The 116,083-nt window shown below is 38.5% G+C and overlaps 3 protein-coding genes across 6 annotated transcripts; 2 read left to right on the forward strand and 1 right to left on the reverse strand.

Annotated features, from left to right (window-relative positions):
* Positions 1 to 21,553: 21,553 nt before the first annotated feature.
* On the reverse strand, positions 21,554 to 29,521 carry LOC105442819. The gene is made up of 6 exons (XM_030974963.1): positions 29,413 to 29,521; positions 26,279 to 26,437; positions 25,282 to 25,546; positions 23,235 to 24,317; positions 22,417 to 22,523; positions 21,554 to 22,181 (listed from the first exon to the last, which is right to left on the reverse strand). Exons 1-6 carry the CDS (start codon positions 29,479 to 29,481, stop codon positions 22,131 to 22,133), a joined length of 1,734 nt encoding a protein of 577 aa, XP_030830823.1. The 5' UTR covers positions 29,482 to 29,521; the 3' UTR covers positions 21,554 to 22,130.
* Positions 29,522 to 34,082: 4,561 nt separating this feature from the next.
* LOC582830 (nuclear receptor coactivator 7) lies at positions 34,083 to 89,192 on the forward strand. Of its 4 annotated transcripts, none has more exons than XM_030973819.1 (15): positions 34,083 to 34,247; positions 36,640 to 36,779; positions 57,608 to 57,690; positions 61,507 to 61,614; positions 69,921 to 70,025; positions 71,459 to 71,737; positions 72,342 to 72,523; positions 72,976 to 74,231; positions 78,269 to 78,425; positions 79,811 to 79,976; positions 82,179 to 82,298; positions 83,083 to 83,235; positions 84,695 to 84,867; positions 85,647 to 85,829; positions 85,921 to 89,192. In XM_030973819.1, coding segments are annotated over exons 1-14 (3,063 nt in total). In that variant the 5' UTR covers positions 34,083 to 34,245; the 3' UTR covers positions 85,786 to 85,829; positions 85,921 to 89,192. The 4 variants fall into 4 exon arrangements, with proteins under 4 accessions (XP_030829679.1, XP_030829678.1, XP_030829677.1 ...); XM_030973818.1 differs by adding an exon at positions 84,057 to 84,110 and having other exon boundaries at positions 83,083 to 83,181; positions 85,647 to 89,192; XM_030973817.1 differs by having other exon boundaries at positions 85,647 to 89,192.
* Positions 89,193 to 90,261: 1,069 nt separating this feature from the next.
* Positions 90,262 to 114,065, forward strand: LOC582799 (serrate RNA effector molecule homolog). The gene is made up of 21 exons (XM_030973994.1): positions 90,262 to 90,360; positions 92,017 to 92,168; positions 93,368 to 93,415; positions 93,982 to 94,113; positions 95,156 to 95,281; positions 96,141 to 96,338; positions 99,093 to 99,262; positions 99,867 to 99,993; positions 100,417 to 100,570; positions 101,171 to 101,248; positions 101,894 to 102,071; positions 103,973 to 104,208; positions 105,448 to 105,588; positions 105,978 to 106,349; positions 107,280 to 107,468; positions 108,011 to 108,164; positions 108,596 to 108,704; positions 109,467 to 109,620; positions 110,446 to 110,656; positions 111,234 to 111,327; positions 111,973 to 114,065. Exons 2-21 carry the CDS (start codon positions 92,047 to 92,049, stop codon positions 112,037 to 112,039), a joined length of 3,060 nt encoding a protein of 1,019 aa, XP_030829854.1. The 5' UTR covers positions 90,262 to 90,360; positions 92,017 to 92,046; the 3' UTR covers positions 112,040 to 114,065.
* Positions 114,066 to 116,083: the final 2,018 nt, after the last annotated feature.

Raw genomic sequence — 116,083 nt, forward strand, 5'->3', positions numbered from 1 at the left:
TTTTTTATTTTTTTGTTTGTTATACAGTTAGTTTAATGTTATCATGAAAATGCCTGAAGTAGATTGATGGCATGGTCAAATTTATTTTTATGTTTTGGCAGTGACAACAAAAAATAATTAAATAATTGGAGAACGTTTCTAAGAGACAGACATTGCAAGTGACTGTTGGTGAACTTCCTTCCTTCAGAAATCCCAAAGCTTATCCAGAGGTTCCTTTATGAAGGGCAAACTGTGATTGTTGCTGGAGGGTTTGATAATGAAGACGCAGACTCTGAGGTAAGCTGCAATGTCAGTGGGATTCAGAAATGCCCCCATTTTAATTCCACCCATGAAGAGGGAGATAGTCGAGTATGGCTTCATGCCTGCCAAACAGTCTTTTCCAAAGTTATACATGTATATCGAGGTCCACTTAATATTTCCAGCTGAGAAGGGTGGTGGTGAGGTAGTGAATACAATGCTAGCATTGGTCACACCAACCAGAATCGGAATTGGTATGGCATAACTTCTCGTTAGTACCAACGTTGGTACCAACACCAACGTTATACGAAAGATGCTTGAAGGCTGTAAGCGGGTGTAAATGAGTTAAATTCCTGCAAACTCTGGACAGAGGTAGCCCTCTTATTGCAGCATTCCAGCATTTAGATTCAGAGCAATGCAACAACCCACCTTTAGCTGTCAGACTTAACACAAATGAGGTCATCAATCTTAAGGGTGGGAAAACAAAGGTAGGGGAGAGCGGGGCTAGTCCGCCCTGGGGGCAAGTCCGCCCACCCCTCGATTCTCAGCCTTGCGGTGATTGGATAAAACTTTCGCCGGTGATGTAATGACAAACTAGCCACACCGCACAACATACAACAGCACGAGGACAATGACTTTTTGATGAACAAAATTATGCTAAAATTTCCATTTCAAGGCCACTTAAGTAAACAAAATTGTCTTTACATTTCTTGTATTTACCTGTAGACATTGATGGAGGGTGTGGTGGTAGTTTTTGTTGTTAAAAAGGTATATGTGTCTATTAAAAAATGTTGGAACAAGTCAACATCCGTTGTATATTTTGCCTAGAACAAGATAAACGACGATAACAGCCCAATGGGGCTAGTTCGCCCGTTGTTGGCAGGTCATGTTCACCCGGGGGCGGACTTGCCCCGCATTGAGGGGCGAACTTACCCCATTCAATGTGGTTATTCCTACCTTTGGGGCTCTTCAAAATTATTAGAATTTATTGAAAGTGAAAATACAGGCCCTTACCTGGCAACTTCAGTAAAGTTTAGTGACGATTGTGTTTATTCAACTTGATCTGATTCTATGACTTATTATATTTATTTATTTTGAGATAAGTTTTGTTTTCCTTTTTCAGAGTCCACCTAGTGTTATCACCAGCTGTTCTACGCCCAGTACACCTTGGTTCAGCTTATTTGTTCCCATCCTTCATCAGAGATTATTTTGTTGGCTCTAGTTCCTTTTAAATAAATGTTTTGAAGTTTTAAAACACTATATTTGTTTCATGTATTTATTTTCCTTAACAGGGCGTACCTACCCCGCCAACCGGACGAACCAGCCCCAGGGTGGGGCAATTTCGCCCTTTTGTCGTAATTAACTTTATGATTCGTTTTTGTGAAAACTGTGTGCCTGACTCCAGTGAGAGTGGGATATTAGCTAGACATTACCTATGACTTGATACATGAAAAAGCATGGTCTTCCTGCGTATGAAATGACGGCTCTAGAAGAGTTATATCAAAAATAGGGCATACACTCCCCACTCTCCCCTTCTTGATGGGATCGTGGAAAATCCTGTCAATATTTCATCAACTATCATGATAGAAGAGGGTGAAGGATGTTTCTCACCAGTGTTGATTAGAAGAACGGTAGAATCCATCTCAAATGGAAAAGAGATTAACGTAGTGGTAGGTACTGGCTAGGGTCTACACATGTTCCCCGAGAGGACTGCGGATGTCATCACAGCCTGTGCTTGCTTGCATAACATCAGCAAGCATCTAAAGCAGCCAGAGGTGCATGAGGACGACTGAGCTGATGTTGATGACATGAGGAGAGAGATGAAGAAGGTGATGCTTTAAGGGGAAGACAAGTCCAAGATGACATCATTAATAATTTCTTTGCTTCTAGATTATCAGTGATGTGCGAGATATATATATATATATAGATTCTGGTATATTTATTCTTATCATAAGTTGTGCCGAGACGATATAATTGATTATTTCTTTTCTTATATATATCACAGGACTAAGAGACATGGCGTCAATGTTTCATGCCTTTGATCGTCCAACGTATCTCAGACCGATTCCGTCACATCTTAATGAACTGCTCAACATGCCGACATCCATGCTGAATCATCTGAAAGGAGGTGGATTCACCGTCAGCGTCACAGGAGCTATGGGTGAAAGTCTTGGAGCTGATGAAAGTCATGAAACTCTCATAAATCGTCAAATCAAGATGGCACTTCAGGTAGCAGATCCTCAGCTAATGGATAGACCCACCTTGTACTTGCCATACCGTGCTATGGGACAGCAAAATCTCTCTAATCAGGTATTTTCTGCACCCTCTCATAAGCCAAATCAATGTGAGCCTCAAAGAGAAGCAATCATCAAGTTGTACATGGACACCCTTCAAGACACTGCTGTAACAAGAAATGGACCAAGGGATGCCACTCTACACACTCTCATGGGTATCCAACCTGCAGACGAGGTTCAGAGAAAAGACCTTTCTGAATTGTATAAAATAGGATTAAAGGACCTAGAGGCTTACAAATTCCACACAAATCCTTCATATTTCAAGCGTACAAGCACCATGATGAAAACGAATGCTACGCACATTTCTACTAGACACAAAGAAAGAACAAATCAACCAAAAGGAGAAGAATAAGCGCATTGTTGCTGCTTGCCTTCGTAGTCAGATCGCCCATGCTAAAAAGGCAGGACAGCCCATCCAGAAGCTTGGACAGTACATCCAATTTCCCCTGGCCATTGCCAACGATAACGGAAGGATTTACAAAGAGAGCAAATCTGTAACAACGTCTCATTTGTCCATTTGCCATCCTGATGCCAGTACACAGCAAAATGGGCATTTTAGGAAGGGATACTTCTTCTTGTTCTGGGTGTCCTTAGCTATTTTTTTTTTACAGTTGCTAGTGCTATTGATTGTTATGCGATTTTAAAAATGATTTATGTATTCTTTATAGTCCTGCTCCTACTAACACTCAAGTTAATAAGTTTCCAGAAATATGCATTTGCTATTAGTGTATTAAAGGTAGTTGTATTGCCTTTAGAATTAAGGGTGTTTGGAGAAAAAGAAACATATATATACATGTACCTGTGCACCAGATAATAGTCAGGCAGCCATCTCGATATACCTTGTTTTAGGGTCTATATATTTTATTTTTTTGTTGGATTGTGTGAGTAGTTGGAATAGGTGATATGAAACACTGGTTAGCCGCCTTCGCGCTCCTCCCAATGCCCGCATCATTTGGTCCAATGTATTGTCACGAAGGACTTACAGAGGCTTCGACAAGGATGAACAGCCAAACAATTGACAGAAAGCGGCTAGCATTGAACAAGTTTGCCAGGAATATATGCCGCAGAATTGGGGGCCGTTCATTGGATCATTCAGGGATTTAGGGCATTGGATCAAGCGGCACGAGCTGTTTCGTAGTGATGGAATACATCTTTCTGGCAGGAAATGACTTGTTCCTTTACAGCCTTTTTCGTGAGTTGACGAATATTGGATAGACTTCATTCAAGTTCTTTGGTGTCATGAGCTTGGTCTCGGTCGTGTTCATAAATGTTTCTTTCATTTAATACTGTTTTCAGTTTTAACAATAATTCAAGTCAAAACGAAAAATATCTGTTCACGATTAATTTTGTTAATTGGTTTATTTGCTCAAGCTTCAAATGGCAAAAAGGTATAGTTAAACGAAATACTAAGGCAACAAAACATCAATAGTATAAGGACCACAGACAATGATTATTCCTAGACTGTAGGCTCCCAATTCTGCCTGTACAGACTGGTGAAGCTCAACTGCCGAAGATTTTGGGGACAATGTGATAATTAGAATATGAAAGTAACATACATGAGCCTACAGGAAAACAAAAATAAAGGGCTTTCAGAGTAGGACTTCATAGAAAAAAAAGGGGTGGCATTCAGTGTGTACTATTAATTAAGCCTGAGTGTAAACTTATTCAATTTTGCGCGCAATTTGTAATTTTCAGTGTAAATTGACCCCAAAAAATCTTTTTTAATTAACTTTTTTGCTGCACATTTACTATATATCTTTAGAACCATGACTTCTATTATACTTTGATGCCATTTTTATAAAAAATAAAGCCAATATAAATTACTCAAGTGATGGCGGAAACTGGATTTTGAGGTTCTAGCGCTGCACAAATCTTAAACCATGGGCCTAAAAAGGAAGTCAATGAAAAACCAGAAACACATGGATGATGTTGGGTCAGGGTGGACTCCAACATCGAATAAGCTGGCGCAGACGTGGGCAGAGAAGGTGAAGACGACGTATCTCAGTTCAAGATGACTGTCGAAGACCAGATTGTAGCCTTTTTGAGGCCCACCCATGCTTCTATGCGAAGGATGATGGAGACTACAAGAACAGAGACAAAAAGAATAGATTGCTGGAAGACTTCGTCAAAGAGCTGGGCCATGGATACACGGCATGGTAAGGAAAATCCCCTTGTCAATTTCAATCATTGCTATTGTGATTTTGGTGACTTCATTATATATGAATAGTTTATGCATCTACTTTTCATTTTAAGATCCTGAATTGTACGATTTACTTTTTAACAATCAACATCTATTAATCTAATATGCTTTCTTGTTCATGTATCCAGCAACAAAGATCCTGATGAGGTTTACATCCAACAGGACAAACTACGGTAAACTGAAAAAGAAGGTGAAGGTGAAGGGGGGTAAGTCAGCGTCTACTGCTCTGAAGCTAACCCGACTATAACAATGGACGTTGAGGCGGTATGCCTTCCTGGATTCCTATATGACCATTCGACTGGCGGACGACTTAGGATCGGTAAGCATTTTATTCTTGTGACAATGTTGTCACTGAAGTTGATAAACTGAAACAAAGCCAGACACGGTAAGCAAGGTATTTCGACAGACGTACAAGGAAGTTGAAAGACCTCACACAAGGAGCAGTTGTACGTGTCAAGCCATTTTACAATGACAGAAAGTGGAAGAGTGGTATCCAGAAGAAACTAGATGATCGCTCATACAAAGTTCAATGTGAAGGTTGGATCTTGAGAAGGAACAGGGAACGTACACCTCAGAGCCACGTCTCATGCTTCTTTCATCTTACAACACGAAGGGCAAGGGAAGACTCTCTCAAGCAGACACTGAGCACTATGTTTTTCAGTTCCATGATAAATAAGAGTTCTTGTGTTTCATGCCTCCAATTTTAAAGCACAGCAGTAATTCTGAGCACGACGATAACTTTCCCGAGCACAGCAACAATTCTGAGCACGACATTAACCTTCCTGAGAACAGTGATGATTCTGAGCATGACAATGCTGATCCTGACAATGATGAACCCAACGATGATCCTCCTGATGGTGATATCGATGGTGATGAGCACCCGCCAGGTGCAGAGATTGATGAAACTCTAAATGTCCCTCTGTTCAACGGATCCAGTGTAACTAAAGCAGAGGCGTTGTTGATGATGTTGTAATGTGTCATGAGGCACTGTCTTTTGTTGATCGCTGTTTGTCACCTATTTAAACTGTTCAATGTTCTTGTTGGCAAATACATATTTCAGTCCACAAAAAATATGCAAGTCACAAGCAACACGAAGAGAATGTTGAAGACATTTACGACGAGAGAAGATGGACAACCGCCGAGTAATCCCAATAATTTTTCATTTACTTTTAATTCAGATGGACTGCCAGTTTTCAAATCTTCTAAATATTCACTTTGGCCTATATTCATTATGATCAATGAATTGCCACCAAAACTAGGATTCAATACTCTAATACTTGCTGGTGTTTTGTTTGGGAAGGTGGAAACCAAAATGGAAGTTTTCTTTGAAAAATTTACAATCAAAGCAAACAAATTGTTCGAGGAAGGTGTTTTTTGGAAACGCAATGGGGAGATTATTCATAGTAAACTTTACAGTTTTTGCTGCTGTGCAGATGCGCCAGCAGATCAGCGATGCAAAACACCATACGATTTAATGGATACAGTGGATGTAGCCTCTGCTACCATCCAGGTAAGATAGTGGATAGAGTAATTAAATATGCAAATGATGCTTGTGACTACAAGGATAGAACAGATGAGGAAATGTTACATGACATGGAAGAGGCTATGAATACAAATCGCACAGTTAGAGGAGTAAAAGGCCCAAGTGCCCTCATTAATCTTAATAATTTTCATATATGTTGGGGATGATCCCTGTTGACTTTATACATGCATTGTTGTTGGGTGTTGCTAGACAACTTTCTGAATTCAATGAAGGGTTATTATCCCTCTGAGTCGTTGGGAGTTGTGTACCTTACCAATATCCCAAGTACTGTTAACAAAGCCAGCCAGCCAGCAAAGTGTGAACATTTCAATTGCCAGGAAGAAGTATGGGCTGCATGCTACAGATGTCTATGTTTTTTGTGTTATGAACATTCTTAGTGCAGCGCAGAGGGTCCATGAAGACATCGATGGAAGTATGCAGACCCTTGACGACTGTGCAGGCAGTGCACCGCAGACAGTCAACAAAGAAACCGATGAAAGTATGCAGACCATTGACCCCTATCTAGTCCTATACTGTCGAAAACCCACACAAACTAGGCAATTCAGTTTAAGGCCTATAACGGAAGGTACCAGTCAACATAAACTTGTATAACTTTCATGTTTCTTTACCTACGATGGTGTTTTAATATTCATACAGTGTATGTAAATTTTAGCATTTGTGTAATTTTTGTTACATGTACTGTACGGCCCTATTTTATTATTGTAACCCATGAAAGTAGCTGAACTGGACTTTTACCATGCGTAAATAAATGAATCAAATTAAATAGAATAGAATAGAAGAAAAGATCCATGATGAGCAGGTCCCAGAAGAGGAACAAGACTACATCGAGGCTCCAATCCCTGTCTGAAACCCTCTCCAATGCTCACAAATGTGCTCATGGTAAGTTCAACTTTCCAGTCTCTTCTGCAATTATTGTTCTCAGGATTTCAATTTAAAAATGGTGATTGAGTGAACCTCTTTTAGTTATTTGTGGATTCCAGCTTTGGGATTATTGTTATTAGTATCTAGAAATCTGTTTTTCTAATTGCATTATGATTTGGAATCTGTTTGCAAGTTTTAATATTAATTTTAAAAATAAAAAAAATTATATGTCACGTACGGAACTTTTTCAACATGCATCCTCCTGTCATGTATCTAATTTATGAAAGTCTGAGATTGGGTAAAAACTAAAAACAATATGAATTCTCAGATATTCACTATATAATAATTACAAGTACATGTATGATGTAGACGTAGATGTATTGTCAATGATTATAAACTTCACATTTCATCCAACTTCAACAAAAATATATTCTTTGTTTACTCTTTATTTTTCTACAGCAAAGTTGCAGTTGAAAGAAGACACTTTTCAGCGCTGTGGTCTTGTCTCTCAACTTTCTCTTGTGTGCAGTAGATGTAGACACTCCACTCCACTTCCTACTTCAAGGCAGCGTACTAAGAAAGGGCAGTCATACGATGTCAATCGCCGTGCTGCATATGCAATGGGAGAGATCGGAGGCAGTCGTGCAATGATGGTTGACTTCTGTTCCATATTCAATATGCCTGCGCCTCCAAATCCATCCAGTTGGAGTCACCATAATATATCTATCTACAGTGCATTGGTTGATGAGCTAGCCATCGAGCTAAGCGATGCACGCCGGCGTCTTCGAAAGCTTCTCATCGATGAAAATGATGAACTTGGGGAGGATGACATACTGGATGTCATAGTATCCTATGACGGCACCTGGCACAAACGAGGTTTTACCTCCAACTATGGTGTGGGGGTTCTCATGTCTATGGACACAGGGGAAGTAGTAGATCTGCATGTTCTGTCTAAAACCTGCGAGGACTGCAAGGCGTGGGACTGGATGAACCCAACAAGTGAAACTTACTTGGCCTGGAAACAAGAACACGAAGCGAGCGGCAAGTGTCGTTCTAATTACTCAGGCTCCAGTCCCGCCATGGAGATGAAAGCGGCTGAAGTGATCTTTAGCAGATCACTTGAAGATGGTCTGAGGTACGCCAGCGTAGTGAGTGATGGGGACAGCAAGACGCTAAGTAATCTCAATGACCAGGTGAAGCCTTACAGAGATTTCATAATCAAGAAACTGGAATGTGTCAACCATGTGCATAAGAGGCTGTTCACAAATCTGAAAAATTTGAGACTAAAAAACCCAGCCATCAAAGGAGGGAGACATGGTTTGAGCGATGCCTACATCAAAACCCTCAGTAGGTACTACAGGAACACTGTGTATCGGCATCAAGAAAAGAGCGACAGTGTTACAACAGAAATGGTCACAAGTCTCCAGAGGGGTCTCCTGGCAGGGCTTTACCACAATGTCCTCAACAACGACCCCGAGATCCAGCATCAGTACTGCCCAGATGACCAGTGGTGCAAATGGAAGAAGGACAAGAAGAATGGCACAAATAGCTACCAGGACTCCAACAAGTTGCCAGCAGATTATCTGCCACACATGCTTCCGATATACACTCGACTCTCGGACCCCAAGCTACTGGAGAAATGTTTACCTGGATTCACACAGAACCAGAATGAATCCTTCAACAAATTGGTGTGGAGCAGGAGGCCAAAGGAAATGCATGTGGGACCCAGGGCCATTTGGGCAGCAGTAGCTTCAGCCGTTATCCACTGGAATGTTGGTGCGAGTGGTAGGGAGCGAGTCATGACCAGAATGGGCGTTCTTCCGGGGCAACACTCCAAATCATTGCATGATGCAAAGGACACGTCAAGAATAAAACGTTCTCTTGTATCAGCACAAGAAAGTGAGAAGAAGAAGAGGAAGGCAAAGAGTTACATGAAAGTAGTTGAAGAAGAAAAGTGTGCTGAGACAGAAGGTGTTACATATGGATCAGGAGCCTTTTGAAAAGAGACTAAGAAAGACATGAGCAGTGACAAATGAAATGCAATCGCATACCAAACTTTTGATTCGTGAATATTTTCTTATGTTATCTTTAAACGCAAATTACAGAAAAACTCATTTTTGGCATATAATTTGTAATAACTTTTGATTGAATCATTCAATTTGGCTGAAATTTGGACAGTGTGTGCTGAATGTCACTTACTTCAAAATAATGATGGCTTTTAGTGATAGGGGTAGCCATTCTTACATTATTTGAGAAAGATGAAGTGAAATCTGCAAATTAGCATAATTAATTAATTAATGAATCTGAGACATAATATCACAAAAATCTCTCATTATATTATAGAGGAACCCTTTTTACATATATGTGCCATATTTTATATAAAACGGATGATAGATGGCAGAGTAGATAGGATTTGAAGTTTGCTCTTTGTCTTTCTTTGTTTTTTTTTATTTCCGTCTAATTATGCAAATTTTATGCATGTAAACTCATGCAAAACTGTCAAAACTGATGTAAATCAAAGCTTATAATATATCTTTCAAGAAAAAAATCATATTTGGTTTGAATTTGCTTTTATTCATGTGTCAATGGCCTCTCAAATGCAACTATGTAGTTTTCACTCTGTTTTACCAGTACTACACCCTTAAGGACCAATTTGAACAAATGGAGAAACGGCAATACCAGGCGGACAAAGAGGACATTAAGCGTGAGCAACAACAGAGGGGCAGAGATTGGGAAAGGAGGATGGAGGTGAAAGAGCGGAGGAGGAGTGAAGACCTGGAATTGGCAAGGGTTGATAGAAGAGAGTCAAGGGATTTCAATATGGCCCTCATGGCGATGATGGAACGTCAAACCACCGTGCTGGCTAGTATGATGGGGCATATGCAGTATCATGGACCACAGCATCATCATGCAACATATCAAGCAAATCAAGCACATCAAGCACCACAATTCCATCCAACATATCATCCTAGGCCCCAGCATCCTGAAATGGAGCCTGAAAAGAGAGAGAGTTTGTGAACTTGTAGTTTGGCGAGGGTAATTTTTTTGTCTGTTATTGTAATAAGCTGTTGTTTTCTTCTTTTTTTGGTAGAATTGGTAAGTGTCAGTGTGTCCAGATAGTTCACATGATATTGAAGGTAGTGTCTAGTGTAGTTGGCCATTGGCTTTTTCATAAGTTGTTACAGTAGGAAGTTGCATGTTAGTAGAAAAACAGTGCATGTATTTGTTTATGTAGAAAGGAAGATGGAGGTGGTAGAGCGGAGGAGGAATGAAGACCAAGAGTTGGCAAGGGTTGATCGAAGAGAGTCAAGGGATTTCAATATGGCCCTCATGGCGATGATGGAACGCCAAACCACTGTGCTGGCTAGTATGATGGGGCAAATGCAGTATCATGGACCACAGCATCATCATGCAACATATCAACAACATCAACCACATCCTGCACCATATCAACATCATCATGCAACATATCAAGCATATCAAGCACCACAAGCACCACAAGCCCCACAAGCACCACAATTCCATCCAACACATCATCCTAGGCCCCAGCATCCTGAAACGGAGCCTGAAGAGAGAGAGTTTGTGAACTTGTAGTTTGGTGAGGGTAAATTTTTTGTCTGTTTTTGTGTGAGCTGCTGTTTTCTTCTTTTTTTTGGTAGGGTTGCTATAAAGTGGCAGTGTGTCCAGATAGTTCACATGATATTGAAGGTAGTATCTAGTGTAGTTGGCCATTGGCTTTTTCATAAGTTGTTACAGTAGGGAGTTGCATGTTGGTAGAAAAACAGGGTGTGTATTTGTGTGTGTAGTTGTGTGGTGAGGAGTACATTTCTTTATGCCCCTGGCACAGAAGTTGTTACAGTAGGGAGGTACATTTTTAGTACTTAGCCCAAATACGAGCTCTTGGAATAATTGACAAGTTAATCACTGGTCCTTATTGGCGGCTTGCAGAGGGCACTCAAAGAGTATTTTAGAACTGAATGACCCATTGAACCAGATGTTGTCAAATAAGATCAAATGGTCTGAGGATTCTTTGCCATTATTCACAGGGGATCTGCCCTTCGATACTGCCTCAGTTCATGAGTACATGTATGAACTACATGTATATAACAATAAGTTTTAACCTGACTCGCAATTATAGACGATGTTTGCGCAGGAATCGTCAATTAAAATTACGTTTTCAAATGGTACAGTCGTTAGATGCTGATGAATTCTACACTGTCAGGGTGGTATGGGCACGTCAGAGGCCTCTTTTTTTTGTCTGCGAACTTCACAGGGAGCAGCTTACAGCGACAGACAAGTTGAGCTGAGGTATGTTTTGAAACCAGTAATGTTTAGAGGTCCGTGTTTTCTTCCTCTAACAATTTATAAACATTGAACATGTCCCATTGGCATTGCCCTTGGCAAAAGTTGAATATTGGACAGTGAGAACTGAACTGTCAACTGATAAACTGGAACGTCCCTTGGTATTTTTTGATATTTTATGGCATTCAGGATTTATGTCCTAGATTTTTAAAGATATTGTAGTGTTGAAATGTTGTGTGTTAGTGAAATTGTTCGTACCCGTTTGCTACTTCACTTCTGGCTACTAATGTAAGCATAGATAGATTGATTAAACCTAAGTAGTGTTTATTCTTATATTTATAAGTATATACTGGCACTCAATATTGAGTAGTACCCTAATGAGTGAAACTGAGAAGTTAGTAACTTGGTTAACCCACTGGAGGCTTTACAGGGTTGTAGGTTTACTACATCCCGTCCAGTGAAATTACACAAATTTCAGGGTAAAAAGATGACCCAACCTTGAAAGAATGGCTAGAGGAAGTAGAATTTGACTGTGCACAATCACAAATCCCAGAAAGTCAACAACCTTCTGGTATCCTTGCACACTTAGAAGGTCCTGCTAGGGCTGAAGTTAATAAGGGTGCTTGCTTCTATTGTGGGGAGTTTGGTCATTAGGTTAGATACCTGTCCAGTAAGAGAACAAGATAGAATAGAGGGAGGAGTTTACCCATTGCAGGGAAACAGTCGTCCTCCCCTACCAGGGGCCAGGTAAAGGAGAGATCGTTTGGAAATAAGAAGCCCCTTGGCCTTTCTACTGAAGAGAATAAAGTAGATATTTCAAGTTAATTGATAAAGAAAAGTCCCAAGGTTACTGTTTAATAATACCTTCTGGGGCTACTGTAGAGATCAAAGGGAGGGTAAGAAAACCTCAACGGTTTCTTGATAAAGATGTACTCTTATTTCGAGATAGTGAAAGTGGGATTTCAGAAACATGTACAATTTTTACAGGTGTAACTACTGCAGAGAAAAAGGGTGTTACTTTTGGTTCATAATTCGGGTACACAATCAATAAGTTGCACCTCACACTAGAATAGCTAAACTTCATGAAATAACATCCACTCCAGAAATAATCATTGATCAAGAAGAAGAAGGCTTGTACATTAGAACTTATCAGGTACAGATGAGGCCTGGGATTATGATATTCAATCTAACAACACTGGGTTACCCAATTATGAGTTGCCACCTGAGGTTAATAGTAATAAGACATAAAATAATGTATTCAGGTTTCAAAATAGAGAAGAAAACATGAGTTACTTCCTGGTTTGCAGATACCTGATAGGTTATAAACCATTGAAGAGCAAGATAAAGTTGTAAATAAAATTAAGAATATAATGATATATATTTTCTAAAGATGATTTTGATATAGATTGTTGTGATAAGGTCCCTCATGTTATCAACACTACAGACGAAATCCCCATCAATCAGCCCTTTAGACTTATTCATCCTAATACAATCCAAGAGGTTAAGGATTTAATTAATTGTTTGCTTAAACAAGGGATTATTAAGCATAGTGTCAGTCCATATGCTAGTCCTGTTGTTTTAGTACGCAAGAAAGATAATTCCTTACGTCTTTGTATAGACTATCGTAAATTGAATGCCAAGAATGTGCTTAATCTAGATCAACTACTGGGGAATACCGAAGGAGACTGGAACGAAGACTACAACACTGAATCCTGTTATGCCTAGGCCTTTGAAGTCTTTGCGACTGAAGCAGAGGATCGCATCATCAAGAAAGAGAAATCATGAGGCTAAAACAACTTAATAACATTTTCATTAGGCAAATAAAAGTCACTCATGGAATGGATACCAGCTCCTACAAGATTGGTTATCTCAAGGCGAGGCTAAGCAATAATGTGCTTCCTTACACCCCACATGAGATCACAAGGTGATATTGTTTATGTTAATGACATCTCAACAGGTTCCCTTGTCGAGGAGAAGCAAGTTCTACAAGAAGCAGTTCTTGCCCCTACTGGCACTGACACAGCAACTGATGCGGCAACTGATACAGATGTAACTCCACTAACAGAACATCTGCATGCAGAATTCAATTACATGTACATGTCAGCAATGGAATTAAAGAAAACAATACAGCAGGTCAGATTATCAATGTCATGGCCACCAACAGCAGAAACATTGAACCTGCAAGAGGCTGTAAGGACTGTCCCTCCCTTATTGCTTAACTTTCAGACTAGAAAATAGAACTTAATCATACCGTACCTTGAATTTATGAAAATGTGTTTAAAATCGTAGGTTTGCATTATTGTAGTGATTCAGCCCGAGCCCGTATGGCTCGGGCGCATATTTTTTTTCGAACCTGTGCGTGATATTTTATTGAAGCACACGTATGCGTGACGCCATCTTGGTTATATTCACTCGTGTGTTGTAGAGAATTTTTATTTTTGTAATTTCATTCGTAGGGCCTTGTAAGCTTGTTTATTCCCCATTTGTAGTTGCTTATTGCTGTAGATTAGTATTTCAGGGACTCGTAGGGTATTTTTAGTGCTGTATTCCGGTTTTTGGGTACTCATTTCACTGTTTTGGGGATAATTTTTTTGTAGTCGCACACATGTCCGAGCCGCCATCTTGAATACATTCACTCGTGTGTTGTAGGATTTTTTTATTTTTGGAACTATTTTCGTAGGGCCTTATAAGCTCATATTTTTTCATTTCTTGTCTGCTTAGGGTTGAAGGGTAGTTTTTTAGGGACTCGTTGATATTTTTACGGCCGTATTTAGATTTTTGACATCGGTTTCGGTCATTTTTTGTACTTAAATTTGCTCACTTTTTTCTACTCACTAGACTAGTTGTACAGCCGTTTTTTTTTGTTTTTTTCGTGCTCGTAGTTTTGACTCTCTCGCCGAGCATTTGTACCGTGGAGATAGTTCCCGCGGTCTTTTTCAGTGAGGTATAGGGTTGTTTAACTTTAAGTAGAACTTAGTAAGTAGGGGTAGGCTCTAATTAGATTAGTTTCAACCCTCTCGCCGAAGTATTATTACCGTGGAGATAATTCCACGGTGTTTTTCGGTGAAGAATACTATGGGTTGTTTAAGTAAGAATAGGTAGGAAATTAAGTAAGATTATATATTTAGTAAGCAACTAAGTAAGATTAGTCTATGTAGGAAACTAAGTAGGATTATTTAGTGAGCAACTAAGTAAGATTATTTAAGAAATTAAGTTATTAAGTAAGCAAGAAGGAAGATTATTTAAGAAACTAAGTAAGTACGTTATTAGGTAGGCTAAGCAAGAAGGAAGGATTAGGTACCAGGGTAGGCACCTAAGTAGGGTTTCTGACTGTCGGTCTTGTTTGGTGTATCTGTGGATTTTGGGTTAAATCGTGGGTGGTATTTAATTTCATCTTCATTTCATCATTGCTAATATTGTACGGCCATCTCGCCGAGCATTATACCGTGGAGATAGTTCCGCGGTGTTTTTCGGTGAGGTATATTGCCTGTTTAAGTGTAGTCCTTTAGTGTTACTTGGTAGGGTTTAGTTTTGGCACGCTCGCTGAAGCTGTTCACCGTGGAGATAATTTCGCTGTGTTTTTCGGTGAGGTTTAGGGTTTCAGTATTTTCCTGTCAGGCACTTAGTAAGCTATTAGGAAACTAAGTAGGGTATTAAGTAAGCAAGAAGGAAGGATTGTTTGTGTATTTAATTTTATCATTTGGCTATTTAATCGTTGCTGATTTAAAGCCGGTTATGGCCTCAGAGAAGGTTAAAATTAATTATGTGACTGAGGAGACCCTTTTGACGGTTGTCGATAAAACAAAGTCTGGCAAAATTATGAAGTGGAGGGAGGAATGTGGTAGCTTAACAGAGGAATTATTTTTGCTGTGTCCCCGTCTCCATGAAGCCAAGGAGCTTTTACGTTTATTTGATTTTGAGCCTTATCAGGCTAAGGAAGTTAAGCAGGCACAGGGGCACAGGGGCAGGGGCAGGGGACTGGGCCTATAGTATAGCCAGTTCTACGGCTGAGCGACAGCAGGGGAGGAGCTCGTCGCGACCGGCCAGCTCCCCAGCCGAGCCCACAGCCGAGTATCGGCTTAGGGCCGTTGACTGTCCGCCGTCTAGGGAATCCCCACCCGACAGGTCTTATCCTCCTAGGGAATCCCCGTCCAGAGAACCCCCACGTAGGGATAATCATTATCCTGCTTCTAGGGAATCCCCTGATAACAATTTTTTTCCCCTTTCCGGGGAGCCCCCACGTAGGGATTATTGTTATCCCCCTTCTAGGGAATCCCCTCCTAACAATTACTGTCCGCCTTCCGGGGAGCCCCCAGCTCATTATCCTGCTTCTAGGGAATTCCGGCCCGACAATCATTATCCTCCCAGGGAATCCCCACCAGGGGGTCAGGTAGATTACAGGTCGCAGGGGCGCCGAGATTGGTGTTGCAACTATGCCAGGGTTGCATCGATAAGGCGGCTGGTTTAACGGCTTTAAATAAGCGTCCAAAGTCCATCGAGGAGGCTCTGGATGCCATCAGGTGGGCACAGCACACTCAACGTGTAGTGTGCGGCAGCGAGCCCCGCCGTTTATATCCAGCTCCTCGGCAGCAGGTGCAGCAGACTTGCCTGTACGATCAGGAGGTTATGATACGGACAGTTATGGACAGTTATGATACGGTTGAGGCACCGGTAATTTATCGTCATAGGCAACCCCATCCCCTGAATCGTTCCCCAACAGGTTCAAAAGGTCGAGATGTTCCCCTTCCGGCTCCTGTGGAGGACCGGGGGAAGGTCAAAGCGCCTTTTGAAGTTCAGGCCAGGAATGACATTGGCAATTTAAAAGAGGAAGTCGCTGGTTTTCAGCATTATACACTAGCTGAAATTCCCATAAGTATTTTCTTTTGGAAACGGGTGTTTTTGTAGTTTTAATAAGGGCTCGTCTGTAACCAGAATGGAGACCATTATGGCTATGGGATTGACTAGTTATACGTTATAGTTGTATATTTCATGCACCGTCCTGGTTCCCCTTTCCTGCGCACGTGTTACCATTCTTTATTCTTACCCATGAGATTGCTCAGTCTTTGTATACATGTACTTTATATAATGTTTCTCATACCAAATTTTGGAATACAGTGCATTTTACGGTGCTCTATTTTCACCTATGAGATTGTTCGGTCTCTGTACACATGTACTTTACATAATATTTCCCGTACCAAATTTTGAAATACAGTACTTATTAAAGTATGATAAAGGCGCCCGCCCTCTGGAAAGGCTAAGACTTCACTGGTGCTGGCAAGGAGGGTCCTTGACCCATCTACCAGCGGGAACGGCGTGACCCCGCACTGCGGTACGGGAGTAGTTTCAAGTTGGTTTTAGTTTAGTTTAAGTTAGAAGTAGGCTTCAAACTCATTAAGTGGAGCTCGGGCTGAATCACTACATTATAATTGAAAAAACGGAGCTTAAAATTTGTTCTTTTTCTTTTTCTTAATAATTCTTCTGACATGTCTATAAACAATCACGTTCAATAAAATGGCAATATCAACATTCCTACATAATATTCACTTTCTTCCAACACCTTCTGATGTGATTTTTTTTTTGGAGTGGAGAAGATCAAGAGAAGGTTCAAGAACCTTCATAGTACCAATGGCAAGCTCAAGAACTGGGCCGGATCTGCAGGGAAGTCAGGCCAAGCGTCCTGCAGGTTGACCCACCGACAGGAGTGGAAGCTGCAGAACTTGGCCTTTCTGAATGAGGTCATTCAGCCATGGACCCAGGGACAAGAGTTGGGAAGGGTAAGCATTAGCATTGAACTTGTTTGTGTATAAATGAGGACAATGAGGACAGAGGGACTGAAGGTTGGAAGACGAGCAACAGTGCCGACAGTGCTTTCAATAGGAAGAGTAACAGGGCCAGCGTCATGTAGCTGCCATGCTGTTCAAATTGGACCATGCCTTCAAGAGTGGACTAATCAACCCAGCATGCACCTCAGTGGCCAATAGCTGGATTGCTACATCGAAGGGGGTACTACCACGCCGAGTGAAAGAAATCAGTTGGGAGAGGCACCATTATGGCAAAGCTTACATGCTTAATATCAAAGCCTCCAAAGCTGGTAAAGCAAATAAGTCTTCGCTACTCTGCAGCAGAGAAGAGGATATCAGTCAACGAACAGCGCGCACAACTGGCTGACATAATTCATGCCTCTATGCCCGGTGCTGTGATGTTAGGTTATGTAGATAACAAAGACTACAATCCAGAAGAGGTACTTAAGGTCTCACCAGAAGATGACATCAACACTTCCAATACCATAGACGTTCTCACTTCACTTCATCCTATGTTGCCTCTTCTACAGCTTGCCTCCATGTACCCAACATCCAGTAAATTTGTTGAACAGCTCCAACAACCAAGTTCAACAGACATCAATTCCATCGAGACAAGAACAAGAGGACAGGCTTCTTCAGACAATTGGCTTCATCAGCGAATTGGACGCATAACCGCGTCAATAATACACCGTGTTTACACAAGAGTACAAACCTTGAAGAAAAATCCATCAACAAACACATCAAAGCTTCTCCAAGTCATCATGAGGACGTCTCCAATCCAGACAAGACAGATGCGCCGTGGCATTGGTATGGAGCTGAAAGCCAAGGAGATGAAGGTTAGCCATAACAATGTAACCTTCAAAGAGTGTGGGCTTGTCATCTCGGAGGAGTTAGCTTATTTAGGAGCAAGTCCGGATATGCTAGTCAAGTGCGACTGCCATGGACAGGGGGTAGTGGAAATCAATTATTATTGTATTTTAATGTTTTTATCAAATTGTAAAAAAATCACACAATTCACGAAACTGTCTGAAGTCTACAAGATGTTCTTTCCGCTCTTTCCGGTCTTTGCGACCGGAAGAATCCGTTTGAAGTGTATGATGAGTCATTCTGGACCAGGTACCTGTTTTCTAAAGAGACAGCGATCTACATCATCATCTTGGTGGATGAAGAGCTGAGGAGGACGACAGAAAGAAACGACCCAATACCTGTATTGATACAGGTAGTTACAGGCAGATCACTAAATCTAGGCGAATCAAAAAGATTCAGTTTTGTCACTGGAATGTGACATATCCACGGACAATTCTCCTGTTTGTCGTTGTACAAAAATATCATAAATTTCTGTAATTCTCCTTAGCGCCTTCTCCCTTGGAACAATTACCGAAATATATTGTGAGCAGCATTATCATTACGAATAATTATATTTCAATTGTCAGAATGCGAAGTGGATACATTACTTGTTGCTAGGTAGGACAAATATTATGGCTTGTCCTACCTAACAAAATGTAATGTATGCACTACGATATATGACCTGAATAGAATCCTTTATACACAGAGACACCATCAAAACATTAACAAGATACTAAATAGTTATCAATGTAAACATTCATACATGAATTATTTTTTATCCTAAAATTGTACTATTTCTTTATCTCTATGATTTATTTAATTTATATACCGTATCTTAAGACCCCCTCATTTACCGAGGACAATCTCTTGTATTATTCTGCGTGTACTCTTATTTCCCTCCAAGAAGTTCTAATGGGGCGGACTATGTTGACCATCTAATTTTGACAATTGATTTTTTAGCCGTACTTGGTGATTTTAATGATCTAAGTTTTCAAGAAATTTTAAGAGACAAAGTTTTAGACAAGTAGTTAACAAACCAACAAAGGGGTGTAAAAACTTGGTAAGATTTTTACAAACTTTTCAGAATTTTAGATCAGGAAGATTGAAAATATTAGCGAGACGACCGGACTTACATGTATAACATTCGCTCCCTACTGTGTTTTCCGACGGCTTCTGAAGCTGTGGATTATATAATTATATATTCAGAACTTTTTAGGTGAGTGCTTTTGGATATACCTGACGCTGGAAAAGAGGACACATTCAGACAGAACAGGTGAGCTGCATTGGACAGCCAATATGGCTGAATATATTGGTACAGTCGATGGACAGGGCAATGACCAAGATGAAGGAGAGTATACGGTTGTCAAGTCTAGCTCTAGTTAGAGACCAAGAGTTGGGTCAGAGGAGTTACCACCAAGTCCACCGAGTCCAACTAGGGCAAGGCAGGATCAAGAAAATCTGACAGTAAGATTGAAAGGAATAGAAAGAAATGTGACTAGACTGGGGCCAATTTTGGTAGCAAGGGAAATAGGTAAAATCACAGGAGAAACTGCAATTCACTCTGTTGTAAGAAGGGGTAACGAACTGATAATAAAGTGTAATACCTATAACCAGAAAAGGATCACTAGGTCAAAGGTAACTGCTAATAAAAGTCGCAGTCAAATATCTATGTAGTTTATTTCTAAAAATGTCCATGAAGATGACCAGTAAAAGATGGATTAAGTGATATCAAAGTAAGAGGGAGAAAAAAATTACCTTCTAACTTTCTTAATGGTTGAATTACAATGGCTTGTCATTATTAACAGGTACAAAATGAACTCTATAAAGAGGTGAGCAGAGCGTACTTCATTTATGACAAATCTATGCGTTTTAAGGTCTGAAAACCCATGAAAAACCAAGTGTATGTTCATCAAAAGATGTATGCCTATTAAACCTACATGTATGTACCAGGGTACTGCATAGATGACAGAGAGAATAAACTTGGAAATATATTTTAACATCTAAGATTTTTCAAACTAGCATTACACCAACAGATAGATAGCAGACGGTGTAAATCAAAGAGTTAGAAAGTATAAGCAGGTTATTTTCTGAATTATGCCAAAAAAAAGGGATAAACTTTGTAAATTTGAATGTTGTTAGCTTATTGAAACACTTAAATAAAATTAGTTATATTTTGTGTAATATTGATATTCACATTCTGGCTCTCAATGAAACCAGGCTTGATGATTCTGTTGGAGATAATGAAACACCGGTACATATATCTCATTATATTCTTATAAGGAATGATAGACACCGAAGAGGTGGAGAAGTTCTCATACACACACATGAAAACATTATGTTTGAAAAGTTATTAATACCAAGATCAGTTAAGCAACTGGAAGTTCTTTGCATTCTTATTCGTCTGAAACACTCGAAGCCTTTCATCTGTATACATTGGTACAATGGAACTTATATGCAGTGTTAAACACTCTCAAATGATTATCTATTATGCAATGCCCACATTGAATTGTTTTGGATTTCTCATGACTGAATCCTCTATCCACACATCAAAATAGATGGTGCTCTTAGCTTTCTTGCTAGAAAGAATTCTACTATTCCAGCCTTTTAACTAACTGTACTGCACACAGGGGCGATAGTGAGCACCAAAAAAAAAGGGGGGGGGTTCCCCTCAACCACGCCCCCCTTGAGTAAAAAAAAATGGGGGGGAAAAATGGCATCTAACAACATTCCCCCCTTTTGAGTAAGAAAAATTTGGAAATAATAGGGGAAAATAGGGAAGAATAGGGAAAATAAGGGAAAAACCAGGAAAATCGGGATAAGATCGGGAAGAAAAAAAAAAATCTGGATTTTTTTTTTTTTTTAATCGGGTAAAAAAATATTAAAAAATCAGGAAAAAAATCCCCCAAAATTGGGAAACCGATTTTAATCAGGTTTTTATCAGGCTTGTGCACAACAAGAGGAAAGTATTGTATGGGTAGGACTAAAGTATTCCTCAAAGTTAAGATCAATTATTGAAAGATTGATTACGCAAATCAAGACAAATTTGGTCTGCTCAGCCCTGAAGGGCATTCACTCTATTCACTCTAGAAAAATGAGATAAGTTAATGCCGATTACACCCTTTGACACTTTACTGTTTTCTCTTTCTGTGGTCTTCCATGCTAGTACATGTATCAACATCAAGAATGGTGGCACTTTGATATTTTACCCAACCATCCTATGGTCAGGGGTGATAGTGAGCACTAAAAAAAAAAAAAAAAAAAAATTTTCACCCCCGAACCACATCCCCTTGAGTAAAAAAAAGAAAAAAGAGACAATTCGGGGGGGGGGGGGGGAATGGCATCTTACAACATTCCCCCCTTTTGAGTGAGAAAATTGGGAAATAATAGGGAAAAATAGGGAAGTATAGAGAAAATAAGGGAAAAAATCAGGAATTAAAAAAATTTGGGAAAAATATTTTCAAAAAAAGTAAAATTGGAAAACCGATTAAAATCAGGTTTTTATCAGGCCTGTTTGGTTCAGTGCTACGGTTCAGTGGAAGAGCAGTGGTCTTGTTACCGGGACATCCCGGGTTCAAAACCAAGTCAATGCGCTAGTATCCTTTATGAAGGCATTAACCCTCATTACCAAGTTCCTCAGAGAGGACTAAAAGACGTTGGTCCACTGGTTGCATACATATGTTTTCTTAGCAGTCAGGTAAAACAATCCAACAAAACAAACACATTATTTTCTCTTTCTGTAGTCTTCCATGCTTGGCATGATCAATGAATGTGCTAAGAAAGTATCATCATCATAAAGCCTGGTGGCACTTTGTTATTCTATTTAAACATTGGAAACCTATTATGTTTGTGTCTACATTCCTATTATTCCATGGTTAGAAAATCGGCTACCTTTTGATGTTGGAGAGCTTGGTCTTGACTGTGCTGCTGCCCTCTGTGTCCACTACTGGCAAGTCATCACTGATCTGTTCTGTCTACTGCCCTCTGTGTCACTGGCAAGTCATCACTGATCTGTTCTGTCTGCTGCCCTCTGTGTCGCTGGCAGGTCATCACTGATCTGTTGCGTCGCTGCAGGTCATCTTGCTCTTTAGCCTCAGATACTGTGTACAAAGGAACAAAATGTTATAATGACAAGAAAATCGGTGTTGAAAAACTGACAAAACATGATCTTTCATGGCAATTCATGTTCACCATTTCATAATACAATTTAATAAAACTTGGTGAACATATGGGACATACCTTGGTCTTGCCTAAATAAGAAAGTTTTATATATGTTTTGTTGGATGAGGGGAAAAAAGGATCCGACTTGGCACCAAGTCACCTATATGTACTTACATTCTTCCTGCTTTCAATGGCTTGCTGTATCCACAGCAACTCCATGGCCATGTTGTTTCTCATCTCTTTCAGCTTTGCTTCATCTCTCTGTGGCACTTGTTCATCATCTAGCATAAAAATGTATGATTTGCAAGTCATAGGGAAATGTGATCAAAGGGGATGGATTACCAGTTAACCCAAGATCATTACTAATATTGTAGTATTGTAATATTGTAATTTGTAGTACATTATGCTCCAGAAATAGAGTAACAACAAAATGTACATGTTTTGATCAGGAACAATTTCATCTCTTAAAGCGGCAATTTTAAGTATAAAGTTTAGTGTCTAATAGATTCAAAATTCAAAATTTTGGGGAATCTGAATATGACACATGACTACATGTAGTAAGTTTCTTGATTACAAAGAGACATTTGCATCTGGAAATCTATCAACTTCATTAATCTCTAAATACACATACTTGTATAGATCTGTAAACATATAAAATCACTAGAATAAGAGTAAGAGCAGGGTTCCCTGTGCATCATGAAAACAAAATCTCCTGATATTTCCCTGATGGAGTTCAGGATCAATGAAGGAGATATTTAAACACACTAAAAGGCCAATTATCTGGTGGACACAATGGCTTGACACAAGACAAAATTTAAGTGACCAGGTCCCGATTATACTTTGGAAGGAGGGGGTGAAAATCCCTTATGTTATCCTGATTAGAGTGGGGGGTTCTCAAGTTTCTTTTTCCTTGACTGAAACAAAAAAAGAACTGATTTTCCTGGTTTTTCCTGATAATCAGAATAGCTAGGAGTCCTGAAGAGCAAGCTTACCGATACCAGACAGGTCTGTGCTCCAAATGGAGGTCATGTCTGCAGCTACAGATGCATCAAGGTCACTCACTCGATGATCATCCTGCATTGAACTTTGCCTGCTGTGATCAGGATCAACTCCCATGGCGCCTAACGACCTTCCAATTGACCCCTCAGAGGTCACTGTGCTTTGCTTTTGTTTAGGGTCAACATGTTTAGATCCCTTTGATTCCATTCTGTTTCCTTGGCTCAGGCTGGTCTGCTGACTACATGTGCGTAGCAGAGATGGCCTCTCTTCATCATGTGGGAGACTGCTCATGGTTTGTGAGTGCAAAGCTTGTCCTTCACCGTTTGATGACTGGTGGAAGACGGGAACAAGGGGTGATGAATCGGCCTTGGACCTTTGTGGTGATGATTGTTGGGGTCCATTGTGGCCCGCAGATGACCTCTGCCTGATCTGGTCCTCTTGTCCCTCACTATCTAACTCCTCACTGCCATCCCTTTTTGCATCAACATCTGCTGCTGCTGAGCCGTTATATTGATTAGAAGAAGACTGATCCCCAAGACTTGTTGATGACAAAAGAACTCCAAGTTCACTTTCATCTTGGTCTAAATCCTCCATGACCTCGCTCTTTGATGTCGTTTCAACACCACCATACTCAAGTCGTTCGTCCTCAAGGACAGCATTTCCAGAAACACTCTCATCGTCCAAGGATGACAGATGAACAGAAGATGCCTCCACGGAAGACACCAGGGTGAATTCAGTTTCATTTAAGCTCTGTCTATGCATCATCTTCTCACCATGGTAACCCCCTCTGACTGGAGCATGATCCTCATCTTCTTCAGTGCCCCTACTTCTCTCACTCTCACCCCTTGCATCAAGTGTTTCCGCCGAGATAGATTCCACTCCATGTCCCGACTTAAAAGGGGATTCTCTTTCCCCATTCGGCTCGGTTCCCCTATCAGATCGTGCAGATGAAAAAGATTTGGAAGCATCTGGATTCTCTTTAAGTTGTTCTCGCATGTTTATTGTTTGTTCTAATGGTTGTGTATTTTCTGTTGTTTCCTTTATTGATGTAACAGGAGACTGAACATCAGTTAAACCTGCAAAGATAAACAAAAACATATGATAAGGTTAACACAAGGAATTGAAAGAAATCTAAATCAGAGTTGAATGAACAAATTGTAAGAATTTAATCAATTACAAGTATCACATCCAGATTTTTCGGTCTCAGTATTGACATCTATTAAGCTACTGATTTCTAGCAAGATTAAACAGCAGAAAATTCATCAAGCTTTACCAATGGAGAAACATGGAGGATTATATACTATCAAATTAACTTTGCACTAAGCATGTGTTCAAGAATCTTTAGTATCGTTAGTGTAGCCAGGTTTAGATGTACAGTCTGCATTTTCATTCACAGTCATGTAATGAATGAAGACCTGTATGCACGTTGTTATGTTTAGAAACAGGTGCATTGAAACTAACATGCCATCGAAGCTAACTTAGAAATGCAGTGCAGCTGCTCATTGTTATTCGTAAAAGATGCATACACACAATGCAAGAGTATGCAAGAGTCTTACATAGATTGATGCACATGTATCATGCACATGTAGATTGAGTCTGGATTAAACTACCAAAGCAACCGCACATGTTTCTGCAGGCTCCATTTTGTTTGTCTCCATACTTGTATTTATTTAGCCTAATAGTTATTACTTTCCAACCCACAACACAACACTGACATGCTAATAATAATGAATAAAATGAAAGGCAATCAATACCCACACCACAGCTCTACAGTATATCATGAATTAAAACTAACTACAGAGCGCTTTACACAAAACTCTAAGGCCCGAATTCACAAAGCAAGGTTTGAGCTCAGACCAAGGTTTGAGCTCAAACCTCCTTTTGTTTCGCCAAACCTCCCTTTGTTATTTACAAACCAGGTTTGTAAATAACAAAAGGAGGTTTGGCGAAACAAAAGGAGGTTTGAGGTCAAACCTTGGTCTGAGCTCAAACCTTGCTTTGTGAATTCGGGCCTAAATGTCTTTCTATTCTCAATAATACCTTCATAATCTACATGGGAATTCTCTGAGTGACTTTGTGCACTAGGCCTATCTCCCTCTGCACCTGCACCAGGTGGTAATGAGGAACCCACAGAAGATGATTGCACAGACTCCTCCAATGATGATGAAGACGATCTTGACTGGAAGTCGGATGAATACTGTTGGGACGCTGCATCACCCTTTGTACCCCCTGACTGTTCAGATTGATGTGAAGGTTGCAGTTTGCACCAGCCTTTCTCGGCTAGTCTCTGCAGTATATCACTGTCCTAGTACAGGGGGAAAGGGGGGGGGGGAGAATGAATGCAAACAAATACTAGACAAATTTAACCCATTTAAACTTGCAGAGCATTATAACATTTCTTATTATATCCTGCATCAAAACTTACTGTTTTCTTTATTGGTTGAGAGCTCTTCACGCGACTAGAAATATTTCAACCATTTTAAGGTTGCTCTGAAAAAGTACTATTTAGGAGTTGCAAATTCAGTGAGCATACAGGATTTCAAATGCCTCCAGGGTAAAAACTCCAGCATTGTCACAGCACGGCGCTCATGATCGTCCAAGGTAGTAATTATCGGGGGGGGGGGGGGTAATTTTCCTCGGGGGTTATTGTCCTATGGGGTAATTCACCGGGAGGTGGGGGGGGGGGGGTAATTGTCCTCAGGAGGTGGTTATCCTTGGGGAGTAATTTTGAGAAATTGTCCTTGGGGGGGTATTTGTTCTGCTTGTAACTGGCCGGAGGTGATTGCCCAACGGGTAATTGTCCTAGAACCTCAGGCCGTCTGTATAATCAGGTTGACTTTAATGAATGTTTCAATGAGATGTGGTCTTTTTAGGCGGGCCCTCTTTCCTTACTTGCTGTTAAGGCTGGTTTCACTGTATAAACATTCATTTTTTAATTGATTAAAAATGTATCAATACTTTCTATTATCAATAAATATCTTTGATTCTAAGCTTTTTGTTATGACATTGCTTTATTCCATCTTTCTTCTCTTCTTACCTCCTTAGCTGATTTGAACCTTGGTCTACAGGGTGTATTTGCTGGCCAATCAGTGGACACTCTAGCGGAAGCTCCTCCTTCAAGTTCTTTGTTGATTTCTTCAAACTCTGCTCTCAGCTCCATTAACGATTTCCTAATCAGGGTCCCTCTGACCAATGCCTAATTAAAAGTTAACATAATATCATCATAGTGGAATGGAAATTACAATTTGGTGTTTATTGCAAAGGTTAGATCTACAGGTAGTACAGCAGAAAAATAAATCAGATATGCGTCGAGTAAAATGTAGTATTTTGGGCAAAGAATATGGCTATAAATGGCCATATATTCAAAAATCAAAGTCATACAAAGAAGACAAGAAGATATCAGGTTCCATCACCTGATGGCTCGTACTAAACACTTAAGTGACTCCGCTATGTACGTGTTTCCTAGACTGTGGGACGAACTACCCCGGGACTTGCGTGTTGACTTTGTACTTTATAAGACCTCGTTCTCACTCACTTTGAAAGTGGTCTTAGTTAGACCGCTCCAGACCGCTTCCTGGACCACTTTGAGCGTTCTCACTCACCTAAGAACCGCTCCTGAGGAGCGGGTCTTAGTTAGAGCGCTCCAGAGCGCTCCAACGAAGTGAGTGAGAACGGGGTCTAAGTTTCAGACCTGGCAACACAGGCTGAAAAGACATATTTTGTTTGATTAACTTTTTCTCTTGAAGTCTTTGTTTAATTTAATTTACGAGAGATTAATGTAATAATTACGGTATCATTCATTCGTTTACTTCTTTATAACATTCTTGAACCGAAACTGCAATCTTGATTTTATCATTGTTATCTCTAGAGTCTTTTGTCTTTCTTTTTTCTTTTTTCTAATTTCTAATTTAATTTACGAGAGATTAATGTAATAATTACGGTATATCATTCATTCGTTTACTTCTTTATAACATTCTTGAACCGAAACTGCAATCTTGATTATATCATTGTTATGTCTCTAGAGTCTTTTGTCTTTCTTTTTTCTTCCATTATTTAAACATCTTCTGGACATTTCAAACGCAGCTTCTTTATAAATTATAAATTGTTTGCATAATATAATATATAATATGAAGTACTGATTCTTTAATGTGTTAGTTCTCCTAGTTTCCTTACTCACCTGAAGCCCACTAAACATATGTATCTATTCACTTTCTTTACCATGTTTTCGTAACTTTATATACCGATTAATCTGTATGATTTTAGACATTCTTGTCAGTGCGCTACTACATGCTCTCACATTTTATTCTTTGCTCAGTTTTATACTTTATGGTTTCAGTTTACCTACTAGATATTTTATGCAATAGTTTTTAAGCCAGACTTAATTCCTCATGTTAATGCTCAGTATCGTGTCATGACCAGACCGATACAGCTCGGCTCCCTTTTCACGTGTACCGTGTGAATTCACGATCTCTACACAATGGTGATGACCTCTGACTGGCACTTCGTAAATGTGCTGCTTCCGTATAATGTGCTGAATAACACTCATACAGCGCATTATACGAAAGCAGCACAATCACGGAAGTACCAGTCAGAGGTCATCACCATTGTGTAGAGACCGTGAATTCACACGGTACACTAGACCGAAAGCTTCAGTCTCTATACCGTCGGTTGTTCCACTGAGACTACGTCTGGCTCCACTAGACCTCCGGTTATAGAGACAGAACGATCGCCTATGCCAGCCTATGTTGAAGATATCACGGCTAGATTTTAGCCGTTAGGCCTCTCCCACAAACATGAACAAACTTGCCACGGCCGTATTGTTATGCCCCCCAAATCCCCCAAAATGTCATTTTACCTCGTGCATATCCAATTTTACATTAGGCCTAGGCTATAATACATCGGTTCCACTTACTTACTTGATTGAAATAATCCGTTTAATGGTCCCTTTTAAGGAAATTATGTGTCAAAATCGACATCCATGTTGAAAATCTTGCAAGCCGTGTTAAACTCTCGCTGCCGTCAATCTCATCCCTTCTAGTCTACGCCGAAGGCAAAATGATTATGAAGGAAAAACTGTGATAACGCCATTACGAACGTGTAGATGGCGCAGTTTTTCCTTCATAATCATTTTGCCTTCGGCGTAGACTAGAAGGGATGAGATTGACGGCAGCGAGAGTTTAACACGGCTTGCAAGATTTTCAACATGGATGTCGATTTTGACCCATAATTTCCTTAAAAGGGACCATTAAACGGATTATTTCAATCAAGTTAGTAAGTGGAACCGATGTATTATAGCCTAGGCCTAATGTAGCCAGACGTAGTCTCAGTGGAACAACCGACGGTATAGAGACTGAAGCTTTCGGTCTAACGGTACACGTGAAAAGGGAGCTAAGCTGTATCGGTCTGGTAAGAAAATTTCTTTTATTTTATTATTTTTACCTCTGATTATGATAATCATTTTAGATGTTGTTTACCTACCTCTCCAGACCATGGGACCCTATGGGAGCAAATTAAGGCTCCCTCGAATAATATCATAAAAAACATTTCGAGGGAGCCCTTAAGGCTAGTCATGCCTATTGCGTGACACTTGGTAGCTCTGTATGAAAATGATTATTAAAGAGAATGAGTAGACTACAAGAAGGTGGACCAAGATTCAGTAAGAAGATAGACCTGGACTGGAGGCTGGAAGCTCGACGGCTGTCACTCAGCGGCTGTCTCAACTCTCACTCAGTCTCAGCATTCTTTCAGTAGTCTATTTGCGGTAAAGCAAAAGGTAGATCTAGATCTAGTGCCTAGTGGAACTTGGTACAAATTGTGTGCATGCACACAGCCAAAGCTTCTCACTGCACTGGCCAATGCATATAGATTAGAACAAGATCTAGGTCTATGCAAGATATAATTTGCTGGGAAGATCCAGCCTATCCTCCGAGCTCCGTCGCCACCGCGCCACATGGCCGCACCGAGAAGACTTCACGACGGAGGAGCTCCGGCTGCGCAGGGGTAGCGCACGGCAACGGGAGGTGGAGTAACCAACATGTGACTCGACTGTGAGCTCAATAGTGATCGTGATCGTCGCCTGCCTAGTCTAGCTTAGTTCAATTTTTAGCTTAATTCCAGCAAATTGAGCACAACAGTCAACACATTTTATCATAAAACATCATGTTATCTTACCTGCATGCTAACAAGTAGCATGAGCTCCTCTCTGTTGTCGTTTTTCAATAGCATGGACATGGTTGACATGTTTATGTTTGACAGATTTTACGATTATTTCAGAATAGCCGCCATTTATTGAAGTCCTGTGCACAAGCATGGTATGGTCGTGATGACGTCATTACAAGGTCCGTTTATTTATCAATGTTTATTGCATTGACGAGTTTTATTTCGTCAATGCCTCGTTTTCGAAGTCCACTCCAAAAATAATTTGCTTTTAATAGATGCAGAAAAACAAGAGAAACAGAGACAAAAAAAATTGAGTAAAATCGAATAACTAATAAGGAAGCTATATGACTATGAATTTTTGAAAAAGTATGAGTATGGAACAACCCCCCCCCCCCCCCCACTCAGGGAACGGCGGAGGGACCCCATGGGACCCCATAAGGCCTAAAATAAAAACTTGTTGTATTGCCCTTTAGGTGCCAAAACATGGGTCAGTCGGTCAGAATTGTGTTTTTTTTGTTTTACTGTTTTTTTTTGTCGACCTCTTCGCGGGCCGATATTTTTCAGTTTTGAATGTTTTTGTTTTTTGTTTTTCCCGCCCTCTTTTGGATGATATTTCTCAGTTTTTAATGCTTTAATACATGTGTTTCATCGTCATCATTCCATTCATATCTTTTTCACCTCATAATAATCCATGGTTTGCAATGTTGTGTTGATCGAGATGTTTACGTAGCTAGAAGAGGGCAGAAGACGAGTGAGAATTTGGGAATGATTTGATTTTATGAATTTATATCCCATTTAAACAAACAAAATATAGATTTTTTTATTCATTAATATTTTAAAAAAATCTAAAAAACTGTTTTTAAAAAAAATTTAAAATGCCGACCGTAGATTTTCAGATTTTTGGGTCCGTCGCAAAGGGCAATACAACAAGTTTTTATTTAGGCCTATAATTCATGTTCCCAAAATCTCCGGTAACTAGGGGTACTTTTCACCCAACAATGTCCGGCTCGTAATACACACAAAAATCGGCCCGTATTGACTTTACACACCGGACCTAGGGGGGTACGTGTTTTCAAAATGAAACATAATACATACATAATACAACATAATACACGTACCCTAAATAACACTGAATGGGGGCCGGGGGCGGGATGGAACAATGGTAATCAGGCGCGCCGGAAGCAGTTTGGGATATTGGAGGGGGGGGGGCAAACATTCCAGGGGCAGGGGTGTCGATTTGTATCCGTGGTTGGAGGGGATGAAAGGGGCCAAAATATTTTCGGCAATGGATCAAAGCAACCAAGAGGTAGAAGCGTGTGGCAGGTTGCACCCCTCCCTTCCAAGTTATTAACTTTTTCAAGTCACCCTCAATAAAGATAACATTTCAGAGAATATGGGACCCATGTGGGGCCCACATGAGCTTGCTACCTGGGTTATTATCCTCTCAAGCGCGTTATTACCAGGATTTTATTTTAGGGGGTGGTAGTGAGCTCTAACAATTCATTAAATTATTAAAGAAAGAAGACGATTCGTTGTACCATTCTCGACTCTTAATCCTTGTCTGAATTCAGTTCCCCCCCCCCCCCCTCCCGCGCGAAGCGTGGAAACTCTGACGTTTCATTAAATTATGAGAGAAAGAAGACGATTCGTTGTACCGTTGTCGACTATTAATCCTTGTTTGAATCAAGTTCCCCTTTCTGACGTTTCATTAAATTATTAAGAAAGAAGACGATTCGTTGAACCATTCTCGACTCTTAATCCTTGTCTGAATTTAGTTTCCCCCCCCCCCTCCCGCGCGAAGCGCGGAAGCTCTGACGTTTCATTAAATTATAAGAGAAAGAAGACGATTCGTTGTACCGTTCTCGACTATTAATCCTTGTTTGAATCAAGTTCCCCTTCCTCCGCGCGAAGCGCGGAAGCTTTGATGTTTCATTGAATTATTAGAGAAAGAAGACAAAAGACGAGTATACTCTCATCGGGCTCTCATCATTAATTTTTTTTTTTTGTGATGGTGAATTATTGGGGGGGGGGGGATGATTGTACAGGCCACCCCCCCCCCCACCTGAAATATTGGGGGGATATATCCCCCCATCCCCCCCCCCCCGGGATCGACACCCATGTCCAGGGGGCTCACCTTCCAGGGGCAGTGCATGGTGTAATGAGCAAAAACGTTGGGGGGGGGGGAGAAGAAAAATCTGCATCACCACTATACCACTCTTACACGTAACCGGGCACGTTACATGCAGGCCCCGCGGAACGTTTTTTTCAAAGTGCAGTATTAACGATCAGGTATAGAGCGTAAATTGGCGTGGGTTCAGGGGGTCAAGGGGCTGAACCCCCGGAAGCTCAGGGGTTTAAGGCATTAAATAACGGTCAGATAAGCATATCAAAATATGTGACACTACTAGGTCACTAATTGGCTGGGAGTCCAGGGGGCGGAGCCCCCGGAAGCTCAGGGGTTTTAGGTATTTCATTACAGTTAGATGAGCATCCAGGGGCCCTCTTTAAGGCCATTGATGTGGTCCAGGGGGCAGAGCCCCCGGAAGCTCAGAGGTTTTTAGATATTTAAATACGGTCAGATGACCATCCATGCAGGGGCCCGCCTTATAGGGCCCTTGGTGTGGTCCAGGGAGCAGAGCCCCCGTAGGCTCTCGGGTTTTAGGCATTACGGTCAGATGAGCATATGTTGATACCTCATTTGTGACATTGGCAGGTCACTTTTTTTTTCTCTCTCTCTTTCTTTCTTTTTCTCTGTAACATACTTTTTTTTAAAAGTACGGGGGGCTCGAGCTCCCCAGCCCAGCCGTTCTACAGGCCCTGACATAAAGGCTTCTAAATAAGCATATTTTACGCCCGACTGTAAATTTGGGAATTTCTAATTTTCCAACAAACGCATAAAAAGGTATGACTTACAAACAAATTGAAACAAAATACTGGAAAATCAGTTCATTTCAGCAACATTTTGTTAATCACTGGTATCGAATAAGAAATACCCCCCCCCCCCCCCCATCAATACGCCAGCGTTCAGGGGCTCATGTCTTCTCACCCCGATAACAAAAAACACACACGCTTTCCCATCCTCCCACAGTATTTCCACGATATGCGCGTATCGCTATTATGAAAACCTCCATTGATATTAAAATATATAAGGTGGCATGCGGAATGTTTAGGAAATTTAATTCCTGTTAACTTTCCTTTTCTTTGAATGGAATTTTATATGTGATTTAATTCAGGTTTTATTATTGTTATGTTCTTTTTGGTTAAAAATACAAACCATCTTTACTCCTTTACTGCTTTTCTTTTCTATTTTGGAGGGGGCGTTTTGCCCCCCCCCCCCCCACTTTTTTGGGTTGGGGGCAAGTGCACCCCCCCCCCACACTTTCGGCGCCTATGATGGTTATCCCTACACAAAGTGCTAATTTGGTTATCAGTTTGTGACGTCATTGCCTCACTATTTATGAATTGCTTCATATATGTTTGCCCATTAATTTCCCTTTTTATCCCCCAAAACTTGATTACCCCCATGCCTTTGCCCAGGATATATTATATGATTTGTATCCGATTGCGGGCACGGACATTCTCACAAAATCTTTTATGAACTTTTAAGAATTTATAGGCCTACTATTTTCTGAATATTGTATATTCATAATCATGATTGTTAGTTTATCAACATTCAAATTCTTCATGATTTAACTGAAAAAATATAGTGCATCCGCAAAAAAAAACATATTACTCTCAATAAAAACTTGGATGCTGGTGTGCGAAGGAAATAGGATTCTTATAGGGAGGAAGGAAAATTCATATTATCATTATAAAGAAAACAATGAGTGGATAGTGAGGCAATGACGTCAAAGACTCATAAGTGAGTTGCCAATTTGTCGACAGATATTTCGCTCAGTGGGGGGGTGGGGGGGTTAATCCCCAAAACACCCCCCCCCCCTGCGTACGCGCCTGGATACAAGGTCAAGGACTAATGGTTTGTGTCTGCAAACTAGAGGGGGAGGGGGAGTAACGTGAGCAAAAGATTAAGTAATTCCTTTCATTAGACTGTGACCAAACTCGACAATCATTGCAGAGATAGAAAAACAGACAGAAAGAGAGAGAGAGAGGGGGAGGGGGGGGGGGGGTCATAGGTAGAACGAAGATAGAGAGGGAGTCTGGGGTGGGGTCGCGAAAAGGGGAAAGTTTGCTAAATGAGGTATCCTGAAATCCTCTCCTTGACGAAAAAACTAATCTCTTTAACTTCGTCGTAATAATTATTGATGTTGACTAGGAAATACCAAGGTTCTTTCTTTCTCTTGTCAATTAAGGTCACAAAGGTGTTTTTTTCTTTAATTTTTTAAGAGGTTTCTTATCTTTTAACATTTCAACATGTAAATTTTTTTGTATAAAAGGTATGACGATATGATTGTACATACTGTATATACAGTATATTATATCTATTAAATAGTCGCTAACTCAATCAGGTGCCCGAGAAATGCTAATTAAATGTATGATGCAACTGAGAGGCTTCGGTTCAAATTGTGAACTCTCTCGAACTTGAAGGTGACTGGAATAGCACTATTTTCTGAGTGGGCGCGACCCCTAAACGTTATAAATTTTTGATCGAAAGCTGGCGCTATGCTATTGACGAAAATGAGCAAAGCTCGATAACATAGAACGGTACGGTACGGTACGCACGCATATATATCAAGCGTACACAATCTAAACATTGAAGCCTAGATGAGATTGTTACAGCGAGCAGAAACATGAGATTTTCAGGAATTACATTGAGTTAAATGCTCAGCTCAGGAATATTCAGGCATATCTTGACTAGACACATATGTGGACAGCAAATTCAGACTCATGTAAGTATATTGTAGGGACAACACCGGACCAGATATTAGAATAGATCTCAGAATGATCCAGGGATTCCAGGGGCAGGGATTTGATTTGTATTGTGGCTGTGTTGTGTGAATGTCAATACATTTTTAGATGTCACTTGTCAGTGCATGTCATGTTGTTGGTGAGTGAGAGGAGGTGAAAGGGGCGGCGCTAGTGTAGTTTCGTATCCATTTTTTAGTAGCTTATTATCTATTCTTAGCAAAGGAGTTTTAGCCCAATTTTTTACTCATTTTAATCATAATCATATATCACATTGTCCAGCTGAATTTGGATCACATCCAACATCGGGAAGCCTCCGTTTAGGGCTTCGATGTCGACGTCCTCGCTCAGTAGTCAGTACCGTCTCTACCGTATAGCTCTGCACCTCGAACTGAAGCTATCAGTCCAAAATTATGCAAACTTCTCGTATTGTTTATAGTATCGTGCATGCGCGTAATACCATAAACCATACGAGAAGTCTACATAATTTTGGATTGATAGCTTCAGTTTAAAGTGTAGGACTAGAGTCTATACAGCGTAGAGATGGTACTGAACGACGATGTCGACAGCGAAGCCCTAAACAGAGTCTTCCCGATGTTGGATGTGATCCAAATTCAGGTGGAAAATGAAATATATGATTATGATTAAAATTAGTAAACAATTGGGCTAAAATTCTCTTAATTATTTAGAGTGGATATTAAACTGCTAAAAAAAATGGATACGCAACTACACTAGCGTCCAAGGGGCTTACAGTAACAGATTAGCATGATGTTCGTGTAATGGCTTACAATAGTAAAGATGTGTGATCACATTATTAAGCATTAAGCTGAAGAATAGCTATGCTGTCCTTGGTCTAGAATCTATGCGGTAAAAAAATGATGGTGATGTGTTTATGCATTGTCAGTAGGGGCGCTGGTCCGAGAATGGGGATCGTCCGCATAAACGAGGATATCCTCGTAAACGTGTACAAATCGTGTGCTAAAAATGAGGATCGTCTGCATTTTTGTGGACGATCCTTACCGATGTGTGCGTTGGCGATGCGAAAAAAACGGATTCCGTGATGATGCTCCATGATGTACAAGTTCTCACTTAGCAGCAGAGAGACTTTCACGTTATGATTAATAAATCCTTGGGATGACGGACAACCCGTAAAAGTAGATGGTGAACTAGGGGTATTTTATAATGCAGAATCTGCTGGTTTGTCGCATCCCCAGCGCACGGATCAAGAACCCTACACACGCAGAGCGCTGAAGGACGCGATTTGTCCGCGTTTACGAGGATATCGTCGTTTATGGGATGATCCTCATTCTCTAAACAGCATCCCTACTGATTGTGTGACAAAACTGCTGTAGCATGTACATGTAGCTGTAGACTTGGATCTCTCATCCAGTCAATCAGATTAATTTAATCTTTAATGATGTGAATATGAACAAAGTCCGTCTTTATTCTGTTTACTTGAACCTCTCCTTCAGACTTATCGCTATCCGAATTTCCTATTTGATAACAAATTCTCATGTTATGCAAAACAGTGTCTTATTATAGACTCTAAATTTACTTAGCTCTATTATGTGGTAGCTACATGTAAGTCAAGTGTAGTTTTGTTTGATTGTTTTCTTGTTTTTTTCTTATTACATTATATTCCATTATGTTTTTTGTTTGTCCTTTGGAAAGCAAAGAGTAATTTACACTGTAGGTTTATCTCTCTAGGGACATGCCATATTTTGTTAGTCCGCATAAATTTTAACAATCCAATCTCTCACTTTCATGTACAAAATGAAACTGATGATTAGATGAATTATGTATTTTGTTGTTGTTTGTATTTATTCTGCTCTTGTGGAATTTTCCACTTTTTATGTATACATGTACTTGCCATATTGTATAATATTGTATTTATGTTTAGCATGACTTACATGTACATGGTTTACATTTGTAGATTATTCCTATTTATCGTTATACACTGTACATTACATTTGAATTGTTGTTTTGTTGTATTCTGTATTCTTTGTATTATAATGCTGTGTTTGTATTCTTTATTATGTATCATTATCATGACATGTACTGTAAATGTGTTTTACTCTCATACCCTAGAAGGGGGTCGCAATAGTCAATAAATTCTGTTTTATCTGGAGGACTTCATGTAGTTGATAAGAGTTAGAGAGAGAGAGAGAGAGAGAGAGAGAGCTATGGCGGCTAGACATTTTGAACACGTTGACTGTTTTTCATCAGGAGTGAATTGGCGATGGGCAGTGCGGGTGATCTTTAACTTAAAGTTTAAAGATCAAATGATAGAGTTATAAATCTTATTAAATTGCAATTATCTTCTTGGCTTCCACTTTGAAAATTAATTGAAGAATAATTTACTTCTCTCTTCGACAGGACTGAGACGGTACTAGAGGGAGAGGAAACCCTCTCCAGCCGTCTTAAGGACAGCTATCCATACCGAGGGGATGGAACAGGACGATCAGAGCCAGTTACTATCCGAGGCATCAAGATACGCTCGGACAGTGATGTTTCAGGTTAGTACATGTCCTGTACATACAAATGCAGGCCTTAAATTAATCGACGGCCATCGACGGCCAGGCCGTCGATGCCCCTATGACTGGCCGCGGTGCCCTCCCCAAAAAAGATAAATTCACGGCCAAAAAGGCCGTGCCCTTTTTTTCAAACTGGCCGACGTGCCTTTTTTTCCAACTGGACGTGCCCTTTTTTGTTTAATTTGCGCACATAAAACCACCAATTGCGCCCATAATCATCTAAAACTAGACGGCAAGGCGCAAGTGTTTTCCGTGAAAATGCGCCCATAAATTATTAGAACAGTAAAAATACACGAATCACGAACAGTCTGCCGCCCACGAGCTCTCTTCTAGCTAAGTATTTAGTGCTTTAATAAAAAAATGCGCCCTTTGTTATTATATAGGCAATGCGCTAGCGCACGTGCGATCGCATGATAAGCATATGGTGCATGCTGTTGACGCACGCACGTACTACGTACAAATCGAAGGCCAGGATCAAGAAAACAAATCGTCAAATGGAGAAATAAACAAGCATTCAAATAGTCATTAGAGATCTGTCGAGGTTTGTTTGTAGGTCTAGTTTATTATTTTATCTCAAATAGAATTTAGAATTATCTTATTAATAAGTTAAGAACACCTACGATGTTCTCGATCGCAGTTACTCTCATTTTGCCACCAGCCGACCTCGCTTCAAAAAGCTACCCCGCCAGCTTCCCAAGACGAACGTTTCGAGTCCCGGTAAAATTACGCGCTGCGAATCTCCGAGGGTGCATCGGTTTCGCTGGCAAACTTCCAGCCCGACAGCTTCCCACCAAAAGTGGCGAGAGTGTGTGCGAGGAACGATTTTGGTTTCGTGAATGCACGTTACGCAACTGAGCTGAGCGTGTCACTTTCAGCTGTCGAATGTCTATAAGGACATTTTTACATCTTATTTCATTAGTTAGGCCTATCTAGACCTTTCTATACAACAGTTAAAAAGATAATTTCTTCAAATTTGCTCCTACTACCGAGAGAGTGGCGGAACGGAAGGTTTGTGTGCGAGGTGCGATTTTGATTTGGGATACCCGGCCCGGTAAACTTGCCAAGATCTTCTGACTTTCGATGTTTGTGAAACTGACAATTTATTTATTCATTTGCTCATCAATATTTTTAGTTACTTTAAAATACTGTTTAATGTGCAAGTTTGATGTTCTTAATCAATCTTTCCTGTTCATATTGTTAAGATTAAAAAGTTATTAAATTGATCGTTCGATCTAGATCTATTCACATTATGAAATTAACATTTGTAGACTCTCTTTGAACTTATGATTAGATAAGGGGCCTATCTGTTTTTGGAAAATTGCCCCTTGCTCTGGTAAATTCCCGTGGCAAAGGGCAACTTAAAAAAAAAATTGCCCCTTGCTCCTGGCTGCTAAATCTAAGGCTTGCGGGCCGCCGCCTTGTTTGTATGTACCGTAGACCTCTATACATTCTGTGAAGAAGCTGGTGCTAAAAGTCCTGGGAAATTGATCCCGCACAAGTTTCATAAAATACACATAGAAATACATAAAAACAAAAATAGAATCAATTTTTTTGGCCTCATACTTGATGCCCTTTTTGTAAAATATTTTGGCCTTGATGCCCTTTTTGTAAAAATATTTTGGCCTTGGTGCCCTTAAAAATATGAGGTACTCGAGGCCAAACTGGCCTTGCCCTAAAAATGACGAAATTTAAGGCCTGCAAATGTACCCCCTTCCCCTCCCACTCAATGTAGGTATCAAACTTTTTTTTCCAGTGTGAAAGAGTGCATACATGTATTAGCCATTTTCTTTCCAAAGTTAACCAACGAGCAACGACCACAAGCTTCTGTGTTATGTGTGGGAGTTGGTAACCCCATGAAGCAGTATGAACCTTGTTGTACACTTTATTTGATCACATAATTTTACACAAAGGAATTAAGAAGTCCTCTGTTATTTTTACTTCTTGATTGCATGTAGCGGACATGTACAGTACATGGTGTACATGCATACAGCATACGACTTGGCGGAATTGAGCGAGTCAGAAAAACAAAGGTTATTTTGTTATTACATGAACAAGTAGTCATTGGCTTCACTTCCTATCTTACTTGCGTCCACGTAGTACACAATCAATGTTTAGGCAAGGAAGATATCGGGTCAAATATAAATGCTATTTGTATTAGTATTGTACCACTTCTTTGCCAAAGTCCAATAAAGTGAGATTATGTACAGGCGAGGAAAATGTGATGCAGAGATCTTCTCTGCCATACTGATCTGACTAATATGCTCTGGCAACAAATTGTTAAAAGTATTGGGTTGAGGTTAGGATTAGGCCTACCATTAGATTTTAGGTTATGTTTATGTTTAGGTTTTAGAATTAAGTAGCGTGTCTTGACCAGGGTTGAAGTTAAGAATTTTGTTAGTGTAGGAAATGGTACATGTTATAGATATGTTTTAATTTTTTTTTTTAAACCTGGACATTACAGAATATATTGGGTTAAGATTGAAGTTATATGGTATGTTAAGAAGTTCTTAAATCTCTTTCAGATTTGACCAATGGAATGAATTATGTTGAGGGCATCCAACCGCTGACCAGATTAAAATTTGAAGATTATTGATATTACCCACTAAGGTTAATCTCTTATTTACATGTACTGTACTTGTACATCATACATGTACATACAGTGTACATTATATACATGTATGTGTACTTTGTAAGACTAAACATTAAAAGGAATATTGCTTTTTGAAAGCTTTGCATTTAATATTAGAAACCATTCAAATTTCTCCCTTATGAATGTAGTTCTTGACAATGTAAGAAATGAAACTGTAATTCATATAAACTTTCATTGATCTTTTTTAGCCTTCCAATGATCTTTTTTTAGCCTTCCAATGCTGAATTCCTCTTTGCTCCCTTGTTTATTTATTGTTCCCTTGTTTATTTATTGTTCCTTTGTTTATTTATTGTTCCTTGAAGTACACTAAATGCAAACCTAGTAATGACGTCAGAGGCATCAACTAGAGAAAACAAAATTACAGCACAATGCGAAAAGGATAATTTATGAGAGGAACATCTCACAAGAGGTGACATTTATTGAGAGCCATCACGATCGTTTCTACATGTACTTGGCATACCGGGGGAACTGCTCGGCAACCCCATTTCAGTTGGAGATCTGTGGCAATGGTAAACATGAGCAATTGCGTCATCAGAGATTGTTCAAATTGACACGGTTGTTTGGAATTCATTTAGACTTCATGAGAAACAATGTAGCTGCTTCAAGTGCATTCCTTCTCCATACAAGTCATTTCCTGACCAGAGATATTGTAAGGCATACCGGTAGTCATTTATTTCATGAGTTTCAAATTGTACAGGAAATGTAGTATTGTTATGATTTTGTTCTTGTATGAAGGCTTTAATTAATGTCAACGTTGTTTTTCTTTCCTCTTTGAACAGTGACCGTAGTGCATTTAGAAACTACCGTATTGATGCAACATTCCAAAGTGTTCATAAGTTTCTATTTTTGTCCGTGATTTTTTTTCTTTCTAGCTGCAGTTTCTACAATTTCAATGAAAATTTCCCACAGCCACCCACAATGTGTTTTACACTCCATTCCAGTGTTTGCCTAGTTATTCCTTGATGGAAACTTATTGTTTCATTTTTTGTTTTCTTTGAATGAAAATGGAATTGCTGGCAGGTATTTTGCCACTTAAGTCTAAATAAAAGCCATGGTAAATAATACAAAAATTATAGAGATAGAGACAGAGAGACGATGGTAAATAATTTTTAAAAATATTATAGAGATAAAGAGACAGAGAGACAGAGATGATAAATAATATGAATAAAATATTATAGAGATAGAGACATACATGTACTGTACATGTACTAATGTAGAAACAGAGGGAGGGAGAGAGTGTTACATGTACATGTACATGTACATAGTCAGTTGGTGGAAGTGGAGGGAACAGGTATGAGAGATGAAGAGATAATCAACATAGACAAAATACAGATAACGTACAAAAACAACTCCTGAGATCTCCATGGACTTGACATCTACAGATCTTAGAGGAGACTCAAGGGTGATGGGAGGTGGGGGGGGGGGGGGGGGGTTATCTATCTAAAATAGAGACTTCACCTGCAGAATAAATTGCATCGCAGCTCGTGGCCAATTTGCAGCCAGGCGAGCAAAGGAGATCCCAAATCACCGTCACAGGGTAATTTTAGCTGGAGCCTGTGTGCGTCACAACCAAAAATGGGGACACAGTACACTGTCATCAGTATCTATCTCTCTCTCTCTCTCTCTCTTTCTCTCTCTTACCGACTCTCTCTCTCTCTCTCTCTCTCTCTCTCTCTCTCTCTCTATATATATCTCTCTATCTCTCTATCTCTCTCTCTATCTCTATCTCTTTCTTTCCCCCTCTCTTTGTCAGTTTGGTAGGGGAGATTGATGGGGCAGCTCGTTTGATCAAGTGAAGGGGTTTGCAGTGTGGGACTATTATTGGAAAGAGAATAGGATTAAGTACACAGAAGTTACAAGCAGTTAAGGTACTGGTACAGATGGTGTAGTATGACAACCCTGTACATGTAAATCATATGCAGGGCCTACACTGTACATTGTACATGTAAGCCCGTTTTTTAATGTTGCAATTTATGTCAAAGAATATAGAGTGTGATGCTTTACTTCTGACTGCTTCTTTTCTTTTCAAAATTACTTTTTTTTGGTGGTAAAAAGTCTCCTTGAATTTTTTCCAGAATAAACACACTACTTTAATACTGTACACATGTATTGCATAGGAACAATTTTAGACTTGGAAAAATATGTATTTAATGATATAATTCATTGAATTTCTTAAACCATAATTTTTTTGAATTGAATTGAATTGATATCTTTATTTATACACGGTTAAAAAAGCCCAAACAGTTAAAAGACTGATTTCCGTTGGGGCCGTGTGAAACAATGTAAATACATCAAATTAATTTAAAAATGATAATGGTACATCAAAAAACAAACAAGAAATAATCAAGACAAAGATCTATACAAAATAACCATAGAATAGTACTGCCGAAAAAGTATATGTATGAATAACAATAATTTATAAATTTATTGATTTTAAAAGCACTTTGGAGTGAATATATATTACGGTATATCTTTTTCACTTTGATTTTCAACTGTTTGTATGTACTGTATTATTCTTGTTCAGGTGTAGTATTGATTTTTTTATAAGCACCTCTGTAGCGCCCCCCCCCCCCTGAAAAATATACCGGTAAGTTTAAGTGACAAATTCAAGTTTTGCTCTAGTTATCAAGCATGAGTATACTGTTCCTTTCTTGTATACTAATATAACTCTATTTTTGTAATAAAAAATAAATATGCAGCTCTTCTATGTGTATTTGTACTTCTACATGTATACAATGTTTGCATGTACACAAATGTAGCTTAGGTAATAGCTGATAAAATGTAGGCCTACAATCTCTCAATATTTTCCATGCCCACCAATGATCCAACATGTACTTTTAGCAAGCCTGCTTATTGCTACGGTAACACAGTAACTCTATGACGATATTAAAAGGCAAATCATAATCCATACACATGTACTGTACAGTATGTGCTCTGTATAGTAGTTGGTATCATACATGAAGAAGAATATACATGTAGTTCCATATTTTCTATAGACATTCATGCTTCATTTTACAGTTGAATATTATTCTGCAAGCAAAATGTTCCACTGTTTCATTGAACTCTACGCATCTTTTATAGAAAGGAGTATTGATAAATCATGAGCCAGTTTTATGTGCAATATTATAGATTTTTTTATGAGCTAAAAGTTACCTGATCACATAGAAAGAACTACTGTACATAAAATGATAAAAACATATTTTCATACAGTTACACTCAGTTGCTTTTGTTTTCTCAATGCATTGTACAGTACTGATTATGCAGAATGTTGCAATTATTATTGTTTTAATTGGCTGACTGCATCTGTGTCCAGCTGTACATACAGTATTATGCATACCATGCATGGTTACATTTCTTGTACTTGTCATGGTCTAGCCCATCAGCTTGTACATGTACTGCCATCGTCTAGCGCACCACTTGTTCTGCAGGGCCATAAATCATAGGGGATCTGTAACAAAAATAAAGTTTTTGTGATTTCATAATTTTTGTGTGAAAGGATACCCCAGAATTGTGGGCCTTTATTTCTAGTTCTTGCTTTTTGGATTATTTTAGAGGTGAAAAGATTCCCCCAAAATATTGAGGACTGATTTATTTATTTTTTAAATAATTTTTTTGTTACTGTTTCCAAAATTCATGTAAAACATTGATAGCCCTTTGGCATTGTGAAAAATAACCCACAGCAAGTAACATTGTGCTGAATGTGCACACTTGAAAAAGGATATTAATTTATTTATTGCATACTATATTTTATTTTATGTTATATTTTATGGATCCCCAAAATGTAGAATTTATATCATCATGATTTGATGCATTTGCAATATTACTTTTAAAGGGCAGAGAATTAAACAAAAAAAAAACAGTCATTACTTACTTTTAATGAAGATGCTAATGAACCTGTTGACTTCTGAATTTTCTCATTCCCATCTCCAGAAGCCAACCGGTTTCTCATTGCTAATGGATTAATATCCCTAGGGTCTAGAAGAAGAAGATGTGGAAAGATTGTTCGTTAATGATTGATCATTATAAAAACTTGACATTTCCAGATGAAGAGATGAGCTGACTCTTGTTATTATCTAGATGAAAATGATAAAAGATTTTGATATTTAAAGATATTCCATGTACATGTATGTACATTATGTACCTCCATACAATCTACATTCCTGACATGTATAGTATGCTGAATGCAAGTAGAAATGGCAGTTATTTAGTGTTTTATTGCTGCTGATCTAAAATTGAAGAAAAAAGAAAGAGTTTAAAGACAAAGGAACTAAATTTGTGTAATTTTGATATATTTTAGGAGTTTTCAAATCATTAAAAAACGTGTGAAAATTGTTACAGCATTTCAGAACTGATGATACAGTTCACATACATTGATGTACATGTACGTACATGGACATCAAAATGTTTTGATCATTTTTATATATTTTCATGTTGATGGCATTGTCCTTCCACCTCATATTTTCAATTCGTATAATATGTCATATTGTCATAGGTTACATCCACACATCATGAGTTTTCAATGCCTTCTCTTCACCACTTGTATTCTTTTTATATTGTTCATTAAATTTGAGAGAGCTGCCTTGAAATTATTATGTCTTGGCGGCATATTCATGCAGGCTATACACCATATTTACTGGTACTAACTTACTAAGGAGATCTAGTATGCTATAGCAAAGCTCAACACCAACAGGCACCAGGGACTCATTGGCGCCCCAATCTTACGTCTGGACCAAAAATTGAACATCTTTAATGTACATGTAAGGCTGGTACTTGACACTCACTATTAAAAAGTGCATTTTGGATCCCCTTTCAACAAAGTGTGGAGTCCTGGTTATAGTAGCACAAAATGAAGCGGAAAGGTATCTGACCAGATGGTATGCCACATTGGTGCCAGCATGCAGAACAGCTCCAAGAAGCGTTCTCTTTAAATTTTGTTTGACATGTACATGTACATGTATAGTGCTGGTCAAAGATTATAATCATTACAAATATACATGTACCTGTACATGTAAAACCTTAATATTTTAGATGCATGAGATTTTACTTCAATGTATTGCATCATTTGAGATGGACATGGTTCTTGCAATTTACTGAACATGTACATGTACTGCGTCCTTAATAAAAGTTCCTTCTCTTTCATGCATGACTGCTACAGTCCGTGACAGATTCTTGCACATGTAAATGTAGACAGTTTAAGTAGCTCATTTACATGTACATGTACATGTAAAGTACATCATCTCCACCCAAGATATTTATAGATCACTCGCACATTGGTCAATTTAGGGGATTGGGGGGGGGGGGGGGGGTCAGTGCTGAACAAGGGCTCGATCTGAAGTGGAAGTGAGTTTGTGTTAGAACGAGATGAGTTTCTTGGAGATGAGATGAGGGGATATGGGGTTGTTATGGATGCCTCATCTGAGAGAGAGAGAGAGAGAGAGAGAGAGAGAGAGAGAGAGAGAGAGAGAGAGAGAGAGAGAGAGAGAGAGAAAACCTCTTAATGGTTACTGCTTCCTTGTTGTGAAGGTATTGGTTCTTCATGACTTAGGATGTGTGTTGGCACAAGCCATCTCAATTTTCAAGTACAGTACATGTTAGTTTGGTATAGATTTACTCTTCTTGTTTTTTGTTTTTTTAAAGCTGCTCTTATTGGGCTGTTATGGACTCTTATTGGATTTGCTATTTTAAAGATTTCCTGACATTATTTTTGTTACTTTTTAAACCAGAGCACTGTTATTTTTCTTTTACAGCTAAGTCTCTTTCCAATCTTGTGTATTTCTTCATTGGATATATTTGATAAGAGAGATAGAGAGTAAAAGATAAAGGGGAGACAAAGGTTGTTTCATGAGAGCCAGAAGGGTGTTAAATCTGTGTTAGACCGTTAGTGTATTTAAAATACCCATTTGTCTGTCGATACAGAAAAAAAGGGAATGTGTAATTTATGCCATTGTTATGATTAGGAATCCACAATATAAACATAGAAGATTTAAGACCAGCATTCAGCATTGCATACAATATTTTTCACTATGCAACCAATTTTTGCATGAAGTAGCAAGATTCTGCATCACGTACATGTACTGTACATGTACATGTACGTCACAAAAGTACAGCACATCATCAAAGGTTTCGGTTTGGGAACACGTTTGAAACTGTGTACATTAAAATTTACCTCATCTTTCATTTAGATATTTAAGAGGTGCAAAGCCAAGGGAGAATTCATAACACCTCAAAACCATGGCAAGACTCTGCACACAGTTAAACTTTAAATAGAATGATGAAAAAGTACAGTAGCAATATACCGTTTTTTCCTTGCAGCAAGACCGAATACCTCAGGCAAGAAGCTAAATGTGAAATTCAACATTGCTACATGATCTGTTTAGTTCCAGAAGGGTGTTAACTCAGTATTAAGTGATATGAGTTCAGGACCTTCTGGCTATGACAAGAGAACATGGTATAGATGATGATAATGGTTCTCTAGGGTAGATATGAAGTGAGTGAGTCAGATCGTCTGAAGGGTTATTTGAAGACCTTTTGGAAGACGGCTCTTTCTACCAAGGCTGTCCGAGGGCAGGGATGACCCTGTAATAGATTTCAGACTTGGGAAAAATGATATGGAAATGGATCTTTTTTGCTGCTGATTGCAACAAAGTCTTAAAAATTTCCATCTATCATTTTCTTATTCATTTCTTTTAGTTCTTGAGGTTTTTACAATGATGGGACAAGTCATCCGCTGGGAGGCAGAAGGATATTAACCCATAGATAGAATGCCCTTCTGTCTTCAAGTAGTTCAAACTTCTGAAATGCCATGTACAGCACAATTAAGATTTGAAGGGTGTATATAAGAAGGACTCAAATGTAACAGAAGCCAAGCACAAGTGCACACAGACCCTAGAATTTCAATCCAAACCCCTCTGTTAGGGTTATTGTTAAATTTTGGTTGCTATGGTGTACATGATATATATGCATCACTAATAGTAGCATGAGTATTTCTTAAATCCTCAGAGAACACTTTGTTTTATACAAGTGAAGGTTCTTGACTCTTAATATAAGATGTCCTGTGTGAGATCCCCGTTCAAGGCTTACATGCTTCGACAAGGTATTTTACCCACATTTGTCCCTCTTCAACCAGGTGTATTGAAAGGGTAACTACATGTAGCAATGTTGAGGTATTAATGAGGCTAGCCTGGTTAAATACTTAAAGTAGGACCCTGTCATTATTGTAATCATTCTTTTCCTTATCTTGATTTATTTTCTCCCTCATCTGTTCCTTTTGCTACTTTTCATCTTGAGTAGATGTGAACTAAATGATGGAGTCATTTTGTAGCGTAATTGAAAAACCAGTCTTACCAAGGTTGCCTCATTCAGAGATGGCCCTGTGATTTGCATTAGATCTGATATTAAAAATAAAATGAATGATGGGCTTAGAAAATAGTTTTTTTTTCAGAAAAAAATGTGCCTCAGAAAATGGATATTTTTCTGAATTGTCCCACAGTCTTGGCATCTTACTTTATGCTTCATTTATCCCATTCTTTTTCTTCTTCATGTACATACATGTACATGTATCTCTTTTCTTTATTTTTTCTATGCCAGAGTAATATCTTTCTCTAAAGTAAAATAAAGTTTAAAAAAATAATTTATATTCTTGAAATACCACCTGTTATCATCTTTTCAATTTTTGTCTTGTTTTGTTTGTGTGTCTTTGACAATCTCTGTCTCTCTGTCTCTCCTTTCTTTCTTTCTCTGTCTCTGTCTCTCTTTCTCTCTCTCTTTCTGTCTCTCTCTGTCTCTGTCTCTCTCTCTGTCTCTCTCTCTCTCTCTCTGTGTCTCCTTTCACTCTCTCTGTCTATCTATTTTTCTCTATTTTCTGCCCTTCTAGAGGTTCTTCTGTATGTAGTAATTGTCAAAATTGTCCTTCGGTTGCGGTAAATGAAGGATGGAATATTGCTTTTCTGAAGTTGTGTGATGATTGGTCTTGAGATATTTCTCCTCTGTTGTCAGAAGAAAAAACAAATCAAAGTAATCAACAAACGGACTTGAGACTCAAAAAGGGAAACAGGAAATGAAAGAAATGCCAAATATTTTAAGGTAATTTTGTTCTCCTGTTAATTAAATGTACAGTATGTACATGTACATGAAGATGTTGTAGAGCTGTGGTGTGCATGTGGGTGTATGTGTATGTGAACAATGTATGTAGTTTCTTTCAGCCAGTCTGTTTTCGTTGAGGATCTGACCTCGATATGTAGGGCAGGATGCTAATGGATGCACATGTATAAAATGCAGTGTTTTTCTTAGCTCAGCTCGTCAGAATACACAAGTCCCATAGATGATGGCCCACATGTGTCTTCTGGCGCCACAGGCAAACAAATAAAAGATAGTACTTACATGTATCATGGGATTGCGTTGTGAAAGATACTGTCAAGAAGTTGTTGTGAAGGTTTATTATGTCCCATAAAACCCTCAAGTTTAAGATATAAAAGATAGTACCCGGTATCTTTCATGGGATTCCGTTGTGAGTTGTGACAGATACTGTCTAGAACTTAGAAGTTATTGTGAAGGTTTATTATGATTCATATACATGTACTGTATATCCCTCATGTTACAAGTTTAAGATATAAAAGATAGTACCTTTCATGGGATAGCGTTGTGGAAGATACTGTCAAGAAGTTATTCTGAAGGCTTATTATGCTTAATATATCCCTCATATAATAAGCATAAGATGTAAATCGTGGGATTGCGTTGTGAAAGAAACAGTCTCGAAGTTATTGAGCTGCACACAAAAGATTTGATTGGCCATATTGGGGCTCTCCTTACAGGGACTGGTGGTATGACAAGCTGTCAAATATTATTTATTGATACCTGAAGGGGCTATTGTTCGCAATTGCACAATATGTTTACCAAAAAAAAAATTGTATTGTGAAGTTTTGCAAAAGGTAACAGGATTTTGTCAATGTTAACTCCAAAGAATTCTCTAACATACCAACAATAAAAAAGGGGTGAGGCCCCCCCCCCCCCCATTCTCCCCTGAAATATTTTAAAGGACTTGATTGAATCTTATGTGGTGAAATGAAGAAGAAACAAATAAACAGTCAAAGTGGAACAAAGGAAAAAGGGGCTGGTAGTGTTGAACTGCTTGCCAGATAACAGCCATGTTCATGTACATGTAGTAGTCATGTAGTGTACATGTACATTAGTACAACCTCTACCAGTACATTGTACTTGTACATAGCTGAAAGCCACAATTACTCATTCAAAGTGTGGAATCAACATAGACCACTTTATAAAAGTATGAGTATCACTATCAGACACCATATGGACAACAATGCGGCCCACTCTTTGGTCTGAAATGATCTATTTTATCAAGTGTATTTCGAGACATGGGGTTGTCGTCCTTGTTCAAATAAATGTACATGTACGCAGCTTTTCTAATTAGATAGATTTTAGACCTAATAACGTGTTCAGAACTGACTAAATGAAAGTTTTGAAAGTTAGACATTTTTGAAAATTGTACAAAGAAGAATCATTGTAGAATGTATAGCAAAAGGGGTTTACATGTCCATTCTGGATAACATCATATAAGGCCAAATAAAATAAAAAACATGTTTAGCGTCCTGATTTTTTGAAAAATAGGAAGGAGGAGGACCCCTTTTTTTCTTCTTTTTTTTCTTCAAAATGGCTGCTCGGTACATTTTCCCTGACAGTTGGGCTATTTTTTTAAGATGCCCTGCGCCATTTTTTAAATTAAAAAAAAAAAAATCAGAAATAGATCCATTTTAGCAGTGTTTTTCATGTTTTTTTTCTTTAAAAAAAATCAAAAATTTATTAAACAAATATAACAAAATAGGAGGGGGCCCCCAAAAAGGAAGCGGGCGGGGTCGCTAAACATGTATATTTTTTTAATGGCTTAAGAAAGATTAAGAAACTTGTTTTGAAGAGGTCGATTGACAGGACAGTTGGCCAATCATCAATGCATCTTCACAATAAGCCCTCGCAAGTGTGCGCTTGTAAAAATGATGCACTGGCTGGAATGCTCCCCAGGGAGTGGAGAATGTGCATACATTGTGTGCGGGTAAGCCTGAATCCGATGACCGGGGTAATAATATGATTGCAGGGCCCTCAGGGAGAACAGTATGAATACTGATGAGGCTACCTGGGTAAACAAGACATATTATTATTATTATTATTATTATTACCATTTTTATGATTGTGTACTTTATCTACATTTATGTTCATATGTGAATGGGGATCCTGATTCTTTACCAGGTTTTCCTTGGGAATGGTGCTCCAACATGCCATATGGGTTCCGTATGATATCCAGACTAGAAAGAAAAAAAAAAAGATTACTTTAATCATCTAGCTTGGTGGTTTTGTAAAGCCATAGACTGTACAATAGATGTGTGTTGTTTGAACAGGAGCAGGTGTACAGGGTGATTTGTGTTGCAAAGCAATATTTGTAATCAAATTACCGATACCATTTGCTGCCCTTGATGTTCACATATACATGGATGACCATTTGAATACGCTTCTCCAACAGCTTGAGTAAGCTGGAGCTGGAGTTTTGAGAAAAAAAGCAACCCTTTTCAAGAAAGAAATCAGACGTACTTGTAGATATTTGCCATCTCCATTAGTCCAAGTTGTGTGATCACTTGCCGTTGAGCAATTAATTAGCACCATCCGAGTGTGTCATGTACATGTAGCTGTACAGATTAGCCTGCTAATTACCAAGACAGCAGGCTAGCTTACTGGTGAATACTAGTGTAGCTCAAGCCAATATCTCAAGTGCAACAGTGAAGTAGACCGTAGCACTATTTGTCTCTTTGCTGTTAGTTGTCTCTCCGCTGTTGGTTGTGATCTGGCTCATTTCCCTTAATCAGAAAGGGCTATTTTGAGAGCTCATGCTATTGGGCTTCATATACTGTACATACGTGCTAAAAATGAATAAATAGATCGATAACGAACACTGGCTATCAAATTTGGGGCAAGGAACCACTAGCTCATTTTCAAATTCTTACAGTTCTTAAACTTTCAAAATTTTAAATGCACTCTGTTTGGCAAGCATTTGAATGAACAAGGATAAAAATGTATATTATACATGTAGAGAGCAGACAAGCCAGACATGTACCAGTAGATAAATGTGAGTGAACATGCATTCAACATGAATTTTCACATGAGTGATCGTTACAAGCCGACATACAGCTGTAAGCTATATTGTCCCCATTGCGTCAGTTGTTTTTGTTGCTCCATCAGATGTGACAAACATTGATATTTTAAGCTTTTAGATGAGTGAGACTTCTATCTGTGATAGAGTACACACTGTAGACTGACATAGTAATAGAAACCAGGCTGACATACAATGTACATGGAATGTACATTCAGGTAATGAAGAATGAGAATCTAGCACTGCAGCGTGCTATTAATTATCCTCTCATCAATAAATGATTGGCTCATTGCGCTAATTGACTAGCGCTGATTTATGCTCTAGTGATTTATGTTTGTGTTCTATAGGCAAATCATCATAATCATGTAATGTCAGATACACTGTAGAGAATTAATGCTGCAGTGGCAACAAGATAAATTATTTTTTTGGCAAAAACCTGCTTTGAATATTCTAAAAGTAGTAAAGTACACAATGTTGTGTGCTGTATTCAAGATCCAAGTTTGGTGATATTGTAAAAGAAAACATTTTGGTGGGCCTACATTTTTCCCCATTTTATCCGATGTCTCTAAGTGCTTTACAGATATTAGTAAAAGTAACTCATTGTCATTTATTGATTTGTTTGATTATATAAAAGTATGTTAAACTACCGTAATTAACGTTGTATAAACCGCCCTCGTGTATTAACCGCACCCCTCTTAATTTTTTTTGCCGACTCTGTTGGCAGCAAGCGAGGTCCGTGTTAAAAAAACCCACGCGGGAAGGCCTTTCATTTAACTGCGAGGTGCAGCTGAATGTTTAATTAATTAATATAAATTAAAAAAACAGTAGAGGACCTAGGATAGAACCTTGTGGTATGCCGTGTAATAGAAAAAAAATTGGAGGAATTATTATTATAAACTACATATTGAAATCTATCAGAAAGATTACTTTCAAACCAAGATGACAAACAAATTGAGTATTGGTCTAGTTTCCGAGTGGTGAGTCAACACACCGATTACTGAGCTGGGAGACATTGTAAACCAGGCATAGCGCCAGGTGGAGGGGAATAAATCAAAACCTTTTTTTTTGGTGTACCGTGTATAAACCGCACCCCCGCCTTTGAATTTTTTTCAGTGGCAAAAAGGTGTGGTTTATACACCGTTAATTACGGTAATGTTAGTAACATACAGGACAAAATACCTTGGACATTCCATCTACTATAGATAGGAACATATTGATGGTATATCCTACATGTACAAATTGTAAAGCGCTTACCCTACATGAGTACTTATGTACATATACAGTGTAGTTCAATTTCAGGCATGCATACCGGTACATGAACTTGCACATATACAGGGTGTATGTGTGACATATTCTCCGGCAACATTGCTGTGCAGTCAATCGCTTACGCTGGCCAAATTGGAGTGTAGTGTGTCAGTCGTCACAAATTGCATTTTTGAGCGAATGGCTGATGTGATATTGTCCGCAGAGAGCCAGAAAGGTATTAACTCGTATGAATTCGCTCAGATGTATTAAATAGAGGTGATATTCCGTAATAGAGTTGATATGATAGGGAAAAGCGACATTTTCAACAAAGGAAATTATGTAGATACAATGTAGGCCTAGTGAGAGGATAGGCAATATCTATAGAGAGAGAGAGAGAGAGGGAAATAGAAATAACTTAGAGAGAAAAGGAGAAGGTGAAAGAGATTGACATGAGTAGATCAATTGAAAAAACTGGAGAGGAAGCAGAATTGTAAAATGAAATGTCCTTTTTACAGAATAAAATGTAATAGGGGATAGAATACGGAGGCAGAGAATGAAATGGGAATTGAAGAGAATAGCATGCATGGACAGGAGTTGAACCAGTAGTTCAAGTAAGAAAAGATGGGGGAAATTGAGATTAAGTTGAAGGAGATGAATAGGAGATGCAGGAGGAGAGTGATGAAAAGGAGGCAAAAGAGAAGAATGGAGAAATAGCAAAGATAAGAAAAGAAGTTTAAGGAGGTCTGTAAAGACGAAGAGAGATGTTCAAGGAACTTGAGACCCAAAATCCACATGGGAATGAGAATTATGTCTTTCTAACTGTTTATCATACAGCCTTTATGAAAACCCATTCAATCTGTTATACATATTGTCGCAGGTAGCCATGGAAAAGTCATGACCTTTTTCTAGCAACGCTGATGGCTGATCGATAACGAGTGTAAATTTGTTTTGATTGTGGCAATATCCCTGCCCCTGCAAATGGAAATGGATTCAATCCATCTAGGGGCTTGCATGTAGTACATGTATGACTAATACATCAGGTGAAATGTACTTTCCAGTTGGACTAGAATTGGTGTAGTTTTTAGAGGGATGTGAGTGATACAGGTGGATGGTTACAGGTTAAAGGTACTATTCAGTGTTTTTATAACAATAATCAAATTGATTCAACTTTACAATATCAGCTATCAGGCCAAATAAAATAAAAAACACGTTTAGCGTCTGTCCTTTTGGAAAAATAGGAAGGAGGAGGCCCTTTTTTTTCTTTCTCTTCTCTTCAAGATGGCCGCCGGCAAAAAATCATCTATTCAGAGTTTCAGGCAAGATGATTATCAAGTGATTATAGGGGAAAATTGCTGGAGGGCGGAGGGGCAAACAAATACAGGCATACCAACGATTTAAAGGGGGAGATTTCAATGAGTTTTTAGGATTTTTATTGTCCATGAAAGATTGTAAAGATTTTTCATGTGGAGGCTTGGAAGAATATCCTTCTATATTAAAATTGATGATTTAAAAGATATGGGTCTGTAAGGGGTTATAACTCATTCAGAATTGCATTTAATTCATTTTTTTTTTTTTTGGGGGGGGGGGAGTGGTGGGCAGGGCGGTTTCCCCTGAGTCTTAGCTTTGTATGTTCTGTGAGTAATGAAAAATCACTATGTGTTAAAATTTCGGGATTGTGTATTGAAGCTAGTGAACTTTAATAGCACCTGTGAAACTTGGCAATCGTCACTTGACTACAGAGAGGTGTGAGTAGTACATACCTTGGCTAACAATCACAGGAACAGAAACTTCCTCTCCCTTAATACATGGACACCTTACACAAACATCTATGTGCCCGATGGAATGGACTCATCAGTTCCTGTGTCAAGCCCTAGATGACATTGAACTAGTACATACTGTGCATATACAGAGGTAGCAAAACTGTTGGCCTATTTTCCCTAAGGGGTTATGGAGGGGAATGTGATATCACAATTATGGTACTAGCACCTGTACCTTACAAGACCTTTATTCTGACCAACGTGAAGTGTTTTGTTTTGTTTTTGTTTGTTTTAGTTTCATAGGTCCTCCAGAAGTGAGGAGGAGGGGGGGGGGGGGGGGGGACATAGAAGATTGCACCCCCAGATCCCTTTGATTTTGAAATATAAGCAGGGATATGCATGATTCACATGATCATCTTCTTAAATCTATTAAAGTTTAAAGCCCTTCAAAAATAAATTCTCTCTTTCTTGTGTTAATTGTTCTGTGCTCAGCCATTATATATTTTTTATGGAAAAAAACACTCAGCAGATAGATTTAGTTCTGAGCATGCAGCATCAGTTTTGTTCGCTTTTTTCAAAACTCATTTTCTATAAATAATTTACCGTGAGAAGTCATACAATTTGTAAACTTTCTCATTCTATTATATTATGTCAGTTTGTATGAGAGTCTTGATAGAAACATCCCCTGGAAATGATTCTTTTTCAAATGCCCTCATTTTCAAAATGACAATAAATGCATGTAGCTATTAGTTTTAAGACTAAACTGGCATGCCCCAAGTAGATTGTACATGTTTTAATATGTGATCAGTGCATGTGTTTATCATCAAGATTAAGTCAATTTTTAAAAATAAATTTTGGTGATCCAAAATTTCTCAGCAAACACCAATTCCTATGTACTACATAATGAACTTTTCCAAATTGCTTAATTTTTCACATTTCATCACACTTCTTATCCCATGAGCTTAAAAGGATACTGAACTGATGAACTTTCTGCCCTGTAGCGTACTATTTGCTGCACAGTGCCATCTTATGGTCAGCTTGCCAACAGTGCAGTGCATAACCTAATACCTGATTCACACTTCGCACACAGATAGGACTCATGAAAGAACCAACAAGGGGAGCAGGCAGTAACAGGACCATACTGGTGCAGCTTACATGTACCAGAAATGGCGGGGGGGGGGGGGGGTGGTTAGTGCAGAGGTTACTCACTCTTAATTCTCTCTCAACCTCAATTTGAATCAATTAACTTCATGATATAAGTTTAATGATAAATAGGTTTTATTAGTCAGAATATTTCATTTGAAGCTTGTTCATTCGAACAAACCTGCAGAATGAGGTGATTTTATTGCAACTGATATACAGCAGCGTTGATAAATTTGTGGTACCACACCAAACGATGTATTAGCCTACAGGCTACAGTATGAAGGCCTACTTTATGATCAACGACCGAGGAGAAATTAAAACATTGTCTGTGAAGTTGCAGTCATCGTCAAACATTGAGATTACCTTTCGATTTAGTCCACATTTATTAAAAGTAATAAGGAATGATTAATATTTGATATTGCATGCTTTGGGTATAATTTCATATTGATAGATACTTCATGGGCTATTAGGCAGCTCATTTTAGAATATAAATCATAGGCATTCATTTGAAGAATAAGTGAATGACCCAGTTTAAATGCCCCAGTCATTCAACTTAATGAGAATCCTGTCATCGCTAATAAATGTGTTATTGATTGTGTTGTTGTGATCTGTATCTCTTTTCCCCTTAATTTTACGAGTCTCAAAGACCTGCATTTTGTGACCTTTCAGACAATGACCTTGGTGGTTGTGTCAATATGTGTCTCTCTGTCTAGGGTCACACAAAGTGTTTCAAACAAGGATTTTCATTGGTCGTCTTCTGAGAACAACTCCCCCTTCAATGTCATGAATAGTCTCTGTTTAGCAGACCCAGGAAACAATTCCATGCCAGTGACATACTCTGAATGGCTAGATGGAGAAAAATTATCTTTTGCATACATGTAGTTGTTGTGTATGTTCATACACCATTTCTATACTCTTGCATAAAATGGATGATCACTCTCAGTACTTTTAAAGGCAGCTTGAATTAATTAGCCTTTAGATTATTATGAAATAAAATACAAGCTATATACACCCTGTACGTACATAGTACATACATGTATGCATGTACATATCTACATGTAGGCTTCATAAAGATTTTAATTTTTTAAATCTTACTGCTAAGAAAGAATTTGTATGCGTGTATTATGGATACACTTACAGGTGTACATGTACATGTAAGTGCAGACACATGTAAATGCAATTTATTCAAGTGGACTTGATTTAAGATTCCAAGCTTGTGGGGCTTGTACATTAAATTTGCCACTCAGTACCCGGGAGAGAAATGGGGACCTGCCAATCTGGTAGGAAGCAAACAAGCCAGTGTGATTGCATTTGACAATGTCCTCACAAGTAGAAACACACACACGCATACACACGTGCAGGTGTTAATCTGATGGTAGGGGCTGTCAATTTGATATTACTATGCAGATCAATATCATATTCATGCATGTTCAACTACAGAATTGCAATAGATATTGCAAATTATCAGAGATTAGGTTGTAGCAAACGATACAACTTGAATGTGGTCATGCTAGTGCTATTCCAGTAGTATTTTTTTCCAACTGTACAGTGTTACACAATATTACACAGAGCATAGAAAGTTATTTAACCATGTAGGCCTACTTTTAGACATCTACTATCACACTAAATAATTGTTGCTTAATTAAATGGGGCCTCACCATATAAGACTACTCCACAAAGAAGAAAGGTTAGTAAATAACAATATAGGAAGGAACCTCGCATTATAATCTTGTTCAGGTCAGTTTCTAGCTCAGTGACTTTGTATTGAATTACTGTCTCTGTTTGTTTTTTCCTCATAAAGAGTTGATTTTAAAGCTTAAACATAGGGATTTTTGAGGAAGTTAGAGAATAGAACCAGGAGTATTTATGTTTTGGTGATGATGGATGTTGCTGCCTCGGTCTGATTCTAATCTTTGGAATATTGTTGGAAGCATGTTAGGGGTTCAAGCGATGGAGGTAGATAAGAATAACAGGAGTGTGAGGGATACTTTCTATTTGGGTAAGTCGTTGATACAGATATATTTGGGTTGAGTAAGGAAGTGATATTTCATGGAGGCGTTCGGCTGGTACAGGTTTATGTGTTGTACATTGTACATGACCTTTGTGGCTTTGTGTATGGATGCTAGTGACAGGTGGATTAGCGGGAAAGACCTGTTTCTTCCACTTTCTGTGTGAATTTCATCTTTTGCCTCCGGAAGGGTTTTCAACTCTAGATTTAATTTCAATTTTTAATATGCATTCAATTGAATTTGAGTTAGTTTTGGGGCTCACTCAGTAGCAACTACTGGTGAGGCTTGCTTCTCACTAGAAATACATGTACAGTGTACAGGGCTACGGTTTGTACATGTACATGCTTTGCTTTATATAATTAGTTCCCAAAGCGACTGCAATTTGACGAAGATTACAGAGATCTGCAAAAGTGCAAATATATTTTAGAATAATATGATAGCAGCAAAATGTCCCATTTCCCATTATTGTTAATTTGCTTGTGTTCTCAGGGCATCACACACTTTATGGTTTGAAAACAAGAAAACAGAAAAGAAAAAGGAAAGTCTTTATTTTTTTTAATTTACCCTGATTCCCACCTGATGGAAATTTAAATAACACCAATATGGGGGAAGAAAAAGGAAATTTCACTTTTTTATATTGTGAGTATGGATTTGCCAACTTAAATATGAGGGCAATACCCCCTCCCCATACCCTCCCCCCCCCCCCCTCTCCCCCGGCATTATTAGAAAATAGAAAATCTGTTCTCATTTAGCTTTGATTTTTGTTCTTCTTCTTTTCATTCATTGTATCTGATTTTGTTTTTCTCTGTGGACACTCTGTACTTATATTTCTCTTCTTTTCATTGTTTTGACAGATACTGAGTCAAGCAGCTCTAAAGATGGGAACAGCAAGAGAAAGAGCTTCTTCACTCAGCCCCAGGGCACCCTTGAATACAAGGTAAGTATCATCTTGTAAGCAATATCATTAGGCCTGTCTTCATCAGCTCGAGATCGACATATATCCCGCTATTTCAACTATCCCGATCGCATATTATCCAGTCAGTTTGTGTCTTCATCAGCCCGAAGTTGCAATTAGCGGGATGTTTGGTCGAGATAATCATCCCAAGATATCTTGGGCTAGTTTGCAAAATATCCCACTATTTGGCAAAACATCCCGCTATTTGTCCGGTGCGTCTTCACCAGCCCGAAGATTTTCACTAAACAAACCACGGCTAGAACATTAAATGACACAAGCATGGTATGCTTCTCATCCCTGTATTCTCTAACAGAGATCAGTGAGTATACTTATCTTTGTGCACACTGCAACTTTTCCCCCTGTAAGCCAATCATATACACATGAAGCAATTTTATTTTGCTGTGCGGTTATTTATTTTTTTTAAGCCGGTTAATCGCGTATGTAAAAAGGTTTTAGAAAGGGAAAATCCCAGGCTTGTGTGCGTATAAATTATTCATCCTTGATAACCAATATACTTTTCCTCTCGTCACTCGTGTGAGGGTTACAAATGATAGAGCGAAAGGTCCTCTAGTAGTTATAGCCAGACCTTAATTATTATCGCGTTCCATCGTTAAGCCTTAGCCTAGCTGTCATTTTGAGCGTCATTAGGTATTAGATCCATCCCTTAACCCTCTCGCTCCTTTTATGGTAAATGTTAGTCTAACTTGACACCTTCAATTCGATACCCCTTTTGCCCCAACAATCTGAACTTTAAGCACCCATAATCATCATCATTTCTGTCACCTCTTATGTCTTTGGTTAATAGTAATAGCCATCTCCCTAGGTCTATAACAATCTTCTATCATCAGCCTTGAACATCATCATCACTCATTCTCAAGATCACCCTCAACATAATCATGTATCATCATTAAGTTCATCACCATCATCAGTCTTCACCCCTATCTTTTTTTGTCATATGAACAGATATATAATTTAATTTCTAATAATTTCTCCCCTTTGCGTCTGTGTTGTTCACTATAGTTCTTCTGATTTCATATGAACTTTTTCCAGAGCTCATTTTTAAGAGCTATATAGATACCATTCTTTTTCTAAATACATTTGTCACTTCTTTGTCTCAGTCTTTTTTCATGATCAAGATGATGATGACTATCATCATTTTTATTTATTTATTTATTTATTTAAAATGGTTTATTTCATAAAAAAACATTCGCGGCCCGAGAGCCGAATTGCAGTTTCTTTTACAAGGTATACATCAGTGACAAAATAAAATTACACGTAAAACATTATGCATGGTAGTAAAATTGGAATTCTTTTGTTTTTGGTTTCCAACGACCTTGGCAAATTGCTTGGTACATATACAGTAATTCGAATTGTATTACCATATTTGCAATAAGATGATATATTAAACTTATACAATACATGAATAGCAATACATTTTTGATATTCAAAAGAATTAAATGTTTTGGTTGGAAAAATGCATAGCCAGATGGGTAAGGTATAGTTGTGGTGTTTTCTCCAATAACAGGGACAACAACATCTTCATCATCATCAGTAACATTATCATCTTTGTCCTTTATATCACCATTGCCACCACTATCATCATCATCATCATCATCATCATCATCACCAACAACATCAATATCTCTATCATAATTGATCACAATCAATGATCTCCTTCATTTCTTTCACACTGCTTCTCTTTTCTCCTTCTTCTCCTAATTCTCCTTTTTTTGCTTTTTGTTTACATTCAAAGCCATCTTTCATCCTTTCTTCATTTTCATCAAAACTATTTTTAATACCACTATCACAACAAAATCATAAAAATCCATCCTATTCCTCATCATTACTAAAGTCATGCTCATCAACATCATTTTTTCTACATGTTTTATAAGGTATAAGATATCACAAAACAGATACATGTACTGTATAACACAATAATGAAAAATAATCATATACATTTACAAGAGAATTATGAAAAAACAACTACAAAGAAGCATCATTTTTATCTCCTCCATTTCCCTTGTATTCCCCGAAGTCCATACACATGCATGTATTTACCACCTCTCTGTAAGAGAGTCTCCCCTCTAGCGACATGAACTTCAGCGCCGTAGCAACGCATCATCCGCGCTGTCACAGCTCCCAATCAACCAGATTCGTTCCTACACATGCATAATATATCGGATTGCACCGTGCCGCTAATTCATTAGTGTGGGGTACGTGTATAGTGCCTTGTTTGTAATCGATCAATTCTAGGGGTCACGCCGAAACATGTATTTTCCATGCCCCTGATTAATTAAGATGATTACTTACACATATTAAACTCCCAGCTGTATGGTGTACATATGTTTATTATTATTTTTATTGATGAATATCAATGCTATAGAAAAATTCATGAAATCATATTTTCTACTGATTGTGTGAACAGACACTGTACTTTCATTCAAATTTTATTAAAATTAAAAGCAAATGGGAGTCAATAATCCTATATTTAAAAAAAATCACTACCATCAGTGGTGTCACATATGGTTTCTTTGCTCTTTTTGTTGTTGCTTTAGATTGATTTAGATAATATTGTGGAGTATTTGAATGGTGTGACATAGAAATTTACCATTTTTCGGCCAGGTATTCATAATGAAGATATTTCAGCAAGTGAATTATATTGATTTTCTTCAATTTAAATTGTGGGTAAATACAATGAGATCACTAGATACACCATTTTTTTCTTCTCACCCTTCCCGCCCCCCCCTTTTTTTTTGGGGGGGGGGGTCAATATACAATTTGGATCTTTGGGTGGACAACATGTATGTTGAATAATATAGGATGCTGTTTGTATATAGATTTGTGTTCTGTTACAACTGGACACACAACATACAAATGTACATGTACATTTGTAGCTTTAAGTGCTACACATTGACTTGAAGATGCATGCTTTATGCATGCATTCTGCGGTTTGTTTTGAATGTACAGGAATGAACGTGAAATCAAAAAGTATTGCTTGGACTGAGAGAGATGCTTGCTTGGAGGGAGTGTATTAGACCATACTGATGGACAGGTGCTTATTCCATTAAAATGGGTGGATGGATGCTTGCTGGCCTGCCTGCCTGCTCTAAAATTAAAAACAGAGAGAGAAAGAGAGAGAGAGTTAGAAGAAATAAAATAAGAAAGAGAAGGGAGTGGAGAGAGAAGGTGTAGATAAAAGAGTGCAGGAACATTAGAAGAGGGAGGAAGAGAAGGGGGAAGAGGAAGATGAGACGAAGAAGGAAGAGGAGATGAGAGATATACGAAGAAGAACAAACAGGAGGAGAAAAATAAATAGAAGAAGAAGAAGAAAAAAAGAGGAAGAAAAGGAGAAGGGGAGGAGAAAGTAAGAGCCAGGCATCAAGAGGGTGGAACAGGATAAAGAACAGCCAGAAAGACAAGGCAAAAATGAATCTTGGAGTAGGGAGGAATAAATGCATGCATGTGGATAAGAAGAGATGACAACAACAAAAACACAAGACGAAACCATACCGTATGGGAAATGGGAAAAAGATTCGCTTGATATAAAATGTTTAGTGTGAGTTCAACATTGAAACATGGAAATACATTAATGTACATGTACAATGTACATGCATGTTGTATGTAACACATGTTTTATAACATTGAATTTTGTAAAATAATGCATGATCTGAAGTATTAAAACTTATTATGAAATGTTCAGAAATAGTTAGGAATAGATAAGTATGAATTACCAATTTTTGTTTGACAAAATTTATTAATTTATGTTCTTCTCTTCGTTTCCTTATTTGAAATGTACAGGTGATGGATCGAGACACTCTGGACAGTATTGCCCTTTCATTCGATACCTCACCTTCTCTCCTCATGAGACTCAATCATCGTACAAGTAGAATGATCTTCCCTGGTCAGGTGAGTTATCTATTCCCCTCCTCCTCCTCCTACCCTTCTGTTTCTCCATTTTCTTTATCTGCTTATCCTTCCCCATCTCCATCACACACCTAATTTTATGTGACTCGTAGCTTGCAACTGACGATACTTACATATTGTATTGAGCTTCCCCTGGAGAGATTAACATTCCAGTCTCTTCCTACTTCTTTTTCCCTTTTCCCTCTTCTTCTTCTTCTTCTATTCTTTGTCGTTGTCATTGTCGTCGTCGTCGTCTTCTTCTTCTTCTTCTTCTTCTTCTTCTTCTACTTCTTTTTCTACTTCTACTTCTACTTCTACTTCTACTTCTACTTCTACTTCTACTTCCACTTCTACTTCATCTCCTTCTACTTCATCTCCTTCTTCTGTCATATTTTCTTCTTCTCCATCTTTCTCCATATATTTTTCCTTACGCCCCCAAAATGTAGTAACTGTCCACTTGCATTATAATCTACCTTTTGTCTGGAGAGCATTTCAGCTCCTCCTCCTCCTCCTCCTCCTCGTTCTCTTTCACTACCTTGCTCTCTGGCCCACCCTTCTTTGCCTCTTCATCCTCTCAACATATGGAATTCGACCATCAAACAGGTAGGGTGATCATCCATATTCAGACAAGCAGTCTACTTTCGACTCACTGTCCTTCTCAAGTTACTTTTTCTTCTCCCCTTTCCCCTTCTTTTCCTCCTCTCTATCTTGTCCTCTTTTTTTTTCTTGTCCTCTTTCACTTGTTCTTTGTCTTTCATAGATCAAGTCTACCTATTCTTTGGACAGTTCAATGTTTCACATGCCGCAGCCTCCCAAAATCCTTGGTGAGGTTTTATGCCATAGCCCTGGCTTCTTCATCAAGTTTCCAATCTGGCTGTACTAACAGTCAATCAGTATATTGATAACCTCTGGATATATTGGTAGACCTGTTCCCATTAGTCTGCTAATCCTGATCTGGGCATTTATGATGAGTACATCCAGCTGGAGCTATGGCCAAATAAAATTTAAAAAAAAACATGTTTAGCATCCTGCCTTTTTTGAAGAATAGGAAGGAGGAGGCCCTTTTTATTTATTTATTTTTTTCTTCTTCAAAATGGCCGCTCAATACATTTTCCCTGACAGTCGGACTATTTTTCAAGATGGCCGCCAGCATTTGAGGAGCTGAGGTTTATGCCATAGAAGTTTCCAATCTGGCTGTACCAACAGTCGATCAGTATATTGATAACCTCTGGATATATTATCAGGCCTGTTTCTATTAGCCTGCTAATCCTGATCTGGGCACTTATGATGAGTACACCCAGCTGTAGCTAATGTACACTGAAGATGAAAATGTCAGGCTATTTCGCTCTTGTGCTGGGGATTTTAGGTCGATTAGTATCCCAACCAAACTAAGGAGGACTTGCTTATGAAATGGCCTCTTAGTAGAAAATTCATTAGTGGATTAATTCAGCAGTGAAGATGTACTTATACTCAGGACTATGCTCGTCCTGTAAATCAAGCAAATTTCTTGAGCGAGCAAGTCTTGCTTGACCTAGGTTCATAGAGGAAGCAACTTGAAATTGATTATTTTTTTTAGTCTCAAGAATCACTGATCGGTCTTGTATCCGTTCGAGCTAATGGGAAAGCACCCCTGTACCTTGATAACCTCCCAATATTGATGTAACATTGTATGAGTCATCCATGTTATCTATTTCCAACATGTGCATACAAGGTATTTAGCAGTAGGCCTAGTAATTATAGAATACTTTATGTTCGGACATTGGAGTTTACACATGAACCTATGCTGCAGGGCAGAATCGGTACACTAAAGGGCCTGTCAGAACTCACCAGTAATAAAACTATAATGTAGCAATAGCCTTTAAAAATGGTCATTTGAATGATTCTGTAAATATAGCATGAGGAACACTATCCATCATTCTTCTGCACTATAGTTAATACATGGAAAAGTAAAATTGTTTGCTCTCAGATAGAGGTTTGTCCTAAGAAAATCTGTGGGTGTACGATTCCAACAAGACAATAAAATCGAGGGAGGCTTATTACAGAAAGTGTTGAAATCTGGTCAAGCAACAATTTTTAATACCTCTTGCACATAAACAAGAGGGGGGGGGGGGCGATTTGATGACGACTTATCGTTTTAGTTATCGCTATATTGTCATTGGTGAGATCTGGCCTGCCCTTTTATTTAGAATCTAGGCATCTACATGTAAGTAGGAATCTGATGAGGGTGGCTAGTGTTGTGACTGAACACTAGCTCTGTCCATGGCATTGATGACCTTGCAAAGACTGACCCAAATCATTTTTCAATCAATATTCCAAGAGCCATACTGCACAATCTGATGTTTCAAATGGCCACACTCTTTAGCTGGGTGGTTATTGATCCAACAAGGTGGACAGGGAGAAAGAGGGAGGGAGAGATGATGATGATAAAAAGAGGGAGGGAGGGAGGGAGGGAGGGAGGGAGGGAGGGAGGGAGGGAGGGAGGGGGGATGAGGTGAGGGAGGGGAGGAGAGGGAGGAGAGGGAGGGAGAAGAGTGAGAGTGAACTACAGGAGAGAGAAAAAGTACAAAATAGCACGAAAGATAGGTATTGTAGAAGGAAATTTTAATACTATATTAATATAACATTTATAAAGATGATAGACTAATTGTATGCAGGCTTTGAGTCGTTCAATGTACATGCTGATCTTTACACCCTAAGATGTATGAATATTTGTGTTTTTCAAGGGCAAAGATAAAAGTACATTAGACTTAAAAATTCCTTTATTTATAATTAATTGATATAATGTTCATGTATGTACAGTGTACAGTGCAGTTGTGTACTTACAAGTACAATGTTTTTGTTCATGTGCTGTATATGACAAGGCCATTCTGTGCAAATACAAAGTACATGTATTTCCTTGTCTGTACTTGCTGTGCATGCAGTTGAATTCATGACAGTGGTGTTGATGGTTATCTTTATGACATTAATGGATAGCTTTATAGCTCTCAAAGTAAAGGCTCGTTCGTTCGGATATGGCTCAGTAAACCGCCGCCAAAAAGCTAGCTGCCATGTATGTTGTATGTGTAAATGAATGGCAACTGTGGCCAACAAAGGTACATGTACTGTGAATAATAATTGAGCACTGTGTTTTTGATAAAAGATACAGAAATATCATGTGTATTACACTTTACGTTGTCATCATAACAAAATGTTAGGTTTTGCAGCGTTTTCCCTGAACCAGCTTTAAGGCATTATTAATCTCATTATAATCCTCAGAATTTGGATTAGGTTGTTTTTCGTGGTTTCTATATCAAGGATGTCATAAATATTCTGTTATATTCTGCTATATGATGCAGTAGTATGAATGTATTGATGAAGTTAATTAACTGGTCCAATCCATATCTGTTATATGATAGGGTAGATTATAATAACCCTCTTGTTCCCTCCTGAAATCAGCTTCATACCATAATGACTTGTGAATGTATGTATTCTATTTCTGTCCTTGATAATAATAGGGTAAAATTATGTTGGTTTCTCTTTATACTACATATAGCTCCAAGCGGCATATCGTGTTTAGTTATCTGAGGAGGGGGTGGGGGTGGGGGGGGGGGGGTTTTACTGGTCCTACTTGTAAATGGGTTAAATGAGAGGGTCTTGAGGCCTGTCTTCATCAGCTTGAGTTTGCCAAATAACCCGCTATTTTCAGACTCTGGATATTATCCCAAAGCTCGAAATTGCGCCGTCACCAAACCGATACGCTCATCTCTAACTAGCTCAGACTGGCGCAAATTATATATTTTGGAAACAAGACCAACATTTCTCAGGATATTTTCTCAACCAAATATCCCGCTAATTGCGACTGCGGGCTGATGAAGATGCAAATTAACTGACTAATTTGCGATTGGGAAAATTAAAATATCAGGTTATTTGGCAAACTTGAGCTGATAAAGGCAGGCCTTTGGGGGGGGGGGGGGGGGTCGTATCGTCTTTTTTTCCTCATAAGATTTGTTTGTTCTTCCATAGCTTTCATCCCATCATTTTAATACAAACAGTTATGATACAAAACAAAATTTATTCTTTGATCACAGATTTATTTAACTAATTTATAAACAGTAGCTCCCCTTCTGTGGGTTACAAAATTAGTTGCAATAAATGACATCATTGTGGCTTTATAATACTTGAAAATAACGATATTGTATGTTGTTATTTTGAACAGACAAAAAGTTCAAGAACAGAAAGCAGTATGACATCACACTCTGTTGCCCATTTTAGCATTTCCTGTCGTATTTCTGCGAAAAGTTGAAACTTTTGTAGGGATTGTTGGAATCTGGCCCAGTTGTAGTAAACTTTCATCCTTGCCCCACTTTATTCCACCTTATAACATGCAAAGCATTCTGTATTTAAAGCCAATTTTAATTGACCATCATACATGTAGCACATACATGTACATGCTCTGTGGATTTATAGTAACTCTTGCCACTCATGCTAGAGATAGAACTGCCTTGCTGCAATACACTCTATATTGTTACCTACTGCATAGAACCGATAGTTAGTTGACTTAACATAATCTTACCTACATACACAATGTACTTGAACAACTAGCTGAGTTTGTCCTTTTTACTTTCCGCACCTGGAATAATTGACTTGAACCTGCTTGAGTATTTGTGGACATAGTCATTTCCGAATTCATATTTGTGTAATGACGTTTAAACAAATATGCAAGATGCATATGGCATGCCCTATACAAATATACATTGTATGAAAAACAGTACAGACATATCCCTTATGTATATGTGCCTGGACTATTTCCTAGTGCTGTTTAATTGCAGTTTCATTGAAATATTGTCGCGTCAGTTGCCTGTCCATACAACAAACTAAACTTGAATTTGATTTTGAATAAGAGCATTGTATCATTGAAGGCCTATTCAAGTGAAATTCTGTGGGGAATCCCCAATGTAGACCGGCCATGTGCTCTCAAGTGTGAGCAGAGTTTTTATATCAGAAGGAGTACTACAAGCGTGGGATGCCTTTCTTTGTTTAGAACTTCCAGAGCCACAGGATAATTAATAGGCCATAATTGCTGGTGTTAATGTTCAGATGGTTGGCTAGGTGTTTTATTTTGATTTGGTCTTCGAATTTGGATGCTACATTTGATTGTATATAACATGGATGTTATATTATAGGATGTTATAATATGGATGTGGTATTGTTTGTACGTATAACTCATATGTACAACTCATATGTGCTTGCCAGGTTAACAATTGTGGAGTAGTTTCAGTTGTGGTACATGCTCTTTACCCGGCAATCAAGACAATTTTTCTGACAAATTATTTTGAGAGAATCTTACTCTTTGTCTTACAAGTTAACATGGATTCATGAAGTTCTTGCTTCTTCTGCAATTTCTGAACTCAACTGTTTTGTCTCGACATGGTACACTGTAGTCGGTGATACATGTACTTTTTGTCATATAATTCAATATAAAATAGAAATAACCTCAAACGTTAGGTGGACTCACAGCAAATGACTTCTACTATAGATGGAACATTTAAAACAATTACCAGTTTAGTATTGCCATCAACCAGAACTTTTTTGTCATGTGATCAAGTGTTGCATCAAGAAAGAAATCAGTCATCACTCAGTGACAATTAACTTGTGCTATACATAAGGGAGCAGCAACGTCCTTTTGCTTCCGAAGTGAATCAGGAAATCCATCTGCAGAATGGATCTCACCATTGATATCGAAGCCACATACATGGCAAAGTACATCATGAGTTTTCAACACAATGGACATACACCAAAGACCGTCTTCATGAATGCCATTAATGAATATGTATGTTACCCTGAATTTGTCTTGTCTTTAACATTTTGATTAGAGTACACAGTAGATATTCTACACTCTAAATGCTGAATCCAATACTGTAAAGGTTGCGTCCAGTGTTTAAAGGTAAAGACCAGTTTTGGAAACGCCCCAATTTCAAAAAATGAAATGGAAGCTCTTATTACCAATCATGTGAAAGAATATGTTTTGAATGATACATTTTTGCCGGGAAACCGCCTACTAATTGATATATTTGGTAAATTAGTTTATCAATTGGTGTGTGTGAGAGATAAAAATGCACGTGTCGTGCATGTGTGCGTAGGCTAATATACATCTTTCTGTGTACAGTTCTTGTAACTTTATGAAGACTGGGCCAAATTTCTTATCATTTTGATGATTCCAGATGCTTCTCGATGCTTTAAAATGTTGATTCGTCAATAAAAAACAGTTCGGTTCTTAGAACGTAGTTTATGCGTAATTTACAAGTAGGATTTAGATGAGGCTTTAGGAAGTCAGAAAGGAAATGTAACCTGTGACGTGATTTAACGTGTGACAATCTGCAGAAAACCAGATGGCTGTATAAAGGATATTATAAATAAAGATGATTGTATAAACCAAGTAGTATCAGGAAATAAATCTATGATGGAGTTTTAATTGTTTCTACTCGTCTGCTACCTAATAAAGAACTTGAAATCATTTCCGTGTTTGAGTTTCCAAAGTCATATTATCACCCATTTATGTAAACGATCTCTTCATGTCAATTTAATGAATGCTTTTGGTTTTGGATCTATTCTAAATATGTCTTTAATAATGATTTTAGACTGACATATTTCTAAAAACCTATCCATACAATACCATCGGAAATCATATTTCCGTCTCTAGAACTTCCACAATTCTATGTCTTGTACTACATGTACCTGTATGACTTTACACAGTGGTAAGAAATGATATTATACTATTCTAATTTCTATTTACTGCTGGTAATAAAACTTTCTGTTGTGTTGATTCTGAGGGCATAGCTGGTGCGAGTGCACTGTGATTTACATTCGTATATAGCTACATGTAAAATAGATTTGTGTTGAAATATAGTTTTAATACCGGTACTGTATTCCAGTTCATTCTCTCTAGAAATTTACCATCACAGTTTTTATGCCTCCGCCACCGAAGGTGGTGCCGGAGGCATCATGTTTTCGGGTTGTCCGTCCGTACGTCCGTACGTCCGTACGTCCGTCCGTACGTCCGTCCGTCCGTACGTCCGTCCGTCCGTCCCGTTTGACCGTTATCACAATATCTCAAGAACCATTTAAGATTTAAACTTAAGACTCAGGAATAGTATTTATCACCATAGGAAGACGATCTGATTAGATTTTGGAGTACGTAGGTCAAAGGTCACAGGTCACAGAGGTCAACTTATGAAATTCCTTGTATTGAGTTTGTTAGCGCGATATCTCAAGAACCATTTGAGATTTAAACTTCAAACTTAAGGATAGTATGTATCACCATAGGAAGACGATCTGATTAGATTTTGGAGCACGTATGTCAAAGGTCAAGGGTCACAGAGGTCAACTTATGAAATTCCATACATTGAGATTGTTATCATGATATCTCAAGAACCACTGGAGATTTAAACTTCAAACTTAGTGATAGTGTGTATCACTATAGGAAAACAATCTGATTAGATTTTGGAGCACGTAGGTCAAAGGTCAAGGGTCACAGAGGTCAACTTATGAAATTCCATACATTGAGATTGTTATCATAATATCTCAAGAACCACTAGAGATTTAAACTTCAAACTTAATGATAGTGTGTATCACCATAGGAAGACAATCTGATTAGATTTTGGAGCACGTAGGTCAAAGGTCAAGGGTCACAGAGGTCAACTTATGAAATTCCATACATTGAGATTGTTATCATGATATCTCAAGAACCACTGGAGATTTAAACTCCAAACTTGTTTAAATTGCTCTATTGCGGAGGCATCATTTTCGACTGCGCGCAGTCAAAATTCCATCTAGTTTTCCTTCAACTCACACTCAACAAGATCAGTTGTGACAATAGATAACATTAATAAAAATGACTTTTTTTTTTTCTTTCTTTTTTCTTTCAACCATGTAGCTACAAGATGAATTATCTATCCTCCAAATGTTCTGCTTTCTCAAATACATTTGAAAGCAATTTTCATATGTTACACAAGCAGGCTATCCAGTATTCTGTACTGTAAACAGCATATTTTTCTGTTCTTTTAAAAAAAATTCTTGAAAGAGCCCAACTGGCGAAAATACGAACGGATGAAATATTAGTCATTTGGTGTGCCTGCCATGTGTATCGGCTTTTAGGCCTGTGCATTGATCATGCTTAGCTAAGAAATTAAGTTCTCCACCAAAAGGTTAGTGTGTCTCAGTTTACACAAAATGCTTCTGTTTATTCAGTATGTATTGATAACAACTGATGGCAATGGCATTATTATATTATTTTGTGACTAATAATATGCTGTTGTTTTCATTTCCTCTAGGTTTTGTATGTACCTGACCCTGATGCGGAAGTACCGTTCAGCCCGGTGTTAAGTTCACCCACATCTCCTACTGCCATGGATGCACCTGAACTACCTAAGACAGTGGTAAAAGATCCTTCATCAATCTTTTGATTGTAACACTTTTTTTTATTATGTTGCTATTGGTATAAAAACATCTTTACATTTTAACCTCTTCTCGGCCATTGTATTATTTGACAATTGCCAAAAATGGTAAAGAACTAATAGAATAGTGACATTTTATATTTAGAATGCTTTTTGTCAATGATACATAATAATAATAATCGTCAAACGATCTTCAGATCATATAGTAGTAGTAATATGGATAGTTGCAGGCTGGTTTTAGTCCATATGTGAATAGACCAATTGGATAGTAGACAAACTGGTTGTAGAATAGATCAAACGACAAGTCTCCTTTGCTGCCAACAGCCTTGAATGGTGCAAAATGTTTCATGAATACATTTGTTGACTACAGTAGTATAATGTGCATCAGTGGGCATTTTCAAACAAATTTAGAGCCCCCAAATTATTAGCCAAATTTATACTTCCCTTCTCACCAAGAATATGATTCATTTGAGGCTGCAGTTGTTCAGGTTTTTACCCCCAACTATTAAAATTTTAAAAGCTATGGTTGCATGCAGTATTTGTAAACCATAGTTTATTTGATCTCTATGGTGTACTATTTACAATTAAATTATTTGTTTGGATTTTCAAGTCATTTACAGAGTAGTATACGTGTACATGTAGGTTTATACATGGATGAAAGCACCATTTCACAGATGGTCAACAGAGCATTATCACTAATCTGTTGTATTGCATGGCTCAGCAGATTGGCAGAATAAAACAGGAATAAGTGCAAGAAAGGAAACATACCAAAAAGTATAAAGAATCTGGGGCTTGCTATTTTTCTTAAATTTTTGTTGTTATGCCAAGTCAATGACATATGGCGTTTAAATTTATATATGCATGGATAAACATAACACACCTTCGACAAAATAAGTTTATTGAATCTACATGTAGCTTCACAATCAATGCGTTATAATACTTTGTGAACATACAGAAAACTGGGAAGTGGAGTGCTAAAAATACATCATGAGACAGGAAAGAAAGAACAAAAAACTATTGTGTCTTTTTGGCTTTCATTTATCTACACATAGACACTTAAAAGCAAAGGTGCAATGCAATACCATTTGAACTAAATAATTATAAGTGCTAAACATCATGTCTATTTTAATTTGTAATCTTAACATATGAAAGTGAACTGTGCTCTTTACCGTGTATCTTTTCACAGAATTAATTAAAAATTTGGTTCTGTGTACCCATAGATGTGTTAAGGAAGTCACTTTTATCTTTATTTAGAAAGTTCTCTCTAAACTCTCTTTACATGTAGAAGTAATGTTGAAAGCTAGCATGTCTAGTATACTGGCATGGGATCAAAAAAATTCATTGGCAAATACTTTTGTGGTGACTGGTTCCTTATAAATTGGACTTTGCTCTTTATTTCTCCTCTTGCGTTGAAGGACGTGCCAACTGTTGCCATGAAGCCCAGGGATGTTCCCACGGTCAGCCAGGCCCCGCCCCCTAAGAAAGGTCGCACAGGGACCGGGAGGTCTTTCTCCCTGCGTAGGTCATTCACCAGAGACCACAGTGATCAGAAATCTAAGAGCCGTCCCCCTCTGCAGAAGGCACAGAGCTTGCCACAGCCGGGCCATGCTGTCAGGCAGAAGTCCGTAGAGTGGGACTCAGAAGACAGTAGGCAGTATCTCAAGCTAGACGTCAAGTACATCACAGATGGCGAGGTGAGAGCGGATATTGGTGCCGTAGGCACATTGTCGTTTTGACAGCGAGGAGGAACGATAATAAATACATGGCGGCTGTTAGCCGTAAACCTGTTGAAATTAATTCTTGCTACTTTTAAAAAAATGGTTTTATGCTGCAGTTTCATGGCAGATACTTGTCCATCCTATCCAACGATTTTCCTTGTAGTAAAACACAATTAACCCAAATTCAAAATTGTGAATCTGAATAATAATAATAATAATAATAATATTGGATATTTATATAGCGCACATATCCACCCTGCAGGGTGCTCAAAGCGCTCCAATATTACCCCGGCTCTGCTAGGCTACCGATGTCGGTGCTCACAGCATTCAAGGAATTACTTCCTACCGGTCCCCATTTACTTCACTTGAGTGGAGTGTGGCAAATGTAGATCAATGTCTTGCCAAAGGACATTAGTGTCGGGGTGGGGTTCGAACCGCCGACCTTGAGATCGACAGTCTGTTACATGTACCTTCCAGTTCCTGAAAAATTACTGGTGTAATTACCCTTTCTAGCTTTTCACGTATTTAACCATTCTATTGTTTTGTTTTGTTTTTGTGTGTGTGTGTGTCTGTGATTTAGGGTGTTGTGAGCGGAACTATGCTGGTCACACCAAACGCCATTATGTTTGACCCCAACGTGAGTGACCCTCTTGTCAAGGACCGAGGGGCTGGACCCTACGGAGTGATGACCAACATGGACATGGTCCTAGGAGCATCCATGTACCACGATATCAGCGCTATGAACGTCACGACAGAATCTGGGTAGGTGGTTGGTTCAAAGCTCATATCCGTTGATAATTTGCAGCGAAGAAAAATACAAAGAGTGAGAGAGATTGCTGCTGAAAGCTTTTAAAAGGACTCTAAGAAATTAAGAAAGAGCTCTGATTGAAGAATATTAAATACAGAAGAATTCACTTCCAAATTGGGCAGTCCTAAAATAGTATCATGAATAACAAAATATTTTTACATTGGTAGAGGAACTACAATTATTACATCAAAACAGAGAGGGAGACTGATGTATAGAGATTAAGACTTGCATACTAGTACACAAAAAGTGAAAAGAGAAAAGAAAGAGAAAGACCGACAGATGGAGAGCAAAGATATGAGAGAGAGAGAGAGAGAGAGAGAGAGGGAGAAGGAAGGAAAAGGGAGAGACATTGAGAGAGAGAGATTTAAGTATATCTTACAATTCTTTTTCTTCTATTTGATTGCAGTTCTGCTGATAAGGAGAGACCATGCTGTCCAGTCTACGTGCCAGAAGGAGCAAACAACTCATCCCAGGAGGGAAAGAATTGTGTCATCCTGGCTCAGGACATCAGGAAGAGATTGACTGGATGCAGCAACTTCTCTCCAGAGAAAAGCAGTGATGATCATTCCAAAGACACATCTCAAGAAGCTCCTGAAGCTGAACCATCAGCGGACAAGAGCGAAAGAACTGAGGGTGGTGATGAGGGTGACGGTGCTGCACCAGACAATGTGACAAAATTAAAAACAAGCAACTCGGAGAACACGCAAGAACCAAAGGAGAGTGAGAGTGTTAATGATGATGATGCACAGGATGAAGGATTTGTTGGTGATTCTCAATGCGAGTCGCAGAGAGAACAGAGTGACGGTGAAGAGAGGGTATGTCCAACGTCCATGGGATATGAAAGATTGCAGTCACCGACGGAAAATGATCAAGGAACGAAGAGGTTCTCTGACCATAACGGTGAAGATGAACAGTTCTCTAAAGCAGCAAAGAGAACAGACAATGGCAGCGAGGAAGAGAGTGGAGACACTGTGGAAGATAGCGAAGGAAAGGAGGGTGCTGAGGGAGCGGGGATGTCAAGAATGGAGTCGCAGGACTCTGATAAGTTCTTGGAACCGGTGGACAAAGAAATGGACGAGCGGTTGCAGGAGATTGAAATGCTCCTGAACAGCAGTGATGATAAGATAGAGGACACATGCAAGGGAGAGGAACCTGGGGCCTCTCCTTCAGAGACACCTGATAGAGCAAATGACTCTAAATCTGAAGCGGAGGCCAGTGAAAAAGGTCCAGACACTGAGCATAGAACAAGTGTAGATGATGAGTGTCCTGGAAAATGCAAAGACCCTGACAACTCACAGGATGCCACAGAGCAAGCCGAAGCCGAACCCAAGCAGAATTTTGTTGACTTTTCATCAGGGCTTTTCGAGACCGATTGTAGGAAATGTTCCTTGGTGCCAGATGTCAAGGAATGTATCCACGTCAACGACGCAGAGACTCTCCAGGAGATCAAGGAGGAAGGCGAGCTGATGCGTCAGGTGTCTGATGAAAGGTCACCTGATGGGGGTGACCAGGATGCAGTACAGGTCAATGGAGAGTCCAATAACAACACCCCTGGTGCAGAGGATGCTCCGGATGGAGGTATTGGAGAGAAGCCAGCAGCAGGTATCGCAGTCAACAAACCACCAACCAGACAGCTCGAATACAACAGAACCAATTTCAGAGGTAAGACCAATGAAACTGCAGAGTACCTCACCATGTATCCATACAGTATATTGGGTTAGGGTCAAGGCCAGGGTTAGGGTCAAAGTCAGAGTCAGTGTTATGCCTTTAGTTCAGGGTTAGGGTCAAAGTAAGTATGGGTCAGGGTCAATGTTATGCCTTAATGTTATATCTTTATAATGTTAGAGGTAGGGTTGGGGGATTCTTGTGTGTTACGGTACTCTTCAGGAGTTCTGAAACATGTTGCTTGATTGTTTATTTTAACCGAGTGGTGAAGAGCAAATATAATTTTAAAAGTACCTAAAGGCTCCAGGTGATTCTCAGTTTTCATCTTTATCTCAGAGTAGGTAAACTTTGACTCAATATCTTCATCAAGGGTGGGGATAGGCCGCTTGGTCTCAAACTTTGGTTACACCGTTTTCAACACCATCCAATCCACCATACATTTACAGCATCCTCTTGCGCATTATTTACAACAGTTTTATAACTATCACCCCCTATTAGACCCTTGTCTAGTATTTTCTTGTTCTTTCATTATCACATCTTTCAATTCTTGTGGAACCATAGACAGAAACCCAAGATCATTCACACCACTGGTTGCTCTCACCATTTTGATCTTTAGATAATATTTTTTCCTTCAATAATAAATTGTCAAAAAATGTAGATTTGTGACCATGATTTGTACGTCCCTTGAGAGATCAATGCCAGTAAATGGTGAGAGCAAACAGTGGCATGATCTTAGTTTGTGTGAAACACTCCCCAGTTGTTATAAATGCTGAACACCTAACAGGGGTCCAATATTACACTAATGCATGATACTTGTCCTTCATGACTGGATTTGCCTTATTTTGAATTTTCTTTGTGGCTGAGTCACTGAGATCTTTTTCCCCTTGATATGTCTCATGCTTTATCTGTAGATTATTACTCTACATGTAGATCGTGTAAAGTCGTGATCAAGAAAGAAGATTAAAATGCTCTTGTAGGTCTTCAATGACAAGGATTTGTTTTCCAAAAAAACATTGACTGTAGGCGTAAGAAAAAACACAAGCTAATTTTTTGTTGTTGAATCAGTTGTAGAATGTCTTTCATACCAGGTGATGGCTTTTTAACAACTGGAGCTCAACTGTCTTTTAAACCAATTGGACCCAGATGCCCCAATATCTCTCTACATGTTAGACAACAGCATAGGTTTTCCTTAGATTGTGTACATTCCTTGGCTTGAGCAGGTCAGAAATAATGGCTATTTTTTTTTATAGTTTATAGTGGAGTCTGCCTTAATTCATTCTCCAATTTGTATTTTTTCATTAAAGGGTATGTACTGGTGGATTAGTGTTGATTATTTTATTTGAGTTCCTATTTCTGAGTATCTGACCTTCAAATACAGTGCATGTATGACTTTCTGGGACTGCTTTTTTTCTTGAACTAATAATTTGTTTGCGATCACGCCATTTTTCAGTTTTTAGGGAATTTGTTTTATGTCAATAAATATTTTGAGTTTCGAATTAACATTGACATTTAGAGTTGATTAGCCGAGGCATATTCTTTACAGATAACAATTTAAAAAAGGAGACAGTCTTTACAAAATATGACCTTTCAGTTGTTAATACAAAAATTGACATACTGGGATCATTATTTCATGGTAAATGAAAAGGAACTAACCAGCTCTGGGCTTGTTGATTATAGAACTGTGACAAACAAGGGCATTAACATTTGATCTTCTGACATTAAAGGTTTAACCTCCATGGTTAAAATTGTTGTTTTCACTTTCAGATGATTTATTTGAATGGCCATTAACATTTCCCTTGAGGAATAGTACATAAATGTATGTAAACCACAATGTAGTATGTGTACATTCAGTCGTGTTTTTTTTAATTTATTTTTTTCCTTCTTTTTTTTCCTTTAAAAAAACACAAACTCCAGTCTGTTCATGATATTCTTAATTATCAGAATTTAGTTGAAGGAAAGAGACTGAAATTTAGGGTAGCTAAAGATTGTATATCAGTTTCTTTTTAAAGATAACGACAGGTAATTGAAACGGAGTAAAACAGTAAAAAGGAAGCCAAATGATTGAAAAAGAATGTACCGGTATACTGTTGAAATGCTAAGGTACACAAATTTATTTGAAGCTTTTTAACATTCAATAATGGCATTTTCATGTCGTGATTTTCATGCAATTAAAGATGTTCCATCAGTATGCCGAATCTCATTAAAGTCTGCAAAGAACAAAGGATGAAACATGTCTCTTTTAGTAAAAACATAATATAACTCATTTAATTCATTATTACTTGTCTTTCCGTAATTTCTCAATATCTGACATCATTATTACATACGCTTTGGCCACAGTTATATCAACAGCTGTTGCACTATTGTCCCTGAACTTAATTTACAAAGGACTTGTCGTTGTTTAAATAGCCGTGCTCCACTAGTGCAAGTGTATTGATATTGTTTTTACAATGCAGCCTCTTCCGCTTTAATGCTACAATGAAATGTAGCGGAGCCTTTTTAATTAAGCCTCATTTGCAGCATCGAATGAATGAGATTTCTTTTTGAAAGATGACACCGCTGACGATACCAAAACGTCAATATTGATGTCGCGAGGTCCCAAGAAACCTGAGATTGAGCCAGGCAGATGTGTGTTTATCTGTTGAGTGAAATGTACCGATTTTGTAGGAATACAGTCACATGCTTGTGTGCATGCTAAAAGAGTGCCTGTAGGATAGAAGCCATTGGAGTTGTCTTTGATATATTTCTGCATTAGTTGAGGGTAAGTTCAATTCTTGGTGGTTTTAGTTTTTGTGGGCCTTTGAAAGTACATTTATTAGCTCGTTGAGTGATAATAAGTTGAGGAGTATGAAACATGGACCTGTGAAAGCTTTAATACATTATGGTGTGCCTGTTATTAAGCCTGCTTCAGATGTGATGCTGCAAAACTGCAATGTTTTTGGTGATCATGATGACATAATGTTTAATACGCTTCTCAGGGAAAAAAATACTTTAAAAATTTCATTCTTCTTTCTCTTATTTTCCTTCCTCTTATTTTCCTTCTTCCTTCCTGTTCTTTGTTGTTCAATTCATAAGTCCTCACAAACTTTTGAGTGCTTGTAAAATTTGCAAATTTTGCAAGTGATTCAGATTTGCTAAATATTGATGCCTATAATCACAACTGAAGCCATGCTACATTTTTGCAATTTGCAACAGTTTCTTACCTGAATAAGGTCTGGCATTTACAATATTCACTATGGCTACATTTAATGAAAACTTGTGGAAGAGTCGTCTATGGTTTAGTTTGTTTATATTTTGCTGGTTGAAGCAAATGGTTGAATCTGTTACTTTTTTTCACCTCTCCCCAGAAGGCTTTATAGACTTTACCAATACCTTATATATATATATATATATATATATATATATACTTTAATCTGTTTCAGAGAATTACAGATTAAAGCTAATCCTGATCATATTTTGAGAGAAAATTGCTTTGGTTTATTCTGGATTGTTTATCCTGCTGTAGATTGGTTGTTTGAACAAAAACTCACCAAGGATCATCTTTGATAAAAACCACAACTTCCATTTCCACATATAGTGACCTGTGGTAAGCACATGGTTTCAGGCCTACTTACCCGGATTTCCTTATGTTTTGTTGCCTATTACTCAGCCAATTTACATTTAATTCTACCAAAATTGTTTGGCACATGTCATTTATTTGTACTCTTGAACATTCAGTGTAAGTTTCTTTGGATTCTGTGGGAATATATTTTCTATATTTACCAGAACTCAAGTAGTATGTCTTTGATGACTGGGGCTGAGTAGAGATGCCTTATCCTTTTCCATTCCCCTGGTTATAAAAAAAAGAGCTTGCAGTATGATGCAGTCAGGCAGAAGAATCCAACTCGGCGAATAAAGACAGACACAATAGAGATCCTTGGTGATAATGATAAGCTCCAGTAAATATCAAAAAGCTGTGATTCTCCTGAAAAGCTGCTTGTTTAATAGTGACTTGTTGGTATATCTTTAATGAAATCAAATCTTCTCTTTTGTTACAGAATTTTTGCCGAAGCGAGCCAAGTCGTACGAAGACCCACCACTCTACCTCTGTCTGCGGACTAAGAAACCGATGCAGAAGACCTTCTCAGCTAGGCAAGAACATAGGTTTAGGAAGAACAAGGTGCCAGAATACTGGTTCGCTATTCCACGAGTCAAGTAAGTTCTTTAGAAAACTTGTTTCTTGATTCCTCTTTTATGTACTCTATTGCAACATAGTTCGACATCTAGTGCTACTGCTACTACTACGACTACTACTACTACTACTGCTACTACTACTACTACTACTGCTACTGCTACTGCTACTACTACTACTACTGCTACTACTACTTCTACAGGCAAACCTGTCTAGAAAGCGACCGCCCAAGGGAAACACAACAAGTGGTCTTTGTAGACAGGTGGTCACTAAAGCTACTTCAGGTAGTTCAACTCTACTGCTACTCCTGCTGTCCTTGCAATCAATGCTGATGCCTCCTCAAGTACTATTTAATGATCTGATTGTAATACTAGCAATTGTATTTCCTCGTCTACTTTTAATGATACTAATTCTTCTAATATTTCCACTTCTGCTTTCACTTCTTCAACTTGAAATTAAACTACTTTATCTGCTTTTTATATATTTCAGAGTTCTGCTAGCAATACTGATTCTTTCCCCTTCTGCTTTCACATATAGTATTTCAACTTCCTCATCTGATTTTAGTACATTTCATAGGTCTTTTTTTAATGTTATGACTGTTACTTGTTTTGCATCTATCAGGTAATGTGAGAGATATGTTTACACCACTATGTGCAACATTAACATTTGGAGCAGACTTTAAAAGATTATTATTATTATTATCCTATCCTAAAAAAAAGGGGTCCAAAAAAGTTCAATCGATCTTGGAAATTTTTCGGGGCACATGCCCCCAGTGCCCCCCCCCCCCCCTGTGGCTACGTGCCTGTCTATTGCAACATAATTCTACATCTAGTGCTACTACTACTACTACTTCTACAGACAAACCTGTCTAGAAAGCGACCGCCCAAGGGAAGCACAAAAAGTGGTCTTTGTAGACAGGTTCCTTTATAGTACATGTTTCAATGAGAATCTCAAGGGAAACAAATCATGTGATCTTTGTTGACAGGTGGTCACTAAAGCTACTTCAGGTAGTTCAACTCTCCTGCTACTCCTGCTGGCCTTGAAATCAATGATGATGCCTCCTCAAGTACTATTTCATGATCTGATCGTAATACTAACAATTGTATTTCCTGGTCTACTTTTAATGATGCCAATTATTCTAATATTTCCACTTCTGCTTTCACTTCTACAACTTGAATTTAAACTACTTTATCTGCTTTTTTATATATTTGATAGTTCTGCTAGCAATACTATTTTTCCCCCCTTCTGCTTTCATTTATAGTATTTCAACTTCCTCGTCTGATTTTGTTACGATTTAAAGGTCTTTTTTAATGTTATGACAATTACTTGTTTTGCATCTATCAAGTAATGTGAGAGATATGTTTACACCACCCCCTGCAACATTATCCTATCATCCTGTTATCTTTAGGGCAGACAACCTGTATGCCTTCTTCCTTCAGTGGTCTCCGGACGTCTATGGCAAGGAGGTCTCTCCGAGTGAGCTTGGTTTTGTTGTGGTCGAGGACTCTAACGAGGATGAGGAACTGGAACTGATCGAGGACTTCTTCAAGGAACCCATCCATAAAGACTGGGAGGTAGGTATTAGAATACAGGGAATGGAGGCTGGGATTTTGTTGAATTTATTAATCACTAGGTTTAAAGTATTACAGAGATGAAGAGAAGAAGAGGAAGGAAAGTAAAAAGCAGATGAGAAGAATGGAAGAAGAAATAGAATTTACAAGGAGGAGGAGGAGGAGGAGGAGGAGGAGGAGGAGGAGGAGGAGGAGGAGGAGGAGGAGGAGGAGGAGGAGGAGGAGGAGGAGGAGGAGGAGGAGGAGGAGGAGGAGGAGGAGGAGGAGGAGGAGGAGGAGGAGGAGGAGGAGGAGGAGGAGGAGGAGGAGGAGGAGGAGGAGGAGGAGGAGGAGGAGGAGGAGGAGGAGGAGGAGGAGAAGAAGAAGAAGAAGAAGAGAACAAAATGGAAACAAAGAATGACAGCAGAAAATGAAGGAAAAGAATCAATCAAGTCAAGTAGTTATGTATCAGAAATGCCCATCATCTAGATGAGAAACATTTTATGTCATACAAGTTAATACACGATGTAAGTGACAGGTCTTAACAGCTGGATGGCATGGCGCGGTAATAGAGTAGTATTGATTCAGCCGACAGACAAATCAATGCACTGTAATGATTAACCAGAATAGTATCACTTTTTGCATGTGCTTCACGGTAGATACATTCTATATGGTATGAACAGACTGGAGGCCCATGCTGCCAATGCACAGAAAAGCATAACCGACAAATCTCTGGTTCTGAGAATCAGATTAGTTGTGCAGTTGTTTATTGGAATTGTATTAGCTCTAAACTCAAGGGAAATTTAATGAATAGAATAATATTGTTTTCCATTTTCTGAATCTGACACGCTTAGTAGGGTTGGTTCTGGGAAGTATTAGATATAAATCGATTGAATTTGTGACTTGTTTTCTCTTTCCTGTGAACTCCTTTAAAAACGGAATTCTTCCTTTTAATTTTTGTTGGCCTGCAACGGGACATTTAAGGAGTCCCTTTAAGGAGTAGACTACTTGACACTTAAAGCAATTTCAAAATGCATGATTATGTTTCCTGTGATATACACAATCAAATGTGAATTTATTGAACGTGTGACTTACTCCCTTTTGTCTGTGAATGATAGTGAAGAGTGAATTACTTGAAACATGAATTGATTTTTTGCTCTAGCCATTTCATAAGAAATGCCAGTGGTAATGTGGTTTTCAATTGTGAGATTGAAATTTCTGTCTCTGAACGTCTGTGAAGATTGGAATACTCGAAACATGAATTGATTTGAGCTATGTCTATCGTTACGGGAAGCCACGATTGGTCATTAAAGACTTGCATTACATGTGATATAAGTAAACGCTGTTATTTTCTCGTGATTAATTTTTCGCACTAAGCGACCACATAACATTTTTGCTGGTATCTTAAATTTGTGTTGCACGCAAAGTCATAAGAAGTCATGCATATATTTTCGCGAGTTCTAAAATTCGCACTTACCGGCCTTAGCGCAAAATCTGTGAAAATTAATGTACGCGAATATTTCTACTTTTACAGTACCAGTACACATTTTCAAAAGTGAATTCATCTAATTTGTGACTTGATCCCTTTCGCTTGTGAACTTCAGTGAAGAGTAGGATTCTTGAAACTTGAATTGATTTATTTTCAAGCCATTTTTATGGGAAGCTGTAAATGACCGTAAAAGGAGCATACATTGGCAGTGATATATATACAGCTTTCATGCTAGCTTGACAGTTATGTTTGATGCCAAGCTTATTTCAGCCCCACATGTTTATTTTCAGGTACGGCTGTATAATGTTACAATGTTCTTGCCAGTACGTGATTTTGTGAGGGAGTTCCCTGGGGGGAGATAGAAGAAGTATTTTAATTGGAATCGTGCCAGATTAAATTATTCACATAGGAGTTGAATCCTCTTGATATGAATGTACACATATGTACATGAATATGTTCCTATCTTTAGCACATACTTGACTTATTTCATGCTGTACGGTGACAATGATGGATCATATTTTCATTTATGTAGCTCATTCTGTAAATATTTCAGTGTGCTTTACAATGTAAATATCATCGCTTGTCATTATATATCAAGTATCCCCATAGATTGATTAACAAAGTGTCTTTTCAGTATCACACCACTTTAAATCAAAGTATTTTGTCCACTTAAACAATTATCATGTAGTCCTTTGATCGATTCAAATTGAAATGGTATGTTTAATATATGATTTCAGATTATTAGCCGTGAAGAGGCGAGCAAACGTCGTATGACCATCTTGGAGTGCGAGATGAACCTGCCGTTACCTGAGCTGGTTGGGGAGAGCAATCTACTTAGCAATGATCATGTTAGAAAGGTGAGACATTTTTCTTTTAACCTTGTGATTACAGAGCACAGTGTTATGAGCAAGAAGATGATTTAGATAACAGTTATAGAAAAAGTGTACTTCCTCATAAAACCAAGTTTGAGTTATGGTAATGATTCTATGTGTGGGGAAAAGTAGCAAAGGGCAATAAATAATTGTAGATAATGCATTGGATAGGCTGCTTGGACCATAAAGATCCGAATGAATTGAAATTTAAAAAAAATGATTGGACATCATATCATCTGAAATTCACAGCTCTCATTCGGACATACTCGGTAGGAGACCTCATATTATTCATTTTCCCGGACCACTATCCCGGTTTCTTTCTCTCTCATTATTCATTACTCAGCAATTGTACCTTTTCTACCTTATTCGTTTGGAAGATATCTTTTCTAATTTTTTTCAAACATGAAATGGCTTAATGGGTACTCTTTGAAATGAAAACTTATATGAGATAGGAGACAAACTCAAATTTACCCTGTTGACTAGTTTACTGTCTGGACTGTTTTTGTATCCATTCAGAAAGTATACACCCTAAACATTAAAATGGAGACGGTCCTTTCGTTCTTCCACAGGTGTGAATTTGGGGGACTGCGCGATTTGTGGAGATATCGGGTTCTGTATGGGGTGTGTATAGGGAAGGGGTGAAGAGAGTGAGAAGAAAAAGTTATTTGTTTTTACATGTTACCTTGCCAAGGATTGGTGTAGTATGTAAATCTACCCTAAAAATGTAACTGATGATAATCGTGTCTTTCGTCATCCAATCTCTTTGCAGCTTTCCAAGAACCTTCCTCCCAGGACTGAGGGTTACAGCTGGGTGCTTGTCTTCAGTACAGCAATCCATGGTTACAGTCTACACAGTCTCTACCGTAACATGGCCACCTGGGAGAGCCCTATACTCCTTATACTCAGGGACTCTGAGGGACACGTAAGTACCCCCTTGGTGGTGGTAGTACAGGGGTGGAGGTTGGGGGGAGGGGGTTAGAATATCGTAATGTGGCCAACTGGGACAGCCCCATGGTCCTTATACTCAGGGACTCTGAGGGACACGTAAGTACCCCCTGGTGGTGGTAGTACCAGGGTGGAGGATTGGGGGTGGGTGGGGGGGGGAGGGGGGGGGAGGGGGGGGGGGAGGGGGTTAGAATAGTCTCTTCCGTAACATGGCCACCTGAGAGAGCCCTATACTCCTTATACTCAGGGACTCTGAGGGACACGTAAGTACCCCCTTGGTGGTGGTAGTACAGGGGTGGAGGTTGGGGGGAGGGGGTTAGAATATCGTAATGTGGCCAACTGGGACAGCCCCATGGTCCTTATACTCAGGGACTCTGAGGGACACGTAAGTACCCCCTGGTGGTGGTAGTACCAGGGTGGAGGATTGGGGGTGGGTGGGGGGGGGGGGGGGAGGGGGGGGGGGAGGGGGGGGGAGGGGGTTAGAATAGTCTCTTCCGTAACATGGCCACCTGAGAGAGCCCTATACTCCTTATACTCAGGGACTCTGAGGGACACGTAAGTACCCCCTTGGTGGTGGTAGTACAGGGGTGGAGGTTGGGGGGAGGGGGTTAGAATATCGTAATGTGGCCAACTGGGACAGCCCCATGGTCCTTATACTCAGAGACTCTGAGGGACACGTAAGTACCCCCTGGTGGTGGTAGTACCAGGGTGGAGGATTGGGGGTGGGTGGGGAGGGGGGGAGGGGGGGGGGGAAGGGGGGAGGGGGGGGGAGGGGGTTAGAATAGTCTCTTCCGTAACATGGCCACCTGGGAGAGCCCTATACTCCTTATACTCAGGGACTCTGAAGGACACGTAAGTACCCCCTTGGTGGCGGTTGTAATGGGGTTAGAGGGTAACCAAGTGGGTGAGGTTGGGCATGTTTGGCACAGGTGGTTGAGTGGTTTAAGGCGCTTGACTGGAGATGCCAAGGTCAAGGGTTCGAATCCCGACACGGCACTAATATCCTTTGACAAGATATTAACCTACACTTGCTACTCTCCACCCAGGTGTTAAAATGGGTACCCGGTAGGATGCGACCGGCACTGTTGGTCAAACAGTTTTTTAGCGTCAAGTCATGCCTGGTTGGAATGCTCCCCAGGGAGTGGAGATTGTGCACACAGTGTGTGCGGGCAAGCACTGAATCCAATGACTGGGGTAATAGTTTATCTGTAAAGCGCTATATAAAAGCTGAATATTATTATTGTTATTTACTTCAAAAAGTGAACCTTATCTGTATATAATGACCACTAGTCTATTCAAACACTTCTCTAGTTCCCTGTAGGCAGTGTTGATATACAGCTTGATGAAATGATGACACAGCCTTTTCTTTCGTTACATAATGTGCATGGGAAAGTCATTATTCATTTAAGTATTACCCCTTGCCCTTTGACCTCCAGGTGTTTGGTGCTTTGACCTCATGTGCTCTGAAGGTCAGTGATCATTACTACGGCACCGGTGAGAGCTTCCTCTACAAGTTCAAAGACGAGGAGCTGGAGATGTTCAGGTGGACTGGTGAAAACAACTTCTTCATGAAGGGGGACCTAGACTGTGTGTGTATTGGTGGAGGAGAGTAAGTATCAAGCACCAGTCTGCTTTGATGTGGTTTAAAGGGATCTGGTAACTTTGTCTCAGATTCTGAAACAAAATCCTATATTTAGCTCATGCTGCAATGATAATTATAAACCTTTAGGTCAGTTAGGAACCCCATGACTTTTACAAGCCGATTGCCTGTCTGATTATCAAGATATTTATGATTAGAAATCTAAACCAAATTTTGTGTTTTCCTTACGGTTTTCATAACACTACAGTCTATTGGGGAAAACGGGTATGGTAAAACCGGTCACTCAAAGATTTTTACTTTTTGGAGGCACTTCTTGATCGTTTTGAAGCGCAATTTTTTTAAGGCTTCAATATTACACCATATCACAGACACTGATAACACTAGGACCATGCATCACAGATCATAGAGATGATTTTGCTGTCCCAGTATCATGAGGTTGTGTAATTTAGAACATGAAGATATTGGGTTTCTTCAAAGCAAAAACAATGTAGTTTAAGTTTATGCTTTGTCTACCATAGATACATTACTGATCTGAAATGAACTGAAGTAAAATAAACATATTAGAAAAGGGTTTGATTGACTAAGCTGACAACATATTAAAGGGATCGGGTAACTTTGTTCAATATTACACCAAATCACAGACACTTATAACACCTAGGGCCATGCATCTCAGATTTAACATTGTTAAACGATGCCTTTAATCATGAAAGGAAGCCACCTGCAAATGTGTGTGTTATCTTTGCCTAATCGTTAAAATTATTCTGTATTTTTTTTGTTCTTTATCTTAGGGGTGACTTTGGATTATGGTTGGATGGTGACCTCTACCATGGTCGCAGTCACCCGACCAAGACGTTTGGAAATGAGACGCTCTCATCCAAAGAAGACTTCATCATTGCCGACATGGAAGCGTTTGGCTTCTACATGTAATCAGCCACTGCCATGCACTCTAAGCTTAGCACTGCAACAGACTGGTGCCAATTTCTTTGGGTGTTCACCCTGCATGGGGCAGGTTGACTCTCCTCTAAGATTGGGGAACATTTTTGATAGCACTGCAACAGACTGGTGCCAATTTCTTTGGGTGTTCACCCTGCATGGGGCAGGTTGACTCTCCTCTAAGATTGGGGAACATTTTTCCTTTGCAGTGGTGGTCTGACTCGATTAAGAGAGTGCCCTCGTGTGGGGCATTTTGCAGTTCACTTGCCAGACTTTAAGCCGTGTGACATCTTCTTGAGACGTGTACCTGACTTTTTTGTTTTCAATATGAACACGGAAAATCTGTCATACAGCAAAGGAGTATTATATTAACATAAAATTGAAATGTGTAAGCCAGACAGCTACATCTATTGCAAAGTCGGATATCAGCATTCATCCTGTCTACGTTATCGATGGGAGATCTGCGACAGAAAACTGTATATACCAAACATTCCTAGATTATTGGAAACTTGTAAAAAGGACCTAAAACCTTCCCATAAACATCATTAATGAGTTGTGATGAAAAGCCCCTTGTACAGAAAGCAGTAAGTCCATCTCGTCAGTTTCTCCCTATTTGTAAAGGTTGTGAGTGTAGAAGTACCCCATGATGATGAGCTTTAAGTGACTGTATGATAGCAGTTTCATGAGAGATGGAAACACATTTATTCTTGTGCTGAGAGCCAGAAGGGCAATCACTCACCCATATGAACACAGAGTGATTGCCATTTTGGCATCCGACAGATAATTTAAGATGTTAAAGTTTTAGGGCGTCACCGAATGGGACCAACTAAATAAAGAACCTACAATAGATGAATCGATCCCAGTTCAAACTTCTAGTCTTATGTCTAGATCATCAGGGCAAATTTAGATTTATAGTAACAAATTTGCATCAATTGTTGTAACTCAGGAAAAAATTATATTGCTAGTCTCATGGGAATTCATTATGAAAGCTTGACTCATATCTCAATGAGCACAAGGTAGAATGCTATTTAAAGCAGCGTTCCTAGGCCCTTGAACATAAAGTGTAGTGCTGTGGATTTGAGAACTGTTGTTTTGTTGAAAATTTGCACAATTGAACATCAAGGTTTGAAAGTACACTTAATTATTAGCAGTAAATGCAAGCCAACATAATATGCTAGCTGGCTATTTAGTACTCCAGGCTTTCTAATTTAGAATGTTGTTGATTAAAGCTATTTTCATTTATTAATATAAAATAAATATTATGCCAGTGTTGGTGAGAGACATGTAGCGGAGACACAAATCACAAATATTACCACCAGTTTGATAAGAAGAACAGTTTTGTACCCAAACTCTCAGTTTTTACAGAATGGTAGCTTGACATTTGTTGATGTAGAAAAACAAAATAGAATGGTTCTGTTTGTAGATTTGCTATCATCGTTAACTTTTTTTGGCAAGTACCTGATATGAATTGAAGTGTATTAATTAATGTAAATGATAATCAAACTCCAGTCTGTAATTGATTGTGATTCTCATAGATTTACTGATACAGTTAAGTGGATATGTTCATTTTGGTGATGATAATCCAGGTCCTTATATGAAGTGTTATTAGTATTTACATGTTTAGTATTGTTAAGTTATTTGTATTTTTTGTCATGCTTAAAGACCATAGGGTGTCATTTATCTTAGCCATATGATTTATATATAATGTGCAATTTTATTTTCTTGTGCTGATTTACCCTTTGATTATAAATATATTGTCCAGGCTTTAAGCTATGAATAATTAATTTCTACAGAGAAAAAAAAAAGTCTTCTCTGTATATAGAATTTTAAGTTCAATTTTATTTTTCTTTCTTCCAACATGAATGTAATACAATTTAACAAATTTATAACATGTAGAGTATATAAAAGGAACACTTATAAGGATCAAGTTCATATAAAGCATTTATCATCTTAGATTAATATTTATTGCAAAAACTTACTCTGAACAGATGATAAGAGGTGATATTGTTTATTTAGCGCCAGAAGGGCGTTAACTCTATGTTAAATTAGTGATGTGAAGACCCTTCTTCATCTGAACGGATAATATAAGCCGCCTAAAGCCAAAAGGTCATTAACCTAGTATATTCTTGGGCATACACTTAATGTCTCTCTAGCCCTCAACAGATGATATTCATGTAGTCTATGATATCCAAGCTTTACATTATTCCGAGGTAGTATTATCTCTCTGCAAAAAATATTTGAAACTTTAATATGCACTATAGTAATAAACCAATCATAATGTCATATCATCAATTTATTTTTATTAAGATATATTGAGCAATTTGTTATCAATTTCAAACGGAATATTGGACAATTTTAGCTGATCATACTTCCTTCCCTCATATATATATAATGTTGATAATGTTTACTCCATATTCAGATATGATATAAAGGCACTTTATGTGATATTTGATTATATTACTGGTACAAATTTGCAATTGCAGCACAGAGAATCAGTAAGCTATATCATCTTTTCCCTGCAATCCAGTATGCAGGTCATCCCGTGTGCAAGGTTTCTAGTTCATATCTCTTGATATTCATCTCAGCATATTATTAGCAGCTCAATGTTTAATACTTGATTCAGTAGAAATGTTATTTTGTGATGCACTGTGTAATGATTTGTTCTTCATGAACTCCATTTTTCTGCATTGATTTGCTCTTTTAAAGCTACATTCATGTGTTATAGACTAATTTGCTCTGTAGTAAAAGCTAGCAATGACTCAATCGTAGAGAAGCATTGTGTTATATTTCCTTGTCATTAAACGTATAAACCTTTTGCAAATTTACATATACCCTGAAAATTCAGAAAGATAGTGAATATTGCCATCAATTTACTATCATTGTGTACTCCAAATATAGCAAGGAATGTAACCATTTTGTATCACAGTATTTTTACATTAAGTATGAGATATCTTTTGTGATTGAGCCAGAGCATATGGATTTTCCATACTTCCCCATTTGTCCCCTCGCCCTCCCTTCCCTCCCCCATGTCATGATGTACATTTGAATTGTAAATGGCTGATGGGTTGAGTAGCAGATTCCCTGTCCTAATAGTTCTAAATGTCTTTGAGAGATTGCACATTGTAAATGGTTGTACCAATCTCACCTATAAGAAGAAATGTGATTTTGTATTTTGATGTTTGAGATTTTCCAAAGCCAAAACTACTTAGCGAGTTATAGAGAGTACAGTGTCGGCTCCCTATCGTAGAGTAAGCAGAGTTGTGTATTAAAAAGAGAATTTGTATTGAGTCGTTTATTAGATCCTTACTATATTTGACGGAAGTCACTGGCCTGTTACCAGTGCATTGTATTGTTATGAATGTTATATAGTGTAATAAATGACAAACTCAATTTATGTGCGAGAACTTGCAGTGGTGGTTTAGTCATTTGAGTTAGAAGAAAGTCGAGTGAGGTCAGAAGAAATAGACTAATACCCTTTTCTAAATGCACTCTATCGGAGTCACACCGATGAAAATACCGATTGAATTTTTCTTATGTAAACAAAGGTGAAACCGCAGTTTTCCCCCTGTCAGTTTCTAACTGCCGGTGAAATTCACTCGCTGTGGCGAGCCCTTGCCGGAAGTGAAGAATTATTACGTAATTATTAAGCTCGCGCTCCATCTAGCTAGCATGCAGCTTGTTCAACCATAAGTCAACAAACACAGCTGGTTACGGTAAAGCGTGCGTATACTGCGACCTTTGAACATTTTAATCGCTGTTTTAATGGCCCATTCTCCCGAACGTTTTCTAACTGCACGTTTCATCGGTGTCACACCGATAGAATGAGAATTTCTCCTGCTCTAGAGCAGGAGAATTTAATCGCCTATTTCTCTTCTTTTCATCGGCTATTTAATCGCCTTTTTCTCCTCTGTTGCTTTCTAACTGGCACTTTCATCGGATGCGTCCGGATGCATCCGATGAAAATCGGTGCAGTTAGAAAAGGGTATAAGAGAGGGGATAGAAGGATGGCTAGACAGAGACAGAGAGAGAGAGGGGGAAGGAGGGAGGGAGGGAGGAAGAGAGAGAGAGAGAGATGGGGAGATAGAAGGATGGCTAGGAAGAGAGAGAGGAGAATGGATGGGAAAGGGAGTGAGGGAGATGGCATGAATCATATCATTCAGGTATACATGTCACATTATTTTATCTAATTTAACACCTACCATAAAGATAGTTTAAATAGTATAAAAATGAAAAGAAGAACAACATTATATATATTCATTATTGTATAGATTTAATTATTTATTGGTCTGTCCATTTTGGAATTAGGGAATATCTGCATGAAGCCTGAAAATATGTAAAAGCATAGAGCAGATTACCTGACAATAATAATCACAATTCACTCTGACTTTTCTTAGACCACCCCTGCCTCCCTCTTCCCCTCCCCTCCCAAAGTAAGTAAATGAGAGGGGTAGTCATCAATGTTTAGTTTTACATGACCCGACTTTCGCCATCTATCATGACACTAGAGGGCGACATGTCCAAGCCTAAGATTAAATGGAATCGGCGCGTCCATTTCTTGTCAAACGTGAGGTGAGTGATATAAAAATCAATTAATAAAATTATCGAATATCAGAGAAGTTGAAGTTATTATATTCTTGAAAAATGCTTATTGTGACTCGTAGATTTAGTAAAAGGTACGATCTGTTCTTGAAATCTAAGTTAAAGCCAGTTTATCTCGAAAATGCAGAGCTTGATTGTCGCATTGCTCAGCCTCTGCCGCCCTGCCCTGTGGCTGTGCATGTTGATCGTGATTGAGTTTGTTTAGTGCATGCAATGGTGCACTGGTGGAGGGAATGAGTTTAGTCTGGGAGTGCAGGAAATTGGGAAATAGCTGAACGCGATAAGGAAAATTACGAAATAGATTTGCAGGGGACAGCCCATTTATGTGTTTGCTCTATCTTGTGTGTACTATTGTATGAGAATGATATGTAAATGTTGAAAAACTTGAATGAAAGAATCAAAGAATGTTGTGAATGACAATAATAAACCTGAGATAGGGTGTCTGATCGCGCACCCAATGTTGTGTGCTAAAACCCTTCCCATAGAGATTGTACGCTTCCCTATGTGGTCTACGTGCATTGCGCGACCATCCAAAATTGGTCAATGATTTTATGAAAAAATTTGAAATTCAAACCTTTATAACAAATGATCCTGAAGGTGAAACTCAATAAATGAGGTGTCATATGAAAGAGCAGGTTTTTCTCCATATTCCCCATCGGGGGCCACCCCCAGAATTCTAAAAATATCTTGGTCAAAACAGCGATTGAAATGTTGTTTGCGTCCTAGCTCCAAAATTTGCCACTTTCCTGAGCTGCCGCCCCGCGGCTTAAGCAGGGCTAGACGTAACGATAATATCCAGATGCTTTTTTTTTCGCTAGCCCCAAGGGATCATTTGTTATAACAGTTTGAAAATACCCTTCCCACATTTTTGGAATCAGCTAATTAGGGAGGCGTGAGCTCCGCTCAGTCTAAACCATGGTTACATCGTAACATGTGCGCTTATAGTGAATGAAAGTATGGGTGGCCGATTCTCGCCATAGAACCCGGAAGTGAATACACGTTGTAGTCAATGGCAATATCGCGGAGATTGTCTCCGCGATATTGCCATTGACTACAACGTGTATTCACTTCCGGGTTCTATAGAGGGAACGGCCACCCATACTAGTCAATGGCACATATCGCGGAGACAGCGTGGCTCAAGCTTGCAAGTCGCGCATTGGCTGAGCAACTTGCGTACGATATGCATACGCTTGCATATCGCGCGATACAGCTGTTTGGCTAAATTTAGCAAAACAACATAACTCTGCGTGTACGTCTTTTTCGTCGATTCTGAGCAAAATGCTATGAATATTTCAGCATTTTGAAGGGGCTGTATCTTTTGATAGAAACATCGGCGAGACTTGAAATTTGAAATGTATTATTCTGATTACATTTTTAATTCAAATATCAAACAAAAATGGTGAAAAACGATCCCAAATTGAAAATTGAAAAATCGTTCAGACACCCTACCTGAGACGAGTGTGCTGTTGCCTGTTTTGATGAGTCTGACTCTGAGCTGAGTAAATATTGTGAGAAGATTAGAATTTGTACTGGCTTATTCCATAAGTGCATGAAGAATACTGCTCTTGAATCTTGTTCTACTGTGGTAATAGACCTTGTTTTGTTTTTTAATTGATCTATGATTAGCCATAGCAGTGTACAATAAAAAAAAAGAAGATGGACAGCGATGAAGAGTTTGATCGCCGCAGGCAGCGTCGTGACAAGTTCCGTGGTGAGCGTAGAGACTATAATGACAGACGAGAAAGAGATGACAGAAGACGAGATGATTGGCAAGATCGGTAAGGATTACTTTAAACACATATTTTAGTAGTTTTAGTATAATTTGAGGAAGTAAATTTAAGTGAGAAAATAATTAATTGGAAAGAGCAACAACAAATCAGATTCAAAAGAAAAGATGAATATATAATGATTAAGCATCTTTGAAATTTATTTCCATCTTTATCCATGTTCAGTTCAATATTTACCCCAAACTGGCTTTTTCTATCATATTAAAAAGTTTGAAAATTTTCTTTTGAAGGTCTTGTTTTTCAAAAAACAAATTTGAAGTTTAAAATGTAATTGTGAGAAAGAATTTTAATTAGTCATGAAATTTTACTTCTAAACTTTGATTGTTATTATTCATTTTGTCCGTGTATTTCTTGATGATATATCCCCAAAGTGCAGTATGTGGCGACAAATGTACATAGTCTACGAGGGAAAATTAAAGATCTTGGCTGACAGTAATTAAAAATTCTGAAACCTTCAAGGCGGATTGACATTTAAATGAGACTATATGAATTTAGCGTTTAATAGTCGGTGTTTAAGTCAATACTAATATTTCCAAGAATTTCTGTAACATTGAATCTATTTATGTAATCTTATTTTTTCACCTGCAGCAACATAAACAAAAAAACATTTTTCACTATCAAAATATTTTTCAAAATATACTTTGAAAACAATGAAATTAATTCAAGGAATAAATTCATATTGTAGGTGTTAAATAGGAATCTAGAAATTTAGATTTTCCTGGGGAGAGTTTCAATCGTCGATCCTTAAAATTGATCTGATCAATTTTAAGGGCCTAAAATTGAATTCTAAAATCAATTTTAGTTGATGAAACAATAATTCAGAGTCCTATAGGAGCAGGAGCTCCCAACTTTGGGAAACCTTAACCGCACTCCCTGTTACTTAAACATTAGTGTGGAACCCTGCTTACTTGCTGTCTGCATATTGGTGTGTGTGGTCTCCTTGTAGCCACCCAGGGGTGCTAAATTTGCTAGGTGTTTGGCAGAAGGATGCGAATTGATACATGTACATTCCTTGAAATATGTTTTGGTCTTTCGTGAACTACATCTAAAGAACTTGTTTCCCTTCGTAAAATTGTTCAATATTTATTATTTATCCTTGCAAAACTGAAAATGTCAAGATTTGTAGATGTATTTGCAAGGCAAATAAGGAATTGTACCTTTGATAAATTCTCTTCTCTTCTCTTCCATAGGCGAGGCCAAGTGGGTAGGATGTCTCCTACTCAGATGAGAAACAGAAAGTGAGTAAAATAGTGTGCTAGAACAAAGAGCAAACAGCTCACCCTTTATTGATGTTCACATGTTTGTGTTTAACAACTTGGTGGAACTAACGTCTTTGGGTATGTTATTGTTTAAGAAATACAATATTAAGACTTGAAGATTGCCATATTTGACAAGTTAGAAAGTAGAACTTTTCAAGTCTTTTACAGAATCAGAAATTTTTCAATAATACTATGTTCATTTTTAGACCTTCAAGAAAAGTCTTCAGTACAGATTTGCTAGGGCCATATTTTGAAATGATAAAGTTTGTGTGAAAGTCACTTGGTTTTGACCCAGTAGCAAAGACTGTAACCTCTTGACCCATAGTACTCTGAAATGATGCATACATATCCTGTAAGTTGTGTAATTGAGCTGAGAACATAGTCCAGGGATCTCCTCTGCTTGTCGCATCATATAAACGGCAGCTAGGCTAAAGTCAGGGTAGTAATAAATGCGCCTCGGAATAGAATTATCTAGATTGACGGTGCTATAGAAATGCCTATTATTATTATTATTATTATTATGATTTCCTTTATCTTTATGCAAGCAGTCGCAACTTTAGGAATGAGTGGAATCGCAGGGACTTCCCGGACTACGACAGAGGGCGACAGGACCGGTACAGCCCACCCAACAGACGGCAGGACATGAGCCCCCCAGCCAAGAGGCAGAGACGAGACTGGTAAGTCATTGCAAGAAGCTCTTCATTTAAAGCCCATCTGTACTAGTTTGGCCAGGGGGATTAGACCTCCCTGCAGGGTCACTGACAGGTGGTTATCTCATCAAATCAGCTCTCAATTAACGTAAGAAAAAGGGGATCATGGGGACCAACAGGCACCGATAAGGCATTGTTTGCTATATAGAGGCCACAAGTAGCTATAACTAGTGCAGTGGAGCTTTAAAGGTGTCTGTGCTGTCTTTTGGTGCATTGTCGACATTGCTTTTCTTTATTGACAGCAGAATTCTACATCATGATATCTCGTAGGAGTTTTATAAAAACCTACCTGGGATGTCAGAAAGTGAAATATATATGATGCTTCTAGCACCAAATAACAATGAAATTGTGAATTTGATAATCTGCAGGTTATTATTGTGGAATCTTAAAGCCCCACCTCACTACTTATAGCTACTTGCGCCCTCTATATAGCAAACAATGCCTAATCGGTGCCTGTTTTCATTCTTATGTTAATCGAGAGCTAATTTGATGAGATAACCACCTTTCAATGACCTTGCAGGAAGGTCTAACCCCCCCCCCCCTTCCTGGCCAAACTAGTACAGACGGACTTTAAATTCTTTCACCAGAACTTTTTCAAATGATTTCTTTTTTTAGTTTAAAGATGTGATTTTGCTGCTTGACTTTAGAAGAAAAAAATACATTCAATATAATGGCTTTAATAATGCATTCGATCAGCCTTGAAGTCAGAAATCTAGTCAACACTGCCCGACTTTGAACTGTTTGATGACAACCCAGGGAAAAAATTATTAAAAAAATTTGGGGGGGGGGGGGGGGGGGCTACTATTCAAGCTTGCATGAAAATAACACTTTAATTTGTTTTGCATTGAACTCTATGCACATTTCTGGGGGCCTGGGGGCTCTTTTATGACTTTCTGGGGCGAATTCGCCCTGAGCCCCAGTTAATTTTTTTTCCCTGTGACAACTGTACATGTGCAAAGAATACATTAGCTTTATTTACAAACATAAACTGTGCTGTTTCTCTCTTTAGGGATGGAGGTAGTTACGGATATGAAGGTGGCCATAGTAACCAAGGATACGGAGGGTACCATGGTGGAGGAGGTGGAGGAGGGATGAGAGGTGGTAGAGGAGGTCAATATCAGGGCCAAGGTCACAGGTAAGGCCATGGATGGTATGGCAGGAATTAATTCCTTGAAATGCTGGAGCGCTGTACTGGCAGCTAAGATAAAGCCGGGGTATTAATGAATGCGCCTCAGAATAGAATTTCTAGGCGCTATAGAAATGCCTATTATTATTCATATTATTATTATGTCTTTTTGCCTTCCAAAAATATTAGCTGGATTGATAATGTATACAATACCAATCAATTATCTTTGACTTTCAGTAATTTTTTTTTTTCTATTTTGATTTTTAATTTTGGTCATTCATATCTGTAGATAAATAAGTGTGATTGTAGTACTGCTAATGTGTTAGGAAGTTTATGTTGACTACTTGACTGCCAGAAAAATGAATTGAGGATTTATATTGCCATTTTAGGGCCAGTGTGATGCATGGAGACTCCAGCAATTTTACCAAAAATATGTCAAAATTTGATATTTTCTTAAAAGGTTTGTACCCATGTAATTAAAACTACTCATGACCCAATGAACTTAAAGGGAGTGTAGACTGATGAGACTACGTGTCTTTCCCATGGCCAGACTCGGAGGGCCAATCGGGTATAATATGACTACGGACGACCCGAACACAGCAATTACGTGTGTGCAACATACGTGGATCCGAAGCATGAGGAGAACTTCAGTGTGTTTCCCGCACGCTGACCATGTAGAGATTAAGTTGCTGACTACCGTTAATCAAGTTCATTCGTTTATGTGCAGTTGTCCAAAAGAAGACGTAGATGGCGTTAACCAGTATTTGCCAAGCCACAGGGTTTTTACTGTACGATAAGCAGACCAATTTTGTGTATTTTACCTTTAACTTATTTATTTGTTTACTCATATTTTGTTCGGTGTGTGTAGTAGCCATGGCACAGAAGGAGAGTCCGGTGGTCGTGGCGAGAGTGGTTCCAGTCAGATGCTCAGCTTCAAGCAGTTCTTGGCCAAGCAAGAAGACTCTATCGACGACCAGGAGGCCGTGAAGAAATACAACGCTTACAAGCTTGAGTTCCACAAGGCCCAACTCAGCGAGTTCTTCTTGGCTCATAAGGACGAAGAATGGTGAGTAGTGGCTAATCGTTGATGATGGTGTAATGTAATGAGCTCTAGTACTGTGAGTGACTTGGTGCGATGTGAATGATTGTATTCCAAGTATAGAAATCGGTGTCTGGTTATAAAGCGTGAAACATGTATGAAGTGTGTATAAGTAGGATTAGAATTTAAAAGAATGCATGAAACATGTATGGTGAGTGCATCTGTTGGATGCACACGCCATGTGTTAGTATAGTCCCATGTATACAATTCAGTGTCTGGTTATGATGTGTGGAACATGTGTAGAGTGTGTGCATTTTTAGGGAAGATGTGTGAAGGAATGTATTCGACCTTGAATAGCTAGCCCATCTTAACTTGGATACGGTTTGATATAAACCTTTGTTATATCAAAATCAAATCATTTTGAACAGGTTAATGAAAAACAGACAAGTAGAGAACATGCACGTTGTTGGTGAATCAAACACAGAAATCTGTTTCATGTTTTGAGATGTTACAACCAGGCATGACTGTATTGGTTGCATTGTGAATGAATGCGGGCCCCTTGTATGTGCATCAGTGTTGTGTTTTGAGATCAAGGAATTGTACTGAGATTGTTGCATGTGTGATGTAGCAAGACGCGTCTGTAAGCTTTTAAGTTACAAGGGGGACTCCATTTATGAATTCAACCACAAAAACATTTTATATATTATTTGTTACTTGGTACTAGTACAATTAAAAGAATGAAAATTGTTAATTGAAAGAAAGCTTCATGTAAGTTTGCATGATTTATAGGATGACTACATATAGATTATAATGTAGATCATCATGAGAAAAAGAAAGTCCCAGTTCATTTAATTTGTTCTACTTTTTATATGAATTTGTAGCAATGAAAATTATATTTGATTGGAACAAGCAACAAAAAATTCTTCATCGTTTTGTTTTCTTTATTTGCTCATCAATAATTCAGTCTCAAATTACCTTTGTTATTTTGAAAAATATTTTTTTTAAATTCATTTTGATAGAAATCAAAATTCAAAATTGATTATGTCTAACCTTCATACTCCACAGCAAAAAATTTGAAGAACCATTTCTTCATCTGGATCCGATTTTAAAAATTGCTCCATGTACGACCCACGTCTTATGCTTTCTATTTATCCGCTATGAGCCACCACTGTGAAACAATGCAGTGGAGCGTGGCTACTACTACTACTACAATACGCGTACTACCCCTACTTCTACTACTATACGCGTACTACCCCTACGTAGTTGCATAGAATCACACCTCGTTATGGTTTCGGTTACGATTGTTTAATCACCATCGACATAGCTGTGCGACACCATTGGTGTTTTATATCAGCGACGTCACTTGTATGTTATATTCGTCCGCGATTCTAACGTCGTAGTTTGTTCACCTTGAGCATGAGAAAACGACCAGACGACCAGCGATGGGGAGAGAGTTCGTTGAACTCAGGCGAGCTGGTGGTGTGTTTTCTTTTAATTTCAGAAAATCCTCGTAACATTCTCTCAGTCATGTAATGGGCTGTGGATTTGCCAGAGATGGGGAAGCTGGCAGATGAATGAAAGCACAAGGTTTGATCATCATCAAAATGGTTTAGTTTAAGCTGCAAAGTGAACTTGAAGGAAGAGGGGATTTTAATCCTTTGGGAATAAGAGCTTAATACGCAGGGGACATTATTCTCACCAAGCAAGCAATGCTATTATGGGGTAGCAACAGGCTATCACTGTGCGATGACGATGTACATTCTAGTTCAGTATTATAAATCCTTGACTGATGACCTATTTCTTAAAGGTACTAAGTCCCATTTGCAGCCCAGCCAACATCAAATTCTGTAGAACGTTGCAAGAATTAGGAACATGTCACGTATGTCCTATCTGTGAAATTTAAACGTTAGCAGTGTCCTAATATTCAAATTATGCAAGGAAACCTGTTTACTTTCTGTAAAGGGTACATGAGCATTTGTCTACATCATTGACCCGATTCTTGTAATGGCCAAAGTTAAAGTGATTGAATCTTTAAGCAGCACAAATAATACGACCATTCAGTACAAGGGTTTGAAAATCAGACTATTACTTTAGCGATTGCAATCACCTAAGTCGATTCGACAACTAGGGGTCGTTATTTTCCCACTTAAAGACATTTTTTAAGCCCTTTCGTTTTGAGAGAAATTGGAATTTTTAGCCTGCAAATGGGACATAGTACCTTTAATGGACCTTTATCCAATATGTCTATTTCATAAAGACCTCTATGCAAATTGTCTGTTTGTTAAAAAAATTAACTTCTACCATAGGGTTAGTTTGATGAGGCAAATTTTCTTTATCTTTAAACTATTCAATATAATTTCTCCATTGTTCCTTTCGTGTATGTTTTCAAGTGACTTCTTTTGAGCTTGAGGTGTTTTCAGAGTTGTATTTATGGATTTCAAAAGTCTAGGATATGCTTCTCTTGAACTCCTACGGCAAGGCATTATCAGCACTTACAAGAGTGATTTATGTTTTTATCTGGCTAAAAAATTCACTTGGAAAAACATTATCAAATCTTGAATTTTATGTTGTATGTAGTAGGTCACAACTTTCTATTTCCTTAAATGTCGGCATTTCAGTTATTTTATCATTTATCCAAGATATTTTCAAAAACGGTAGACGTGACTTGGTAATAAATACAATACTGCCCTAACCAAAATATAAACAAAAAAACACAAATGTGTCTAGTTGGTAATACACCCTTTTGAAATGCTTTTGATTCCTTATTTTTCTACCACGCAGGTTCCGCGCCAAGTACTACCCAGACGATTGTGAACGGGAGCAGGATGAGACCGAAGAAGGAATTGACCGTCGTCTCAGAGTCTTTCTGGAGATGCTGGACAGGAATGAGGTCAACAAGGTTATCCTGCAGGCTGATAAGTCGGAGGGAGTCACTCATCTTTTGGATGCAGGTAAGAGAAACTTTCACTTTGCTAACTGTATGTGTACTTCAACATGCTTGTGGTCTTAATACAATAGACAAGTACTTGGAAAGATGTAGCAGCGATGGTAGATATGGTAGCAGGGATGGCAGTAGCATTAGCATCAGCAGTTACATCCCAGCTGAGGAGTTTATGCAGTAGCCCACCAGAACCAGAACCAGAACCATATTTAGTATTTCACCTTCACAGGTTTGATAGTAGTAGCAGAAGAAATAGCATTAGCAGCTTCAACACTTGGAATCTTATGACTTGGTCATGCAAAATATTTCTGTATAATCAAAATGAAAAGTAATTGGCATTGTTGCAGGACCTTACTTTTGCTATTTTCTGTACTTTGATGCTGTGTAACAGATTATTTAACAGTACCAGAAGGCTTGACAGTTCTTTTCTTATCCAGAGTTCTGAGGCCATTCATTCATGATATAATTCTTTTTGAAAATTTGGATATTCATTCTCCCCAAGTCCGACAAAAACCTTATGGAGTTAAGTGAGAATTTGTTCAATGTTTTCATAGATCCAACTCACTATAAATAGGGCATAGAAAACTCAATGCATTTTGTCCTTTTACTTTCAGTTGTGATAAGATTGGAAGGAGGCAACGATCTAGACCTAACCATCCTAGACCAACCAGAGCCAGTCAGGTCCTATGAGAGAGACCGAACCATGTCAGAGTCTCAACGAAGCAATAAAGGAGATGACAAGTAAGTATAAGAAATTCCAATTCAGAGACAAGCAACAAAGTTTATTCTTATTCTACAATTGTATGTCAGTGAATACAAGATGCGCTATAGAGTGCTGTATTGTAAAGCAGGGTAGTTAGGAATGATAGATGGAATAGCTGACAGTGTTTCAGACTGTCTTAAGTTGGTCGGGCAAGATTTAATAATCATTGTTTTGTGTGTTATTTGAAAGAGGTAAAAACGAACTTTTCAGTCATTAAGAAAAGATAATCCACAGAAATGTATCATTTGGTAATTTCTTTTCTCTCCAGTGCCATCTTATGTAGGGAAGACAAGTCTATATTAATTTAGTTTATGAATGATTGCAGTGTAACAATCGGTAGAAAGAGTAAAAATATTAGCATTATAATATTATAATATTCATTTTAATCTTCTTCGTTTCAGACATCAAGATGACAAGAAAGAAGAAGGCGAAGAAGGTGAAGAAAGGGATGATGATGATGATGTCAAGAAAAAGGAGATGGAAGGAGATGGAGAGATTGTAGAGAAAGAAGATGGAAAAGGAGATGATGAACCTGTTCCACCCCCTCCTAAAGATGTAAGCAATTAAAGAAAAATTTACTTTCCAAGAAGAGGGATACTTACCGTACTTTACAGAACAATTTTGGTGTAGTAGAATATGTAGTTTAAAAAAAAATATTTATCAATTCAATTCAATTAAATTCTTTTATTCATCCAAATTCATAAGAATTCATGGAAGTTTGTTTGGTCACACATTGTAAAAATACATAATATATATGTATGAGAAATTATATCGTTGTGTTTATAATCATAAAAGGACCATCAAAATAAAAGGTAGACTAAATAGAAATATTCTCATATTCTAGTATTACACATTGAAAATGGTGAAAAGGATAGAACATCAGTGTGAAGGAAGGAAGGAAAACCATGCCACACCACACCAAAACCACGCCAAATCAACAGAGTAGATTTAAGACCAATGTATATACTGCCATCTTTATTTCCTGATTTTGGAATTGAAATGGATTGAAAAACATCATTTATTAATATTGTTAAATATGTTTGCTGAAAAATACTATATTCTGATGCTTTCAGTAGCTGAAGGAAGTAGAAATTAAGTCATTTTGTTGTGTATGTTTTATGCAATTTGTCTTACATTTATCTTTTATTTTCATAGGATGACAGCAAATTATCCCTGCCAGACCCAATCCCCCTCCTCCAGCCCAGGATGATGAGAAGAAGGAAGATGAAGAGGTAGAAAAGGTGAGATAGAAAAGTTAGAAAACATGTTTTTTGGGGGGGTGGGAGGGTAAATAATTTTTTATTGCTGAGGTAATGATATCATTGTCTACAATTTGTATGACATACATATTTCTATGTGCTGCCGAAATGTAATGTCAAATACAGTCAAAACTTTTCCAAAAATGCACATCAGTGTCTTAGCATTCATTTGCACCCATCTGCCAGGTACACTATGAATACTGTCATATCTGACCCACCCCCCCCCCCCCCCAATAATGAAATTTGGATGATTCCAATACTTCACAATGTGCACTCAATCCTGTGTACAAGACAATTAACCTTTGAAAATGGTCTGTCACATAGCAATTTCATTGATTGTACCATTGAGTGATTGATTGTACATAGCAATCAGTTGCAAAAGATTAATTAATACAGTCAAACCTGTCTGCAACGACCGCCCAGGGGAAACACAAAAAGTGGTCTTTGTAGACAGGTTCCTTTAGTACATGTTTCAATGAGAAACCATTTTCAAGGAAAACAAAACATGCGGTTGTTGAAGACAGGTGGTCTTTGTAGACAGGTGGTCACTAAAGCAGGTTTGACTGTACATAACTCGTCTTTAATTGGCAATATTAATGTCATCTTTGTCAATCACTAGAATGGAGAGACTGGCAGGCAAGGAAAGGAGAGAAAGCGTGGTAAGAAGCGCAAACGTCAGCATGGCCCAGGGTACAGTGATAGTGAGAGTGATATCAGTAGCAGTTCAGGCAGTGACATTGAATCAGAAGAATCGGACCATGAGCAGGGAATGCTTGAACCAGAACCAGCTCCTCCTGGTAAGGAGTTTTGTTCCTGTATAAAGTGATATCAAATACTGATTAAAGGGGGTCTGCTCGCTATTTATAAGGAGCACTATTAATAAAACATCGCTATTCATTTAGTCACGCGTTATGGATAGCGGTCCTTGTAAATGGCGGTCCTTATGAATAGCGAGGTAAATTGGCTAAGGTTTGCTCGCTATTTATAACGGCCGCTATTCATAAAGGATTGATATTTGTTTTGTTACGCCTTATCGATAGCGGTCCTTATGAATAATGGTCCTTATGAATAGTGTCCTTATGGATAGCGAGCTTGACCCAATTAAAGTCGCCTACTGATTAATTGGGTCATTCAACTTATATCCTAATTCAGTGACAGCTTGTACATTACACCAGACATACCAGCAGTGTGAAATTCACTCTAGGAGTATGTGTAATGAAAGCAAGCTTGATGATATGTACATTTCTGGAATGAAGAAATCTACATGAACTCAGGAAGTAATTTCTTGGCTCAAATTTGTAAACAAGGAGGAATGTGGAATGTACAATGAATGGGTCAGTGACTCTGTAAGCTTGATGTTACATGTAGGTCATGTTTAATCAAGTTCAATTTCATAAAAGTTATAGGTTATATTTGAAGAACTATTAAGTTGTAAATCTGGAACAATTTAAACATAATGTTAATAATTAGGGAGACTTGCAAATCTGGTTTTGAAGTCATTTGGATGAAATGCTTTTAGGTTAGGTTTAGTTATTCATTAAGCACTTTTTTATGCCTCCGCCACTGAAGGTGGTGCCGGAGGCATCATGTTTTCGGGTTGTCCGTCCGTACGTCCGTCCGTACGTCCGTCCCGTTTGACCGTTATCACAATATCTCAAGAACCATTTAAGATTTAAACTTAAGACTCGGGAATAGTATTTATCACCATAGGAAGACGATCTGATCAGATTTGGAGTACGTAGGTCAAAGGTCACAGGTCACAGAGGTCAACTTATGAAATTCCTTGTATTGAGTTTGTTAGCGCGATATCTCAAGAACCATTTGAGATTTAAACTTCAAACTTAAGGATAGTATGTATCACCATAGGAAGACGATCTGATTAGATTTTGGAGCACGTATGTCAAAGGTCAAGGGTCACAGAGGTCAACTTATGAAATTCCATACATTGAGATTGTTATCATATCTCAAGAACCACTGGAGATTTAAACTTCAAACTTAGTGATAGTGTGTATCACTATAGGAAAACAATCTGATTACATTTTGGAGCACGTAGGTCAAAGGTCAAGGGTCACAGAGGTCAACTTATGAAATTCCATACATTGAGATTGTTATCATAATATCTCAAGAACCACTGGAGATTTAAACTTCAAACTTAATGATAGTGTGTATCACCATAGGAAGACAATCTGATTAGATTTTGGAGCACGTAGGTCAAAGGTCAAGGATCACAGAGGTCAACTTATGAAATTCCATACATTGAGATCGTTATCGCGATATCTCAAGAACCACTGGAGAATTTTCACTTCAAACTTAATGATAGTATGGATCACCATATCATAATATCTCAAGAACCACTGGAGATTTAAACTTCAAACTTAATGATAGTGTGTATCACCATAGGAAGACAATCTGATTAGATTTTGGAGCACGTAGGTCAAAGGTCAAGAGTCACAGAGGTCAACTTATGAAATTCCATACATTGAGATTGTTATCATGATATCTCAAGAACCACTGGAGATTTAAACTCCAAACTTGTTTAAATTGCTCTATGGCGGAGGCATCATTTTCGACTGCCCGCAGTCAAAATTCCATCTAGTTTTTTAATCACATAAAATTGAATCCACCCAATGTACAAAGGAAAGGTAAAGAAACTTCATCATTAATCTATATTTTGCACTGATCTCATTTTGCCACCCAGGCTTAGAGAGTGGTGCTGATAAGGGAGCGTTGGAGAGTGATAACAAGCTTGAGGAAGGAGAAGCAAAGGAAGAAGGAGAGGAAGGAGAAGAAGAAGAAGAAGAAAGAAAGGGGGAAGAAGGGGAAGAAGAAGAAACAAAAGATCCGGATGAACCCAAACCCAGAGCGCTCCATAAGACCTACTCCATCTTCATCAGGAACGTGGCACCTATCATCAAAAAGGAGGAGATTGTTTCAGTAAGTTTTGAGCAGTGTTTTAAAGCCTATCTGCACTATTTTGGCCAGGAGGGATTAGACCTCCCTGCATGGTCACTGACAGGTGGTTATCTCATCAAATCAGCTCTCAATTAACATAAGAAAAAGGGGACCATAGGGGACCATAGGGGACCAACAGTCACCACTTAAGCATTGTTTGCTCTATAGAGGGCGCAAGTAGCTATAAGTAGTGCAGTGGGGCTATAACTCTATACATCACCAATGTTTTGAGTAGGGTTCTCACCAGTGTATATTAACAACATGATGCTTAGACCAAGTGCTGTGAATTTCAGGGAAGAAATGCTCAGGTCAAATTCTCTCCAGCAAGGGGTGATGAGAAGGGTTATAATATGTCACTGCATCTTTCAACGGGTCAAGCTCGCTATTCATAAGGACCGCTATTCATCATTATTCATAAGGCCCCTATCCATAACATGTGACAAAATGAATAGCGGCCCTTATAGCGAGCAAACCATAGACAATTTACCTTGCTATTCATTAGGACCGCCATTTGCACGGACCGCTCTTCATAACACGTGACTAAATGAATAGCGGTCTTCTATAAATAGCGGTCCTTATAAATAGTGAGCAGACTCCCTTTCGACCTGCACCTTGTTTTATTCCTTCCAAACCACCTCTGGGATGATGCTGCTAGGCAATATTTTACCCAATTGCGGACCAAGGTTAACACAAATTCCTGCCAAGAAGCCTGACTTGGACGACAATTATATGAAAATATATTAAAGTTGCTCAAGCCTGGATGTATAGAGGGCAGCACATGGACGTACGCAGGGGAGCGTAATACCTGTTGGCTCAGTGTTATGTAGTGATCGCCAAGTTGCCTACTTCACGAACGACTATATACCAAGCATGAACATCTTTAAGTTTGACAGGATATGAGTAGACTACACTACTTATCTTTAAAAAAGATTTCCACCTCGTATTTGGTGTACTGATGCTGTGTGCAAGAAAGTGGTAAATGGCTTGATAAATGAATATTTATAAAGTCCATATCAATGATAAAATGATGGAGCTTCAGGGGTAGAAACAGACACGACCCTGTTAAGTGTTTAAATGTGAAACATGAACATGTAGAAGTAGAATTTTTCATGGTTTCAACTCAACGGTTCAAACAAAAAAAATCTTATAGCACCAGTAGAGCTAAAAGACCTCTTTGCAGCATGAAATGATTAATTTTTCACTGTTTAATGTGTCCCACAGCTATGTAAGCGATACAAAGGATTCATGAGAGTGGCCCTTGCTGATCCACAGCGAGATAGGAACTTCCAGCGCCATGGATGGGTCACCTTCGACAGGACGGTCAACATCAAGGAAATCTGCTGGAATCTTAGCAGCATTAGGGTAAGTCATGAGAGATAAAAAGAAAGAAGAGCAAGATAGAGGCAGATAGTGTCTTTCTACAGATGCCCTTTCAGCATCGTTATTGTGATTCATTATGTTTTCTAGTTGTCTGTCCATTTCATTAGTTACTACAAGAACTGAACAAATTTTGATGTGATTCTAACCCAATGTAACAGTATTTACAAAAAATAGGAGATATAGTGAGGATAGAGAATGGAAAAAAGGTGTAGACAGGATAAAACTTGTAGACTTCCTTTAGAAGACAAAAGACGAGAAAGTGTGTATTTTTTCCATGAAGTTGATTGCAGTGATGCTGCTCTGTCATTACTTCACATTTTGTATAAACCTCATCTTGCATTGGTCTGTTCCTGACTTTATCACCTCTCCAGCTAAGAGACTGTGAACTCAGTCCCGTTGTCAACCGAGACCTGGCCCACCGCATCCGTGCCGTCAGTGGCATCACCGCCCACAAGAACATCGTCAAATCTGACCTCAAGTTGGCAGCGCGCCTCGTCCAGGTCATGGACCAGAAACAAGAACTCTTCACCGGTGAGCCCGGATGGGATCTGAAGAAGCAGAAGATGAAGGATGACAAGAGGAAGAAGAAAGAGCACGAGGAGAAAGAGAAGAAGAAAGCGGAGGCTGCAGCAGCAGCCGCGGCGGCAGCTGAAGGAGAGAAGGGAGATAAGACAGAGAAGACGGAGAAGACTGAGAAGACAGAGAAGACTGAGGAGGGTAGCATTGAGGAGAAAGAAGAAACAGTAAGTTCAAAATCATGAAGTAACTCTTGAGCTTCTTCAGGGCCCCGTTTCACAAAACTTGTCATCAGTGACAAATGAAAGTTTTTTGTTATAAGCTACTGAAATCCTTGCTTCAGATTGGTTATCAGCAGATTTGTCACTGATTTTTGTCAATTGTCATTGAAAAAAAAGGCTTTGTGAAACGGATCCTGATGTAGTCTACAATGGATCTAGTAAGTATCAGTAAAATAGGATTGTAGTACTGTTATTATTCAGAGCCTGAGTACATTTTTGGGATGGAAAAATCTTTCTAGCAAGAAGATTTTTATAAGGTCTCGGTATTTGAGATCAGATTACCTGACCTGCACAAGGTTCATGATAATTGATGGGGTTAGGGGTTAACCTCACTTTCATTAAAGGTGTGACACCCGCACTGACTACACTGTCATACCTGCACATCTATGACTGTACAGATTCATATTCATATTCAGGCAGTGGTTGGCCAAATAACATATGCAGCTTTAAATCCTCCATTGACTTGCATTATGATACTAACTTTCAATCATCGCATTTATCTCAAAATAGCAAGAATGTGAGTTAGCACTACATTATTGACCCCCTCAATAAGATTATGTCTTGTTTTATTTTAGAATTTGAGATTTTGTGTTTGTCATTTTAAACTTAAAGTCATGCAAAACTTGTAGCTTCTCGTATTGTGGAATATTCATGTATAGTAGCAGGGAAAAAAATACACTGGATCTCAGGGCGAAGTAACCCCCAAGAATGTGCATAGAGTTCAATGCTAAACAAATTAAAGAGTGTTATTTTCATGCAAGTAAGCTTGAAAAGTAGCCCCCGAAATTGTTTTATATTTTGTTCCCTGTATAGTAGAATAACTAAAAGTCTCATGGGTTGGAAAATAAGTTGTTCCACTGATTTCATTTTTTATAGCAGCCTGCTAAACAAGAGCCCAAAGAGCCGTTGCCTGCGAGAAACCCAATCCTTGAGAACATCACAGACTACCTTGTAGATGAGTTGAGCGCTGAGGAAGAGGTACTGCTTGGCATGAAGGCTGATGGACAGGAAGAGGGCCAGGAGATGGGAGACATCACCTTTGAGAAGGATGACCACCTCTGCAAGGTATTTTTTTTTTTTTTAATAATATTTTTTTATTAAAACAAGGATGCCTGAATTCAGGCCCTGGCAAGTTATTTTCAGACCATAGTTTAGGATTTTTTGTGTACAAAATAGCTCATTCTAGGTGATTTTCAGGCCCTCTAACTGGCATCCGTGTTGAAAATAAAACTCAATGGCATAACATATTTATAATAATAACATATCAAGAAAGTAAATGGATGTATACATAACACAGTAGAACACAACACAAAACGGCACAACACAAATGCCTCACTCTAGTCAGTTATATGTAAGACTCACCCTGACATGCATCAAGGTTATCTATCATTTAAGAAAACCCAAGACTTTAAGGTATGATCTTCTCACTGGATCATCTTTACAAATGCTCTTAGTAATAATATTTGATTTTATTTGATTTGATTTGATTTATTTTTCCACTTAAATATCCACAAATTAAAATGACATATTATATGAGCCATACAGTATTACAATATATAATAGAAAAAATGAATTAAATCATTGTCTTCTCTTTGTTGTATTTGTAGGTTCTCGATCGTCTCTTGTTGTATCTTCGAGTGGTTCACTCGTTGGATTACTACAATGCCTCGGTGTATAAGATTGAGGATGAGATGCCAAACAGGTGTGGCATCATGCACTGCAGAGGACAGAATCCACCCAATCGCCTTTCTCAAAGAGACGGTAAGCTTCCAGCAGTAAAGCAAATTTTGCGAACCCTAAACTAAGTTTATTCATTGATCATGTCTTACCATCACTGTGAATTGTTTTCATGTAATGATTATGCTGTGGTAAAGTTTTGTCCAGCAGATTGTAACCAGAATACAGAAAACTGGCTGAAAGCCGCGCAGGTGCTTGACACCATGAAATTTATTAGCATTGGACAATGTTGAATACTAACAACGTACGTGGCCTGGACATGGTCCCGTCTTTTTATGGAATGCCATATTCCTTTTGCTTATTACTCAGCAAACATTTTTTTAGAGTTATTTGGTAGATGCCATTCACATATACATATGAATATGTGGGTATAGTTTATTTATTGTTATTTCACTTTGAAGTTTGAAGGGGAAAATAGTTTATTTATCAATGTGTTTTGTTGTTCTTTTCTTCAGTGGAAAACTGGCAGAGTAATTTTGAGAACAAGATTCAGCCTCTCATCAACGTGAAGACCAAGATGTCTGATGAAGAACTCGGCAAACTTGGAAAGAAAGATCAGGAAATATATCCTTTCAAATAAAAATCCATCCCAAACCTTAAACTCATAATGCAATCCACAGCAAATAGTGGAATATCTTATTATGCATTAACAACTTGTAACAATTGATGCTTTCAAAATTACAATGAATAAATGAAAACCAATATTGCTCATCACAAATAGCAAAATCGCCCACTGTTACACTGCAGCAATGAGTGGCGATTTTGTCATGGCATATATCTAGGTGTTCTATGGTTGAATCTCACACAAAGGTTCAATTTTGCACCATTCTACATAAAACAGAAATTATTCAGTGGGTCATTTTTTGTGAATATATAAGTAGTTCGCACACAGGTACCTGTATTTTCGCAGATGACGTGGACACGTATTTTCACTAGGTTTTACATTGTATGTTTACACATGCATTGCTAGCCCATTTTATTGCATGTGCTGAATTGTTATTCTTATAAGAAATACTAGTAGCTAAATTGCCAATATAATTTCATCACAAAATAATGGTATACACATTTTGTGCAATACGAAAGATTGTTGACCTCATCCATTTCCCAAATTTATGCCTGGGGAATCAAAAGGAATCAATGAAGATTGAAGAAGAGAACTCTTTGAAACAGATAAATTCAATCAGCAATAAATGCTACGTAAGGAGCATTCAGACTTGATGAAAGTTATACCCTTTTCTTGGGCTGATTCATACACTCGTATAGTGTTATAATGAAGTTGATCAATTTGGTAAACTTCCTTGACTATCTTGACCTGTTGGTGTGTACGGAGGTGGAGAAGTTCATCAAGGCCAACACCAAGGAACTCGCCAAGGACAAGTGGCTCTGTCCTCTCAGTGGGAAGAAGTTCAAGGGACCAGAGTTTGTGAGGAAACACATCTTCAACAAGCATGGCGACAAGATAGAAGCAGTCAAGAAAGAGGTGGGTTAAAAATGGTGTCATCTACTAGGGACAGGAGTTGAAGGGGTTCTCAAGTTAGCTGTCATTGGGAAATGAAATTGTATGGGATATGTGAAGCCTCAGTTTACTTGCATATATTACACGTATATCTTGTGTATCTGTCATCTTGAACCCACAATATTAAACTTGACCTTAACACCGATGGCAACCCTAAACCTTACTGTATATCTTTGACGACATAAAGCCCAGAGCAGTTGTGCGCTGGAGCAAATATAAACCAATCCAATTACAGGTCCCAAAATAAGAATGTTGGCTCATGTGCAATTGAACTTAGTGTACCAAAAGTGGTACAAAAGCTCCAAATGGGTTGTCCTCTCTCATCCGAACTTGCCTATGCAGCTCCCTTTTTTTCTTGTTAAATGATTAACTGACACAAACTTAAATTTGCTAGTATTTACCTGAGGAAGATGTCTCAAGGCAGATGTAACTGCCCTAAAGGGTGAGTACCATTCAGATGTCATGTGTCATACAAGTAGCATCTCATGATTTATACCCTCCTGATGAGCCTACTTGACTGTAAGCATGGAGGTGCTTCATGTAGTTGTAAGTGAATTCCACCAAGCCTAATACCTACTGCATGCACTATGTCCTTTGGCAAGACATTGATCTACATTTGCCACACTCAACCCAGGTGATGTAAATGGGTACCTGGCAGGAATTAATTCTTTCAAATGCTAGAACGCTGTAATGGTAGCTCAGCTAAAGCCGGGGTAGTTTGGAAGTACTTAGTGATTGTAATAAGCGCTATATAAAAGCTGAGTATTATTATTATTTGAATACTCGCAGGTGCTTTTCTTCAACAACTACCTCCAAGACTCGAATAGACACAAGGTTGTAGAAGCTGCCAAGCCCAAGCCATCCCAGCCCAGCAGTAGCGAAAGCCAGTCACAAGACTCAGGTTACAATGGGCAGAGGAGCGGCAGGAACTACCAGCAACAGGGTAGCTATGAAGGAGGCAGAGATAGGGGTCAGCAGGGATACTCACAGAGTAGCAGAGGTACAAAAATGTGGACATACTGTCACAATTTCTTTTTTCTTCCGATCCTCCCCTTTGACATTTGTCACCTCCTCTTCCTCCTCCTCACCCTCCCCTCATCATCATCAGCATTTAAAGTCCATTTGTCCCACTTTGTGGGGTTGGACATTTCATTTCCTTAATGGCTGCTTTCCAAGCTTTCCTGTCTGTGGGATCCATATGACTGGTGCCAGATTTTTTGGCATCTTCTTCTATAGTTTCCCTTCCAAGTTTTCCTGGGTCTCCCGCGAGGTCTTCTTACGGTGACTGGAAAGTTTAGAGCTCTCTGGAGTCAGTGTGTTGCCTCTCTTCTTGCCACATTTCCAAACCATCTCCCCTCCTCCTCTTCCCTCCTCTTCCCTCCTCTTCCCTCCTCCTCCTCCTCCTCCTCCTCCTCCTCCTCCTCCTCCTCCCCTCCCCTCTCCATGAGTAATCCCCATCGAACGGGATAAGTAAAATTTACGATTATCTTTCTCCAGTGTGCCTTTTATAGCATTTCCTCGTAGAAGACTTGATTTTAATTTTAAGAATGACAAATTGTCATGCTTTGTTTCTTCAGGCTTCAATCAGTCCGGACGTGGAGGATATGACCAATCTTATGGTGGAGGCAGTTACTCCAGCCAGGGCGGCAACCAGAGGAACTTTCATCGAAGGTGAGACTACATACTTTGTGGTGAGAATAGACTAGGAATATTTCAGTTGCCCCATCAGGACAAGATAGCTAAAAAGGTTGACTTAAGGCCTATTGAAATATATATGCTATGGGAAACTGATGCAACAATATATAACAGCATTTGTAAGTGTAATGTACTTCACAATTCTTTATCTTGTAACAAATAGATAAGTGAGTTAAGTTACCCTAAGGATTTCTGTTGAGCACATGCTTTTTTCATCCCACTTTCCATTTATTTATAAGTTAAAAAAGATTTCTACCTTAATCCACTGCAATTTATTGTGTATTTGAATGAGCCATGTCAATGTGCACTTAACTTATGTTTTGTTTTGGGAATTGAAGGAAATCATACTTTTCTGAAAATGTTTCTTGATCTTGCAATGCAACTACCAGTGTTGCATGTTGATACAAAATCTTGGTACAATCAGTTCTGATATTCACTTACATAGCATGTGTAGTTTTTTCTTCTTTTATATCTGCTCAGTTTATGCATGCAAAGCTTCTATAAGTAATTTATTACCACCATGTTAAAGTTCAGCACATAGGAGTACTTAGCCAATTTAATAATTGTTTGCAGTTTTTAATGAGATCATGTTCTTTTTTCTTTTCTTTTTTTGTATTTCAGGGGTGACCCACGCTCTCTAATCCAGTACCGGGACCTTGATGCCCCAGATGACAGCGAGATCTTCTAAACCTCTTCACACTTTCTTTCTTCCGAGGACCATCTCATAATGGATCCTTTCTATTTTTGTACATATCTCTGCTTCCTTTCTGTGTACATCACATGTATGATGGCATTGTGATGACAGTGTTTAGGTATGGGAAGATCAGTGCTTCACGCATTGTCAGTTCAGTGCTCGGTGTTTTGTCAGTTGGTGGTTTAGGCATTGTCAAGTCAGTGTTTGAAACATTGTAAATTCAGTGCTTCAGACATTGTCAGTTGAGAGTTGGGGGCATTATCAGATCAGTGCTAACAGTATTGTTAGTGCAGTGCTTAAGGCATCCGATCAGTGCTAACAGTGTTGTTAGTTCAGTGCTTAAGGCATTATCAGATCAGTGTCAACAGTATTGTTAGTTCAGTGCTTAAGGCATTATCAGATCTTTGCTTACGGCATTGTCAGATGAGTGCTTCAGGCATTATCAGATCAGTGCTAATAGTATTGTTAGTTCAGTGCTTAAGGCATTATCAGACCAGTGCTTACAGTATTGTTAGTGGGAACAACTGATTATTGCTTGAGTCAGTGTATGGTCAGTGTTATTACGCTTTATTACTTTTATGCTCGGTGTATTGTAAGACCATCTAGACATTGTGAGATAATGTGCTTCTTGACTCTACAACTATCCATTTAGTATACTCTTTCTAATACATTTTGGCTGCTACTAGTAGTGGAATGGCAGGTTTTACAGAGTTGCTGCTGACCTCGTTTGTAATAATATTTTAAGTGCTGTATCAGAAAATGTAAATCAAAACCTGAAAAAATGACATGAAACTTCCTCGAGTTGTCAGGGACAGAACTTTTTCCTCGCAAGAAACTTGTGAATTGGAAAAGTTTGATACCGGTCATGTTGTTAATCAACTATTTTGCAGCATGAATCTTTCCCAAATCACGACTTCATGCAAACTTCATGAAAACTTCATCCACGTGAACGCTTTTTGTTTTTGTTCTACATTTTTGTGTCTTTTCAAGGCAAGCATAAGGTAGTTTTTGATATGTCATATACTTAACAATTTAATACCAACAGTAGTCTCATATCTTTCGTCATCTAAAGAGTAAGCTACTTTGTCTCCTTTACAAATTTACCTGTAAAACATACCATTTACAAGGTTTAAATCTCTAGATAAATTGATACTTCTCTCAATGTTCGCAGCTTTTTTAGTACTGGTTGTGAACTTGGTTCTCTTTGGTTTATGTATTTCCACCTACCTTGAGAATCAGTTGGGAATACACTCCAAAAGTAAGAAGCAATTTCCTCAAAGTAAAACCAAAGTCATAGCCTAAATGCTTGTTATGTAACCTGCCAGTGGATATTTGTGTTATGCTGGAATAACTATTGTATTGTGATTTGTTTTCCATTTGTGTTAGACACTCTTATCTCCTTTGTTTTTATGAGAGAAAACTTTTTGTTTGTTCAAGCCCAATACATATTTATTTTGATATATGCAACTACTGTACACAATGGTTCAACTTATGTTTTCTTCTGTTTGGAAGGATGCATTGAACCTATGCCAGAGGTCTATTCATACAAGCAATGTTATTTTGTATAAATACTGATAGTCTACCAAATATACTACTTGATGGATGTTAATTGGCATTGTGGGCCTAATTTGGCATGTGGGAATACGTGAAAAGTACCAAAACCAATACCATTCTTTAATAGCGCATCATACAGAATTGATTTAATGTTCATGGCCATGCCAGTGTATTTCATATTTAGCTGGAAAATTGAAGTCGGGCTTAACGTTTTGAGAAATTAGTAATTTTTAAATGTGTATTTGAGATTTAATCGGATGCTTATTTTTTACATTTGAGGTTTTGTACATAGAAATGGCATTGAATAGTTTGAGCCTCGAAAAAGAAAAGAAATGAAATGTTTTAATTGAGAAATGCAGTCAAATGAAACAATAATCTGTTACTAGTTGCAAAACAAAACATACAATCATTCCCAACAGTTTGAGTAAATTCGATGATAATAAAGTAAAGTCAGTGATATAAAATATGTGTGGAATCCTATGTGTGTGTGTGTGTGTGTGTGTATAAATCAAGGGTATGAATAGTTGCATACTATGCTGAAAGTTATGAGTGTTAATTGAATCAAGAACTTATGGTACAGTTTTGTTTGAGAAAAATAAACTCTCAAAATGTGAGAGAAAGCATAGGATATGCAAGATGAAAGATAGATAGGGGATGGTGAGAGACGGAGGAAGAAAGGGAGGGAGAAATATGAGAGTGCGTTAAGGAAAGAGATGCACAGAGAGAGAGAGAGAGAACGGCCAACAGATAAAGGATGACCCATAGTGCATGTGTCCCACCTCAAATCATTTTATCATCTCTCCCAGTTTTATGAAGAGTATATCCTTCAGTATTCAGGCCACCTTGGGCTACATAAATTTGCAGGATATCATAAAAACCTTTCAGTAGGCAACTTTGCCAGGAGCTCTTTCAGCTCACAAAATGTGCACAATTTAAACTTTTGAAAATGAGTGGTTATTTAAAAACCCTGCAACACATACACAGAGTGAACACCTGTAGGGGCCATGTGAATGATAAGGCCTTTAAAAAAGAGATGTATTGCCCTTACAGTGCCAGCACCTTGGTCGGTCGGTCGATTTAAAAAAAAAAAAAAATCTCTTTAGGCTGATATTATTCAGTTGTGAATGCTATGATAAATAATTTTGTTATGCAATAAACATTTTTTTTATCTAAAGAACGGTAAACAAATAAAAATTTAATAAAAAGCTAACCGTAGATTTAAATATTTTGGGTTGGTCGGGGCAATAAAAAAAGAGCCTTATGGGACTTCACCGACTCGCATTTATGTCCCTATAATTCAGGGAATGCACATGCTTATGTTGCTGTCAATCAAATATCCAAACCACTTTTCATTTACTCTGCTGTATACAATGATGCTTATAAACTTGTATAACATATTCATTAATCTCATGATGGGGTTCCTCTACAGGCATATATTGAAAATAAATATGTAATTGAAAATGAAACCTACAATAATAATAATAATAATAATAGTGAACATGTATAATGCGCCATGTCTGTCAAAAATGACACTCCTAGCGCAGTTGTGTGGAAGTTGTATAATTGTGGGCAAGTAATTCAAGAAAGAAAGTAAAATACATATAAGTTACAGTTTAACATACTTCAAGACATAATTTGCAATAATACAATACAATACAAAGCATATTACAGTAATATAAGTTATATAAGGGTAGTACAATGTAAGACATAATTAAACAAACTAATATGTTGAGAACAGAATTCAACATATTTGTTATTTGAGTTATGGAAGATTCTTCTCCTCCTCCGTCCTCTTCGCTCCTCCTCCTTCTTCCTCTTCTCTTTTTTTCCTTTTCTTTTCTTTTATTCCCTCGTATTTTTTTCAACTTTTATTTTTAGTTCTATTACCTCGAATGGCCTATAAGGCCTACTTTTAGGTAACATCATTTCATGATCCCTGATAAAAATATGCAGTCCATTCGTGTTCAAATGCCACAATATTCCCTTTGATTTGGAAATATATTTTGTGTTCCCAGGGGTGGGGCTAGGTAGGCCTATCTGGTGGCGCAATCGTGCATGCATGCATGCAGGAACATGCAGCTAGTTTCCGTACCTAGATTCGTCAAAGACATAAACAAGCAAAGAATTGTTATTCCCAAAACTAAGCACACGAGCACATTGTGGTATACAAGCATGTACTCTCATACAGGCTCACATTCAGTCATATTACATTTTGGTCATATAGAGTATAGCATATTGTCGCTGGGATTTATTCGTGGACGGGGTCTTGAAATTTTATTAAAGACACATTTCTCAAAATTTCTAATAATTGCTATACACTTAAAAGCCCCTCAGTGTTTTCATGTGTTATAAAACTATGGTGGCTGCATGCAAGGTCAAATTAAGGCATGCATAGCCTATATAGGAGGCGAGGGGGCGTCTGGGGTCTAAAATTTAATTTGATTTAAGTTGTTTTGACTATGGCAGACGATCGACTAGACCTAT

Source organism: Strongylocentrotus purpuratus, unplaced genomic scaffold (genome assembly GCF_000002235.5).
Source record: "Strongylocentrotus purpuratus isolate Spur 01 unplaced genomic scaffold, Spur_5.0 spur5_scaffold_7, whole genome shotgun sequence".
In the NCBI taxonomy this organism is placed as follows: domain Eukaryota; kingdom Metazoa; phylum Echinodermata; class Echinoidea; order Camarodonta; family Strongylocentrotidae; genus Strongylocentrotus; species Strongylocentrotus purpuratus.

What these genes read in the sequence shown, in the direction of transcription:
- LOC582799 (XM_030973994.1), top strand. Translation starts at nt 92,047, where the DNA reads ATGGACAGCGATGAAGAGTTTGATCGCCGCAGGCAGCGTCGTGACAAG. An exon ending in CACTCATCTTTTGGATGCAG is followed by an intron (nt 99,263 to 99,866) that starts GTAAGAGAAACT and finishes TTTTACTTTCAG; the next exon opens with TTGTGATAAGATTGGAAGGA. An exon ending in TTCCACCCCCTCCTAAAGAT is followed by an intron (nt 100,571 to 101,170) that starts GTAAGCAATTAA and finishes TTATTTTCATAG; the next exon opens with GATGACAGCAAATTATCCCT.
- LOC582830 (XM_030973817.1), top strand. An exon ending in AGGGCACCCTTGAATACAAG is followed by an intron (nt 57,691 to 61,506) that starts GTAAGTATCATC and finishes TGAAATGTACAG; the next exon opens with GTGATGGATCGAGACACTCT. An exon ending in AACGTCACGACAGAATCTGG is followed by an intron (nt 72,524 to 72,975) that starts GTAGGTGGTTGG and finishes ATTTGATTGCAG; the next exon opens with TTCTGCTGATAAGGAGAGAC.
- LOC105442819 (XM_030974963.1), bottom strand. Translation starts at nt 29,481, where the DNA reads ATGTCAACCATGTCCATGCTATTGAAAAACGACAACAGAGAGGAGCTC. An exon ending in TGCTACTTGTTAGCATGCAG is followed by an intron (nt 26,438 to 29,412) that starts GTAAGATAACAT and finishes ACTTTTAATTAG; the next exon opens with GCATTGGTCAGAGGGACCCT. An exon ending in CACAGACCTGTCTGGTATCG is followed by an intron (nt 22,524 to 23,234) that starts GTAAGCTTGCTC and finishes TTTTTATGCTAG; the next exon opens with ATGATGAACAAGTGCCACAG.